The sequence below is a fragment of the Tursiops truncatus genome, chromosome 14 (assembly GCF_011762595.2).
Source record: "Tursiops truncatus isolate mTurTru1 chromosome 14, mTurTru1.mat.Y, whole genome shotgun sequence".
Classification (NCBI taxonomy): domain Eukaryota; kingdom Metazoa; phylum Chordata; class Mammalia; order Artiodactyla; family Delphinidae; genus Tursiops; species Tursiops truncatus.
In genome coordinates this window covers 46193009-46337187 of record NC_047047.1, presented here as the reverse complement: position 1 = coordinate 46337187, position 144179 = coordinate 46193009, and positions in this window count along the sequence as shown.

The window sequence follows — 144179 nt, the reverse complement described above, 5'->3', positions numbered from 1 at the left end:
CAATGGCACTTTTTAAAGAACTAGAACAAAAAAATCTTAAAATTTGTACAGAGACACAAAAGACCCTGAATAGCCAAAGCAGTCTTGAGGGAAAAAAATGGAGCTGGAGGAATCAGACTCCCTTACTTCAGACTATACTACAAAGCTACAGTAATCAAGACAATACGGTACTGGCACAAAAACAGAAACACAGATCAACGGAACAAGATAGAAAGCCCAGAGATAAACCCACTCATGTATGCTCAACTAACCTATGACAAAGGAGGCAAGGATATACAATGGAGAAAAGACAGTCTCTTCAATAAGTGGTGCTGGGAAAACTGGATAGCTACATATAAAAGAATGAAATTAGAACACTCTCTAACACCATACACAAGAACAAACTCAAAATGGATTAGAGACCTAAACGTTAAGACCAGACACTATAAAACTCTTAGAGGAAAACATAGGAAGAACACTCTTTGACATAAATCACAGCAAGATCTTTTTGATCCACCTCTTAGAGTAATGGAAATAAAAACAAAAATAAACAAATGGGACCTAATGAAACTTCAGTGCTTTTGCACAGCAAAGGAAACCATAAACAAGATGAAAAGACGACCCTCAGAATGGGAGAAAATTCTGCAAACGAATCAATGGACAAAGGATTAATCTCCAAAATATATAAACAGCTCATGCAGCTCAATATTAAAAAAACAAACAACCCAACCAAAAATGGGCAGAAGACCTAAACAGATATTTCTCCAAAGAAGCCATACAGATGGCCAAGAAGCACATGAAAAGCTGCTGAACATTACTAATTATTCGAAAAATGCAAATCAAAACTACAATGAGGTATCACCTCACACTGGTTAGAGTGGGCATCAACAGAAAATCTACAAAGAACAAATGCTGGAGAGGGTGTGGAGAAAAGGGAACCCTCTTGCACTGTTGTTGGGAATGTAAATTGACACAGCCACTATGGGGAACAGTACAGAGGTTCCTTAAAAAACTAAAAATAGAATTACCATATGATTCAGCAATCCCACTACTGGGCATATACCCAGAGAAAAACATAATTCAAAAAGACACATGCACCCCCCAATGTTCACTGCAGCACTATTTACAATAGCCAGGTCATGGAAGCAACTTAAATAGCCATCGACAGATGAATGGATAAAGAAGTTGTGGTACATATATACAATGGAATATTACTCAGCCATAAAAAGGAAGGAAATTGGGTCATTTGTAGAGACGTGGATGGATCTAGAGACTGTCATACAGAGTGAAGTAAGTCAGAAAGAGAAAAACAAATATCATATGTTAACTCATATACGTGGAACCTAGAAAAATGGTACAGGTGAACCAGTTTGCAGGGCAGAAATTGAGACACAGATGTAGAGAACAAACGTATGGACACCAAAGGGGGAAAGCAGTGGGGGGGGGTGGTGGTGTGATGAATTGGGAGATTGGGATTGACATGTATAGACTGATGTGTATAAAACTGATGACTAATAAGGACCTGCTGTATAAAAAAAAGAAAATAAAATTCAAAAAAAAAATAGATTGATGAATTATGCTGATATACCCTAGCTCATTTTGATGGTGGGAAGTTCCCACCTCTAAAAATCAGCCAACCCCTTAACTATGCAATGGATTCAGACAAAAAATTTAAATTAACTATGGAAGTTTAGGTGTGTAGTATTACATATATGATACTGAAAGATTTTTTAAAATTGTAAAGACTTCTTGATTAACAAGGATTTAAAAAAAAATTACCTTTCTTTCTAACCTGCTATCCTGTCTCAGACTGACAAACCATTAACACTGAAAAGGAACCACAAAATATTATATATGTTCCTAACCTTATTGCTTCCATAATTGCATCTCTTTCTGCCAGAAGTAGGTATGGTCCACAAAAGACATATTATTTTAATAAAATGTCATTGGTTTCTTAAAATACGTTATTTCTGTCCATTAATTTTAGAAAACAAAATTAAATAATTAGAGAAGTCTTATTAAATTAATACTAATAAATAATATAATTAATATATCAATATTAGCATACATTAATATATTCTTAGTATATTAACATAAATATAATAGACAATATTAATATACAACTAGAAAAGTCACTTTCAGACAGATAAACAATAAAACACTAAAAGGAAAAGTTAAGGTCTGGACCTTTACTTTGACTTATGAACAATTAATGGATACCTGACCCTATTGATCTGAAAGTTCTAAAGAACTTCTGGTTTAATTTTGGAAACAGGAAGGCCCTCGGAATTTGTCCTTGACTCAAAGTCATAGCATCACACCACTTATCAACTCAATGACTTTGAACATATCGTACTATTTATTATGTTGACATATTTTTTAAGTCATTGTTAAGATTAAATGACAACACCGTGTAATACATAGCACAACTGCTTCTTCTAAAAATAATAGTTTACTTTCTCTTTTCACTAAAAAAAAGTTAGGAAAAAAGGTGTAATTGTTACAACTCTGGATAATAAGCTATTTATTTATTTATATTATTTAATTAAGGGAGGGTATTTTTTGTCTCAGAGGTCAATGATGTATAGATAAATTGTAATGGGTCCTTTCATGTTAATGTCTGGGAAGACACTATTATAAAAAAATGTAAATTTTCCAGATACTAATCTGTAGATTTTTCCAAATTCCACTCAAAACTACAGCATTTTTTTTCCACTAGACTGATAAGCTGATTGTAAAATTTACCTGTAATTACAAAGCAATAGGAAAAGAAGAACCAAGTTGGGTGTATTACTCTGTTCTATATAAGAAAGTATTATACAAATACAGCAATGTATTGGGGCAGGGTTAGAGAAATCAGAACAGTGCAGCAGGAAAGAGAGGACAGAAATACATGTATGCACTATTCCAAACCCAATGCATAACAAAAGGGATGCTCCAAAATGAAAGACTGTTAAATAGTATTACTGGGACACTTGGTTATCCATATGGAAAATATTAAAATGGATATTTTTCTCACAACATACTTAAAAATAAATTCCACATGGATACAAGAACTTAAATGTGAAAGGCAAAACTATAAACATTTTTAAAAGAAAATACAGAAACAGTATCTTTGTGATCTTAGAGTAAGGAATGATTTAACAATCTATTACATATATAACTCCATAGGAAAAGAATTCAAAAATTCACATCTATTAGAATTAAGGTCTTTGAGTAAAAATACAATAAAGCAAGGGGGAAAATCTGCAAATCTGGAGAAAGTGTTTCCAACACAGAACTGACTGAGACTAGTGTTAATTCAGGGAAAGGGGTGGCAGATGGAAATAGGGTGCACATACAGGGTAATTCAAAGATACTTATAAAGTTAAATTTCTTAAATTGGCAATTTCAAATGACCAATTCAAATCACTTACTATTCTGTGAACTGTTCATGATCTCTTGTGAAGTTATACAACCTCTTGTATATAAGAATAAAAATAATGAACTTCACAAATAAAATAAATTACTTAAAAAAAAAACACGATAGAGGAAATCTTCATGCCATTAAATTTGGCAATGATTTCTAGACTATGACACTGCGATAGGCAAAAGAAGAAAAAATACATAAATTTGGACTACATCAAAATTTAAATGACTGTGTATCAAAGGATGCAATCAAGAGAGTAAAACGGTAACCCATGGGATGAGAGAAAATATTTGCAAATCATATATTTGATAATAGGTTAATATCAAAAAAATAAAGAACTCCTACAACTCAACAAGAAACAAACAACCTAATTAAAAAGTGGGAAAAGGATTTGAACAGCCATTTCTCAAAAAAAGATATACAAATGGTCACTGAGTCCATGAAAAGATTCTGAATATGGAAATGCAAGTCGAAACCAAAATGAGATACCACCTCACATCCATTAGGATGGCTGTTATTAAAAAAACATAATTAATTAAAAAAAAACTAGAAAACAATAATTGTTGGTGAAGATGTGAAATAACTGAAACCCTTCAGCACTGTTGGTAGGAATGTAAAACGAAGCAGTCATTACAAAAAACAGTATGGTAGTTCCTTTTTCCAGGAACAAAAACAGAATTACCATATGATCCACTCCTAGGTGTATATCTAAAATAATTGAAATCCCACTTCCTGGTGTATATTCAAAGTAATTGAATGCCCAGTCTCAAAGAGATATTTGTAAACAACATGAATGCACTTAATACTACTGAAAGGTACACTTAAAAATGATTAAGATGGTAAATTTTATACGGAGACACTTGTGAATTTTACCACAGTTTTTAAAAGAGGATTTAAATCTTCCCTTGCTGATATATATCAAGTGAAGAAGCAGCTGTATTTGACATAAAAACGTCTCAAAAGCTACTGCTTTCTAATGAGCCTGAAATATTACTGTCCCCCCTGGTATTCTCCTGATTTCATGTATGCAATAACAGTTCTTAGAATACCTAATGTTTTGGCTTTTCCTATATTTTTCTAGGTTACCAGAGACCTTCAGAAGGTCAAGTGCAGTAGGAGGCTTATTTTTATACATTATATCATGTCCCTATCAATTTTAGTTAAATAAAATCAGTGAGTCAATATGCCCAATGAGCTTACTAAAGTACTTGAAACAATTTCATGATTAATCAGTAGAAATGCTTCTTTCACTATATTAATTTACACTGCAGAAATCTGAGTCAATACAGGTATGTGTACTCCCAACAAAGCTGTGTTTTTAATAATCAAACCTTCCCACTTGCTTAGAATTGTAGGAGATCCCATTATACATAAACTCGTCATCTCTTTGTGTGGGACTGGTTGTGTTGTGACATCCATATATTTTTTACCCATGTCAAATATATTATGACAAAGTGTGTGTGTGTGTGTGTGTGTGTGTGTGTGTTTCGAAGTCAGTTTGTGACTGATCCTAGAAGTATCCATGAAGTTATTATTGTTATGTATTTTAAGATTTATTTACCTATTTTACTATTAGTACTGGGAAAAGAGAGAAGTTAAAAATTACCCCTTCAAAGCTTGCAGCTTTTTGCAAATTTGAATTTAGTTGTCTTTTGTATATCGGTTTTTGTAAAATAATAGTGAATGGATAAATTTGCATAAAGTGAGAAATATCTGCTTTAAAACTGGGAAGGATTTTAATTTGATCATTCATCATCTCTGCTGATCCTTTGCTCATATGTTGTGTGATAGATTAGAATGTGTTATTGAGGACATAGAAACAGTTAGCATTCTTAATGCTAACATTTGTAACTAGAAACAAATTCTGACAAGTGGAAGCTTAGTGGGATACTAGCTATTCATTTCTTTGCAATATTTAATGTATACATTACTTACATCTTATTGTATGTCTTAACAAATGCAATAAGTTGCATTGTTGGTGGAAAAGCTGAGCTATCTTTCTACAAATCAATAATAATTAAGACAAATCACTTATATTTCAATAGATTATACATGCCCAGAAACCTTGAAAGATAAACTATTAATATTTATGGTAAAAATGATGAAGCCAGTGTCACTAAATTTTATTGACTATATGAAGAAATATATTTAGCTTAGAGTTTTAATAATGGTGAATTTTCAGCATTTGTATCTTAGAAAAAGGGAATGGAAATCCTGGAAGGAAAACAGGCCTTCATACTAATATTTAACCTACAGTTTAATTCATTGAACTGAGTCATGAGTAGAAATCCACTCACTGCATATATACTCCTTTTCTTTGAAACATTAAAGAGAAAAGCAGATGTTAGTATGTATGTTTAATAAATCTCTATTGGCTGTCAAAATATTTCCATAGATTTGAAACACAATTCCAAGTGGAGAGACAACTACTTGGGTGTGGCTCTTCATTAAGGAGACCATATAAGTAATTACGTAAAATATGCCCTCAAGACAGACAAAATTGCTTCCTGAATGATGCTTTAGTACACAAGCTAATTCCCCTTGGTATTCACTTCTGGGCTCTAGAGAATTGTTACAATCCCTAGGGTTTTATAGGTGACTCATAAAAATCAGAAAATTATGTAACTGAAAGTCATCATGCAACCTCCACAAATTACATTCCACAAATAAATGAACTGACTACCTCAGAGGTAAAGAGATCTGTTCAGGGCCCTACACCTAAAGAGATCAGCCTTAAGAGTATTCTAGTTCAACTAAGGTTTTTCTTTTTTTCTTTTCTCTTCTCTCCTCTTTCTTCCTTCTCTCCTTTCTTCTCTTTTTCCTTTCTTCCTCTTTCCCTTCCATTTCCCTTCATTTTTTAAATTTCTGACTTATAAACTCCTTCTTGTCTTTATTTTCCTTCATCTTCTCTCTTTCTCTCCTATCTCTAATTCCTACTTCTTTGTCAAATAAGAAAAGACTGGTCCAGCATCAGTCAAGTAACTAGTGTTGAGGGCTAGACTGAATATAGGGGACCAGAGCTTCTACCTGAGGCAAGATGGGATGCATTTTCCCATTGAGGTAATGAATAGAAAAATATACAAACAGCAGAAAGCAAGAGGAGTTGTCACTGAGGGATTTCACAATTTTTTTCCAAACTTTTCCTTAAATAAGATATTGTTGAATATTATTTGAAATATTAATATATACTCACTTAAGTTTTCACTCACTCCACTCTCTTTTCCTCTTCATACATGTACTCTATTCAAGCACACCATCATCTAAAATATCAATATATACCACATAGAACAAGAATCCCACAAGATATTTGGTACAAAAATCAGTTTCATATTAAAATAATCTTAAATGCTACATATTAAGTATCAGTCATACTTCTCATCAAAATCCCTGAAAAGTCCAACAACAAGGATTCCTGCTTCATTTTTTAACTCAGAGTTTCCTAAGCACAACCTCAAACTCATTTGTGTGTGTATATGTAACAGCTGCTGACATACCAACAAAGCTTACTCATTTGACAAATATCTACTAAATACTCTTTATTCCTGGCACTCTACTCTGTACTGAGGCTCAGTATGAGACTTCAGTAATCCTATACTCCAGGTCTGTCTTCTGCTTCTCACTCCTCCAGCCACACCCAACTATACACATCCACCCCTGAAACTTTCTTTCATAGTCTGAAACTGCAGTGCCTTTATTCAGACTGTGAACAGCCGTCAGAACTGCACCTCTGTGTGTCATACGTCAAGTACCAGATCAATGCCTTTTTTTTTTTTTTAATAAATTTTTTTTTTTTTTGGCTGTGTTGGGTCTTCGTTGCTGCACACGGGCTTTCTCTAGTTCTGGAGAGCAAGGGCTACTGTTCGTTGAGGTGCACGGGCTTCTCATTGCTGGGGCCTCTCTTGCTGCGGAGCATGGGACCTAGGCGTGCAGGCTTCAGTAGTTGCAGCACGTGAGCTCAGTAGTTGTGGCGCACGGGCTTAGTTGCTCCACGGCATGTGGGATCTTCCCAGACCAGGGCTCAAACCCGGGTCCCCTGGATTGGCAGGCGGACTCTTAACCACTGTGCCACCAGGGAAGCCCCAGATCAACACCTTTATTTCTGTTAAAACTTATCCAAAATTTCCCTCCCCAAATCCAAAATTAACTTTGCGCATCTCTAACCTTCTTGGTATTGTACTCAGACATACTGTCTGCCATTAGTTGTTTCACTCTTTCCGTTACTACACTGTGGATCCTTGTAAGTAGAGATTTAGTTACTTTTACATCTATACCCCTTGTACTTCCACAATGTCTTAGACATTCTAAGCATGAGAAAAAATTTTATTAAAGTGAATTATTCGTAGAAAGAGAAAGACCTTGAAATTTTATTTGGTACCTGTGTCAGGTATTTCAGACCCTCTTAGCCTTGTCTATCTCTTGTTCTAGCTGCTGCTTCAGCAGCCAGTTTTCCATTGTAAGCACTTTCAAGCAAATTTCACTTACCAGCATCCAGAATCATGCCCAGGCAGAGTCTCTTGCTCTCTGCCCATGTGCTTCCTCCGAAACACAGAGGGACAATACTTGCCCATGTGAAGTGCATGCACATGGAGTAAAACTGAGAGTTGGGAGTGGGTTTATAAATTATTTCCTTTCTCCTTCAACTACCCCCCACCATTACCACTGCTCCTATTGAAATTCATTAGGCTTATTAATAGGGGCCAGTTCTATGAGACTGAGCAATAACTTGTCCTTGATGGAAGGCAACTTGCAAATGTCTCTGAGTATCTGTTTTTCTTCTTCCCCAATTCATTTCCCTAGTCCTTCATTGCTGGTCCCTGGGCGTATACTCCTTAATAACGTGGTAACTCAGAAACTGCCTGTTTTAGTTTCTGCCTTATGAGAAAACCAGGTAGAGACTGGGATTTTAGTTAACATTAAATTAGGCTCAAAAGCTGCTGTATGAGAGTCTCTTTAACAATCAATGAATACTATAGAAAAGTCAGCTGTGAGAATATAGTCTTCAGTGAACTCTCATGACCAAACTGATGTTAATGAGCCTCACTTTTACTCTTTTCCTTTCACAAATATATACACACTTATTATGCTCTTATAATTCCAGACTGTTTCTCTCTGATTACAGAAAATATTCTCTTCAACATATTACTAATACTACTATCAATGTTATTATTATCATCATCATGAATCTGAGTAGATTAACACTGCTATCATCTGTTTGGTTGTTACAAATAACAAAATACTAATAACTTAAATTCATATAACACTGTCAGTGCTATTTTGCACATGGATTAAATAAGAATATACAGTGCCTATTTCAGCACACTGCCATTTTGAAAAATCTTTATAATACTGTTAGAACAAAGAAAGACTGTAAAAGGTTGACTGTGATCTCAACAAGACACTTAACAAAGTCATGTTACCCTTAAAGAAAAAAGAGTAAGAGAATGATGGGGTGGGTGGTGATACTCTTTTGTGGATTTTTTTTAGGTAGTTGAGTGATGATAATGTTGCCTTCAGTCTGCAATGAAATTTCCAAGTGGCAAGCTCAAATCTTTCTATTTTAATCTGTCATGACACATTATTAACTATGTTTTAATCACGAAATTAAATTAAAATGGATAACTGCCTACTCAATTGTCAAAAGGTAAAAATATCTGAGTGACAATATATTGAGTGACAGAATCAATGTTCTCAAAAGACTCAGACAATTGAAATGATCAAACAAAATAACAAGATGAAATTTTTTATAGCTGTTAGAAGAAAGAACCCAAAAGTGTTGAAAATCCACTATGTGCCCAGGTAACTGACACTAATACAACTAATAACTTTCAAGGGAATGAATAGTTCACTGAATCTTACATTGGTTAAGTTATACCAGAAATACATTGCTCACTTTATATTAATGATTACTGTTGAAATATGAGTTACTGAAAAGTGAACAAGAAATAATCTGACCTATCAGCTTGGATGGAGAGGAATCAGTAAAATAAGTCATTTATTAATGTATTTACTCATCTACCTTTATGCACTGAATTCTTTATTTTTATAAGATTTTATTTTAGCCCCTTGGAATTCAGTGGTAAAGCAAAGAGATATAGTGCCTGCTGTCAACATGGAACATACAGCTTAATAAGATAGATATTAAATAGTAAATCAAATAACAATATAATTAGAAATTGCAATATGGGCTCTAAAAATAAATTTCAGAAAAGACTGATTTAGGTAGGAGTGTCAGGAAGGAACATTTTAAGCACTATTTAAAAAATAAATCCTGTCATGTGACTAAGCTGAAAGAATGAAATGTTACTGTATACAAGAAGCTTTGTGTACCAGATGCCTTAAGATTCTTGAAAAGCTGATGTTTAGAAGTCTGATTTAATGACTAAGGGTAGAAGTACTGTCCATTTCTACTGTGACAATTCATTGTCATAATAGGTAATAATTATATGAAGACTGAATTCAACTCCAAATTTAAAAAACCTCCTAAGTTAGAGCTGCCCAGTAGTGGAATGATTCACATAGTAGTGAACTATTCCTCAAAGTGTATAAGTAGATGCCACTTGATTTGGAGTAGGTTAAAGATTCCTAGTGTTCCTTCCAATTTTAAGAATATATTTTTAGCATTGTATTTTATATCAAGATAAGTACTTTCCTCACTTTACAAGAAATGTTTTATAATTTCTATAGCATACACCCCCACTTTCTCCCCCCCAAAAAACAGCACAGACATTATAGCACCATTATTAATTGCATCAAATCAGTTTCACTCATGTTCTGTATGTTTCACTGTGGCTTAGCGTCTCCAGAAGTATTAAAACTATGTTTATGGAGAATATTACTATTGTTTAGCATTATCATTGTCTTTAAGACAGTATAGCTTGGTAGTTAAAAACAGACACTGAGGAGTCAGATTGCCTGATGGAAAATCCCTGTCCCATTGCTGTGTGTTCTTAGGCAAGATATTTAACCACTGTGTCCCTCAGTCTCATCCTCTGTAAAATAAAAATAACACAAATCTCATACATTAGTTGTGAAGATTAAATGAGATAACATATGCCAAAATGTTTAGCTATTTCTATTTTTTAAGTTATTTTTGTAAATTTGAAACTATTTAACTTAATTTAATTAAGTAATTAAATAATTATAATTTAATTATAATTTTATATTTTTAAATATTTAAAAATTACTATGATGACCAAAAAATTCCTGTAATGGCATACAGACTAACACCAGTGGTATTTTTCTTTGCTTCTGCCATTTTGAAGAAGCAAAGCCACAGAATGTTTAATAAGAAAAATACTTCCTTGATTTAATGTTAATATTATAGAAAAGAGACTGTATTTTAAAATAAATATAAAAGTTCAACTCTGAAAGCCATTTATCACAGCTCACACTACATATCGACATTCAAAATGAATTAGAACACAACACCATCCATAAATAAGCTTGCAAAAGCTAGAACCTAAATGTAATTAAACTTCTAATTCCAGCAATTAAATTATAGGAAATATAGAGGGACAGGGGATAGAGGAGCATGACAAACAACAAGAAGAGGGTACAATCAGTATATTCCGGACTGTAGGGGACACTCAAAATAAACTACCCAGTATCATCAACATGAAGGAGGAGGAGAGGGGGAGAGAGAGAGAGAGAGACAGAGAGACAGAGAGGGAGGGAGGCAAGGGCTATATATTAAAAGAGACTTGTGGGATCTATCTACCAATATCCATATATGGACCTTGTTTTGATCCTGATTCAAACAAAACAAAAATATCTGTTTAAAAATAAAACATAAATGACAATCAGAAATTTGAACAATATCTAGATATTTCTGGATATTATGGGATTACTTTTTGATTTTTAAATATAATGGTAATATGCATATGTTTTTCAAAAAAGACTGAAATATTTACACACAAAATGTTTATAATATATATAGGAAGGGGGAGGGAATGGCATACAGATGACTCAGGATTGACTATGTCTCGTCAATTGTTCAATATGGGCAACAGGTACATTATAAAACCATCTTTATTTTTAAAATTTGAAAATGTCCATAACAGAAAAAATGTTTAAAAGTCAATTAGAGAAATTAGCCAATTTTAGAACTGTATAAACGATTTATAAAATTAAGCTCTTAAAACTATTCTTCAGACTACAGCCATATAGTTTTTAAAAATGTATATAGAAATATAGCTATATAAATATACAGGCATACATAATAGTGTTCTCAAATGATGTGTTCTCATATTCTATGATTTATCATTCTCAGTTAACTGAGGCCAAAATAACTCATTACCCTTGACCATTAAGGAAAGCTATTTTATTTTTTTGAATTATCCAGATAATTTCCCAAATGTTCAAATTTATTTCTGAGCATGTATAGACACTCAGCAAAGAACAACCTTAGGAATTCTTTATTAATGCCATGAATTACAAACATTATCTTTTGCTGTGCTAAGAAGGAATAGTGACATTTTGTGAAGAGAAAAATGTGTCTGCTGAAGAAAGCTGGTTAGTAAGCTTAAGAATTTATTTTTCTGGAAATAGTTTTAAATCAAATGTGCTGGGTATAGTCTATGCACTACAGTATGACATATGAAGAGGATCACAAGATTAAAACCTTAGGTCTAGGCTAGGCTTGGACAATTTTCCATTACAGCCAATGTCATGGGAATGGATACATTTCATGCACTTCTGTATGCATTTTTAATAATGGGGGAAGTAGATAAAAGAACAATTCAGCATTTTGGCTATTTACAAATACTGTGTAATAATACAAAAGTCAATATATAATTTTTCCAAGAAAAAGTAAAGCCCTATCAGACATAATAAATTCCTCAATAAATTAATATGTCTTCATCTAGCACCTGTGCTGGGAAAGGTGCTGTCATGATTATAAAATTCTATCACATCAGAATTTGGCTCTCATGATTCATAGTTACAACAAATATACACAAATAATACACCCACTCCCTTGTGGCAAACATGGCCTGCAGGCTTTCCTCATATCCATTCTCTCCTTTTCAATTCCTAATGGCAATGTGTCCAGACAAAATGCCTCCCCAGAATCATTTACAGATAGGAGCCATATGACAATTTGTTCTAATGGGGTATAAAGTGAAGTTATGGTTTCATTCTTCTGGGAAAGCATTTTTAAAAAGAATAGATTTATTAGCAACCCTATTTCACTCCTTTCAGTTTCCACTTCCTCCTGCCTAGAAAACAGAAACAATATTTCACAGTACAGGAGCCATATTAGGACCATGGAGACAGAAGCTGCACATTAAAATAAGCAGAGCAAGAAGTTAGAGGAGCTTAGGTTCCTGCACTGGATCTTTTAATTGCTGCATCATCCTGGATTGCCTACTTCTGGTTTTCATATTATGTAGGATTAATATAACTGATACCTTTTAGGCTACTATTTCAGAGAATGGGGTGTCTATCAAAACAAATATGAATGTAATAAATTGCAAATTTATACAATAAATATGTGTAATTTGTTATATATAATGTAACTTTATACAAATTTATAATACTGAGAGTCAATATCTAATGTGTCATTTTAACAAATATAAAACTCCATTTAAATTCTGAATATGTATATATATATATAGTTATATATAAACATATATAGTCATATATATGTAGTCACACACACAAGTATATTTATACAGAGATATATACACAAATGCACAAACCTGCCTGAGGATTATTTTATGATAATTTATGGATGTAGACTCTGTGACTACTTCTCACCATAATCAATCAAAATCAATATGTATTTTTAAAAAGGATGGTTGCAGAGTACTTATGCAAACATGAGTACTTACTAATACATGTACCTATATTTTTAATGCAGCAATAAAATAGAAATGAGTGTATCAAAATGGGCACATCAGGGCTACCCTGGTGGCGCAGTGGTTGAGAGTCCGCCTGCCGATGCAGGGGACACGGGTTCGTGCCCCGGTCCGGGAAGATCCCACATGCCGCGGAGCAGCTGGGCCCGTGAGCCATGGCCGCTGAGCCTGCGCGTCTGGAGCCTGTGCTCCACAACGGGAGAGGCCACAACAGTGAGGGGCCCACGTACAGCAAAAAAAAAAAAAAAAAAAAAAAAAGGGCACATCAAAATGGGAGTGGCTGAATAAATTATTATACATCTGTATGGTGAATATTACAGTTATTAAAGCAAATGTGTTAGCTATATGGAAACATGTATCATCGTTACCTCATCATTCCACTTTCAAATGCTGTACATATATGCGTATGTATATAAATATAAGGTGTGTGTATAATAAATATGCCTTAGCATGGAAAAAGAAGGATGCCCACCATACTAAGTTTGGAGCATTCAAGACAACGGAATTGAAAAAGTGAGACAGTTGTAGGAAATTATTTCATTATACACCTTTTGTTCTTTTGCATTATTTAACTTATAATAAACATGTCATATATACATACACACATAATATATGTACATACCTATATTAAATCCACATGGAAGAGATAAAAAGAGAAAGATTCTAAAAGATAGCATAATGGTGGAATTTTAGGCATCATCATAGAAGGATACGTGACAAATGAAGGGGAGTAAACTCCATGCAGGCAACAGAGTATATGAGTACTTGTATGTGTGTTTATTACAATTAGATACTATTTGCCTTCATAACAGATATCAAAATACAAATAGTACAGAGAAGCACACATGATAAATTTCCATTGGGCTAAATTCTTAATACATGTCCTTGTTACTATTGTTGTCTTTTTGTTCTTGTTACCTCTCATATGGCAAATTGATCATAACCTTTGTCTTGTAAAAGTCTGCCTTGATGCATATAATATATGAGGGATGAAATTCTCTCATTTAAAGATCACGTCAAGAATGCAGGGAGAGATCTTTCATTCTTTACTTGGTGAGAATGTAGGGTTAATTTTCAGGAACTGTTTACATATCCTGCTCATGGGCACATTTCAAACCCCTAAGTTCTAGGAAGTGTCAAATGTTATCTTCCTTCTTGTACCTTATTTACAACAGTAAACTCTAGATAGAAAAGGGTTGGGAATTCGAAATTTTTCTGGGAACGTTTTAGATGTGATGTTGAGCTCTTCTTGCAGGATGGAATCTCCTTTTTTCCCCTCACTCAACCCCACTATGTCCCTCCAAGATCAAAAATCTTTCTCTTTCAGTAGCTCTGAGTAGCAGTGTTAAAACTTAACTGTCAATTATGGATATACGCTATTTTATAAATTAAAGGTTACATGACACAGCCCTCAGTTTATCTCAAATCAATAACCATCCACATATTTTGAGATCCTATACAAATAACTAATGATTTCATGATTAAAGAACTCTAGCACAGTGGCAAGTGCTGAAGGTGTGGATGCAGCCAAACCTCCAATTCTTGGACTTACTATCTTCATGAATTTGGGAAAAATACTCATCTACACAAAAGCTCAGATTCCTTACCCAAATAAATAAATAATAATAGTACTGAGTTTACAGGGTTGTTTGAGCATCAAATTAGATTAGGTACACACCTAGAACATAGAATGAGATTAGTAAAAGTTATTATCACAGATTGTTCTGTCACCTAAATATAGATAAATGTTAATATGATTTTCTAAATGTTTACTGTATTATAATGCCTGGTATTTAAAAGTTAGTAAGACATGTCTCTAAGTGTTTCACATGCATTACCAAATTTAATCTTCATAAAAATCCCAAAAGGAAGTGGAATGTTAGCACTATTTATATACAAAGAACTTCAGGCTCAGAGAAGCTAGTAATTCATGGAGCTGGGATTCACACACTGGCAGCATAGTTCCTGGCAGCAGTGCCCAAACTCTGAACCACTACGATATCCACCTCTCATGTATCTCATCACTTACCCCTTAAAGAGCATCTATCACATTTAAAGCTTCCTTTCTGCTAAGCAGTTTTGTTGAAATTATATTTTGTATCAAACTTCTGCTTATTCCAGGGCAGCCTGCCCTGGGATTTCAGATTTAATTCTGTACATTTTTCCAGTTTTCTAATTTAGTCTCATTTTCACATTTATCTTAATAACCCGAGACTCTCTCTCTACCACCAGACAGATTTTCCTGGCATCTTCCCTATTTATACATACTTTGCTCACCAAAAAACCACCTTGTTCAACTCCCTCATCGTTTTAGGATTGTAATTTCCCTCCCCCAGCTTCATTTCCTCAGATAACTTATGAAGATGCAGACAAAGCTCTCCCTCTATATAAAAATGTGGTGTCATTAAAAGTAGGCCTACACAGTGTTTTAAGGATAGAGACAGAACTTATTAACTATGATGAACACACAAAGCCTTAGAATTTATGGGAATGTTTCTGTCTTTTGCAATTTATTCTCAGAATATATGATACTACATATGAATATTTGAGGTCACTTTGAGGTGAACATATTCTTGCTCAAACTCAGTATAACTAGAATTTTGAATTCCATGGATAAAAGTCCACAAATTTGTAAGGGAAAATGGTAGAAAGTAATAATATTATTCTCAGTCAATTCCTCTATCAGATATAAAAACCCAGTTCAATTTTCTAAAATATGAAAGAACTCAAGCAGGTGATGAAGGTACTTGAAAAAATATAGTCGAGAAGACAGAAAAACATCTATCTAAGAGAATAGCAGAATGGGATAAAATAATACATTAAGATAAAGTTAAAATGATCTCAGAATGTCAAAATTATATGGCAGCACGATAAATACAAGATACAAATCAAGGTATACAAAGACCAGATCCAGAAGTTCCATATTCACATAAAAGAATTCCAGTAGGTAAGAAGCAAGAAAATGACAATGATACAGAAAAAATTATTTAAAAATCCCAAACTGAAGGGCCCACAAAGTGCCATGAAGGAACACACACACACACACACACACACACACACACACACACACTCTCACGACTCAAAATGAAGCAGTGACATTTGAGAACATCAGCAATAAAAGGAGAATTCTAAAATATCCCAGAGACCAAAAAAATCTTCATAAAATAAGAAATAGATTGGCATCAGAAAAAAATTCATTAGCAAATTTAACGTAAGAAAAAATGTGGAAATATATTCAAAGAGCTGAGAGAAGATAATTTTCAAAACTGAATTATTTGCCTAGCCGAAATAATAGCCAAGGACTGAATAAAATAAATACATGCGCCATTAGGTCAAAGCACATAAATGGGCAAAATATCAAAACAGTCATCACTCCAAAGAAGACAAACAGATGGCAAATAAACCCATGAAAATAAGCACCTCAAAAACATTAGTCATTAAAAAAATGCAAAATGAAACAATAGCAAGATACATCTCCACACATTCTATGGCTAAAATTAAGATAACTGACAATACCATGTACTTCAAGAATGCCAAGTAATTAGAACTCTCATGCACTATTGGTGGGAATGAAAAATGATGCAGGCATTTTTTGGTGCTTTTTATAAAGTCAATGATACATCAGTTTCATAAGAAATGAAAACCTACATTTGCACAAAACATAAAAAAAATCTGTACAAACATACACAGAATTTGTAGCAGCTTTATTCTCCACCCCCCACCCCCTGGTATGTATGTAGGTATGTATGTATGTATTTTAACATCTTTATTGGAGTATAATTGCTTTACAATGGTGTGTTAGTTTCTGCTTTATAACAAAGTGAATCAGCTATACATATACATACATCCCCATATCCCCTCCCTCTTGCGTCTCCCTCCCACCCTCCCTATCCCACCCTTGTAGGTGGTCACAAAGCACCGAGCTGATCTCCCTGTGCTATGCAGCTGCTTCCCACTAGCTATCTATTTTACATTTGGTAGTGTATATGTATGTAGCAGCTTTATTCTTAACAAGCAAGTCTTCAAACAAGTGAGACATCTTTCAAATGGTGAATATATGAACTGTGGTATATCCATATACCAGAATAGAACTTGGTAATAAAAGGGATCAAACATTCATGCTCATGAATGAGTTTTTTAAATTAATTTTTATTGGAGTACAGTTGCTTTACAATATTGTGTTAGTTTCTATTCCACAGCAAAGTGAATCAGCTATACGTATACATATATCCCCTCTTTCTTTGGATTTCCCTCCCATTTACGTCACCACAGAGCACTGAGTTCCCTGAGCTATACGTAGGTTCTCATTAGTTATCTATTTTATACATAGTATCAGTAGTGTATATCATGCTCATGAATGCGTTTTAAATGCATTTTTCTCAGTAAAAGAACCAGAGCCCAAATGCTATATACTACACAATTCTATTTATATGGCATGCTGGAAAGGGCAAAATTCTAGGGACAGAAAAATTCCTGATTAGCAGAGAAGGAAGAGGGTGATGGTTACCTACAAAAGAGCAGTATAAGGAATACAGTATTATTAAGAAATCTGTATAAATCCCCTTTATTTAAAAAGCATTGATAATCACAGCTCAAGAAGTAAATACAAAATACATATGAAAAGATTATGGAGTAGGTGGGACATACCTAATGCTACTTGAAGTAACAAACAAACCCCCAAATGTTAGAAGAATAAGAAAATAACATTCATTTCTTGCTCAAGTTAAATATCCATTTTTACTATTCCAAGAGCTGATTCAGGATTTCCTACTTCTTTTACTTGTAGCTCTGCTCTAAGTCATGAGGCTCCCAAGTCGACACTATGGTTAATCTTCATTTGTGCCAACTGTAAGGGAAACTAATACGGATGATCACATATGGGAGGTTTTGAGGAGAGGTCTGGATTTGGTGCATAAAACTAGAATTTGGCTACTAGAATTTAGTCACATCCCTATTATAAAACAGACTATAAAATGTAGGAAGAAGATAATACAGTTTTGGTGAATACCTAGCACCATTCTGCCATAACTAGTAAACGTAACTATGCTGCAATAAAACTTAACTGTGACTTAAGACACTATAATTAAATTTTAAAGATAAGAAAGGGAGAAATCTCTTATAAGGATTACTACTCAGATATATACATGCATATATATACACACATATATATATGACTTTTACAAAAAAATAATATAAAGACAGCAACTCAACAGGAAAATGGGTAAAGCATATGAACAGGTAATTGGTAAAAGAAGAAACTTAAATTGTTGAGAAAAAATCTCATGAGAAAAGCAAGTAGTCAGGGAAATACAAATAAGATAATTTTTCACTTGTCACGTTTGCAAGAGTGACTAAATCTAGGTTATTGCCAAGGTCATACCATATGTTTTAAACAGTTACTTCACAGATGCTTACCGTATTATTAAAACTATTTAAAAATAAACATAAATTGTATGATCAATAATGAGAATGTGTCATAAATCAAGTATCCTCTCTAATCTTATTCTTTGCACGTGAAACTCAACTGTTAAAAAGAGAGACAGGGAGAGAATAAAATTCCCATTGTTGGAATTTATACAGAAAAAATGGAGTGCTGGTGTGTGTGCAAATCAGAATAGCCAATTTGGAATGCAATTTTACAGTCTCTATAAACATTACCAAAATGCATACTCTGCGACAAAACCCACCATGTGAATGTTTATTGCATCACTGTTCTAATATTCGCAAATTTTAAAATATCTGAATCTCCAAATACAACATGCTGTGTCCATATTCAAGATTACTAATAGTCAAAGAGTTTATGTTTACATTGCTGAAATGGCAATTTCAGCACACATGCTAAATTGTTAATAGTGGTCATCTCTGGCAACAAAAGTGCAGTTAAGGGAACATAACTGGTAAATATATTTATGTATTATATAAGTTTTTATTCTTTGAGCTTTTCTATAAAACAAATATTAATGTTTTATCACAACATTAACTCATTAAAATTAAAGCAGGAAAAGTTTAGCAAATTAAATTGAAGTCACAGGAAAAGTGGGAAAGTGATCCTTATTTGTATATAAAATACCAAGAAAATCCAAGAAAATCAATTAAAACATCATTAGAACTTCAAGTAACCTTTATTCAAATACTCATTTAAGAGGATTAGGCAAAAATTGTATGTTTAATAAACACCTATATAGCAAAGTTTTAACTCCAAGTATTAATCAGAATCCTCTCTGCACTTACCAATCTTCACTTTCTTTCTTATACCCTGATGGGAATTTCACCTCCCCACACCAATAATGGTAGAACCAAGATTTGAAGATCCATCTACTACTTAACTCTTCAAAGAAAGAAGATGTGGCACATATATACAATGGAATATTACTCAGCCATAAAAAGAAACGAAATTGAGTTATTTGTAGTGAGGTGGATGGGCCTAGAGACTATCATACAAGTGAAGTTAAGTCAGAAAGAGAAACACAAATGCTGTATGCTAACACATATATATGGAATCTAAAAAAAAAAAAAAAAAAAAAGTTCTAAAGAACCTAGGGGCCAGACAGGAATAAAGACACAGACATTGACAATGGACTTGAGGACACCGGGAGGGGGAAATGTAAGCTGGGATGAAGTGAGAGAGTGGCATGGACATATATACACTACCAAATTGTAAAATACATAGCTAATGGGAAGCAGCTGCATAGCACAGGGAGATCAGCTCGGTGTTTTGTGTCCATCTAGAGGGGTGGGATAGGGAGGGTGGGAGGGAGATGCAAGAGGGGGGAGATATGGGGATATATGTATATGTATAACTGATTCACTTTGTTGTACAGCAGAAATTAACACACCATTGTAAAGCAATTATACTCCAATTAAGATGTTAAAAAAAAAAAGATCCTGGGTAAGTCCTGGGTAAGGGTAAGAGAGGCTGATGAATAACTCAATGAAAAAGGAAGAACTGATTGCCTCTAAAAAAGAAGGAGATAGAAAGTTCTGAGAGTTCAAGAAAGGGAAGCAGGGGAAGATAACACTGAGAATCAGCTACCCTGAGGCAAGGATCCCCCTGCTGACTTGTGGACTAACCTGTGATTTAATAGTCCTGCACACTGAAGCTCTCCTTGGACTTCAGGTTACCTACAATAATGGGGACATGAAGAAAGTATTTTTCCCCTTAACCAAAGCGGAACTGAAATGAACATTGGGGAATTACCTGGGAACAAGAACACCGATATAAATACTGACTGTAGTACTCTTACAGTAAGCAATGAGCTTAATTTAAAATATATATACTTATATTATGTAAACAAACATAACATTCCTAGAAGTAACTAGTAACAAGGTGAAAAGACTAATAAGAAATTTCAAAACTTTGCTATAAAGATTGAAAGAATTTAAAAAAATTGGAGAGATATATCATGTTCTTGAGTAGAAGACCAAATATTATAAAGGAGTAAATTAATTGAATCTTGTGATGGTTAATTTTATGTGTCAGGTTGAATGGCCCACAGGGTACCTATATTAAACATAGTTTCTGGTGTGTCTGTGAGAGTACATCTGGATGAGATTAGCATTTTAATTGGTGGACTCAGTAAACTGCCCTCCCTAAAGTGGTTGGCCATCAACCATCCATTGATGGCCTAGATAGAAAAAAAAAAGTAGAGAAAGGAGGAATCTGCCCCTTTTTTTCTTGCCTCACTATTAAGCCAGGTCATCTCATTTCATCTCAGACTGGTATTTACATCATTGGCTCTTCTGGTTCTCAGGCCCTCAAACTCAGACTGAATTACACCACTGGCCTTCCTGGGTCTCCAGCTTGCAGATGGCAGACTGTGGGATATCTAGGCCTCCATAACTTGTGAGCAAATTCATAATAAACCTCCCTTTATATATTATTGGTTCTGCTTCTCTAGAGGACTCTGACTAATACTTCTTGCTTCATCTGGTATTGAAACACATTTTTACATCAAAAATAATTAAAATCGTGTGACATGGTAACCACACACACACACACACACACGCGCGCGCACACACACACACACACACACACACACACACACAATTTACCAGTAATGAGAATGATCACAGTGCAAGCCCTAATATGTCAATGACATTGATTTTATGGTACAAATATATTCAGAAATGAAGAAATTATACAATTAAAACATAAAGAAAATAAGGTTTCAAGGAGGAGTGATTTTAATTAGAGCCTCAATTCAAGCCATAACCCTCGGCCCCAAGTTTTGGATATATTAAACAGTTAAGCATTCACTTATATATTTGATAGATTTAATTCATGTTACATTTTGTATATCTTGGGAGAAATAACTGCAGAATACAAAAATAACCAAATAAATATTAATAGATGCAGTTACTTAACATTGGAAATATCAAGCAGTATTTAAAATCTCACCACAAACTGGAAAAATATGTCAAATAGGATATACAGTGAATAAACTGACAAAAGAAACACTGAGCTCAGTAAGACACAAATTTAGACTAATGTATTACTAATACATGTCATTAGTGATCAAAGAAATAAAAATTAGATTAAAAAAGAGATAATTTCATATTTACATTTGGCAAATTATCACATGTGATGCTGGCAGCCTATCATTGCAGAGGCATGTTCTTGCCTTCAGTATTCTGATGTCAAGGATCTGTTACTAGAACTCCCAACCACAATGCTTAGCTGTACTGTCCCTCTTCTGCCTCTTATTGTCCTTCCTGGTGACGAGTAATCAATTTTGGACTCATTCCTAGATATCTGGACAGTTTTATTTCCCTTGTCAAATAAGTAGAGACTTCTAGTTTTCTAATCCACAAACAACACAGTCTAATTTACATAGCTGATGATTCTCTCTACTAGGGTTTATTTTAAAATAGAAGTTTGCCTTCTAAAGAAAAAATTTCTAATTATCTGGACATTCTCAATTCCCTTGTCAATCTGGAAGACATAGCAGGTTTTATGATACATCAAATACAGTTTCTTCTAAACTAAAAGATCTGGTCTCAAAAAGGAAATTTTCAAATATCAAAAACATACATTCACAGACCTCTCTCATTCTTTGAAATTGCTAGACAAATGAAGTGTAGTAATCAAAGAATGTGCAAAGTAATTCTTCTAGCTTAGTTTCTCTTTGAATTCCTTAAAGTATTTTAGCATTCAGTAAATATTTGGTGAATTGCTAATCAAATAAGCATCTAATATTATACACAGTCTTCAAAATACACTTATTTATATACAAACAAATTTAACATCTATAGATAGAATTAGAGTTAGATGTAAAATGGATTTAGAATACCATAAAGTATGTACAAGACAACAAAACAATTTTAAGTATAAAAAAATCAAGGTAAAAATCACATTTTTTTTTCTTGGTTTTCTAGCAATAAGGTAAGACAGTACATCTGGTTTCTAGAAAAGATTTAAAGAGAAAGATAACACTATCCTGTCTAATTTTTTTGAATAAAAGCAACTTCTACTCTTTATCATTTTAAACCAACTTGCTTAGTAACCCTACTTAGAAAAATCCACTAGGTATCCCTCAAGCTTACACCAATCACTGAACTCCACTTTTATTCAATAGTAGAGCTGGCCATAAAACAAAGAGAATGAAGAGCTTAGGTCACTACATCTTCATTTGCTCACCCCTATACAGGACCTAATGGCTATCCTAACATGCAACATGCAAGGCTATCATAAACTGTAATTGCTGTTTTTAAAACTGGGTTAAAAGACTACATGTAAGTGCAAGGTAGCAAGTTATCATTGTTATTGTCATTACTGCTGTTGCTATTTTCAAAAGAGAAAAGATCCATAATACCACTGCTTGCAACTTATAGTCAACTCAGAGATAACTCAAAAATAGCCTTGAGTTTCCCCTCTTTACTTCCATTTTTATTCCTCAGACAACCAAAAGCTCACTGTAACAAATCTGGGCAGTGGAAAGGAAAAAAAAAATTATTTTCACTTCAGACGCCTCTTATTGTGGTTTCATACCCAGACAAGATTTTTTTTTTCCAACAATGAATATAATGTGAGTGATCCTGCAGGAATTTTACTCCACAGTTATTGGGTCCTTTAGATTTGATGGGCTAATGTGGACAAGAACATTCCACTATATTTACTTTCTTCTGTGTTTTTACAAAATAAAAATTTATCTGATTATATGCACTGCTACAACCCTTATTTGTAAACACTGTCAAAGACCAATAATACTGGTTTCTGGTAGTCATGAGGGGAAGTAGCAGGGATTGTGAACATACGTTGTTTAGAGAGGATGTAGAAGGGATGTAGAAGGGAAATAGCTGCTACTTAAGTGAAGAGTGAGGACAATGTTTGACCAAATTGATATGGTTCATACTGTTATATGGCAAGGGTGAGGTGCTGAAGTAAGGTTCCGCCAAGTAAAATCAAGAGAAAGTATAACATCAGCTAGGGAGGAAACTCTGCTTTGGCGCATCTGAATCCTATTCCCCTGTGCTCTCTGGGAAACTTCTTTGTTAAGCATCTCACACATCCCAGATAGATCCACGAAGGCACGAAATATTAACATAAAATGATTGTTTGCAACATGTTAAATATTGTGGTGGGGATATATATCTTACAAAAATTCTTTGAGTACTAATTATTACCCATTTTAGGGAGCCAGGTGTCACATTAACATCTGACACCAAAGTCTCTCCTTCCACAAATACTGTGTTAAAAGGATATAAATTATTTAATCTTCTAATATTAGATATTAAGATTAGATAACCTCATGTTTTGTTTTTGCAATTATACATATATTTTTCTATTTTAAATATTTGTTTATTTATTTGTTTATGTAGTAGCATTTGCCTTCTTTTCAAAAATTTTCAAAGCTAAGTTACCAGATGATTTTTATTTCCCAAAAATAAGGAGTAACAGGAAGTAGATTTACCCTTCTCAGAAGAGCAACAAAAAAATCATGACGAAATGTATGAAACAACTAATTTCAAGACATCAGGAAGAGAAGAATAGTTCTCCCTGAGTGAGGAGAAATGAATAAGGTGTCCCCTATGATTACCCAATCTTACTAGCAAAAGAGAGGTTTTAGGCAGTAATGTAAGAAGAAGTCTAGACAATGCTCGAGGGTCCCTCTGAGTTCAGGAAACGTAACTGGGAGCCCAGGAAGGATAAGCTAGAGTTTTCAGAATACTAGGGAGGATGAGACTGAACAGAGAAAGAGTAAAGCCAAACTCAGATGTATCACTCAAGGTTTCGGATAAGTACAGATCAATGCATGCATAAGAAGAGATTACTCAAGGACAGGTGAAGAATATTAGAGGAAAAACCTCCAAAGGTCACAAAGGACCAATAATAGTTCCTGTTATCACCAATGAGAGTGGGTGGTAATCATTTTACAGTTTATAAACATATGAAATCAACACATTGTATAACTTAAACTAACACAATGTCATGTGTCAACAGTATCTCAATAAAGTTTTTATCATAAATGTGTGCTGAAATTTGTTGAAAGCTTTTTCTGCATCTACTGAGATTATCATATGGTTTTTCTCCTTCAGTCTGTTAACATGGTGTATCACATTGATTGATTTGTGTATACTGAAGAATCCTTGCATTCCTGGGATAAACCCCACTTGATCATGGTGTATGATCCTTTTAATGTGCTTCTAGATTCCTTTCGCTAGTATTTTGTTGAGAATTTTGGCATCTATGTTCATCAGTGATATTGGCCTGTAGTTTATTTTTTTGTGACATCTTTGTTTTTGGTATCAGGGTGACGGTGGCCTCATAGAATGAGTTTGGGAGTGTTCCTCCCTCTGCTATATTTTGGAAGAGTTTGAGAAGGATAGGTGTTAGCTCTTCTCAAATGTTTGACAGTATTTGCCTGTGAAGGCATCTGGTCCTGGGCTTTTGTTTGTTGGAAGATTTTTAATCACACTTTCAATTTCAGTACTTGTGATTGGTTTGTTTATATTTTCTCTTTCTTCCTGGTTCAGTCTCAGAAGGTTGTGCTTTTTTAAGAATTTGTCCATTTCTTCCAGGTTGTCCATTTTATTGGTGTATGTTGCTTGTAGTAATCTCTCAGATCCTTTGTATTTCTGAAGTGTCAGTTGTTACTTCTCCTTTTTCATTTCTAATTCTGTTGATTTGAGTCTTTTCCCTTTTTTTCTTGATGAGTCTGGCTAATGGTTTATCAATTTTGCTTATCTTCTCAAAGGACTAGCTTTTAGTTTTATTGATCTTTGCTATCGTTTTCTTCATTTCTTTTTAATTTATTTCCGATCTGATCTTTATGATTTCCTTTTTCTGCAAACTTTGGGTTTTTTGTTCTTCTTTCTCTAATTGCTTTAGGTGTAAGGTTAGGCTGTTTATTTGAGATTCTTGTTTCTTGAAGTAGGATTGTATTGGTATAAACTTCCCTCTTAGAACTGCTTTTGCTGCATCCCATAGGTTTTGGGTGGTCATGTTTTCATTGTCATTTGTTTCTAGGTATTTTTTGATTTCCTCTTTGATTTCTTCAGTGATTCCTTGGTTATTTAGTAGTGTATTGTTTAGCCTCCATGTGTTTGTATTTTTTACAGTTCATTTCCTGTAACTGATATCTAGTCTCAAAGCACTGTGTTTGGAAAAGATACTTGAAACAATTTCAATATTCTTAAATTTACCAAGGCTTGATTTGTGACCCAAGATATGATCTATCCTGGAGAATGTTCCATGAGCACTTGAGAACAATGTGGAATCTGTTGTTTTTGGATGGAATGTACTATAAATATCAATCAAGTCCATCTTGTTTTATGTGTCATTTAAAGCTTGTGTCTTATTTATTTTCATTTTGGATGATCTGTCCATTTGTGAAAGTGGGGTGTTAAAGTGCCCTACTGACTGTGTTACTGTCGATTTCCCCTTTTATGGCTGTTAGTATTTGCCTTATGTATTGAGGTGCTCCTATGTTGGGTGCATAGATATTTACAATTGTTTTCTTCTTCTTGGATTGATCCCTTAATCATTCTGTAGTCTCCTTGTTTGTCTCTTGTAATAGTCTTTATTTTAAAGTATATTTTGTCTGATATGAGAATTGCTACTCCAGCTTTCTTTCGATTTCCATTTGCATGGAATATCTTTTTCCATCCCCTCATTTTCAGTGTGTATGTGTCCCTAGGTCTGAAGTGGGTCTCTTGTAGACAGCATATATATAGGTCTCAGTTTTGTATTTGTTCAGCCATTCTGTGTCTTTTGGTTGGAGCATTTAATCCAGTTCCATTTAAAGTAATTATCGATACATATGTTCCTATTTCCATTTTCTTAATTGTTTTAGGTTTGTTATTGTAGGTCTTTCCTTCTCTTGTGTTTCCTGCCTAGAGAAGTTCCTTTAGCATTTGTTGTTAAGCTGGTTTGGTGGTGCTGAATGCTTTTAGCTGTTGCTTGTCTGTAAAGGTTTTAATTTCTCCATTGAATCTGAATGAGATCCTTGCTGGGCAGAGCAATCTTCTTGTAGGTATTCCCTTTCATTGCTTTAAATATGTCTCGCCACTCTCTTCTGACTTGCAGAGTTTGTGATGAAAGATCAGCTGTTAACCTTATGGGGATTCCCTTATATATGATTTGTTGCTTTTCCCTTGCTGCTTTTAGTATTTTTTCTTTGTATTTAATTTTTGATAGTTTAATTAATATGTGTCTTGGCATGTTTCTCCTTGGATTTATCCTGTATGGGACTCTCTGTGCTACTTGGACTTTATTGACTATTTCCTTTCCCATATTAGGGAAGTTTTCAACTATAATCTCTTCTAATATTTTCTCAGTCCCTTTCTTTTTCTTTTCTTCTGGGACTCCTATAATTTGAATGTCAGTGTGTTTAATATTTTCCCAGAGGTCTTGGAGACTGTCCTCAATTACTTTCATTCTTTTTTTCTTCATTCTGCTCTGCAGCAGTTATTTCCACTCTTTTATCTTTCAGGTCACCTTTCGGTTCTTCTGCCCATTATTCTGCTATTGATTCCTTCTAGAGAATTTTTAATTTCATTTATTGGGTTGTTCATCATCATTTGTTTGCTCTTTAGTTCTTCTAGGTCCTTGTTAAACGTTTCTTGTATTTTCTCCTTTCTATGTCCAAGATTTTGGATCATAATTACTATCATTAGTCTGAATTCTTTTTCAGGTAGACTGCCAATTTCCTTTCATTTGTTTGGTCTGGTGTGTTTTTACCTACCTCCTTTATCTGCTGCATATTTCTCTGTTTTCTCATTTTGCTTAACTTACTGTTTGGGGGGTCTCCTTTTTACAGGCTGCAGGTTCGTAGTTCCCGTCGTTTTTGTTGTTTGCCCCCAGTGGGTAATGTTGGTTCAGTGGGTTGTGTAGGCTTCCTGGTGGAGGGGACTGCTGCCTGTGTTCTTGTGTGTGGGGCTCGACCTTGTCTTTCTGGTGGGCAGTCTGGTGGTTTGTTTTGGGGTCTCTGTGAACTTATTATGATTTTAGGCAGCCTCTCTGCTAATGGGTGGGGTTGTGTTCCTGTCTTGCTAGTTGTTTGGCATGGGTTGTCCAGCACTGGCGCTTGCTGGACATTGAGTGGAGCTGAATCTTAGCGTTGAGATGGAGATATCTGGGAGAGTTCTCGCCAATTGATATCTCATGGGTCCTGGAGGTCTCTGGTGGTCCAATGTTCTGAACTCGGCTCTCCCACCTCAGAGGCTCAGGCCTAACACCAGGTTGCAGCACCAACACCCTGTCCACCACATGGCTCAGAAAGAAAGGGAGAAAAGGAAGAAAGGATGGATGGAAGGAAGGAAGGAAGGAAGGAAAATATAATAAAATTATTAAAATTAAAAACTATATATTATTAAAATAAAAAAATAAAGCAACCAAAGCAATAAACAAATCCACCAGTGATAACAAGTGCTAAAAACTAAACTAAGATAAACATATAAATCAGAAACTAGTCAGTTGCATACAGCAAATCCCAAGTGTACAGGTGCTCCCAAAGTCTACCGCCTCAATTCTGGGATGATTCATTGTCATCAGGTATTCCACAGATGCAGGTACATCAAGTTGGTTGTGGAGATTTAATCCGCTGCTCCTGAGGCTGCACAGAGAAATTTCCCTTTGTCTTCTTTGTTCGCCCAGCTCCTGAGATTCAGCTTTGGATTTGGCCTCACCTCTATATTTAGGTCACCCTCTGGCATCTGTTCTTTGCCCAGACAGGAGGGTGTTAAGGGAGTAGCTGATTAGGGGGCTCTGGCTCACTCAGGCCTGGGGGCGGGGGGAGGGGAGGGCAGGGTACGGAATGCGGGGCGAGCCTACAACAGCAGAGGCCAGCATAATAATGCAACAGCCTAAGGCTTGCTGTGTGTTCGCCTGGGGAAGTTGTCCCTGGATCACGGGACCCTGGCAGTGGTAGGCTGCACAGGCTCATGGGAGGGGAGGTGTGAATAGTGACCTATGCTTGCACGCAGGATTCTCGGTGGTTGCAGCAGCAGCATTAGTGTTTCATGCGCATCTCTGGTGTCCGTGCTGATAGCCGCAGCTTGCGCCCATCTCTGGAGCTTGTTTAGGCACTGCCCTGCCTTCTGTGTGCAGACAAGGAAGGAATCCCCTCTCCTTGTGCACCCTGAAACAACAGTCTCTTGACTCTTAGGCACTTCCAGACTTTTTCCCGGATTCCTCCCAGTTAGCTGTGGTGCACTAGTTCCGTTCAGACTGTATTCACACACCCAACCCCAGTCCTCTCCCTGGGATCTGACCTCTGAAGCCAGAGCCTCAGCTCCCAGCCCCCATCTGCCCTGGTGGGTGAACAGAGAAGCCTCTCAGGCTGGTAAGTGCTGGTTGGCATGGATCCTCTGTGTGGGAATCTCTCCGCTTTGCCCTCTGCACCCCTGTTGCTGCACTCTCCTCCATGGCTCCAAAGCTTCCCCCCCGCCAACCCCCCATTTCCACCAGTGAAGGGCCTCCTTAGTGTGTGGAAACTTTTCCTCCTTCACAGCTCCCTCCCAGAGGTGAAGGTCCCATCCCTATTCTTTTGTCTCTGTTTTTTCTTTTTTCTTTTGCCCTATCCAGGTACTTGGGGAGTTTCTTGCCTTTGGGGAAGTCTGAGGTCTTCTGCCAGCATTCAGTAGGTTTTCTGTAGGAGGTGTTCCACACGTAGATGTGTTTTTGATGTATTTGTGGGGAGGAAGGTGATCTCCATGTCTTACTCCTCCGCCATCTTGAAGGTTCTCCTGATTTAGAGTGCTGATGGGTAACCTGGTACTTTGGCTGCTGGCAGCCAATGAGAGCTCAGTGACTGATTTGTTGTAGGATCAGATACTGCAGTACCGCAGACAGACTTCAGCAGGAAGAAGAAAATATGAGCTCCTTTTTTTTGTTCTCCTTTGTGCTCGGTCCAGTTTCACTTGCTCATAGGGTGCCACGTACAGAGGTCTTGCCCTCAGCTTCAAACCAAAGATCCTCAAGCGAAAAGCCAAGCCCTAGGTTTTGAATAAGCAAATACTTCGAGAAGTAAAGTGCTTCTAAATATTGGGCTAATCTATCCGATCTTCCCTTTTTGGGAGGTCTTCACTCTTCAAATTCTCATTACCCTGGTAGTTTGGAGACATTCGTTTGGAGACATCCAAAAGCATATTAACAAATGTTATTACACTATTACATACAGATATTATTTCTCAGCTGGAATGTTTGACTGAATAAAGCTAGCACACTTGCTCAAAGTGCCAATTCCCTTTTAATAAGTATTAAATAAAAAAAAATTATAGAAGTGAATTTTTTGCTATATTTATTCAAGCAAAATCCAGTGCACCTTGTTAATTCAATAAAAGTATAGTGAGATTTTACTTATCCTTCTTTATTTGGTAATTCACTAGACTTTGACTAATTCTGATTAATAGACTGACACATGCAAATGTGTTATAAACTCCATTTAAGTTAATTTATTTTAAACAGTAAGGCATGTATTTGACTCCTGTTATATTTATATAATTTTACCAATTCAAAGAGAAACCTATTTATAAAAACTAGATCACTTATACTCTTTCAAATCCAATATGAGACAATAGCTTAAATACATGTGTACGACAGTTATTAATGTAAAAGTACCTACTTGACTTTTAAAATTGCATGTTTAATAGCAAAATTCAGATGAATAAATAGTGAAAATTATGTTTTAGTCTCAAAGTAAAGGTCACATTGAGCATTTTTAACCTAAGAGTAGTTATTAAATACATGCCTAATAATCATCCAATTTGGAAATAAGAATATAGATTATAACATAGAAGAAGGCCATTTTATTTGAAATGTATTTTCCCCTTTTATAAGTAGGAGAGCAAGTTAAACACATATTAGCCAGACATAATTAGCATTTCCAAATACCCCTGTAAAAATAAATGAAAAACTAGGTGCTTGTAAGTCTACAAATTATGCAGTTGGAGAGAAATCAAAATATTATCTATGCTGTAACTGTGTTGTTAAAAATTTTACTTTTAACTCTGTGAGGTAGGCCCATATTCAAGAAAGCAATGGTCAGTTATACTATTCATTGCACAGCTTATTTGTGCAAATAAAAGCTTTTGGTAATCCATTGTCATTGTGAAGCTGCTTAAATGAAAAAAAAGTAAAATTCTAAGTTACTGTGTCCCAAAGCATAGGCAGAAGCCTAAACACAATTCAGTAATAACTGTAATTAATCATAAGAATATACATCACTATTAGAAACTGTATCAATATTGTCCTCTGCACTCTCAGAAAACAACTGGCAATGGTTTTTCTCTAAGACTTGCAATTTTCTTTCCCTAATCTCTTAAATCTTCCCAGAACTTCCTATGCACAAAAATTTCTTAGAGAACCAGCACTCATCAATTAGAAAGGCTAAAATCCAGAAAACTGAAAATACCAGTTCCTGATGACAATGTTAAGGAAGAGGAACACTTACTGCTGCTGGGAATGCAAGATGGTAGAACCACTTTGGGAGACAGTTTAGCAGTTTTTTACAAAGCTAAACATGGCCTTACCATGTGATCAAGCAAGCACACTTCCAGGTATTTACCTAACTGATTTGAAAATGTGTCTACACAAAAACCTGCATATGAATCTTTATAGCAGCTGTATTCATAATCACCCAAAACCAGAAGCAACCATGATGTCCTTCAACAGAAGAGTAAATAAACTGTTCCACATCCATACAAAACAGTATTATTCAGCAATAAAAGTGAGTTATCAAGCCAGGAAAAGACATGGATAAAGCTGAAATGCATACTGATAAGCGAAAGAAGCCATTCTGAAATGGTCACACGCTCTGTAATTCCAATTATATGACATTTTGGAAAAAACAAACTACAGACATGGTAAAAAAAAAAAAAAAGATCAATAGTTCCAGAAAATGACACAGGCTGAATAAGTGAAGCAGCACGGAGTATTCTTTAGGGCAGTGAAACTATTCTGTATGACACTATAATTGTGGATAAGTGACACTGCATTTTCCACAACACATCAGATTTTTCAGCACAAAGAGTCAACTTTAATGATACATATTCATAAAAAGTAATTTAAGAGCTCAGGGAATTGAGGATAGAATGTAATATGTTAAAAATAAGCAAAACAATCTAAATGTATTACAAACGTATGAAACAACCTCAGTGAAGAAAGTAAAAAATTAGCATGCTGATCTAAATAACTTTGGGAATGTGTAAAGTTGGTAAGCCTAAAGGCAAAAGAAGGTGTACATAAGCAATGAGTATACAGAAACACTCTGTACTATCTTCATAATTTTTTCTGTAAATCTAACACTGTTCCTTCAAAAGGACCTAGGAATATTATTCTTAAGTAACCATATAGTGGATACAGGGATTACAAAAATATCTTTTGTTGATTACTGGATATCAAGCTGAATTGTTGGATACACGGGCTGGATTGGCATTGACATCCAAGCACCAAATAGCTTTGTCATTATTAAAATGAGGGCAGATGGTAGCCAGGTAATAAATGTAGTCCCGGCCTCATTCTAGCTTGAAGCAAATTCTCTGGGCTCACAAACCCAAACAGTGGTCATTTCCTCAGTTTCCAAATGTATAATTGGATTGGCTAAGCTTTGTACTTAGCAGAACACTCACACTGTTTCTTGGGTCTGTGGGATAAGAATCACTGTAGTAGGGAAAGCTAAATTAAATTCTCTGAACTCCTTCACCAAGTTAAATTGTTATATCAATAATAATATTATTGGGCTTCCCTGGTAGAGCAGTGGTTAAGAATCCACTTGCCAATGCAGGGGACACGGGTTCGAGCCCTGGTCTGGGAAGATCCCACATGCCACAGAGCAACTTAGCCCATGCACCCCAACTACTGAGCCTGTGCTCTAGAGCCTGTGAGCCACAATGACTGAGCTCGCATGCCGTAACTACTGAGCCTGTGTGCTGCAACTACTGAAGCCCACGTGCCTAGAGCCCATGCTCCACAACAAGAGGAGCCACCACAATGAGAAGCCCGTGCACCACAACGAACTAGAGAAAGCCCATGCGCAGCAACAAAGACCCAAAGCAGCCAAAAATAAATAAATAAAATTAATAAATTTATAAAAAATATTACTAGGCAAAATTTCTGCCATGATACAGTTAATATTAATAAAATATAGGAAAAAAACCCACAGGATGATCTAAATAGATTTAGACTAAGTATTTAACAAATCCAACATTCATTTCTGATAAAACACAGCAAACTAGAAATAGAATAGAACAACTAGAAGACCAGCAGAAAAAGTCTTCTACAATTAAGGATCTAAAGAAAAAAACAAAGAGATAGACAGGATCAATGCACCTGTTATAGGCAGCATAATGATCCCTCAAAGATGTCTACATCCTAATTCCCAGAACCTGTGAATATGTTAGGTTACATGGCAAAGGAGAAATATGGTTGCAGATGGAATTAAGAATGCTACTCACCTAACCTTGAGATAAGAAAAATTTTTTGGATTATCCAGGTGGGCCCAATGTTATCACAAGATTCTTAGAAAGTGAAAAAGGAGACAGGAATGCCTGTTAGAGTGATGCAGCATAAGACGCTACTGGCTTTAATGATGGAAGAAAGTCTTGAGCCAAAGAATGAGGACAGCCTCTAGAAGCTGGAGAATGAAGAAAGAAAATGTAATTTTCCCTAGAGCATCCAAAACAGAACACATCCCAGCCAACACTTTGATTTTAGCTCAATGATACCTACTTCAGACTTTTGACCTCCAGAACTGTAATATAGTAAATGTATGTTGTCTAAAACCACTAAATAAGTGGTAATTTTTAAAGAGCAACAATAGGTATCTAATATGGAACTCATCCTCCAGCTGCTGGGAATACTGGCTACCGGTGACTCAGAAATATCTCTCACTGGGAACTGTTCTCAGTTGCAAGGAACTGTCTAGTTAAGGTTTTTCTTCCTTCTAAAGTGTGCCAATGACTAGCTCATGTGGGGTTACAAAGACCTTAGTTGTAATTAAACTGCAGGTCAGCGTGTTTCTCTGCCCACTCCTACCTTCATTTTCTTAAAGTTATGTATTCTGAGACCATTTCCCAATAAATATGCATACAACTCTCCATCTTGGAGTATGTTTCCTGTGACACAGCTCCTTTAACACAGACCCTGCATAAAGAGACTCTGCGTCTTCACTGACATCTACAGAAAAAATCTCTGTCTCAGAATTTCAGTACTTTTGAGAAACGCTAACTCATTAAAGTTTTCCATAATGCATTATTTTCAGTTATTCCCCCAGATTCCACACTTCGATTAACGACTATATTCCCAAAGAGCAAAATGGTTTTAATGTACCCTGATTTCATTAAATAAGGCTTTAAAAAACAAAGTATTACATTGTTTATTCAAAACAGCAGTTTGGGTATGTAAGGTGTCAATTCAACCTGTGTGTAGAAAAGCCAACTTAAAACAAAGCTCTCTACTGATACTTATTATCCTTGCCACATCACATTATAAAATAAAACAAACAAAAAATAAACCATAAACCTTACAAAATTAACTTTATGCTTGCTTATAATATACAGAGAAAGCCATGCATAATGAAGACATAATCACACATTTTTTTTCTTTGAAAACATTATTTTAAGTTGGTAGTTCAATATTAAATCTAGAAGGGAGTTTTCTGTAGAATTGACTGATCATTGTTATACATTAGGACCTACTCCTTTTTGAGTGGCACCAGTATAATTAATTGCTGCTCCTGACTCACAGCTATCAGATATTAGGTTTCACATGAATTAAGTTAATAAAATTTATAAGTCTTGCAGAGAGGTCAAGAATCTGAGCAATTCTATTACTTTTGCTTATTTTTTCCCCTTTGTGAAATATGGATAATTTAAACAGTACTCTTATTCACCTTTTAACTGTTTTTCATTTAATAAACTTTTATTGAGAATAATCAGGGAATTGTTATGTATTTGGCAAAAAGTACATCTTTATTACTTAACTTCTTGTTCAGATGATTCAAAATTAGAATTGAAAGAGACCCTAGAGTGATTCCAATGTGACAGGAAATCTGTTCAGTGAAAAAGTAGACTTCAGTGTCCTCACTCTCTATCTTAGAAAATGAAGTCTTGAAAGTTTATGTGACACCCCACCCCAAGTTTATATACCTAGTGGTTGCAAAGGAAGGATGGGAACCTAATGAGTCTAATTTTATTTCCACCAAAAGGGCCCTTAAAATATAAGAAGGAAGGGAAATAGGGGAGATTCAGTGTGTGATAGAGACCTAACCTCCTGCTGCTGGCTTTGACAATGAAGGGGGTCATGTCAAAAAGCATAAGAAGAAAGTAAATTCTGCTAACAACTGGAGATTTTGGAAGGAGATGCCAAGCCCTAGATAAGAATTGCAACTTCAGCTGACATCTTACTGTCAGCGTTATGAAACTCTGATTAATGAAACCAACCATGCATGCTGGACTTTTGAACTACAAATGCACATTGCTTCAAGCAGGTAAGTTTGTGGCAATTTGTTGTGCAACAATAGAAAACAATTTATTTACTGTTATTTTTGCTGTATGACCAATGAGTAAAACCTTTCTCCTCAGTGTTTTCTTGTTTCTAAACTCAGAGTGGGCCATCTAGAAACACTGGAAGGAAGGAAACCTTCTGCATTCTGCTTGCAGGGTGATCAAATGTGGAGCACAAAAGTAAGGATGGAGTTGCAGAAACTGCTTTCAACTTCTGATTTAGCCACTTATTGGCTATGTGACCTTAAGCAAGTGTCTTTTAAATTTTCCTTAAGTCTTACATTTCATGGCTAATAAAAAGAGAAAATATCCACTCCAAATATCTCTTAGAGTTGTGAAGATATGAAGAAAAATATTTATGAAAGCAAAATGCACATTATATCCAAACCAAAAGACAGAATTCTGAATGGAGAGCTGGGAAAAGGAATAAAAGAGCTACATATGTCTTTCTATTGTAGATTTTGCTAGCAATACTGACTGTTATAGTAGAATAAGATCCTCCCACTCAAGATATCTATAGATACCATTTCTTGGAAGAACCTGACTCTAGCCTCAAAAAGTTGAGACCGGTTTAACCTACATTCACTAATGCGAACTATGTTCAATAAACTATTTCTATTTTCAACAGACTCCAAAGGATGTGTAACCAGCTCTGTCTGGTATTAAGGTCCACTTCTTCATTGCTACGAGATGGCTGAGGGCTATATGGAAAGTCTGCTGATCACATACAAACCCAAACACTGCTCATGTATCAGGGCACAGTTTCTAAGGGTTATAAACTCTGGCGTTTGCTAATCTGAGTACAAATCCTTATTCAGGCACTTACAAAGCTACCTTCACCTTTGATAAGAAATTTAACTTTTTCAGATCTATAAAACAGGTATGATAACACCAGTATAAGTCAGGGTTTAGCAGATATATATTAAGAGATTTATTACAAGGACTTGGCTTACACAACTATGGGGTGGCTAGGCAAATGTGAATTCCCTAGGGCAGGTAAAGTCTCAGGCATGGGCTATACCTGCTGTCCACAAGAGGAATTTCTTCTTCATTAGGGCAGCTTCAGCTCTTCTACTAAATCCTTTCAAATGATCGATTCAGGCCCAACCAGGTTTTCTAGAGTAACCTCCCTTATTTAAAGTCAACCATATCACATCTACAAAATATCTTCAAAGCAACATTTAGTGGTTGATTAATCACTGGTAAGTGTAGCCTAACTAAGTAAACACATCAGAAGACCATCACGGTACCTAAATTACAGGCTTCTTTTGAGCATCATAGGGAATGGATGGGTGTGCACGTGCATGTGCATGTGCATGCGGGCATGCGTGTGGGTGGGTGTATGTGTGTAGTGGATGTCTAACACATTTCATGTGGTCAAAAAAATTCTAGCTATATATTATCATTATTGCCTGTAAATAATAGGAATGGTAGGAATTGCTGAAAATACCACACCTTTGTGTCTCTCTGAACTGAGGTGTTTTCTGGATTTTTTTTTTTTCCCCTATAAGAGTATCTTTTTGCCTGTAGCTGCTGCACTATCCACATTTATCTGCCAACGTTAGAAGCCCTTTTATATCATTTTTCATTCAAAGGATAATCAGAGAAACAATTCCTCATTTCCTTGGTACTGTAACACTTGCATAGTAAAATCAGCATCAAACATCCCTGTAAAGTACTAAATTAGGATATGTAGTTTGAAAATTTCATGTCCAATATCACAAGGGTTTCAAAAATAATCAGTAAGGCATTATAAGAGTGTCAAATGTTATTTATAATTTTAATTATTAATATTGTCATAAAAAATTACTCAATAGATCATACACATACTTGTTAGCTATCTTAGGTTTCTATGTATTATGGACATTGCCCTGAGTTCTTGAAAAGGGTGTAAGATCTATACCACTATTGATTCACATATTAGTATAACTTATTTCTGGACAATTTCTGATACCTAGTCAAGAGTCATCTACTTTATTGTTTCTTAAACTATTCATGCTGCACCGCTTTATTTAAAATAGCAACTGTCATAAGCCAATATATTTTAAAAATAGAATTAAAGTGTATTACTAGGAAAATATGACAAGGAAAAGTCTAAGATAAATACATTTTTATATCCAATCTTATACTATTAGAACCACTACACATATAATTATATTTCAACAAATATAATTATAACAAACAATATAGGGAAAAAGCGAAAAATATAGAACTTACATGCTGTTCATTAAAAGTTCATTAAGTAAGTCAGACAAAGACAAATATCATATGATGTCACTTATATGTGGAATCTAAAAAAATGATACAAGTGAATTTATTTACAAAACAGAAATAAACTCACAGACATTAGAAAAAGAACTTATGGTTATCAAAGGGGAAAGGGGGGATAAATTAGGAGTTTGGGATTAACAGATACACACTACTATAAATGAAATAAACAACAAGGACCTACTGTGTGACACAGGGAACTATATTCAATATCTTGCAATAACCTATAATGGAAAGAAATCTGAACAAGAATATATATATGTATAACTGAATATCTTTCCTGTACACCTGAAACTAACACATTATAAATCAACTATACTTCAATTAAAAAGTTGTTTTGGAAAAAAAGTGCATTAAAAGTGTACATAAAGACAATTAATATAGATAGTTGCTATTAAACTTATAATTTTTGTCATTAAAAAGGATAACTTAAAGGTTATAAGTGAAATAGTGATTTCCACCTTAAATGTTCACATATTTTGAATGAACACTATGTATATCGATATTTAAAAATTTTAACCTGACAACTGAGATTAGGTAAATGTATTAACTTATCTAATCTAGGTTGGAATGATGACTATGTGACAAAAGATGATCTATGTTAAAACTGCTTCTATATTTTGTTTCAAGAAAAACAACAGTAGAGATACTAGTCTTAATGAAGTAAGTGAATGGGAATGGGGTAAAAGATTTTAAAGCAATTTCATAAAGCTCAGAATAATCACTTTTAACTATTATCCAAAATGTAAGTGATGCTACATTTTCAAAATATCTTCAATCCTTCATCAGTAGCCAGTTCCAAAAATTTAAGTTACTTTTTCATGAAAGAAATGGATTCCAAGTTTAATACACTTTAGGATTAAAGTTGACAAATCTTAATTATCACACAGTTAATATGTGTGCATGACTAGCACCCAGTTCCTTACATGCAACTCAAATGATTTACACCATGTTTAATGAGGTGAGTCTTATAATCATATAATTAGGATGTAGAAGTAATGTAAAATTCCAATAAAAGTTACTAAATACCCTGAATTTGTCCTTATTTCACTGAGGACTGGTAATGAATAGAACTAAACATTTCATGTATTGACACCAGCCTGGGACCACACCTTTTACTCCAATACTCCTTTATTCCAGTTTTGCTATATAATTTGTGGAAGACAATAGTGATTAGAAGCAGTCTAACTCCTTATCCATTCTTGTACAAATACTTTCTGGGGTTTTCTAAATTTGAGATGGCATGTCTACTGCCAAAGTGTTTGTATTATTGGCTATTTTTGCTCCATGATTTTCTGGAAGCCTGTATCAAATCACAGGTCTATGACTTGCTGCACATCTGATTGATGTGTACAACATTTATGCGTCCAGAACTGAGTACAGATGACCCTTGAACAACATGGGGATTGGGGCACCAACCCTCACATAGTCGAAAATTCACATATAACTTTACAGTTGGCCCCCCGTATCTACAGTTTCACATCTGCGATTCAACCAACCACAGACTGTGTAGTACTGTAGTAGGTATTTAGTGAAAAGAATCTGCATATAAGTGGACCTCCGGAGTTCAAACCAGTGTTCAAGGGTCAACTATGTACCTTATTAACATGTAAAATCAAGAAATATACAGTGACATGGTATCATTATTAGCTGTTTAAAGTTCTGGTAGCACTTTTCATGTAGCATTTGTAGATTTATATTAAATAAAATCTCTATATTAAATTGATTTATTTTTTCATATAATTCCTACTTCAGTGTTCTTAGCAAAAATTTGAGTGATACAGTATTTTCATACATGAAAGATTTAATTATCGAAATTTGGTTTATTTAAAATCTAAGGTGCTAAATCTAATCACTAAATTGGATGTGATGATACCCATGGTAAAAAATCTTGAAAACTGTATTTGAGAGTGAGTTTGTAGAGTGAGGTGAACAGTCCCCACCAGTGCCCCCCTCCCCCACCAAGATATGCTACCTGGAAGCTCAATATGTGACTTTATTTGGAATAAAGGTCTTTGCTGATGTAATTAAGGTAAGGATTTTGAGATGAGATCATCCTGGATTAGGTTGGGCCTTAAATAAAATGATGAGTCTCCATTTCTTCTAAGAGATAGAAGAAAGGACACACAGAGACACAGAAAAGTCATGTGAAGATAGAGGCAGAGACTGGAGTGATATGTTTACAAGCCAAGGAACACCAAGGATTGTCTATACTCAGTAGGAACTAGGAGAGAAGCTTGGGACATATGCTCCCTCAGAGCTTCTAGGAGGAACCTACCCTTTCAACACTTTGATTTTGGACGTTTGGACTCCAGAACTATAAGGGAATAAACATCTTTTGTTTTAAACCACTAAGTTTGTGGTAATTTGTTACAGCAGCCCTATGAAACTAATACAGTGTAGTAAATAGTATTAGTGAGCACAATTTTTTGACTCTATCTGTAGGCATGCACACTTTGCCATGTGACTTCTCACTAAACTGGCACTGTATTTCCCTGCCTCTTGACTTTGGTCTTGGCCATTTGACTTGTTGCGCTAATGGAATGAGACAGATGTGATAGTGAATCAGTTCTAGGCCTAGGCCCTCAGAAACCTTATATGTTTCTACTTCTTCTTTTACACTTTAGCCACGTTCAAAGAAAGAAGGTGCTTGGGAGAATAGGCCTGGGAGAATGATGAATAGAATTGCTCCACCTAAGCCCAGCTTAAGTCAGCTGGCTCCTAGCCAACATGCAGACTGTCAGCAATAAGTAATTGCTGTTTCAAGTCACTACATTTCAATATGGTTTTTACACAGTAAATGTTACCAATATAATGAGGGGTATCTCTCTTTGCAATAACAAAATGTTTGCTAAGGACTATTAAAAGTTAATAATTTGTATTTAATGTCCTATTAAAAGGAGTTTTTAATTGAGCAGCAGAAGAATGCCAAAAGCATGTAATGTAATCTCTTCTCCACATTAGCAGGCCTTGGGTATAGTACCATGTTATCCAACTGGATTTTGATGTTTAACCATATCATCATAGCTTATATCAAGGACAAGAGGATATCTCATGTCCAAAAAAATCCATATGTGATCATATAAGTCTCTCACTCCACACATCTTCAGTTCATTAAGATAAATAGGTAAATTCCAAGCTCCCTAATAAGGTGTACAAGGCACCCATGGTCTAACCCTGCTTATTTACCTGCAGCAGACACATTGGTGCCTCACATCACATCCCCTTAGCCCATCTCTGATTTCATCTGCAGCTACTGTGGAGAGTTTATGCCCACAGTTTATGTCTCCAATTGATCTCTTGATGACAACATCCCATATCAAGTGTACACTGCAAAGCCTTAACTTGCCTTCCAGCCCAATGATTCACCTCCTGGGGTAGAAAGTGGTGCCAGGCTGGGAGAGTTCCCAGGTGAACCCTGAAAATATGGAGGAATTAATACCTTAGGACAACCTCAATTGATAGGAGTTGAGTGCCTGTAAGTAAATATTCCAGCCTTCTTTCCTTTAGGAGGACAACTCTAGGAACTATTATTTATCTTTCTCAGGAGGTGTGGTGAAATTGAGCCCCCATTATACAAAGAAGTGGCCTTGATAATTATTCCTATATTAGCCGTTTCTTCTTAATTGAATTACCCTTCCTGTTCTTTCAATCTTGCTTCCTGGGATCACCTTCCAAATAAAATACCTATATCAATACTTACATCACTGGCTCAGGCTCTGCTTCAGGGGGAATCCAAAGACTCCTCCACCCCAATCAACTCTCTTACTTTTTCTCTTCCTTCATTTCCCTTCACTCATTTTTCATCACTTGAGCTAAATTACTTAAAGTCCCAAATAAATTCTCTCACTCACATATGCTACTTTGCGCATACTACTCACATGACTGCTTGGAACAGTCTCCCCTAAGACCTCTTCTTCTACCCATATCTTAACTTAATTCAGATTTTCTTGCTCTTAAAGCTTTAGCTTAGGCACCAACTCTTATATGATGTTCCTCCAAAGAAAACAGATGCCCTTTCTCAAGCACTACCACATAAGAATTCATATATCATTAGACTGATAACCTTGAATAACAAGAAAATACTTACTTGCCTCATTATTTTACTCTCTACTAGCTTGCATACCTTTCAGTATTGTAATAAAGGATAGGAAATTTTGCTCTCAAGTGCACCAAGAGGTAAGAACATAAGAACACCATGTTAGGAGGTGTTTGCTATCCTCCCCTGTTGAACAACATTCACAGATATTTACAAGCACTGTCCTCAGATACTACATTTGTTACTCAAAACCATCTTTACTGACAACTTTGCTTTTATCTTCATTTGCTATGAAGGTCTCTAAGCATAAAATTGTGTTTCTGTATCAAACCCAGCAACACTGAAAAAATGCATTATTATTTAATCCATCTGTTCATTAATTCAACAAGCAGTTAAGTTCATTTGTATGTCAGGCACTGCAGTAAGCACTGGCAATACACAGTTAAATAAGACACTGCCCATGCCCTTTAGAACTCAGTAGTGAGATTCAGGTGATGAAATGAGCCCAAGTATATAGACGCACACATGTTCTTCATAAGAGGAAGGGAGAGCTTTTCACTCTCGACATAAATACAGTAAAGCATAATAATGATGGTTGAGGTATATTGAGAACTTACTCCTTTCTAAGTACACAGACAAGTGGAATATCTCAAATGCTAACAACAACGCTTTGATCTAAATACAATAATTATCTGTACTGTAATAAATAGAAATCTGTAGCAAAGACAAACGAAGCAATGTGTGCAAAGTAAAGCAAAAAATACGAGTGAGAATTCTAACTCAGGTTGTCCGAATCTGTATTTCATATGATTGTAAACTACATTACAGATGTCTAGATAATTATATAAGAAATTACCAGAGTGTTCAGGTGAATGAGAAGAGAAGGCAGTAGTTACTTGGGAAAAGTTTTTAGTTGTTGATAATTGATATTTTGTCCATAATTAACCACAAAAGCTAAGCTGGCACAGTTATTTTTTGCTTTTAAAGTGGATATTTTCAGAATAGAAGTCACAAATCTTACCAAAGTAACTATTTTACTTGAGTCTATTCACACATGCAACCTAAAATTTTAAAAACAGGGTTTTACCTCAGAAGTGTATTTTTTAAACTCACAAATGTCATTGCATGACAATACAGAAATGCCATATATTTCCAAAGAAAATTCATTGTTTTGTCAGAGGCCATTCATCTGATATTTTTGATTTACAGCCCTAGTGGATGCTGGGGTGCACGGCCAGGTTTCCCCTATTTTCCTTGGCTTTAGGCAAAGAGAGGCCACCATGCTCAAGAGCATGCCTCGTTCTTAGGATCAGTCCACATGCAAAGACACAAAGGCCAGACCTTCTTGCCTCAATTTGTTGCATCTCTGAAGGGTTATCCCTCATCCCAAGTTCTCTGCAGCACTGGTTGGGGTCTTTGGTGTGACTGCATCATAGATCAAGTTTCCCCTCTGTCTAGTTTTGCTTCTTCCATGCCCCCACAGAAAACACTCCCCCGCAAAATTTCTTCATGTAAATCTCTGCATCAGCGTCTGAAATTTGTCTTTACCCTACTTACAAACTAAAAGTTAGTCTGTTACCCTTTCATGGGTGCTAGCAGAGAAACAAGACTCCTGATTTAAAGACAAATGAAGTCATTATTCATAGCAAAGCAAGCAGCATGAGAATAAAACTTGAATTAGCTCTCCCCTGACCCCCAAGTCCAAATGAGACAGGCTGGGACCTGGCACCCTTTGCTGCAGTGCTGCAATGCTTGCACCTGGACACCTCTCCTCAAGGAATAAAATACAAAGAAACTGTATGGGACTAAAAATAACTGCATGCATGAGTAGTTGGGACAAATTCTGGACAAAAGATACAAAGAGACCAAAAAGCCCAACTGCCACTTTTGAAGAGCTTGGAGCAAATGCAGGGGGTGGGGCGCAAAAGCAGGGGTACTGCGCATGCCCCCTGCACACACCACCACCTAAAGGGTGGGCAAAACACCTAAACCACCCCTCTGGCCCAACCCCTGGACACACCCCTACCCTCACCCCATAGAAGGAACCAGCTCGCCCTGGCTCAGGGAGCGAGCAAGCAAGGGAACCTGTTGTCTGTTCTCGCTCCCCGCTGCTGCAGCAGGGGCCCCAATAAAGCTTTGCCTGACGTTCTTGTCTGGCCTCTGATCAATTTCTACTGATTAAGAAGGCCAAGAACCCTGGTCGGTAACACAACAGTGGCAAAATTAAGGTCCCAGATGGATACCTGCACACACCGTGCATTCTCTTACAGAAGAGAAACAGGAGCTTAGGGAATCTGGTATTTTATAATCAACAGTGAAGAAGCCTGCTCTTTTTCATGGAGGGAGACAGCCTGGCTGTCTTGAAATGTCTTGTTTAAAGAGTGGTCAGGGGGCTTCCCTGGTGGCGCAGTGGTTGAGAGTCCGCCTGCCGATGCAGGGGACACGGGTTCGTGCCAAGTCCGGGAAGATCCCACATGCCACTGAGCGGCTGGGCCCGTCAGCCATGGCCGCTGAGCCTGCGCGTCCGGAGCCTGTGCTCCGCAACGGGAGAGGCCGCAACAGTGAGAGACCCGCCTACCGCAAAAAAAAAAAAAAAAAAAAAAAAGAGTGGCCAGGGCCTTATGTTCCAGGCACACTTTGTACCAGAATTTGCTTCCCAGGGCCACCAGTCTATCAAAACAATACACCCTGTAAAATGGACACCGCACGTAACTAGTTTCTCAGCTATTCTCATCATCCTCTGACATATAGCTTGTATAAAAAATCAGTGGTCTCAATATTTCTTTAAAAACTAAAATTGTACTATAAATTGATAAGGAGTGCCTTAACTGTCACGTCATGCTTCACTTCTAGAAGCAAAACTTTATATATATATATAAATGGTTTTTCTTTTTCTTTTAATTTACCTCAACAACCTGGATGCCGGGGGCCCACGGTTCCGGAGTCGTCCTCAGGAGTCTCGCACACGCCACATATCAAGAAAACCTTAATCCTCTTGGATGCCTGACCCCCCACAAGACTCCGAGTCACAGTGAGGTAGGGCCTCTCCCAGGAGCACGGTCAGGTGGCTGGAAACTGGATCAGGCGCAGAAATCATGCTGGCGCGGAAGCACCACAGCACGCGCGGAAGCGCCACAGCCGGCCTCTGACGCGCCACAGCCGGCGTCTGACAGTGCGGGCAGCGAACTGCTCATGCGCGGGCCGCGAACTGCTCATGCGCAGGCCGCGAACTGCACAGGCGCGGGCCGCAAATCTCGCGCCTTCCAGAACCAATGCTCCGAAGCTCCCGGGACGGCTGTGTCAAGCGCTGAGGCAGAGCTGTGGAGCCCCAATCCCAGTCAGCCAACATCCAAGGTCCGGAAACCTGATTCCTTTCTGACTTGTCCATCCTCCAGGTCAGTTTTTAAATATATAACATTGTTAAAGTTTCCCCGGGAAAAAGCATTACCACACATTGTACTTCTAAAATGGTAAAAAAAAAATAATAATAATTAATAACTTTGAAGTTACTTTATATCTTCTCAACACTGAGGTATTTGCCTAAAAGCTTCGGATAAATTAATGATATTTTAAATCTTAAGTCTTGCTAAGGCATTTACACTTATTTCAAGAATTTTATTCTGTATAGAAGGCGAGCTTTGTTTTTGTCTGGAAATGTGAATTTCTATTTCTCATATCAAAACCAAAAAATGGAAGACGTGTCTTGGATAATGCTTAGATACTACCGCTGTAAACAATTTAAAAATTTCCTTGAATTTTTCTATGTATTTCCTTGAAAATATGTGGGTCTCAAATTCTTTAAAAATATTTTGGGGAGATAATTATTTTTATATATAAGGAGTTTTTTTCCCCCCGAGTGTAAGGAAGAAACTTTGTGATATAAAGGAGTATAAAAATTAAGAGGAAACATGTAGAAGATGAGCAGTAAGATTCCTCAGTGACATGGAAAGGGTTCATGGAAAATATACTTTGATTTGAAAGAAAGAACAAAGGTTAGAATGGAGGCAATGGTTAGCTGCATTATACGTACTCTCACATTTATTATCAAGTTTATTTTCTTTATTAATCTAAATAGTCAGATCAGGTACTCAATATGTCCTTGCAGGAAAAAAAAGGCACCATACTTTTATACATTAATTTCACCAAAATTCAATATTATAAACTGTTATTTGAGTTGGGAAAGGACTTGAAATTTTTAATGAGTTAGGATTGAGACCAGGTTTCAAGCTACTGTGTTACTCTGAATTTGTGATATAAAAGTTCAGGATCATGTTTAGGTATAGCCAGAATACAATGAGGCCTGAGTGCTTTGACCAAATTCTTATGAATCATAGAATGTCCCTGTAACAGAAGGTTGAGTGAAACTTTTTTGGTTGGTTACCAGAAATGGCTATCAGGGACCAGAGCTGGAATCAAAGAGACTCTGATATTTGATGGCAACGTGACAACAATTGGGTCCAAAACCCTTTATAAAGCTCCCTCACAAATGGAAGATACATCACTTCCACAATCAAATTGCACTCATTTCTCAGTAACTTTGAGGAGAGTTTTGGAGCTCTTTATTTTAACTGCCTATCCCACTGGGAAACATCTCCAAGCACCTGCTCCAGAGCCGAGAATAGGGACAGTGTTCCCCTTCTCCTTGAATGACACCACTCCATTATGAGAGTATTGGATGGATATAGTAGCCTTCTCAGCTTGCCTCTCTGAATACAGAACTTTTGTCCTATAAATGAGTTGAGGCAAATGAAATAAAGGCCAGAAAAATCTCAGCCTAGGGTAGATCCTCTGCTCTATGGAAAGGATGGGTTGAGGAAGTGAGCCCCTAAGTTCTTGGCAACACTCACCAGGAATTTAGCCTCTGCCATTTGTCACTGGGGGATGGAGAAGAGAAATTCTGGTAGCCTGCTCCTGATATTGAAATACCGAATCTTTTGACTGAGAGGTGAGGGGACAGGGAAGCCATTTTTTATTGGTCATACTGCCTAGTTTGGCACTTTTGTTTGTTTGTTTGTTTTTGCAATCAAGCTCTGTTACTTTAGTAGAGCTAAACAAGCATATCAATGGCCAGGGCATGAAAGTGAAAAGTGAGGCCAGCTCCTAGGCTTCAGATGAACCTAGAAATTTGTTGGTGAGGGGAACTTGGGTCAGAGGGACCAGGCAAGTACCACAGATTCTCACCAAAATTTAGTAAATTTTTTTAAAATAAATATTTCTTAATTTTATCTATGTCCTTAGAATAATTTTCAGAGACTTTGAATGGTTATCTTTTTTCTACTTTTTACCGGTTGTCACCTGTGTTTCCTTGGGACTAGGTCTGCTGAACTACTCAAGCTGCCATCCCAGACATCTAAATTTGATAAGAGCATTCTTAATACAGTCACTGGAGCAGATTCCAAATTTTTAGGGATATTTGAGATATCAAGTTTACCAATCCATGAGAACTGAGCCCATGAACTCAAAGCAGTTATCTTATAGGTTCTCAAAACTTCAAAAAGGATTCTTACTCAGTCCAACAAACAATTTTTTTGTGAGTCAGTCTTGGACATTGCCAAATATATATTTGTTTGGCCTAAACTTGTTATGGACCTTATCCTGCCCTACATACTAATTTACTTTAATAAATTATGGTCTATAAAATTTATGAATTTAATCTAAAATATCGACCAAACAAAAATCATGTGTGTGCTATATTACAAATTATTTGGGGACTGGAGAACATAGAACTTCTACATTAGTCTTTGTCCTACCCCTATGATCTGAGTGATTTTGCATGGTTATTCTTTCAAGTTACATTCTTATCTGGAACTTGAGATTTTGCTAGATGATCTTCAAGTCAGTTGGAACTTTAACAATCTTCAATTCTGTAAGATAATAGACTGACATCCAAGTAGAAATGTTAAGGAGAGAGTTGGAGATAAGGGATTAGAAGCTTACTGAGAGTTCAGAAGTAGAGATTTATATTAAAGACTGATAATTATTGATTTTGTATTTTAAAAAAAGAAACAAGAATAGGTTTGCTTCCTGTAGAAGGAAAAATGAAAGAAGACAATCCCCAGAAAGAAAGACAGATACAAGTACAATGAAAATCAGGACTTTTTTTTTTTTTTTTTTTTTTTTTTTTTTGTTACTTAGGCCTCTCACTGTTGTGGCCTCTCCCGGTGTGGAGCACAGGCTCCGGACGCGCAGGCCCAGTGGCCATGGCTCACGGACCCAGCCGCTCCGCAGCATGTGGGATCTTCCCGGACCAGGGCACAAACCCGTGTCCCCTGCATTGGCAGGCGGACTCTCAACCACTGCGCCACCAGGGAAGCCCAAAATCAGGACATTTTAATGTCTTTGAACTTAAAGGTACAGAATTTCAAGAAGGAAAAATGATCAATAATGTCAAGAGACAAAAATATCCACAACATATTTGGAAAAAAGGACTTTTGAGCTAATAATTTTGTAAAGCATGTAACAGTTTTGAAGAGTGGGGAGGAAAGTAGTAAGTTTGTAGGAAATAAAGGAAAAACTAAATAAGGACGTAATTAAAAATTTGAGTATAAAAGAAAGAGGAGTGGTAAGACCATTTTGTAGCTTTGATTACACATACATTTGCAGGCAACTAGTAACTGTGCCACTTGTAATAAGTTTAATAAACTTTTCCCTGAATTGTAAATGGAATACTTCTATTTTTCCTGAATTAACCTCTTTTGTATGTTAGAGGGAACCTACTATTTATATAATTCTTGGATTTGGTGTATAATTTATTTTTACTATGATCACGTTTTCATAGGTAAATAGTATTCTATTATACCTCTTTTATCCTCTGTTTTTTAGACAGCATCTTATTTTTGTTTTATGTAATTAGATCACATTATATATAAATGTTATATTTGAATGACTATATAGTATAAAAATAATCTGGACATTGATTTGATTAAATTTTCCTCAATAGAAACAGGATATCAAAAACAATATCATGATTTTAAAAGAATATGCTACAGTCTATACAGTTTAATTTTAAAAGTTATTCAAATGTATGTAACTTTTATCATTTTTTTCTCAATCTTCCATTCCTCACTTTGGAATTTACCACACGCATCTGCTGGTAGGCTGTAACACTCCTACAATTTTCCTCAGCCTTCTTCTTGGCAAGATTTCATCTAAATGTAAGTATTGATAAAAGATTCCAAATTACTTCACTGATTTTTCTTCTTTCCTGGTGAAGCAACATCTTACTGATTTTGAGAACTTGTTCCATTTCAAGTAACTTATCGAGAAGAAAGTATATTCTTTCATGGCTATAATCTTTACATCTTTTTTAACCTGGAGAAGAAATGTTGTAGGAAAGATGCAAAATCAGCCTTTAAGCATCCAAAGGGCTATCAGATGGGCAGGAATATATTTTTTTCAAATGGTAGAACTTGAACAAAGCAGTGGAAGCTGCAATATCTTGCCTCAGCATAGGGAGCTTTATTACAGTGGAACTGATAACCTCCAGAGTGATGCTGAGAGATCAAACATTCTTGGAAAGAAACCCCTGGACTAGGCAAGAGGCTATATCAAAACTATAAAATTTGCAGTCAAAAGGCATTTTAGAAATTATCTCATCTAACTTCTTACATTTACGAATGAGGTTAAGTGAAATGCCCATGATCATTCAACATAATGAGACCTAACCTAGCTGATTGTTGTATTCACCTGCAGTGTTTTCTGTGCCTGTTTGTGCACAGTGGGGGCATGGTTGCTGGTTAACTGCAATTTACTGACTGATCCCAAGACTACAAATTGGAATTTCTGCTGATGGGCATGGAAATGTGATTCCTGATAATCCACTAAGTTTGGGATCCATTGATATTGCCAGGGACACCAGGTTCCCAGTCATGTCTGCTTTTAACAGTTTGACGTTGGTTAAGTCCTTTCCACGTAAAATCTATGACGTTTTTCTTTAAAACAGTATTTCTCTATTCAGTGAAATATGAGATCTACTCAATGTTATTTTAAATCGGATCAACTTAGGTTGTCCACTTAGGTTGCATTCAACTTTAATTAGAAACTGTTCTGTGAAATATAGAAATTAACAAGAAATTATGTAATATGAGACTAAACAAATATGAGGCCAGCAAACCATTCTGAAAATAAATAAATAAATAAATAAAATTAGATCCAAACATATTCTAATCTGAGAGCTGTTAACAGACACAGGGAAGTAGATTACTGATTTATGTGGGGGTTTTTTGCCAGTTCCTACAATTTCTCTTGATCTTTAATAAATAACTGCTGGTTTCTGCTATTTTCTAAGATTTGTTTTTTTTTATTATAATCAACTCTTGAGTATCCTTTACCAATAGTACCTGCATGACTATAAAGCCATGAACTTTTCAGGAGAGGGATTCTAGTTTATGAGAGTCCTGCTTGAGAGGTCGTGCTAGAAGTTGGATAAAATATAGCAGAATTGGTTTGACAGTGCTGAATTCAGAGGAAGTCTGATGAACTACATTCTAGACTTGCAGTTCCTCTTTGTTAAATTAAATATGTTTCATTCATTTATTTGATGATCATTTCATAATGCAGCTTTTAACAAAACATCATTTGATATCACTAAGTCTTTCCTGTATGTTTTTCTTTTAAAGCTGTATCTTACTCATTTGTTTATGTGCAGCTAGTTTATTCATCTATGTGTAAATGCTTACACAAGTATCTTACTTTCTTGTGTAACCCTAAAAATATAGATAGTTTCTTTAATCTTCACTTTCCTCATATATAAAATGATTGAGGAGGACCTTCAAGATGGCGGAGGAATAAGATGTGGAGATCACCTTTCTCCTCACAAATACATCAAAAATACATCTACATGTGGTACACCTCCTACAGAAAACCTACTGAATGCTGGCAGAAGACCTCAGACTTCCCAAAAGACAAGAAACTCCACCTGTACCTGAGTAAGGCAAAAGAAAAAACAGAAACAAAAGAATAGGGATGGGACCTGCACCTCTGGGAGGGAGCTGTGAAGGAGGAAAAGTTTCCACACACTAAGGAGGCCCTTCACTGGTGGAAATGGGGGGTTGGCGGGGGGGAAGCTTTGGAGCCATGGAGGAGAGTACAGCAACAGGGGTGCAGAGGGCAAAGCGGAGAGATTCCCACACAGAGGATCAGTGCCGACCAGCACTCGGCAGCCTGAGAGGCTTGTCTGCTCACCAGCCGGGGTGGGTGGGGGCTGGGAGCTGAGGCTCTGGCTTCAGAGGTCAGAACCCAGGGAGAGCACTGGGGTTGGCTGCGTGAACACAGCCTGAAGGGGGCTAGTGCGCCACAGCTAACTGATCGGGGATCCAGGAAAAAGTCTGGAACTGCCTGAGAGTCAAGAGACTATTGTTTTGGGGTGCACAAGGAGAGGGGATTATAAATCAGTGGAGCAGGATAGAAAGCCCAGAGATAAACCCACTCACATATGGTCACCTTATCTTTGCTAAAAGAGGCAAGAATATACAATGGAGAAAAGACAGCCTCTTCAATAAGTGGTGCTGGGAAAACTGGACAGCTACATGGAAAGGAATGAAATTAGAGCACTCCCTAACACCATACACAAAAATAAACTCAAAATGGATTAGAGATCTAAATGTAAGACCAGATACTATAAAACTCTTAGAGGAAAACATAGGCAGAACACTCTTTGACTTAAATCACAGCAAGATCCTTTTTGACCCACATCCTAGAGAAAGGGAAATAAAAACAAAAATAAACAAATGTGACCTAATGGAACTTAAAAGCTTTTGCACAGCAAAGGAAACCATAAACAAGACGAAAAGGCAGCCTTCACAGTGGGATAAAATATTTTCAAATGAAGCAACTGACAAAGGATTAACCTCTAAAATATACAAGCAGCTCATGCACCTCAATATCAAAAAAAACAACCCTATCCAAAAATGGGCAGAAGACCTAAATAGACATTTCTCTAAAGAAGATACACAGATTGCCAACAAACACATGAAAGGATGCTCAACATCACTAATCATTAGAGAAATGCAAGTCAGAACTACAGTGAGGAATCACCACACCGGTCAGAATGGCCATCATCAAAAAATCTACAAACAATAAATACTAGAGAGGGTGTGGAGAATAGGGAACCCTCTTGCACTGTTGGTGGGGATGTAAATTGATACAGCCACTATGGAGAACAGTATGGAGATTCCTTAAAAAACTCAAAATAGAACTACCATACGACCCAGCAATCCCATACCCTGAGAAAACCATAATTCAAAAAGAATCATGTACCACAGTGTTCATTGCAGCACTGTTTACAATACCCAGAATATGGAATTAACCTAATTGTCCCATTGACAGATGAATGGATAAAGAAGATATGGTACATATATACAACGGAGTGTTACTCATCCATAAAAAGAAACGAAATTGAGTTATTTGTAGTAGAGTGGATGGACCTAGAGTCTGTCATACAGAGTGAAGTAAGTCAGAGAGAGAAAAAGAAATACTGTATGCTAACACGTTTATATGGAATTAAAAAAAAATTTCTGAAGAACCTAGGGGCAGGACAGGAATAAAGACACAGACGTAGACAATGGATGTGAGGACACAGGGAGGGGGAAGGGTAAGCTGGGACGAAGTGAGAGAGTGGCATGGACATATATGCCCTACGAAATGTAAAATAGATAGCTAGTGCGAAGCAGCTGCAAAGCACAGGGAGATCAACTCGGTGCTTTGTGACCACCTAGAGGGGTGGGATAGGGAGGGTGGGAGGGAGACACAAGAGGGAGGGGATATGGGAATATATGTATACATATAGCTGATTCACTTTGTTAAAAAGCAGAAACTAACGCAATTTTTTAAAGCGATTATACTCCAATAAAGATGTTAAAAAAAAAAAGATTGAATTTTACTTCTTGTCTAGGGAAGCTTCATCCTCTCTAGTAAGGCATTCCCTTGAAATAACTTGCTCAAGCAGAGATATCAGCTTACAGTTATAACTCAGTCATTGCTAAGTGCCTCAGTCAGTAATACAAAAATAGAACATTCTCCCAAGATATCTAGAATAGAAAGTCTTAAATTCACAGTGTTTCAATGCCATTCATTTATGTCTTCCTAACTGTTTAGTCATACCTACCTACCATGTGTATTATCTGCTTTTAACAATTTATTTAGAGTTTTAGGACTATGATATATACAATGACCTTCTCTCCATCTAGATACATTTAACCAATCTTCTGGTCCAGATAGAACTGCTGTCATATATTGCTATTAATTGCAGATTTTCTAGATTCTCCTTAATTCTCTGGTCCAGAACCTTTCATTGGTGTTCATATTTTTGAGTACATTTTAAGCATATGTCTAACTTTGTATATTACTGCCCCACCCCACAAGCTTTAACTGATTGTCCGTTTTTGTAACATGTCAGAGCCATTTATACATTCTATGCCACCTGTCAGTCAGTCCTTATGAAGCTGCAAATGGTGTAGAAAATGTCATTGTTCATCAGGTAAGTTAAAAAAGCAGTGTTAAAACTTTCATCAGGGGCTTCCCTGGTGGTGCAGTGGTTGAGTCTGCCTGCCGATGCAGGGGACGCGGGTTCATGCCCCGGTCTGGGAAGATCCCACATGCCGCGGAGCGGCTGGGCCCGTGAGCCATGGCTGCTGAGCCTGCGCGTCCGGAGCCTGTGCTCCGCAACGGGATAGGCCACAACAGTGAGAGGCCTGCGTACCGCAAAAAAAACCAAAAAAACCTTTTATCAGATTTTTTTAGAACAACAATAACCAAGAGACAATTTGGATAACACACATGCCTGTATGTTTTATATATTTTTAGTTATTAAGAAGAGCAATAATTTTTCTGTTGTCAATGTATAGGTGAAGCTATCAAAAATGTTAGAAATAAGAGAAATATGAGTATTCTCTGTAATTTAAAATGTAAAATCAACTGAAAATAAAAAGGATATATGCATATTGCCTTAAGAAACATAACCCCAATGTCAACTTGAGTGTATTAAGTTATTCAAATATAGAAATAAGTCAGGGAGGGAAATAACCCATCATCATTTAGCATCAGTGAATGGACTGACTAAAAAGTATATTGTTAGTGACCTCAGCTAATGCACTGGGAGTGATATGACCCTTTGACAAAGACTCCATTTTATAAGATGGTTGTGAACAAGCCTGATTCTGAAAAGTAGTCTTATTCTAAATAGGTATGTATACAGTGAAACTAGTCTGATTATTTTGAAAACTGTCTCCCATTTTTGGTGATAATTTTTTTTTTTTTTTTTTTTTTTTGCGGTACACGGGCCTCTCACTGTTGTGGCCTCTCCCGTTGCGGAGCACAGGCTCCGGACGCACAGGCTGAGCGGCCATGGCTCATGGGCCTAACCGCTCCGCGCCATGTGGGATCCTACCAGACCGGGGCACAAACCCGTGTTCCCTGCACCGGCAGGCGGACTCTCAACCACTGCACCACCAGGGAAACCGGGTGATAATTCTTATAGCAAACTAACACTGATATGGAGAATACAGGATTGTCATGTGGGTGTTGTATTTTGAATATTATGAGATATATGCATAACATTTAATAGTTTGGCTTTACGAACTAATACATTATTCTTATGATCTTGGTAAATAGGAGTTTTCCCTTGAGAGACAAATCTGTTGTCATTTTACTAACAAAAATCAAGCTTCTGAGTATGTAAGACTGACTTGGGAAATAATAAACTCCCCTGGGTCTATGAGACATCTTAGGAGATCCTTTGATATTCTTTCCCCCAGAAATGAAAATGTAACTGTAAATGCCTGATTCAGACTTTTAATTTCCAAATTTTTTTATCAAGACAAGTGCTTTCAAATTCACAAATACTTTGATTCAAGATATAGCATAATATGTATTGTTTGCTCTTGTCCATCCATACCCATGAGGGCAGTGACCTTCCTGTACAAAATTGCATTCTTCTTAGCATTCAGCGTCAGTCCTAAGCATGTTTGCTGTGTGTATTTTAATTACACATATATTTTAAGCTATACAAGATATTGTTATTTTTCTGCAAAAAGTATTTTAATTTGTCGGGGTCATTCTGTCCTCCATCTTATAGCTAGAATTTGGGATATTTTTCCTTATGCTTAATGTATATGTTTAGTACTTCCTTAAATGCAGGTCTGGTTATGATAAGTCCCATTAGTTTGTGTGTATGTGTGTGTGTGTGTGTGTGTGTGTGTGTGTGTGTGTGTGTGTATAAAATATCTTTCTTTTATTGTCACTTCTGAAGAAAATTTGACTGGATAAAGACTTTTAGCCAGTCCCTCATCCACCTCCAAAATTTGAAGGTATTCCATTGTCTTCCAAGACAGAAGACAGTGTTTCATTGTTGCATTGAGAGATTAGCAATCCGTCTTACTAAGTTACTGAAGGTAGTATGTACTTTCTCCTTTTGTTTGAAATATGGTACTCTTAAGATTTTCTTTTTGTGTCTTTTTTCAAGCACATTTACACTTTTGCATGTAGTTATGATTTTCTTTGTATTTGTAGCAATTCTTGAATATATGGTTGGATATCTTTCATCAGTTTTGGAAAATTACCAGCTATGATCTCTTCCAATATTTCTTCTGTTACCATCCTTTCCAATTTACACTTGCTACTCCACTTAAAGATAATATAGAACAATTAGCTCAATTACCCTTCTTTATTACATAAATTCTCTCTTCTTCATCTATTTTTCTTTTTGCTTTCTAGGTTTTATCTTCTGATCTTAGAGGATAAAACCTAGACTAATGGAACACATAGACTAATGGAACAGAACTGAGAGCCCAGAAATAAATTAATATTTGACAAGGGAGTCAAGAATACTCAATGTGGAAAGGATAGCCTCTTCAATAACAGTTGTTAGAAAACCTGTTTAATCACTTGCAGAAGAATTAAATTGGACTCCTATCTTACACCACTCACAAAAATTAACTCAAAATTGATTATAGACTTAAACATAAGACCTGAAACCATGAAAGTCCTGGAAGAAAACACAGAAAAGGAGCTCCTTGACATTGGTCTTGGTAATGAGTTTTTGGATATGATACCAAAAACACAGCAAAAAAAGCAAAAATAATTAAGTGGTACTACGTCAAACATAAAATCTTCTGTATAGCAAAAGATACAATCAACAAAATGAAAAAACAACCTACGGAATGGGAGAAAATATGTGACAACCATTTATCTGATAAGGGGTTAATATCAAAAAACATCTCGATAGCAAACAAACAGAAACATTCAGATTAAAAAATGGGCAGAAGGCCTAAATAGACATTTTTCCAAAGAAGAAATACAAATAACCAACAGGTACATGAAAAGATGCTCAACACTACTAATTATCAGGAAATTGAAAATCAGAACCACTATGAAATACCACCTCATATCTGTTAGAATGGCTATTAAAAAGACAAGAGATAATAAGTGCTGGTGAGGATGTGGAAAAAAGGGGGCCATTGTGCACTATTGCTGGGAGTGTGAATTGGTATAGCTACCTTGGAAAACAGTATGGAGTTTCCTCAAAAAATTAGAAATAGAGCTATGATATGATTTAGTCATCCCACTTCTGGGTATATATCCAAATAAAATGAAATCAGGATCTCAAAGGGATATCTGCACTCCAAAGGTTATTGTAGCATTGTTCACAATAGCCAAGATATGGAAACAACCTAAGAGTCCATCTATGGATGAATGGAAAAAGACACTATATATATATGTATATGAATATGACATGTAATATTATTTTGCCATGAGAAAGAAGGGAATCCTGACATTTGTGACAACATGGATAGACCTTGAGGACATTATACTAAGTGAAATAAATCAGATAGTGAAAGATAAACACTTTGTGATCTTATATGCAGAATTTATAAAAGCCTAACTCATAGAAACAGTGTAGAATGGAGGTTGCCAGGGCCTGGGGATAGGGGAAATGGAAGATATGGGTTAAAGTCTACAAACTTCCAGTAACAAGATGAGTAAGTTCTGGGGATCTAACATACAGCATGGTGACTATAGTTTATAATACCATACTATATAGTTGAAAGTTGTTACAAGAATAAAGCTTAAATGTTCTCACCACAAAAAAATAGTAATTATGTGGGGTAATAAAGGTGTTAATTGATCCTACTATGGTAATCATTTTGTACTATATAAGTATATTAAAGCATCACCTTGTACACCTTAAGCTTTCACAGTGTTATATGTCAATTATATCTCAATAAAACTGGAAAAAAGAATGGGGCTTTCGTCCCTTGGATAACAATTCTATTTCTGATTCACCCTCATATCTAGGGTATAATATTTTTTGATTCTAGATGAAAGCCTAGGGAACTTACCTGCTCCTTTTCTCACCTTGGTAGGCTCCAACCTCCAGTGTTTGTCTCCCAGCCTGTGAGTCTCTCAGAATGTTCAGTTTCTCAAGAATCTCTTCTAGAATTGACATACATCTCTAAAGGAATAATAACTCCTCAAATTTCTCTCACTTCTTTTGAATTATTTGTTCTCTCTAGAACTTCCCCCAAGTAATTCTGCAGCACTGTCATAGCTCTGATAATTTCAAATAGATTTAAATTTTTTTAAAGATCTTCTGGTTACTGTTATCAGAAAATTTGGTCTGAATGTTATATTTCTAGATCAGGGAGTGTTTTAAATTCATCTCAAATCAAACAACTTAGACAAGTCCAAATAAATAGCAAAACCATATATATTTGTTAATTCTTGTTTTATAAATGATATCACCAATGTATAAAGCAAAAAAGGTGTCTTTTCCAAATAACTTACTTATATCAAGACCAATATCAGAAACTGGGTATTTTTCTTTATATCCCAGTGTGTGTGTGTTGTTCGTTTTTTTTCTCTATATCATGCTGTCTTCTTTAAAACACTCGAATCTCCTCTTCCAGGAGTACCCAAGTTAAACCTTTCTCATTCTTGTTATTACTACCTTACCAAAAGACCACCAGTAGCACTTTTTTGTTTGCACTTTATTATATGTTAATATTCTCATGAAATCAAAAGAGCATTGTCAATACCAGCAATGTTGTAATAAAACTGTTATAGTGTTACATTGCTCAGTGGTGCCAGTGCTTTTAGAAAGAATTTTTGGAATATCTATAAAAATGAAACAATTATACATCTGTAGATGTGCCCTTGGCCCTCCAGAGATAATCTTTGTAGCCTATCCATCAATCCCCAGTTTCTTGTCTCAGGATTATATAGAAATTTTGGAAATTTACAAAATGGTGAGAAATCCTAAGCATTGACATATATGTAATGAAAATTTCTGAGAGGAGGAAATTTACAGACCTTGTAATGTAAGAATTAAGCAAAAGTGCATCTAATGGAAGAATCGATGATGTGTTTACCAAGTACTCTTAGGCGTCAACATGTAAAAATACACTCAAATGCATTCACATAAAATGGGTGGTGTGTTGTAAAGTTGTGGACATCATGGAAATGTAATTTGGGTGCTACTATACAGGAAGGCTCAAGAAAATCAGACCCAGAAGGGTGGGAGCCAGAGGCCAGAGTTACCTCTGTAATTCTGAGAAGCTACATGGTGTTTGGGGGTCTCTCCCTCTCCCTCTCCCTCTCCCTTCTAATCTGAGTCTTCTCTTTTCTGCTTACCTCTCACCCAGTCAGCTCCTTCTACTTACTTGTAGTTTTTGCTTTCCCATATATTTCTCTTCCTTGTGAATTTGGAATGCCTTTACAAAAGCTCAAGTCCAAACTCCACATTATCATTCTGCTTGAATGCTTAAGAAAGACCAATTGTAGTCTCATCATTCAGTTCAAATTTTCAAGGGAAGGAAACTGATTGGTTCTCAACTAGGGAAATAATGTTCTGATCCTAAATTAGGTGTTATCTTTGGTCCATCAGTCTTGACTGAGGGATGGCAAACATTGGGAAATTAGGAAAATATTATTATGGCTATGTGCTAGAGGTTATGGGCCCTTTTGTCTGCACCAGATGAGGTTAACTTTTAGGATGAAAGAGATACGGATGTCATATCAGCTCTTTGATGATGGATTCTAGGCCAAGCTAACAGGGGTCTGTCTGGTTTTGCCCTCAGCAAGTAGGTCAGGTTCTCAGACTGTTGGCCCCTGGGCTTAGTATGTCAGAGAATGCTTTCATGCTTGAACAGCTGAGGTGTTTTGTTTCGTTTTGAATTTAATACCTATACCTGTGGCATGTACTTCCCAATTCTACACAAGCTCTATAAGCCAACCAATTGCTGTTATTGACCTGACACTAAGAGGAGTTGAAATTTACAGCCCCAAGGTTAGAGAATTTGAGTAAAAGTCTATAATATGTATGAATTTGCCAAGATTATTGTTATAAAGTTGTTGAAATACTTGGCCTGTGGAGTAGTTCCTTATAACTAGGCAGGAAGGATCCTTTCCCTTAACATTTAATGTGAACTGGATGTTATGATGGACAGTTTTAATATACTATCTGATAATCACAGAAACTCTGTAAGATATTGATTATTATCTGAATTTGGGGATTAGGAATAGCAATTCTGGGCTTGAGTCCAAATTCTCCTGCTTACCATCTATGTTTCCTTGGAAAGATATTTAAACTCCATTAGTCTCAATTTCCTCCTTTGTAAAATGGTGGTGATAGTACCTATAATATAGGTTTAATGTCAAAATTAAATGATAAAAGTATTTAAAATTACTTACATATAATAGATACTTAAGCATTCCCTTGTCTTTGGCTTCGTGTTTTAGACAATACAAATTTAATTATTTAATGAATCATCTATCATCATCTCTACTCTTGAGCTGTGTGGTTACTGCTTAAGTTGGGAAGATAATTCTGTAATTTTTTTATGCTTCTGTATACTCGGGGACCAGTGATATAAATTTGAGTACTAATTGTGTTAATCTACTTGTTATATTAAAGAAGCTAGTCAGAGGAGTAGTAGTGAAGTCACTTAAAATCATTTGGGTAAGGGAGTTGTGATTCTATAGCGTCATTTTTTCAGTGTTTTACTCTTCATAAAGGTCAGCACTGTTGTCTCTAAATTTATCTTTAGTCTAACTGTGTTAAAATTGTCACTCCCTAACTGAATTATTGCAGTGTTGTAGGTCCAGGATAATCCATGTACATTTAGATTATTTAAAACATCTCTTGTCAAATCATTCTGTTGGAGCAGGAAACATACAACTTATTCTCATATCATGACATGTGTAAATATGATTACTAGAAGCTGTATGTCCTAGTAGATGGTTTATTTTCTTCAGTGTGCTTCATTTTCTCTGGGAAGTTCATTCCAACTTATCTTTGCATGGGCAACGGGTTCTTGCTTCAAGCTGTCCTACTGCCTTCAGATCTTATTCCCTCCTAATGACCTTTTATAAAGAATTTATTCACTTGTGTGTTTGACTTGGAGACCTGAGAGATTTGATTTTGGGGGGGAAACATGATTCCTTAGTCTGGAGCTTTAAGTACTTGGGGCATGTCAGGAGAAAAACTCTTGAGGGAACCATGGTCAGATGGATTTTAAAGGTTTACATTTTAATCTGAAGATTATGGGAGGACACTGGAGGACTTTGAGTAGATTAGTGAGCTGATTTTTTGAATATTCCATATTTCCTAAGTGCCTCCCAAATAGATTTTTGTTTGTTTTTTGAAAACGTTTCCTGACCACAATGTAAAAGATAAGATAGAGCAAAAATTGGAGCTATTGCTGTAACTCTAGTGGGCCTTGACTAAGGCCTGAAATAAAACTGCAACAGAGAGAATACCAGTGAACGAAAAGAATTAAGAATAGGGGAAGAAAGAGAAGGGGGAAATCAGATTCTCACCATAATATTAATGGGAAAAAAGAAAGCATTTTGCAGTTAGGGCCAAGCTTGTCAGAGGGTGGTTTCAGTTTTATAAAATAGTGTTATCACCATATTCCTCTTTTTGTCTGGCCTCTGGCCCAGTTACTTTCCCTTCTAAAATATTTTTTAAAATAGCTTTAATTATATGGGAAAATGTATGATACCAGAATTGAATATCAAATATTTTTAGAATGTAAATACCTTGCAAAGGTAACATTCCTATGTCAATGAGTATCAATAAAAATATGGATTTTTACATCACAGATTTCCCAATGTGGATGGTGGTATTGTAGAGAGATGGAGGTTGGCATTATAAAGCTAAGAGACTGGGGAGACTGAATACCTGTTCCAAAGGAGAAGAAAGTAGTAGAGAAGGAGAAAAGAAAGCAGACAGGGGAGGCTCAAGGTCCCTTGTTCATTCACTTCTATCTGTCCTATGTAAGAGAAGGTATTTGTTCACCCACTAGTAATACAGATCTTGGTTTAGGGATTCTGGAGAAAAATCCTTGTTAAAATGTTTTCCTCCCCAATCTGCTATCATGGTCTTAAATTTCTATTCACAATACAGCCCATAGGGTTAAAGTATTGTTTTTCAGGACTCGAGGTGACTGAAATGGTAGTACAATCACAAATCTATCTATCTATCTACATATCTATCTATCTATTATCTATCATCTGTCTATCTTCATAATTTTGCCTCTCCCAGTACAATGTTTTATCTAAACAGTTCCAGGTACATCCTTTGGGCACAGCAATTGGGCAATTGCCCTGGTCGCCACCCTTGCTATGAGGAATGAGGCATACACAGAGTAATACCAGTTCAGAGGCCTAAGGTAGGAATGAATTTGGTGTTGCAAGGAATACCAAGGGAAACTTCTGTGGTTAGAGTGTAATAAACAGAAGATATTTTGATGTAATTACAGGCCAAAAGATAGACAGGAACAAGATAATATAAGGCCCCATAAGACATAATGGGGAATTTAGACTTTATTAAGGTGCAAAATAAAGCTACTGAAGGATTAAAAGCAGGGGAGGGATATGACAATTAATATTTTATTTTGTCTGCTGTTAGAGAAGAGAGAAGAATAGAAGGGAGATCAAAGAGGAGACTGGGAAGTTTCCAGGGAAAACATAATGATCATTTTGACCAGGGTGGTTGTGGTACAGATGGAGAAAATTGGAGGGATTTCTGTAACATTCTGGAGTTAGAGTCCACTGATTTTCAAATGGTTCAAATGTGCGGATTATGGGAAAAGAGAAATTAAGAATAGCTTCATTTGTCGTTGATGTCTTTAAAAAGAACAATTTCATGGAAGTGGTAGAGACAGAAGCTCAGGATGAGTAATTTGAGGAGAGAATTAGAGACTGGAAAATAGAGACAGGGAGAAGAGGGAACACTGTAAGGAGTTTTACTGTGGAAAATCTGTATATCTTCTTTGGAGAAATGTCTATTTAGGTCTTCTGCCCATTTTTGGATTGGGTTGTTTGTTTTATTAATATTGAGTTGCATGAGCTGCTTGTAAATTTTGGAGATTAATCCTTTGTCAGTTGCTCCTTTTGCAAATATTTCCTCCCATTCTGAGGGTTGTCTTTTTGTCTTGTTTATGGTTTCCTTTGCTGTGCAAACACTTTTAAGTTTCATTAGGTCCCATTTGTTTATTTTTATTTCCATTACTCTAGGAGGTGGGTCAAAAATGATCTTGCAGTGACTTACGTCAAAGAGTGTTCTTCCTATGTTTTCCTCTAAGAGTTTTATAGTGTCTGGCCTTACATTTTGGTCTTTAATCCAGTTTGAGTTTATTTTTGCGTAAGGTTTTAGGGAGTGTTCTAATTTCATTCTTTTCCATGTAGCTGTCCAGTTTTCCCAGCACCATTTATTGAACAGGCTATCTTTTCTCCATTGTATATTCTTGCCTCATCAGACATAAGGTGACCATATGTGCATGGGTTTATCTCTGGGCTTTCTATCCTGTTCCATTGATCCATATTTCTGTTTTTGTGCCAGTACCATACTGTCGTGATTACTGTGGCTTTGTAGTATAGTCTGAAGTCAGGGAGCCTGATTACTCCAGCTCCGTTTTTCTCTCTCAAGATTGCTTTGACTATTCGGGATCTTTTGTGTTTCCATGCAAATTGTGAAATTTTTTGTTCTAGTTCTGTGAAAAATGCCAGTGGTAGTTAGATAGGGATTGCATTGAATCTGTAGACTGCTTTGGGTAGTATAGTCATTTTCATAATGTTGATTCTTCCAATCCAAGAACATGGTATATCTCTCCATCTATTTGTATCATCTTTAATTTCTTTCATCAGTGTCTTATAGTTTTCTGCATACAGGTCTTTTGTCTCCTTAGATAGGTTTAATCCTAGGTGTTTTATTCTTTTTGTTGCAATGGTAAATTGGAGTGTTTTCTTAATTTCTCTTTCAGATTTTTCATCATTAGTGTATAGGCATGCTAGAGATTTCTGTGCATTAATTTTGTATCCTGCTACTTTACCAGATTCATTGATTAGCTCTAGTAGTATTCTGGTAGCCTCTTTAGAATTCTCTGTGTATAGTATCGTGTCATCTACAAGCAGTGACAGTTTTACTTCTTCTTTCCCAATTTGGATTCCTTTTATTTCTTTTTCATCTCTGATATCTGTGGCTAAAAATTCCAAAACTATGTTGAATAATAGTGGTGAGTGTGGGCAACCTTATTTTCTTCCTGATCTTAGTGGGAATTGTTTCAGCTTTTCAACATTGAGAACGATGTTGGCTATGGGTTTGTCATATATGGCCTTTATTGTGTTGAGGTAAGTTCCCTCTGTGCCTACTTTCTGGAGGGTTTTTATCATAAATAGTGCTGAATTTTGTCAGAAGCTTTTTCTGCATCTATTGAGATGATCATATGTTTTTTCTCCTTCCATTTGTTAATATGGTTTATCAAATTGATTGATTTGCATATATTGAAGAATCTTTGCATTCCTGGGATAAACCCCATTTGATCATGGTGTATGATCCTTTAATGTGCTTTGCATTCTGTTTGCTATTATTTTGTTAAGCATTTTTGCATCTATTTTCGTCAGTGATATTGGCCTGTAGTTTTGTTTTTTTGTTACATCTTTGTTTGGTTTTGGTATCAGGGTGATGGTGGCCGCATAGAATGAGTTTGGGAGTGTTCATCCCTGTGCTATATTTTGGAAGAGTTTGAGAAGGAGTGGTGTTAGCTCTTATTTAAATGTTTGACAGACTTCTTCTGTGAAGCCATCTGGTCCTGGGCTTTTGTTTGTTGGAAGATTTTTAATCACAGTGTCAATTTCAGTGCTTGTGATTGGTCTGTTTATATTTTCTATTTCTTCCTGGTTTAGTCTCAGAAGGTTGTGTTTTTTTAAGAATTTGTCCATTTCTCCCATGTTGTCCATTTTATTGGCATATAGTTGCTTGTAGTAATCTCTCATGTTCCTTTGTATTTCTGCAGTGTCAGTTATTTCTCCTTTTTCATTTGTAATTCTATAGAGTTGAGACTTTTCCCTTTTTTTCTTGATAAGTCTGGGTAATGGTTTATAAATTTTGTTTATGTTCTCAAGGAACCAGCTTTTAGTCTTACTGATATTTGTTTTTGTTTCCTTCATTTCTTTTTCATTTATTTCTGATCTGATGGTTATGATTTCTTTCCTTCTGCTAACTTTGCAGTTTCTTTTGTCCTTCTTCCTCTAATTGCTTTAGGTGTATGTTTAGGTTGTTTATTTGAGATTTTTCTTGTTTCTTGTGGTAGGATTGTATTGCTATAAACTTCCCTCTTAGAACTGCTTTTGCTGCATCCCATAGGTTTTGGGTCATTGTTTTCATTGTCATTTGTCCCTAGGTATCTTTTGATTTCCTCTTTGATTTCTTCAGTGATCTCTTGGTTATTTAGTAGCATATTGTTTAGCCTTCATGTGTTTGTATTTCCAACAGTGTTTTCCCTGTAATTGATATCTAGTCTCATATTCTTGTGGTCAGAAAAGATACTTGATATGATTTCAATTTTCTTAAATTTACCAAGGCTTGATTTGTGACCCATGATATAATCTGTCCTGGAGAATGTTCCATGAGCACTTGAGAAGAATGTGTATTTTGTTGTTTTCGGATAGAATATCCTATAAACATCGATCAAGTCCATCTTGTTTAATGTGTCATTTAAAGCTTGTGTTTCCTTATTTATTTGCATTTTGGTTGATCTTTCCATTGCTGAAGGTGGGGTGTTAAAGTACCCTACTATTATTGTGTTACTGTTGATTTCCCCTTTTATGGCTGTTAGCATTTGCTGTATGTAATGAGGTGCTCCTATGTTGTGTGCATAAATATTTACAGTTGTTATATATTCTTCTTGGATTGATACCTTGATCATTCTGTAGTGTCCTTCTTTGTTTCTTGTAATAGTCTTTAAAGTCTATTTTGTCTGAAATGAGAATTGCTACTCCAGTTTTCTTTTGATTTCCATTTGCATGGAATATCTTTTTCCATCCTCTCGCTTTCAGTGTGTATGTGTTCCTAGGTCTGAAGTGGGTCTCTTGTAGACAGCATATGTACAGGTCTTGTTTTTGTATCCATTCAGCCAGTTTGTATCTTTTTGTTGAAGCATTTAATCCATTTACATTTAAAGTAATTATCAATATGTATGTTCCTATTACCATTTTTGTAATTGTTTTAAGTTTGTTATTGTAGGTCTTTTCCTTGTCTTGTGCTTCCTGCCTAGAGAAGTTCCTTTAGCATTTTTTGTAAAGCTGGTTTGGTGGTGCTGACTTCTCTTAGCTTTTGCTTGTCTTTAAGTGTTTTAATTTCTTGTTCGAATCTGAATGAGATCCTTGTTATGTAGTGTAATCTTGGTTGTAGGCTTTTGCCTTTCATCACTTTAAATATGTCCTGCCACGCCCTTCTGCCTTGCAGAGTTTCTGCTGAAAGATCAGTTGTTAACCTATGAGGATTCCCTTGTATATTTTTTGTTGCTTTTCCCTTGCTGCTTTTAATATATTTTTTTTGTATTTAATTTTTCATTGTTTGATTAGTATGTGTCTTGGCATGTTTCTCTTTGGATTTATCCTATAGGGGACTCTCTGCACTTCCTGGACTTGATTGACTATTTCCTTTCCCATGTTAGGGAAGTTTTCAACTATAATCTCTTCAAATAATTTCTCAGACGCTTTCTTTTTCTCTTCTTGGTCTGGGACCCCTATAATTCGAATGCTGGTGCGTTTAATGTTGTCCCAGAAGTCTCTCCTCAATTCTTTTCATTCTTTTTCTTTATTCTGCTCTGTGGCAGTGATTTCCACTATTTTATCTTCCAGGTCACTTATCCGTTCTTCTGCCTCAGTTATTCTACTATTGATTCCTTCTAGAGAATTTTTATTTCATGTATTGTGTTGTTGATCATTGTTTTGTTGCTGTTTAGTTCTTCTAGGTCCTATTAAACATTTCTTGTATTTTCTCCTTTCTATTTCCAAGATTTTGGATCATCTTTACTCTGAATTCTTTTTCAGGTAGAGTGCTTATTTCCTCCTAATATTTGGTCTGGTGGATTTTTACCTTGTTCCTTCATATGCTGTGTGTTTCTCTGTCTTCTAATTTTTCTTAACTTACTGTTTTGGGGGTCTCCTTTTCGCAGGCTGCAGGTTTGTAGTTCCCATTCTTTTTGGTGTCTGCTCCCAGTGAGTGAGGTTGGTTCAGTGGGTTGTGTAGGCTTCCTGGTGGAGGACACTAGTGCCTGTGTTCTGGTGGATGATGCTTGTTCTTGTGTTTCTTTTGGACAAGACCACTTCTGGTGGCATGTTTTGGGGTGTCTGTGACCTTATGATGATTTTAGGCAGCCTCTCTGGCAATTGGTGGGGTTGTGTTCCTGTCTTTCTAGTTGTTTGGCATGGGGTGTCCAGCACTGGAGCTTGCTGGTCGTTGAGTGGGACTGGGTCTTATCCTTGAGATGGAGATCTCTGGGAGACCTCTCACCGACTGATATTATGAGAGGCTGAGAAATCTCTGGTGGACCACTACTTTGGACTCAGCTCTCCCACCTCAGAGGCTCAGGCCTGACACCTGGCCAGAGCACCAAGACCCTGTTAGCCACATGGGTCAGAAAAAAAGGTAGAAAAGAAAAAAAAAAAGAAAGAAAAAAATTAAATAAATAAAGTTATTAAAATAAAAAAATTAGAAAATATTATTAACATAAAAGAGTAATTAAGAAAATGAAAAAGAAGAGAGCAACCAAACCAATAAACAGTTCCACCAATGATAAGAAGTTCTAAAACCTGTACTAAAAGAAACAGACCGCCAGAACCCTAGGACAATTGGTGAAGGCAAACCTATACAGACACAATCACACAAAGATGCATACACATACGCACTCATAATAAGCGAAAAGGAGAAAAAAAATATATATATATATATAATATATATAAAAGAAAGACAGCAAGCAAATTAATAAATAAATCTACCAATGATAATAAGTTCTAAATACTAAACTAAGATAAACATAAAACTAGAAACAAATTAGATGAAGAAAGCAAACCCCAAGTCTACATTTGCTCCGGAAGTCCACCGCCTCTGTTTTGGGATGATTTGTTGTCTATTCAGGTATTCCACAGATGCAAGGTACACCAGGTTGATTGTGAATATTTAATCTGCTGCTCCTGAGACTGCACAGGGAGATTTCCCTTTCTCTTCTTTGTTCGCACAGCTCCTCAGGTTCAGCTTTGGATTTGGCCCTGCCTCTGCACGTAGGTCGCCCTCTGGCATCTGTTCTTCACCCAGACAGGAGGGGGTTAAAGAAGCATCTGATTTGGGGGCTCTGGCTCACTCAGGCCAGGGGGAGGGAGGGGTACTGTTGTTATAATTGGAATGCGGGGCGAGTGTGCAGCAGCAAAGGCCACCATGATGTTGCAACAACTTGAGCTGCGCCTTTGTTCTCCTGGGAAGGTTGTCCCTGGATCACAGGACCCTGGCAATGGTGGGCTGCACAGGCTCCCAGGAGGGGAGGTGTAGATAGTGACCTGCGCTTGCACACAGGATTCTTGGTGGCTGCAGCAGCATGCCCATCTCTGGTGTACACACTGATAGCCGTGGCTTGTGCCTGTCTCTGGAGCTCGTTTAGGCAGTGCTCTGAATCTCCTCTCCTTGCCCACCCCGAAGCAATGGTCTCTTGACTCTTAGGCAGTTCCAAACTTTCTCCCGGACTCCCTCCCAGCTAGCTGTGGCACACTAGCCCCCTTCAGGCTGTGTTCACGCAGCCAACCCCAGTCCTCTCCCTGGGATCTAACTGCAGTGTACATCTTAAATGTGCTTGCCTTAAATTTGTAATTCTGTATGCTCTGACTCTAAGGCAGTTTTAGCTTTTAAATCCAGACTCTACATGTAAGTATTAAACTGTGTGTTTAATTAGAAGTTTTATTTGACCTTCTAATTTCACTGTTTGATGGCAGATGTATAGAATACAAGGTTTAACAAAAGGGCTCTTTTATTTGAATTGAAGAATATGTTCATGGCACGGAGATTTAGAGGCTAGCTAAAGACTCAATTTCTCTTTTGGCTATAAACCAAAACCAAAAATGTCTCCTTCTTTATTTGAATAGAATTACAAATAATGTAAAATGTCATTTATAACAACAACCACATAAATTTATAGGATTTAAAAAAAATGTCAAGGCTACCAAATATTTTATCTTCATTGGTCAAGACCCTAGATTGCCAGTGATCTCAGACACAATTCTGAGGTAGTAAAAACACTTTAAATCTCATCTTCTGCAATAAGTGATTTAATCTCAAAAACTTTTTCCAGGTTCTAATTCCATTGGTGCTACTATTTGATTGTCTATAAAGCAATCATTAGCCACTAGCCATATGTAAAAGTAATCAGCTTCTCTGTAAATTTAGTGGATTTCAGCCTGTTGAGGGTTAAGTTTTTGGCAGACCAATATTCTATTATTTGTGTTACTTGGAGACTGTCAGAAAGTGACCTTTAGGGGACATATAAAAAGATGGTTAAAATCTTTATAAATAACTGGAAGAATTTAGATGTAGCCTCTAGTCAAAAAGCCACTGTATTATATAGAGCTGTCCATGGAAGAATATTTTGGCACAGTAAAATGGCTGGGATTTATTCATCCATTTACTCATTCAGCATACATACTATCAATTCAGTGACTATTATGTGTCAAATATGCTTCTAGGCAAGGGGGATACAGTAATAAATAGGATAGACAACTTCTTTGCCATCTAGGAGCTTACATCATAATGGAAAGATAGACAATAAACAAATAAATATATACTATGTCAGGTAGAGCTATGGGTAACCAAAAACACAGTGGAAGGCATAAGGGATCGTGGGGAAGAGGATGTTGATATTTTATAAGATTCATTAAGAAAGGCTTAATTGAAAAGGGAAGGAAAAAATTCATGCATCTATTTGGAAGAAAACCACTTCATGCAGAGGCTAAATCAAGTACAAAAGCCCTGAATTTGGATAGTGTTTGTCATATTTGAAAAATAAAGTAAGGCCAGTGTAGCTGGACTGGAGTGGAAAAGGAGATAAGAGATAGTATACAAGGTTATAAGATAGTGAGGAGGCCTGAACATCTAGGTTTTACAGGTGACTATTTGTATTCTGGCTCTTTTTCTGAGTGAAATGATTAATGATTGGATGGCTTTGAAAGGAGAAACAACACAATATGACTTTTGTATTCTAAAAGAATCACTCTGATTGCTCTGTGAAGAATAAATGTATAAGGAGCTAAGAATGGACCAAAGGAAGTGTTTAAGAGGTTATTACGATAATTTGGAAAACAGATGACATCGACAGTATAGTAAAAATAAGAGAGTAGATGTTTTATATCAATTGAGGATTGAACTAACAGGTTTTTGAAGATGGATGTACATGAGGTATGAGAAAAAGAGGGAAGACAGATGACATGATACATTTTAGTCTACTGTGGAAAATTAGAATGACCATTTTCAGAGATGAGAAACAGAAGAAGCAGGCTGCAGAAAAAGCAGGTGTTTGTTTCTGGATACATTGTGTTTGAGATGTTTATTATACATTTAAATGGAAATATTGAGTAGCAACCAGAGATATAAGAGTATGACATTCAAGGCAGATTATAGACATACATTTGGGAATTATCAGCATACAGGAAATATAAATGATGTTAAATGCTTAAAGACTTGAAGATATTATTGGGACTGAGTTTTCTGTTTTTGTGTGGGGTGGGGATGAATCTTAGTTCCCCAACCAGGGATTGAACCCGGGCCCAGGCAGTGAAAGCCTGGAATCCTAAGCACTGTGCCACCAGGGAACTCCCTGGGAATTTTATAGAGTAGTTGAGGATTGAATCTGGGGGCACTTCAGCTTTTAAAATTTGAGGAGATTTCTTTAAAAAAAAACTAGCAAAGAGAAATATGAAAAGTGGCTAGTGAAGTAAAGCAATTGTTTAAAGAATACACAGTAATAAATCATGTCAAACTCAGCTGATAGATCAATTAAAATAAATATTGAGTAGTGATCATAGAAGTTGGTCAAATGAAAGTTATCAGAGACCTTGACAGGAAGGTCATTAAATAGGAAAGAAGGATTCAGAGATAGAACTCTTCACGTTTTTTGCTAGGGAGACTGGAACTCATAAATGAACTAGTGTATTAATTTATGTATATAAATAGAAGGACTTAATTAAATAATTGTACTTATAATCAATTTATGATAATTCTGACAGAATACTATATTGTGTTTTCTAGACAAGATACAGGGATTAATATTTTAATCTTACCAAGGTAGCTTTGGAACATTCATATTAAATCTTTCCCCTGATCCCCCCTACTGCACTCATTTTCTAGCTAAGTTACTATTATTTAACTACATTGACATGTCATCTTTGTGAAGATTAAAAAAAACAATAGCACATTGTCCCAACTTCATAGTGCTTGCCTAAGGTTGAATCTTAATCAAAATATTAGAAAATGTTCCTCTCTCCTATGCTCCCCACCTCCATGCTGACACGTTTAAGAAAAATAACAGTATAATACAGCCTCCACCATAAACACAAGGTATCACTAGAGATATTTGAAGCCTGTGATGTGCTGAGGGTAACTATAGCAATAATAATCTTCATTCCCAGTCCAATTGCTGACTCTAATATCATAATCTCCCACACTAAAACCCTTACAGAAGTAAAGGTGTGATCATCTCCAAGCATAAACATAATTGACCTCAGTATCTAGGGCCCCATAAAGCATGTCCAGTGTTCAAGAAATAATTACAAAGGCCACAAAAAAGACAAGAGAAAACACATTCTGAAAAGACAAATAAATTTACATACTTAGGCTCAGATATGACACAAATGTTGTAACTATAGGCATTTAAAATAACTATGATTATTAAGTCACAGCTGCTCATGAAAAAGGTAGACAACGTGTAAGTCAAGGTTGGTAACTTATACAGAAAAATAAAAAAACTATAAGAAATAATCAAATGGAAATGCTAGAAATCAAAATCATAGCAACTAAAATGAAGAATGCCTTTTTCAAGCATATCAGATGACTCAAAAGAGTCAAAGAATGAATCAGTGATAGCAGGACAATAGAAATTACCAAAATTGAAAAGCAAAAAAGAAAAAAAATATGTTAAAAAAAGCAATCAAAGAGAATGTAAAATAGTTAAACATATACATAATCCCAGATTATTTTAAATACGTCTATTGGAAACCAAGAGCACACTGGGGTTTTTTTGGGGGGAGGGGGCAGAGAGAAAGAGAGGGAAGGGAGAGAGAAAAAGAAGCAGAATCATGCTTAATTAGACCAAGATAAGGCAAAAAACGGAATGATACAAATCAAAACCAGCTATAAACAGGGTACATTTTAATCCAACCATGTAAATATATATATATATATATATATATATACACACACACACACACACACACACTCACTTTAATGTGACTGTCTAAACTATCAGTTAAAAGATGAGGATCATCAGGTTAGGTAGAAAATTCAAGTCCCCTGCTATCTACAAGAAACCCATTTTAAATAATAAGATATAGAAAGGCTAAAGTAAAAGGATGTTCTAAAGCCAAAACAATGAGAACATGTCAATGGAGATAGTAACAAACATGAAGAAGGTCTCAATAGCCGAAGCAGGAACAATTTGAGAAAAAATAAATAATGTGTTATTGGATTACAACACAAAGTATAAAATGAATATCCATGTAAATAAATAAATAAATGGAGGAGGGAGGACAAACCAATCTTACAGAATTTCAGATGATATATGTAGATCTCCCCTAAGTTTAATCCACCTACTCCCAACCTTAGGTATGGACTGGACTTAGTGACTTGTTTCCAAAGAATGGAATGTGGAAAATGGAAAAATCATACTAAGAGGATACTATGAAAAACCCTATACCTATAAATTTGATCATTTAAATAAAATTCAGTTCTTTAAAAGACACCAAACTGTGAAAAACTCACTAAAGAATAATTAGAATACCTGAATAGTGAGAATGAGGGAGAGAGGAAAAGGGGATGAGGGGGTTGGGGGTGAGGAAGAGAGAGAGAGAGAGAGAGAGAGAGAGGGAGGGAGAGAGAGAGAGGGAGAGGGAGAGAGGGAGAGAGAGAGAGAGAGAGAACCATATCATATTACTGGTAAAATGCACACACAAACACACAGCTATTCAAAGAAAGAGATTATATCTATATATAACTTACACACACACACATATAGATAGATGATTGATAGATATAGATAGATAGATAGAAAGATAGATAGATAGATAGATTGAAGGTTATAAGTAATTGAATGTGTTGTTAACCACCCGCCAACAAAGAAAACCCTAGGTGCGGATGATTTCACTAGCAAATTCTACCAGACACTTAGGAAAGAAATAATACCAATTCTACAAAATCACTTGCAGAAACGTAAAAAATAGGGAATGCTTCCTAACTCATTTTATGAAGCCAGCAAAATAGTACAGTCATTTTAGTTAAAGTATGGTTGCATTTTAAAGTTAAATACACTTAAAATATGACTCAGGTATTCCATTCTTAGAAACTACCAAAAGAAAAGACGGCATGTATCCACATGTTGGCTTTTAATGATTGCTCTAAGGAGCATTCATTATTCATAATTGTCCCAAATCTGGAAAAACCACATGATCATCAACTGGTAAATGGATAAACAAATCTAAACAAATTGGTTTACACACACAGACGTGTGTGTGTGTGTGTGTGTGTGTGTGTGTGTGTGTGTACACTTGAATACTATTCATCAATAAAATACAGAAAAGTACTAAGAATTTTATAGTGTCCAGCCTTACATTTAGATCTTTTATTCATTTTGTGTTTATTTTTGTGTATGGTGTTAGAGAGTGTTCTAATTTCATTCTTTTACATGTAGCTGTCCAGTTTTCCCAGCACCACTTATTGAAGAAGCTGTCTTTTTTCCATTGTATATTCTTGCCTCCTTTGTCATAGGTTAGTTGACCATACGTGAGTGGGTTTATCTCTGGGCTTTCTATGTTCCAAATCATCATTTTCAAAAACAAACTTGCATCTAACCATTCCCCACAACAAAAATTTCTGCCAAGTCAGGCCCAGTTTTGTGAAACAAGGAACGATTGTTTGCCCCAGCTGAAGCCACATTCACAAAAACCTAGTAATGAAAGGAAAATAAAGAGTGTTTGTGGAAGTCTTCAAACCATTCGTTACTGGAGCTAAGAGGCCTCTTTCATTTCCATTGACTTAAATTTCTGGCAAGTCTAGATAAGTATGTTTAGAAATAACTTTTGTCACATAATTTGATGTTGGTGTTCAGTCTGTAAAAAATAGGGAAGGGAAGAACTTTGTATGGGTTCAAAATTGAGTATCAAATTGTGTGTCTCCAAAAAAACATTTTAGAATTTGTTTCTGAAGGCTTTATGTTAAAACTTAGTGAACAGTCAGATGTAGAAGGATATGCCCACATATTACCAGACCTGTTTTGTGTGATGATGTCTCCATAATATTTAGGGTATAAGGAAGTGCAAGAAGTGAATCTATTCATCACCAAAAGCTTGTTATCTGAATTATGTATATTTGCCTGTACATCACTTTTAAGTATGTTTAAAGAGTGTTTCTTCTCTAATTTAAAATTGTATTTTGTTACTTCTCTCAAAACATACTTATTGGGCATCTGCCGTGTGTAAAGGTCTGTCCTAGGTACTGATCACATAGCAGAGGACAAAAGTGACACAGCTCCCCACCTATGAGACCTATTATTCTAATGGAGATGAAAAGTTCTTATTTTTAAAACTCTATAAAACAAATATACAATTACAACATGGAATAAGTCCTAGGAAACAATATACTGTGAGAGAGTGGAACTGACAACACAAAGCTTTGTGAAATGAACAGAAGACCTTGCTGCAACTTTGTGGTTGAGTTTGGTGTTGTGTGCAGGTGTTAGCAAAGAAAGCGAGAATGGCATTGGTGGAGATGTTGAAGCAAGTTTCTAAGCTGACCTTAGCAGTTTAGAGAAGCTCAAAGAACTCCTTGGGGCTGAAATATAGGAACAAAAAATAGATCAGTCCAAGGTGAGTTTGGAAAGATAAAAGGTAACATGCCTGGTAGAGCATTACAAAACTGTGGTAAAGGAAGAAGAGCCTAAAAGAAATGGGTAGCATGTCACACACATTTGACTACACAGGCCAAATTGTTGTTCACTATTTCCCAATTATCTCACAGCTTTTTTTTACAGCTTATTTGCTTGAATGAGGGCTTTTGATTATGTCTTTTGGCTTCTTCCCTTAGACCCTGCCCTTTTTGTTTTGTTTTGTTTTCTGAGTATCATTATAAACATATCTGATTTTATATATGTAGTATATTTTAATCAATTGCAATAACTATTCTTGTTTGATATTCAAATTGTTCCATCTTTGGCCAATAGGAAGAATCTTAAATTTGGCTCTATGTCACCTTGATATGACTCCCATTAGTCTCACACTTATTCACTTGCTTTCTGGAGTAACAAAGTGCCCAAACCAGGAATCTACTATTCTTCCAAGTAGCATTAGTTTTTGAGACTACCATCTGAGTCCTAAGTGGGGTCATTGCTACTGTATTATTACTGTTTCTAGGTCTTTTCAGGGATATATTTTTATATTGACATTTCCAATCCAAATGTAGCATGATAGAAATTTTTTTTTCAAATTTTCCTTTTTTAAAAATATTGGAGAATAGTTGATTTACAATGTTATGTTTCAGGTGTACAGCAAAGTGAATCAGTTACACATATACGTATACAGTAAGTCCCCTACATACGAACGAGTTCCGTTCCAAGGGCGCATTCCGTTCGTAAGTCCAATTTGTTCCTAAGTTCCTAAGTCCAACTTGTTCATAAGTCCAACAAAGTTAGCCTAGGTACCCAACTAACACAATCGGCTATATAGTAGTGTACTGTAATAGGTTTATAATGCTTTTCACACAAATAATACATAAAAACAAACAAAAAATAAAGAGAACATTTTAAATCTTACAGTACAGTACCTTGAAAAGTACAGTAGTACAATACAACAGCTGGCATACAGGAACTGGCATCGAGGGAACAGGCAAGAAGAGCTACTGACTGGAGGAGGGTGAGGAGATGGGAGATGGTAGAGCTGAAGGATTGTCAGCAATAGGAGATGGAGGACAAGCTGCAATTTCACTCACGCCTGACGTTGATGGAACATATGTTCGCATCTTTGAAAGTTTGCAGCTTGAAGGATCGTATGTAGGGGACTTACTGTATTCACTCTTTTTTAGATGTTTTTCCCATATAGACCATTACAGAGTATTGGGTAGAGTTCCCTGTGCTATGCAGTAGGTTCTTATTAGTTATCTATTTAATTTTCTTGATTTTATATTTGTTTCTCTTTTTTCTAATACAACATGAGCTCCAAATAACGCACTGAAATTCTTAAAAACTACTCAGTCTACTGATGGAAATGTGGTTATCTTCCTGGGGGTAACACTGCCCCCTCCCTCAGGCTGCATTTGTAAAAGCAGAAGGACATCTTTTGTTGATATGTGATGGGAGGTGGTGCTGCTGGTATATAACTTCCAGAGGGTCAAGGATAATGAACCCTGAAAAGTACCATACATTTTTACACAACGAAGAATTGCTCAGCCTAAAATGCTAATAACACATCTGTAAAGAAATACATAGAAGCAGAGAGGGATTTACCAGAAAGCTAAGGAGACTTAATCTTCAGGGCCTCTCACTTGCAGTAGTTCCTTGATAGGTTCTAGGAGTACTCTAGCATCCCAGAAACATATTCACATGGTCACATATTCCTTTTTAAATTAGCTGTAGTAAAGTATTTTAACTGAAATTGATGAAGACCTCCTCTCCTTCCACTCTGGCTTTGACTTCCCACTCACACTTACCTTTACCTTTGGTGGCATTGAAGTGGCTACAAGGGATTTTTTTAATGTGGATGTGGTTGGCTTTTGTTTAGTGGTACATACGTATGTGGTTTGTTATTACCAAGTAAAGTTTGATTGTTGCTAGCAGTCCAGTATAAGTACAGCTTCCTGTAGCTCTCCTCAATGCATCTTGAAGAAAAGTTGTATTCTCTTATAAATATGCCCTATGGTACCTATCTCCATACTTAAATAGGTAGGAGAGAAGATTCAAAGCTAGTCTATCCAATCTTCCAATCGTGGTATGGTTCAAAGTGTAATTGGCATATTTGGTTTTTATGGATTCTAAGTCAAAAATAACAGTTCTATCCTTGGAGGAAATTATCAAGATATTTTAAGTTCTATTTGTGGGGTGTGTGTGTGTGTGTGTTTTCTTTTTTGATACTACTTGTAAAAACTAAAATATATACAAATTCTTGTGCTTGAAAGACTCAATATAGTGGTATTTAAATATCCAGTGTATTTGGGTGTGAAATAACATGATTTATGCTTCAAAACTATTAACAGTAAAAAAAAAAAATTTTGCCCAAACATGCCAGAGGGAAGATTAAATTATTTTCTATCCTCTTTCATGGAATATTATTACAAAATTCTTGTCAAATGAAGAAAGAAAAAAATACAGTAGAGGTATATCATGTACTTAATTAAATCAAAAATAGATTTGGTGGTATTTGTCAATGTGTTGAAATTTTGAGTTTCTGTTAATCATTTTTCATTTTAAGTAAATATTATATCATACTTAATTTCGTATATTATTTTCTTAAAGACCTCATACTCTCAATTGCATAATCTCAGGCTCTATAAAACCTGAATCTTTCTTCATATAGAAAGAAATAGAAAGCCCTGTGCACTAGTCCAGTGACAAATGGTGATTTGTACTGGTTTGGTGATAACAGAGACATGGATAATTCAGAGATACCTGGTAGATAAAATATACTATACTTTGGAAACTAGATTCAGTGATGTCACAAAATACTATTAAAGAAAAAATTACATTTGAACCAACTCTCCAGTTTTTTACACACCATTATTTTTCCTCATAGGATTGGCCACCTTTTCACACATTATGTTTTTAATTCCTAACAATGTTTGTAAATATTTTGGTTAGACATCATTGTCCTTGAGTTATAAGGAAAAAGACAAAAAAAGTTTAGAAGACTGACTCCCAAAGTTCTTGACCTTAGTGTTATCAATATAATCTTGATCTTTTCTTTTCCTTGCTTAGCTGTTCTACAAAGATTTATTCAGAGCTATAATACAATGGTTAAATTTCTCAATCAAAAATGTCTCTATCAAAAGCAAGAAGAGGAATAGCTGAGGCTAGAAACTTTGTGGTCTAAACTTAGAATCAGAATAAGTAGGTAAATCTCTCATTGTGTGTGTGTGTGTGTGTGTGTGTGTGTGTGTGTGTGTGTGTGTGTATTTACCTGAAATCCAATGGTAAAAATAAAGAATTTGTCTTTCATTTCAGGCAAAGTTCTTTTTTTTTGTAAAGAAATCCCAGTGATTTATATTGTCTCTTTTTTTTTAGTAAATTTATTTTATTTATTTATTTTTGGCTGTGTTGGGTCTTCGTTGCTGCATGCAGGCTTTCTCTAGTTGCAGCGAGTGGGGGCTACTCTTCATTGTGGTGCACAGGCTTCTCACTGCGGTGGCTTCTCTTGTGCGGAGCATGGGCTGTAGGCACGCGGGCTTCAGTAGTTGTGGCTCGCGGGCTCCAGAGCACAACCTCAGTAGTTGTGACTCACGGGCTAGTTGCTCTGTGGAATGTGGCATCTTCCCGGACCAGGGCTCAAACCCGTGTCCCCTGCATTGGCAGGTGGATTCTAAACCACTGCGCTATCAGGGAAGCCCTAAAGTTCTTTTTTCAACAAGATAAATAAATAAATCAAAATACTATATAAAAGGCCAATTCCTTAATATTTTACTTGTTAATATTTTACTTGTTTGCCTTAATCTTTTGTTTTCTAATACATACTCAATGTCAACTGCCAGAGGTGAAGCAAGCTTTTGATATTTCCCTTTAAACTTTCCCTGTTAGACTTGGTCACTGAAAATCCCCTGAAATTGTGGTTTGTACAACTGATCATGTTTCTGTACATTATTATCCCTGTTATTTATATTTCTCTAGTCAAGCACTCTCCACTCTCCCTCTCTGCCCTAGCTTCTTTCAAATATGTGTTCAATTTCCTTTTCTAAGCACTGGCCCTAGAACCATATCATTTACAGATATTATCAAGTTGACTCTCAAAAGCCAGAGCAATTCCAAGTCAGCATTTAAGTTGGAGCCCTATGGTGATAATTCATGTGTTATAAGAAACTGTGCAGGGGTTTCAATAGGTTGTACACTGCCTTCCAAACCCCTGGTGACCCAGTATAGGAACAGAGAATAAGGCAGTGCTGTGCCTCACTTTGCCCTCATGGTGCACAGATGGAATGTTTGTAAACCATGTCCTTTGTCGAACATAATAAAAGAGTGGTTTCCAGAAAAGAAAAACTATTGTAATTTGTTTGGTAAAGTGGATAATTTGTCTATAAAACACCTAACCACCTACCCATTTTTCTTGCCTGTATATTTCAAAACTTTGTATACTATATCCCTCTGCCTCTTTGGAAGCCTCATTTCCAGACTTACCACTATTCTTTCTGGCAACTATAATTTCTTCATTTCTTTTCTTTCTTTCCAGTTGAAAGACTTTATATATCTCTCAAACCTGGTACATTTACTCCATTTTCACTGCTACTTTCTTTGGCCAAATTGCCACATTCTTTTCCTGGAATACTGAAATTACATTTGAGCTGGTCTTTCTGCATATACCTTTTCTCCTTCTTATTTCCTACCCCTAGTATTCCCCAAAGTGTGGCCATAAGTGATCTTTATACAGGTTGAATCTTTTGCACCCTGTTTAAATATGACTTTTCATTAAAGTTGAAATCCCAAAGCTTGCCAGCTCATCTCAAGCTACTCTTCCTCTTATTCTTTGCACTCTACCCAAATTGGCTCTTTTCAGTTCCTGTGATGAATTCCCGCCCCCCCCCCCCCCGTTTTATGTTACCAAATAAGTTCACTCTCATATCTCGAAGCTTGGTTTAATTGTCACATGTTCAAAGAGGTCTTAAATGATAAATCAGATTGGGTTGTATACCCCTCTGTTATTTCATAATACTTTGTATTTTTTTCCTAACAACCTCAGTTTCTAGATTGTATATACATTACTATTGTGGTTAAATAGTAAATTGAAAAATTGGTTTTATAATGTCTACCACCTTGGCTAAAATAAAAGCTTAAAGAGAGCAGGCATTGTATCTATCTTGTTTAACACTAAATCTCCAATAGTTCACAATTCCTTTCATACAGTAAGAGTTTAATAAGTCTTTGTTGAATGAAAAAAAAATAAATAAATGAATTATCTCATTCCAGAACTGAAGGCTTTTGATGATATCCTTTTCAAAATTCTCTTGTAACTTGACTTCTGGTGAGCTCCATCTTCCTGAATTTGCTTCTATATGTTTATTTCTCTTTATCATTTTAATGTATTTATTTTCCTTATTTAAGCCTTTAAATAGATAATTATTGCTTGGGTGTTTTTTGTTTTCTATTTCTCTGAAGATTAAGACTTGGCTTCCTTTGTCTATCCAAGTTATGCCCTACTGGAGAACTCCTCCATTTTCATTGCCTCAACTACCACGTAATTTATTGGAAAAAATGGAATCATACTGGTCCTGTGGTTCAGCCACTTATTTAATGTTTGACTCTTCTTCACTGCCAAACAAATGTTCATTAAACTAAAGTTAGATATCTTTAAGATTGGGAATATCCTTTATTTTGAAGCAAACAATCACAATTTCAGGCAGTCTGAATGGTCAAAAAAAAAATTAAGGCCACTAAATTCCATCTCATTGTAGTTTCCATATACATAGGCATACACACATAGAGTCTTAATATTTGAATATAGTTATCATGACCCATGGGTGTTTTGTTATTTTAACCAGTTCTTATATGCTGTGGTTTTATGTTTTCTCATGGCTCTTTTCATTTGCCTTTGTCTCTGGCCCTCCTAATATAGGGTAACTATTGTGGAAAGTAATATTCCGGACCTGGTCTATCCAATTATACTTCTGCTACCTATAACTACACTGTCAATTTTATTCATCGCAATCAAGAAATCTTTGCTATTAAATATCACAAACTGTGATATATTTTTTCTGTATGTGATATATTTATTAAGGGCTCTGTCAGTTCTTCCATGTGCAGATAGAATAATCCCAAACACAATAAATTCTGTGCCTAATATATTATCTTTTTAAAGCTGTTTCATCATAATCTCACTCTTGTCTTCAGTTAATGGAATCATAATTTGACATAATTATATTAGTTATTAGATATAATTACTCAGAAAAATTTACTGTTGAGTCCACATTGTTATAGGATCGATACATACTGATATTTTATATAGCTCATTATAATAGTTATATTTTCAATTTTTTTTGTTCTTTCATTCTGACTCTTAGAAATTTCTCTTCCCTTGTTGGAGATTCCCTCCTTATTTACTTTGTATTCACAAAATATTTCACATTATACTAATCTACAAACACTTTGATACATAGTATTTCTATTATTTTTACTATTAAATATAACCAAATACTATATAACCAGATACTTCAAGTTATACAAGGAAACTAGCAACAAATAATACAACCACAAAAGAACCTTAGCCACAACCTTTCATGAAGAAAATAAAATATTTGAGGAAATGATGTACACATATATGAAATTTTAAGAGAAGCTAAGCAAGTACTCAAATTGTAGCCCAATCTCTCTGAAACTGCAGCTTTGAAGAAGAAATTAACAGTGTAGACCTTAGAGCCACACTGTCCAAGTCAAATCTAGCTTAGAATTTCCTCATCCAGTATTGTTATATGGATTAGAAGAGTTAGCGTATGTAAATTACTTACAATATTGAACGACACAGAATATTCAGCTATTACTTCATCTAAAACACTCCCAGCCATGTGGAGAACATGAAATAAATATTGTTAAATGACTAAATCAAAGAATGAACAGAATTGATATGATTATTCCATGAGGACATTTTAGAGAAGGAAAGTCTTGTTCATCATTACTCTATTATAATTTTTACAATGAGAAATACAACGTGTAGGAAGGGCATGAATCACAGATATCATATAAATTAAACTTCAAATATCTAATTTTATGGTATCAGAAATCACGTGCAGAATAAAATCATTAGTTTTACTTAAAAATGCCTTTCTTAATTTTTCCAAACTGTTAATTAAACCAATTCTACTTTTAATATTATCGAATGATCCCCCAGTTCCTTTTGGCAATTGATACCTCACTCAGCCATCCATGCTTTCTAAATCAAACTTCAACTTTCTTCTACATTATTAATGCTAAAATTATGCCATAGGGAAATGAATGAAGAGGTTACAGTAGAAATGAAGATTGTTTAGTCAGCTGTTTATAAGTACATCTGGTGTAAAGACTAAATAAATCTTAAACCCTGAAGCAGCATAATGAAAATAGAAACTCTTGGACAAAAACTGTCCATTTTTGTATACATTTATCTAAAAACTATTTCTAGACAGAATATTTTACAGGACATTCCTCCAAAGTATTTTCTACGTTTTCTCATTTTAGAATTCAAATGTTACCTATTTTTTCTCTTTTCCTGAGATTTTTCCAGGGAGGTTTGTGTACATTAAAATTTTTAAGAAAATAAAATATAACGAGATTTTAAAAGAATAGAGTTCAATATCATTACTTCCCTTAGGTAGTAGTAAAAAAAGGTGTATGTTATTTTTATGTTCATGGAATTATTGATGAATTTATTGTGTTAAGTATATTCATTGTTTATTAACATGGTAGATATCAGGGGGTATAAAAGAAGTATCCTGCCATATTTTTAGAATATTGGTGTTTTAGATTCTTTGAAAGAATGGCCAATATAATTAGCATAACCATGTGATTTTTTTGTTCAAACTATGACAATATTTAAAGTAAAAATGGGCATGATTAATAATTTTGCCAGAATAGATAATAGATACTCTAGACCAGGTGAGGTAATTGGTCAGTAAATATGTTCGTGTTAAAATAATAGTACTACTTCAGAAGGGTACACTTTTTAGGAGTTTACTAAACAGGTTAAATGGCCCCATGCTAAATAAGCAAATCTCAGGGTCATGTGGGACATGAGGAAACATCTTGGCCAACTCCCCATTAGGATATTTGGATGTACTCCATAATACTTCCTAAAGTTCAAATTTGAGTGGCACAAGTGACAAGAAACTCAGTGTCTTTTAATATATTGCATTATAAGACAGCTCTAATTGATTATAAAGGCATTTAATATTTTTACCCCAAGTCTGCCTTATTCTAACACTTACCTGTTTGTTCTAAGTTTTTTTTCAGAGTTCAGATAAAATCAGGTAAATTACTTTTTCACACAATAATCTTTCAAATATATGAAGACAGCTATATGTCCCTACTTAGTCTTCAGATCTCAGCTACTTGCCCTGACTAGTCTCCTCTAGATGTGCTCCAGTGTGTTAATATTATTTTAATGTGTCAATGTTTCTATTAAAATATGGTATACACAAATGAATCCAATAATACTTACTGATTTTTAGTTGTGAACAGATAGTCTTACTTTGCTCTTTACTGGACGTAAAACATTGGGGAATACTGTGTTCAACCAAAGAGTGAGATGATGAGTTGGAGCGTATTTAAGGGAAAGTATTTATTTAATTTGACCCACTGTTATATTAGAAGAATGTGTTGTGTGTGTATTTGTGTGTTCCTTTTCTTTAATCTATATCTCTTACCTCCATATATTTGAAAAACATCTGTTGGTATATTAAACATTCACAATTTGAAAATGCAGTTTTTTTATATTTAATGCAATATGTTGAATGTAAATATAGAGTAGCCCATGCAAGAAAAAGCAAATTTAAGCCTGAAGTTCTCTGAAAAATAATATCACAGTCATAATCAATGTGGGAAAGATAATCACCTGGGCAATTTGGTGTTAAGGAACTGAACAAGAACATACTTACACTTGTCATAGAATAACACTTAAATTATGTATTTACCTTGTTGTGGGCTACATGGAAACATGTAAATGAGGTTTGTCCTTTTTTTGGTTATGTTTAGGTTATTCAAATGACTTGAATTTGAGTACCAACACCCACAGAACTGGGATTTCAAGTGAGCCTGATGGTGCAGCAAATTTAGTTTGGATGAAACAAGTCCAGATGTAAATGCATAGCTATATCAGCTGTGGTTTCAGTGCAGACATATTGCTGATCTGTTTTTAGATTATCAAACTCCAAGCCGAGTGGTCATAAATTAATTATGTTTGGAACTCTTATAGAGGCATAGGAAGAACTTAAAATGAAACAAAACAAAATTGAGTTGTTCTACAGCATACTCTCTTCTTAACTGGAAACTTATAAGTAAAATACTAATTCAGATAATTCAGATGATATTTAGGTCATATGTAGAATATAAAGGAACTAATAATGGTTCAGTAAAGCCCACTCAATAAAATATATTTGGATCATTATAAGTACTCAGCCCTTAGTCATACACTCTGAAAGACAGAAATCCCTAAAAAATTACATTCCATATAAGTGGAATAACAGGACACATTCCCATGGAACACAAATATGTTGCAGTGCATGATCGAATACCAAAATGAAAGCTATGAATCGAGGAAGGAGATATTTGCTAGAAAGGCTTTTGATGCTGGTGGGACTTATTTATAAAGGCCCAAGTCAGAGGGGATTGAGGTCAACAGTAATGAGGAAGGAGAGTCATTAAGGGTATGCCGCATAATTACAGCTCTCACAAAGGCTGGGCTGCAATACTCCATGGTCTCTTATTTAATGTTGCATTATGCTTTTTCAATTTTAAAATTTATGTAACCCTTGTGTCTAATTTAAAAAACACTCAGTTCTTCCTATTTCTGTTTTGGCCACAAGTATGTACATCTTAAATACTTATTCAATCAACAATTATGGCTAATTAAATAAATTTCTTTGCCTAGAAAGCCAAAAAATTTTTTTTTAGTGCAAGAATATAGAAGCTCTTTCCCAGCTCCCTTTTCCTTTTACCATTTAGGTGGTGGGAAAATATTTTAATTTTTATATTCTTACAAGAAGGACAACATTTGGGGGATTAAAAAATGCATTTTTGTTTCCCAATGAAGTCATGATTTCTTGCATAATTTTATCTCGAAGCCCTATGTGCCATGGAACAAAGGCTACTCACTAGCTCAGAAAATCATCTCAAGGAAGATTTTCTAAATATCTTTAACAAGAGTCTTGAAAGCCACTTTTTGTTTGTTTGTTTGTTTTGTTTATTTAGAGGGGAAAAAAGCTTCTAAAATTTTGTTACTCCATTTACATTTCAAGGGACGAATCTGGTGGACTAAATAATTGAGCTTTATTTTAGGCCAGTATAAAGAAAAGTGATTTGGTAAAATGCCAGTGTTCTTGCCACCACCTCCAATCCCTCACCACCATCACTATTCCATAAGACTACACCTTGGAGGAGAGGGGCTTAGAAATTTTACGTAAATATAGGTGAGTCAAAATTAATTGAAGATAGTTGCCTGCTTCTTCAGACATAGTGTGGGGAAGCTGCATATCCTTGCAGACTCCCAGCATTTGGCTATGTGCCATAGAATATAACAAAATATGTCTCAGAAGCAATGAAACTGAAATTTTTGTGGGAGGCAGCTTGATAAATGGACTTGAGGAAGGATTCCTGGCTTACTAAACTATGGGGCTGAGAGATAGTTTCTTCATGTGTTCCCATGAACCCTAGTGAAATAATGTCAAGTCACTGAGAGGAACAGTAGACTGTCAGTGTCCTGACATTGAAACAAATAGACCACTGAGTATGAGGAGTATTTCACCAGGGCCTCTAATCAGGTCAAAACACTCAGAAGTGAGTACCATCAAAACATTCAAAAAGACAGATGGTACCTCAGTGGCCCTCAACCCAACAAAGAATAGAACTAGGGCCTGCCCCTTCCCCACATGCCCAGGTAAAGCTTAGCCTTACACTCTTTGATATCACCTTGGAGAGGAACAGAGGAAAGGAGAGGAAATATGAAAGGCTATGAGAATCAAAAACTGGAGTTTAAAAAAACTCTTTAAATTATTGACTCAAGCTAGTTTATAAGCTTAGGCCCAATTTGCTGTTCTTTGTTTCTCTTAGTTTTTCTTTACTACTAAATGAGTTGGATTAACTGACTCAAATCCCTTTAATTTTGCAACCTCTGATATTAAACCCCCTCAACATGGATTGTGCACCTACTACAATCCCTTGGTCAACTCACACTCTCACTTTCCCAAATGACTACTTCATACCTTTCCCTCTCTCCTTACACCTACCACTAGTAACCCCATGTTTTGCATTCTCTTCACTGAAGAGACAGAACCAGAAGCAAGGTTTGTACTTTATTTGCCCCCTAATTGGTATTATTCCTTTCATGCTTGCCCCCCTCCCAAATCTATTCTGAAAACAGAAACCAGAATGATGCTTTGAATATATAAATCAGATCATGTCACTCCCTCAGTGCCTTCCCATTTTCTTTTTAACACTTATTACTGTCTTGCTTATTTCTCTTTTGCTAGGATATAGAATAGTTTCTGACACCCAAAAATTTTCTTAATAAATATTTTTGAATCAACACGTATATCAATAAATCTCTTATAAAAGGATTAATACCTTAAGACAATTATCTTATTACAAGTAAGTAAAGAAATTCAGGAGATGATGTAAAATAACATCACTGAAGTAAAGGACTTAGATAAATATAATTTGTCATTTTTAGTGGTTATTTGTAATTGACCAGCTTAGTCAATTGGACAAAGTGACCCAGATGAGAGAAAAACCTATCTATGGCTTAGATCCTCATGTGGTTCAATTAGTTTTTCCCTATTTTGCAGTCACAGAATTTACCATGTCCCAATCAGCCATTTTGTAATTATTTCCTCTTGTTCACATTCAGCTGGAACAACGCTAATCTGTTCCCAGTAATAGAAAACTATTCCCAACTGGCTGGTCAGTAATATCATCATCATATCCTTATCTGCAAAGGGATAGTTTACAGAAATAAGAGGAATTACAAGGTTTCACTTTACCTTTGATCTAGCCAAACACAATGCTCCTTTTAGAATCCCATTTGCACAAAGGAGAAAGTTCTCCTTAAAGACAATCAGAAAGCAAACCACTTGGGTCTCTATTGATTTTAGATAAATCATCTGGAATAGGTTTTTTTTCTACTGAATTTTGGCATATCAGCTTCCTGCAGAAGAAGTTGATTAAATAATATGGAGAAAGTAATAAGAAGAGAGAAATCATATAATGTTCAAAGCTTTAAAGAGGTCTTCTGCAAGGTCACTGAAACTCAGATGAAATTCCAGTTGGGTCTCTTTTGTTCTATTTACCATAGTGCTGGAGGTTGAACTTGGCAGTTAGGAGCCCTTTGCCTTCTGAACAATTGTGGCTTGAATCCATTCTTCATACAGAAAATAGTTAGAAAATATCTTTGATGCATGTAATTCAAGTCTGGAAATGGTTTTGATGCTAAACAATTGTTTCTGAAAAGACCCTGTGTTCCAAATAACTGCAATTTGTGCATTCAGTGCTCAGCAGTGGCAAATAAATTGTAGATCTTTCTAATTTACTTCAAATGTCATTATTCAGCCCAGTTTTATTCACCTTCACTGCAGTTTTAACAGTCTATGTGATTCCTGTTCATGGATTAATGAGAACTTTTTCTTTTTCCCCAAGAGAATGCTATGTTGACTTTCTAAAGCTGTTTTTTAAAAGCAAAAGGAAATTATAACATCTTTCAAATGCATATATGAATCACATCATTCATAATTGTAACTTCAAAACCAGATATCAGATATGATCTCATTTCAGCTTAGCATGTATACAGTTAATGCTGGCCAGATATCTTTTTAGGAGACCCGAGGTGTGATATTAATTATGTATATTGTTACACACCTGTAGAAAATCAGCCTGCCCTTCTGGAGCTAATAAGAAAATTAAATGTTAAATTCAGACTGCATTGAGAGGGCTTTTTCAGTTATGCGTGCCATCTTTTGCCTGAGTGTTCCATATTCAGCCCTGTTCATTTTCATGCAGATTACCAGGTATTTTATGAGTGAGATTAAAAAAGAATGTTCTTTTGAAACCCTGCATCTGCTAGTCTATATTATATTGTCAGGAGAAAGGAGGAGGAAACTGCTGTCCCATTAACTATGGAAATATGACCTACAATCCATTGCAAAACTACTGGGAAAAAGTGTGATATTCCCCATCCATACAAGAATGGTGGTTTCCTAGAGGGAGGATGAGGATTCTCACTGACTTTTCATATATATATATATATATATATATATATATATATATATATACACACACACATATATGTATATGGCTTTTTATTTTTCTTCTTAGTATTCATTTTGGGAGGAATATAGTTTTTCCTTGAAAAGCAGTAGTGTGTAGAAGTTAAGAGTTTAGTTTCTGAATGTGGATATTTTGTGTTACATCCCATCTGCTGTTCACCAGCTGTGTAAGCTTGGGGAGTTCACTCAATTTTTCTAGATCACAGTTGGATTACCTATAAATTGAGGCTGATAAAAATATTACATTAATAAGTACTTAGAAAGCAAGGAATAAGCACTAATAAATACTAGCCATTACTTTTGTATATGTTTTGCTGACTCAAGTTAATTTGTACTGAAGTCAGTCACCATTTGTGATCTTTCATGCTTCTCTAGTATGCATTCTTCTTTCTAGCAATTTATCTAGTACCCCTACAGGGTTAAAATCAGTCCCTATATCATCTCTGCTTCTATGAAAAAAATATTAGATTAGGCCCAAACCTCTCTGTGGAGTAATATTTCCATAGCAGTCTGGATCAGATATATATATATCTATATATATATCTATATATATCTAGATAGATAGATAGATAGATTTTTTTTTTTTTTTTTTTTTTTTTTTTTTTTGCAGTATGCGGGCCTCTCACTGTTGTGGCCTCTCCCACCGCGGAGCACAGGCTCCGGACGTGCAGGCTCAGTGGCCATGGCTCACGGGCCCAGCCGCTCCGCAGCATGTGGGATCCTCCCGGACTGGAGCACGAACCCGCGTCCCCCGCATCAGCAGGCGGAACCTCAACCACTGTGCCACCAGGGAAGCCTCACATTAGTGGTTCTTAACGAGAGGTCTGGAAGCTGCCTCAGTGTTACCTGACAACTTGTTAGAAATGCAAATTATTGGGTCCTATCCTAGACCTACTGAATCAGAGAGTGATTTTGATGTACACTATACTTTTAGAACCACCGATGTAGGTATCACATTGAATTAAAAGTAAACACAAGATGAATGGGCTTTGTACAAATTATTTTCTGGCTTAAAAAATTATTGCTGTAGATTTCTACAAAAAGTATAAGGTAAAATAACAACAGTATTGCATGACTTTTTTTTTTTTAATGTGACACCCCCTTACTCTCTTAACTGACATAGCCTTTTCAAACTTTTTGAAGTTGTTTAACAATATCAGTGGGTAGTAGAAACAGAAGTGGAAACTATGTCTGCAATTGTAGTATCCATTAAAAAAAAGGTATTTAGCTTATACAGCTAAAAATCAAGCCATGAAACCAAATTTCAAGGGATTAACCCAAAGACTATTGTTACTTGTCATGTCCAGAGAAGCATAAGTAAAACTGTTCAAAGTGGAAATCCTATATTGGCTCCTTTAATGCCTTGGAATTTACATGATCCAAATGATTTTAATAAGAATCTTACCTTGATAATGTCATCGCTCCTGGCAGAAAAACCTATTTGTCCTTTAATGCCTCCCCTTGGTCTGGATGAAGTGATGCAACTAATATGAAGAGTTTTATTAACCCATTTCCCCCAACACATCCCTCAATTCATTACAAGTTGGAGTTCTTTGACCAGTTATCTGTAGTACTTCATAAATATTTTCCTTTGTCTGCAGTGTTCCATGAATGCCTTAAATTCAATTGAGAAAAATATATTTTAAAGTGGAATAAAATTTGGTAATTTGGATGTTCTGAGTAACTCACACAAACCATCATTATAGTAGCAGAAGCTTCAAATGAAACTAATAACACTTAGAGCCACTTTGAACTTGGAAACTGTCATGGATCTAAAATCTTTTTTTATAAAAATAGGATTTTTAATCAAAGTCTCTTATTTGGGGGAAAAACATGTATTTGTAATGTGTTCTGAATAACTTGACATATATTGAAACTGTTAATATCAAAATACAAAATAGAAACTTAAAAAATGTTTACTTTCAAGTGAGTGAAATGAGAGGATCCATGTGAAATACACCTGTTCAGCATCTTATTAGCTATGAATATTCTGACAGGTTTTCATTTCACGAATTCAAGGAAACAAGATGACTGCCCTCCAATCCATTCTTCACCCCTTAACCAGTGTGAGCTTCCCTCATCATAAATTGAAAATCTTTACTTAAAATCCTTTTGATGGCCTGAAAGCCTGCAGTGTTATTGGGCTGTCCTTATCTCTTCAGTCTTTCTGCACCATGCTGTCTGCTGTCTTGACATGCCAACCTACCTTCAATTTTTTTTATTCATCTCCTTTCTCTTACCAAAGGTCTTTGCTCATGCTATTTCCTCTGCTTGAGATATTTTTATTTATCCTGTTTATCTAAGTAACTCCTACCCTTTCTTTAAATACCAACTCAAATTTCATTTTCTCAGGGAAGCTTTCTCTGATCTTAGTGATTACTATAACTCTACTGTAAGGCTCATATATTAATTTACCTTTACCTATAACCCTTGCCATAACTACACTTTTACATTTGTTCAAATAATTATTTGATATATCTATCTCCCCTGTAAAACTGTCATCTCAAGTAGAGCAGAAACTCTGTGTTTTATATTATTTCCCAGCGTTATATCTCTGGTACCAGCAAGTGCCTGACATATAGTATATGTTTTGAGTAAAATGAGTTAATGGATAAACATATGCCAAAACTTAATTATGTTAACATATGTACAAATAGATATCCCCACTTAAAAGTCATGGAATCAAACTGGTTCAAAATAAATAGGTAAAAAAAAGGAAAATTGAAGGGAAAAATTGCAAACTCTTCTGCTGTAAAAGCATGTATGCAATCATTTAAAATTATACTTACAATACTTATTTTTAAGAAAACATCTCTTGCTCCCTAAGACATTTTTAAACATAAGAAAATACTTGTTAAGTGAATAAAACAGAAAGAAAAATCTTTATGTGAAAAATGAAAAAGTATACAAATATGACTAGAAAGCAGTAAAATAAAATGCTAGCAGAAATTGCTGTTGATCTGACATTTATACTACAACATGGATGATTGTTGTGGACATTATGCTAAGTGAAATAAGCCAGTCACAAAAAGACAAATACTGTATGATTCTACTTATATGAGATACCTATAGGTAATCAAATTCATAAAGACAGAAAGTAGAATGGTGGTCACCAGGGCCTGGGGGATGGGGAAATGGGGAGCTGTTAATTGGTAGAGACTTCAGTTTTGCAAGAGTTCTAGATGTGGTTGTACAGCAATGTGAATGTAATTAACACTACTGAATGGCACACTTAAAAATGGTTAAGATGGTAAATTTTACATTATGTGTATTTTATCACAATTTTTAAAAATTGCATTCTGATGATAGAATTACTATTTGTTTTTAAACATAAAATCAGTTCATTTTTCTTTTAGTATAAGAAAAAATAGCTATTAAATTTTTTTGAAAAGAACAGAGATGCAGAGGCTGGCACCACATCTGAGATATATGTGTGTTCTTAATTACTAGAAGGAGCTTTAAAAGTTGTAGGAATACAATACGTGTTTGTCAAATAAAAGGAAGTGTAGATAGGGAATAAAGGTGCGATTATCAAGTGGTTAGAAGTGCAAGTGAAATTACCTCTATGTTTGCCCCTTAGAGATATCATTTAAAAGTATGTAATTGTAAGGATAAATTACTTTGACCAGGTATTTCCCTCTAATTTAGACAGTTATCCCTAGAGAAATGGCCTACAGGGAAATAATCTTCCTATTGATATTTCCTCAGGGTGGAGCTTTGGAAAAGTATTACCAGTCCTGGATTTTAAATTTCCAAATATTAGTGTCAACTAAAGAATATGTTTAAAATATAAAGCTCACATGAAGTCAAGTTGATTCTAGATAACTGAAAGATAATATACACAATCCCAGGGAAAATTTATATGTTATTTCATACCTGACATACTCTTGAATTTGTCAAAATACTAGACCACAGCCAAGAAAGTAAGTTCCTAAATGTACCATTTTGTGATTTAGAAATTACCCCTTGATGAAATGCAGATGAAAAACCAGTATTTAAATTCACCTCTACCAAAATGCCTTTGCTAAAAGACTGTCATCCTTGTACATGTAAAAGAAATGGAAGTCGTTAATTTTTGAAAAGGCAGAAGTCTTTTAACAGGACATTTTTTAAGCCTGAGAGGAAAAAGAGGGAGGGGCCTAAATTATGGAATGACGTTCGAATTCATTGAGAAATATGCTTAAAAATTAAATATTATACCCCTTAAAAACATCCAATTACTTTGTGCAATATGGAGGCTGTACATTTCAGCCTGGAAATGGATGGTAATAGCATTACCTTCTTTCCTTGCATGGGAAAATATATGGGATATCTATAGAGTTAACTTGAGCTGAAAGTCCCAGAAATTACTTTTCTGGATGCAAGGAAAATCATCATTTATTCCTAAAAACTCCAGGGAGGGGGTGGGTAAACTGAAAGATCAACTCATAAGCTACGAGTAAATTTGAACAGAAACAGAATTATATGTGATTTTGATTAGTGAGAGCCAGGTATCAAATATGACTAAGTATTCCAACTCTCTGTGTTACCCAGGGCAATTTCGGGCTATGGGGAAAATTCATATGACAAAAAATATTTGAAGTTCATAATCTCCATGAAGACTGTGTTTAACTTTAGAAAATTTATAAATAGTTCATCTTGAAGTTGCCCAGTAGAGACTGAGGGAGACAGGCAGAAGGCAATAAACAGGTATCTCAAGTATCTCAGGGGTTATTTTGAAGACTCCGTTGGCTAGTAGAGAAGGGAGACATAAAGACAACTAATTGCAATATTGATATTCAAGATTACAACAAGGAATTGGAGAAGACTGAGCATCAGGAGAAAACTTTTGAGACCCTTCTTTGTTAGAGGATAGATTCATTTTTTTTTTGAATTTTCATTTTGTATTGGAGTATAGTTGATTTAAAATGTTGTGTTAGTTTCAGGTATACAACAAAGTGATTAATTATACATCTACATATATCTATTCTTTTTCAGATTCTTTTCCCATATAGGTTATTACAGAGTATTGAGTACAGTTCCCTGTGCTATACAGTAGTTCTTTGTTGATTATCTATTATATATATAGTAATGTGTTTATGTTATGTGTCTGTGTTTTCATCAGTTCAGGCATCATAACTCATCTTTCAAGAACAACCACTGTCATGACTTGCCAAATATAGATTAGGTGTGTCTACCTCTGAACCCTATAAAATTGAATAACAAAAATTGTCTGGCTTGTTCCAAATTCTATTTATGAGATTTATCTTTGTTGGTGTATAATTATAGTTTGTTAATTTTCATTTTATATTGTATTCCATTATACACCACAGTTTATATACCCATTTTTTATTAATGGGAATTTAAGATGTTATCAGTATTTTTTGAAATTTTTAAATTAATTAAGATAGTCATTTTAGGCCAATTAATACAATGTTAACATATTTAAACATATCAATAATTTTAAATTGATTGTAACATTATACTAGGAAAAGTCACTAAATTCGGCAGATAAGTACAGTTAGAAAAAAAGTAGTATCAACACTTTGTTTGAATCTTTGTTCATTAACATTTTTAATAGAGAATATCAATCTTTTTTTATTAGGGGAAATCCAGTTACCCTTAATTTATACAAAATTATTGGGTTCTGCTTATCTCAACTTATAGCTTCCTTTTACTGTTTTTTGCTTGATGTATTCCTGTTATACACACAGTGGTTGCACCAGCAGAAATTAAGCCAGTAAGTTAATGTGTCTTCACTTTTCTGTGAAGAATTAAGTTGTTTCCTCAGGTAAAGGTCAATGAGCGTTTAATGTTGTATGAAAAATACAGACAGAGTTTGGAAAACACTTCAATTGAGGAGCTTATTTAACAGCCTTAAACTCCTGTGCTTATAAGATTTAATAAATGTGATTTACAATTAATATGAAAATTTCCTGAGAAATTGCTTTATACAGATTTGGGGTCTTGTTTGGATAGTCTTTCAGAGAATTGGGTGTAGCAATAAAGTAATTCAATTTCAGCTCAGTTTTCAAAGTGCCTGTTTTATGTACAAGAAAAAAGAATTGCAGTGCCAAATGAACTTAATCAATATTTCTTGTTTGGACTGTTCATTGAAAATGTGGTTTGCTTAGTGCTTGTGATATTATAAGTGGAACATAAATGCTCAATATATACTTGATGAATTAATGTAGATGGTGAAGTTGAGGTGGAGAGAGTTTTTCATATGGAAATGGCTAGTAAATACAGTTTATAGCTAAATGAAACATTTTGAGGCAGATTATTTTGTCAAGAAACAATTAATGAGGTTGAGCTATATTCAAACTAAAGTAGATAGCAATGTAATGCTGAGGACAAAGCAAATAGTGCTTATGACACTGCAGATTGCTGCTAATTCTGTCTAAGAAAACATCCAACCCCTTCTTCAACAGTAACGCTCTAGCAGGAACTTTTAAATATGTGATTAGATTACCCTCCCTGTGATTTCGTCTTGCAAATGTCTAAATAGCAGTAATAAAATAATCATGAACTTGAAACTCCATCCAGTCGCTCTATTTGACCATAATACTGTACCATGGAAATTCATTGTATGTGGTGACTGAATGCAATGCTAAGAATTACAGTCAAACTTGTGTTTACTGGAATGGAATGTGTAGGGAATCAGCTGGTTGTTGGAAAAGTGGAGTTTAAATGGAAACCACAATAGTGGTGCTGACAGCATGCCCATAGCTGAACTTAAAATCTGTATTTAGTTAGAAGCATTATATCCTGGGATTCACTGTTAGCTAATCGGTTTCTAATTGCCATAGTTCTTTCTAATTTCTTCTTAATATACATTTTCCTTATGTTCAGGTCTAAAGTCAAAGGATTGCACCTTGAAGGTTTTGAACAGAAGTTTTAAACCATAAAGAGTATCATTAGGTATTCCCTTTTTATGGGACAGTTTTTCCCATGTAACCTAGTTTTTGGATTAGGGAACTCCAGACTGAGAAATGGGGAGACTTTTGTATGTGTTTGTATATGTCTGTGCTTCTTCTGTTTTTTGGTTTTATTAACTGTATTATTATTTTGTTATTAAGGAATCCAATTCAGTGACTGTCATGAGCCCAGTTTGGGTTAACAGTGACAGTTCTGGAAGTAATTGCAGCCCACTCTGGAGTCTCTGGTTATAACCACTGTCTTCTCTCTCTACCTCAACTGAAAAACCAGATTTAATGCGTCCTCAATCCCTGCCTTCCTGTCCCTGGAAGATGCTGCCAAAGCCATGTTTGTTTTTCGAAAGAAAGATCTTCTTAGAGTTCAGAGTTATGAATAATTTTGTTACTTCTCTCTCAGTGAAGAAGAAAGCTGCTTTTCATTAAATTGGCTGAAGAGGTATAAAGATATAATAGTTATAAGAAAAGGCTGAAATCAGAACTGTTTTAGTACAACCAAATCATATATCATATACCTTTTTTTTCTAGATCATCACACAAACCCTTTTCCCACTCCCTTTGGGGAAAAAAAAATAACCAACAAAACTTAGAAAATAAAAATTTTAACTTATAATAATTTGAAATAATTCTTACATTTTCGAGCATCTAAGGAATTTAATCACATAACTTTCAAATCTCTCTTTCACTATTTTAATGCCCTATTTGACTTGGTAAATCTTTTATCTGTGAAGAGATTTTGCTATTAACAATTTACATATCCCTAATTGTTAAAAAGTATTTTCAAAACAGATTTACATTTCAACTTCCAAAAGCAGATGAAAATTTATTCCACATAGTACGTTACTCAAATATATGCAAACAATATCTTCAATACACTCAAAGTCCATCTTGCTTGAGTGAAAAACTCCTGCTTATTTTGATTAAAAATTTTCATGTTAAAATCTTGTATAACCATGGAGTATCTATCAAACTACTCTCCAGCTTTCATTTTTATCTTTGTGCCCCTCAGAAACTAAAATACTCTATCACTGTATCACTTTAAACTTACATAAAACTGTTAATATTTTCTATCAATCATAGATTTCTCCTTTCAGAGTTTTCATAAAGTCCAATCAAAGATTGATTCTTAGAAGGTAAATGCAAATAATCACTACTAATATGAAAGGAAGCCGTGTACTAGAGCTGTGGGATGCTTCTCCTTTATGATCATATTCATCTTCCTTCAGTTCAGACAAGAATACACAATTCAGTGTATTCTGACCAACTGGCAATTCTTGCTGCCTGGAGTGCTCCATATCCCATACCTATAAATGATTGTCCTCTCTTACTTTTGGATCCCTACTCCGATTATACCTCCTCAGTCACTCAAGTTCTGTAGAGTAGACAATTAGTTCTGCCCCATTTTATATAAAATATCTTAATTGATCTATAATTTAGAAAAAGGAATAGATCTATATATGGTCTATTGCATATAATCCAGAAACTAACATCATACCTGGAGAGGTGATATCCATGACCTTCTCCACCTGGGAATAGATTTGGGTTCACAGAAAACTATGAATCAATATTATGGTTGGGTTGAGAACTAGAAGACATCTTTTCTTATTTTTTTCTGAACCAAGGTCATTACCACTAGAAAGTGGAAATGATCCTAATGGAAATGACTACAAAGAATTAAATTATAAAGACTTTGTAAAAACTGTCTTTTACTCAATTATAATCTCATTTACATTGGACAAAGCTTAGAAGTTTGCACTGTTGCCATCTGAATCTTTATAAATTTCCATTTTTCAAGGAGCAGAGGTCTTTTTTATTAAGCATTTTATGTGATTCTGTTTTCTCTCTTCTCTTAGCATATCTGTTATACTTATTTATTTTTACTATTTGACCTGGAGTTTGCAGTATATATTTTTGTGTAATCTGTGGTCACTATCAAATAACAGTCCACCATATCAGAGGTAGTATAGCTACCTTATAACACAATGTTCCCAGTTCCTCTGTCTGTCTCTTATAACGTTGTCGTTCACTTATCCATAAGCTAATCACCCAATAAATTGTTGCTATTAATATTTTGAACAAACATTTTCTATTAGATCAACTAAGTAAAAGATTTTACTTTAGCTTCATTGTGTTCATTCTCTAACACTCTTCCTTTCTTATGTAGTTCTAAGTTTCTGACCTGTATCATTTTCCTTCTCCAAAGAACTTCTTTTAACATTTCTTCCATGTCAGGTTTACTGGCAACAAAATCCCTCAGTTTTTGTTTCTGTTTTTCTTGTGAGAAAGTCTGTATTTCTCCTTCACTTTTGAAGAATAATTTGCTGGATAATGAATTCTAGGTTGGTGCTTGTGTGTTTTCTTTTTCAACACTTTAAAAACTTTATTCTCTACTTTCTTGCATGGTTTTTAAAGAAAAGTTCTATCTAATTTTTACCTTTTCTCCTCTATAGGTCAGGTATTATTCTGTAGCCTCTGTCAAGATCTCTTTGTCTGTTATTTTATGCATTTTTAATACGATATGCCAATGTGTAGATTTTTTGGTGTTTATCTTGCTTAGTTTTCTCTGAGCTTCCTGCATTTGTAGTTTGGCATCTATCATTAATTTTTGAAAATTTTAGCTATTACTTCAAATATTTCTTCTGCTCCTTTCTTTCTTCTCCTTCTGGTATTCCTGTTATGTATATGTTACACTATTTGTAGTTGCCCCACAGTTCATGGATATTCTGTTTTGTTTTTAATTTTTTTTTTTTCACATTTCAGTTTGGGACATTTCTATTGACGTATGTTCGAATTCATTTATTCTTTCCTCGTTTGTGTCCAGTCTACTCTTGAGCCTATTGAAGACATTCTTCATTTCTGTTACAATGTTTTTGATTTCTAGCATTTTCTTTTGATTATTTGTTAGTTTCTATCTCTCTACTTATATACCCCATCTGTTCTTGCATATTAAGCATATTTTTCATCAGCACCCGTAGCATATTAATTATAGTGATTTAAAATTCCCTGCCTGAGAATCACAAAATCTCTTTCATATATGAGTCTAGTTCTGATATTTGCTTTATCTCTTCATACCATGTGTTTTCCTGCCTTTTAGAAAACCTTTAAATTTTGTTGAAAGCTGGACATGATCATTGTAATAGGAACTTAAGTTAAAAAGACCTTTCATGTGTGGTTTTATTTTTACTTAGCTAGGAGTTAGCTTGTGATTAATGTTTGCTGTGGCTGTCGGTATCAGAGCCTTCAATTTCTAATGTTTTGTTTTTTCCCTCCTGTTTTCCTTGGATTTCCCCCAAAACTCCTTCTCATACAGAATTTGTAACTTGCAGCTCACTTAGCTGTAATTCATGTTATTATTCTGTAGTCCTGTTGAAGTGGTGGTACGGTATTGGGGATGAGAAACTTTGTAAATGTATGATTAAACCTCTCTTTTTTAAATGAAACAGAGTTCCTGGGGTGTGACCTTCAAAAGTTTCTTAGCCCTTTTTTTTTTTACCCCTGTATGAGACAGAAAGAACAGAGGGGTTTTGAGCTGTCTAATTGCTCTTCCCCTAGATCAAAGTATTTTCCCTTGAGGGCAGGCCCAGCCACAGAATTCTCTGGGTGTATTTCAAAATGACTACAATTTCCATGGTTGTATTTCAGAATGGCTCTTTTCCCCTCCCTCTATCCAAAGCATGTGGAGATTTTTCTATAATATTTGCCATGAGCACCTGGTGGGCCTCCTGGAAATAAAATTCACCAAAATGTTAATCCACCCCCAAGGCTGGGCCCCTAGATATTACCTATCAAGTGAATTTATACTCAACCTCCAGAAACTCATCAGTTACCATTTTATTGTTCCTACCAGTGGCCTCTGCTCCTAGTAAATTGTGATTCTCTGTATTTACCTCACTCTCCAGTGCTTGAGGTGATGGTTGGTCCTGTGACCTCAATTCTGTAGTCCATCTGAGAAGAGTTGTTGATTTTACATTTAGTTTTTTCTTATTGTTTGAATGGGTATGACAACTTTCAAGCACTTCATAAGTGAAAATGGAAACTCGCCAACTACTTTATTATATTATCTCAAATATTAGTGTTTGTCTTGATTATTAGATATATATTTGTATATTTTTGTACTGTCAAACAGAAGAGAAAAAAGACAACTTAATTCCCTCTTTTATCCTAAACACTCTTTTTCCTTACTATGAAAATATAGAGTCATACACATTTTAATGCTGAGACAGCAGTATGAAAAGGGGGTAATGGGCAACTCTTTATCATTTCTTAAAAATATGAAGTAGCAGATGGCACTTCCTCTTGTCTACATTTCATCATTCAGCAGAAAACAATGAAAAGCAAATGAGTCTTAACAAATAGTTGGCATGCTCATTTCTGCAATAGTTATTTTTATAAGAATCAGAGCTTGTTGCAACGTATTTAGAATATCACTGAATGTTCATTTAGCATCTTAGTTAAGTCTGGTGTTTTCATTTTCACACACTTATTAAAACAGCATCATATTGATCTTCATTAGGCTTAGAAACTTAACCTATGAATAAAATAGCACCTTTGGGTTTAATACATACAGATTAAAATATATGGCTTTTAAAATATCTGGGGCCAAGAGGTATACAGTGAAGCTAATGAAAGTGAAGTATTAGGGTGCTTCTCTCAAAGGCCCTCATTCTCAGTTCTAGGGGGCAGCTTAATAATTTGTTCATATAGTCACATGTTTTTGTAAAATTTGTGATATAAGATATTTAACCATATTAAATTGAGACTACTATGGGTTATTTCACTTTTATTTCCTCTCTACCACTCTCTTATTATTTCATATAGGGTAGCAGTGGAGTAGTATCAGGTGTTTTATAGATTTGGCTAAGGGGTAATTGAGTTGGGAATACCTTTTCGATTGGGTTTAGAAAGATCTAGTTATATGGTTTGCACTCTGCCACATATCTAGGTAATTGCTAGCCATCTCGTTGTATCAAGAACCTCCAGGAATATTCCTATCATGACAAGAATGTTCTGACCAGAGTTGATATGTGACCTCTAGCACCCAGGGCTGGAAACTTGTGGGAAGCGGAAAAACAACAAAATGCAGAATATATGGAGCCAGAAACAAGGCTGTGGAAGCCCTTCTAATCATCAGATTTATAAAATTGAAGTGTATTAAATTTTCATTAAGGGTAGAAAAATTTTTTTTTCCTTGAAAGGAATACACTTGGAATATTTGTTATCTATTCCTGTGTAATAAGTTATCCCAAACTTAGTAGCATAAAACAACAAGCACTTATTTTCTCATATAGACTGTGAGGGTCTGTGGTCCAGGAAGTTTAGTTGTGTACTCTAGCTCTGTCTCTTGTGAGTTTTCAGTGAAGACCTGACTGGGGCTGGAGGAGCCTCTTCCAAAATGGTTCAGTTGCATGGCTGTTGGCAGGGGGCTTTGGATTCTCATTATGTGGTCCTCTCCACAGGGCTTCCTGAATGTCCTTATGACCAGCAGCTAGTGTACTCCAGAGCAAGTGATCTGAGAGAGCAAGGAGGAAGTCGCAGTACCTTTTATAACCCTGTCTCCAAAGTCTCACAATGATACTTTTGCTTTATTCTCAGCATTAGAAGTGAGTCACTAAATCTGGCCCACACTCAAGGAAAAGGGAAGTAGGCATCATATCTTGAATGTGAAGACTATCAAAGAATTTGTAGGCAAATTTCAAAACTAGCGCAGCTGGTATTAAAACCCTTTTTTGATGATTATTTATATTAGTTTCTTAGGGCTGCCATAATAAATTACCACAAACTGGTAGCTTAAAATAACAGAAATTTATTTTTTCCTGGTTCTGGAGGCTAGGCATCCAAAATCAATGTTTTGGTGGTACCATGCTCCATCTGAAAGCTCTAGGGAAGAATCCTTTCTTGCCTCTTCTTAGTTTCCATTGGCATTCCTTGAGTTTAGTTGCATCATTCCAACCTCTGACTCTGCTTCACATGACCTTCTTCCCGCTGAACCTGTCCCCTCTGCGTCTCTGTATCCAACTCTTCTTCTCCTTTCTCTCATAAAGGTACTAGGCACTGGTTTTAGGGCCCACCCTAACCCAGTATGACCTCATCTTGACTTGATTAAATCTGCAAAGACCCTATTTTCAAATAAGATCATATTCACAGGTATTGGGGATTAGGACTTGAACATATTTTGGGGGGAACATAATTTAACCCACTGCAGATATCATGCATAATAATATATATATTAGAATTTCTTTTTGTAGAGCACAAACCTTTAGGTAATGCAAAGAGTATGTGCATGACTCTTAACAGTTCATATAAAAAATAAAATTGATAGTCATTTCCAAATTTAACAGAAATCCTAAAAATTTATATGATTTTACAAATAATGTGCTATGAAGTTGGAAGAAACTTTTCCAAACTGTAAAAAATAGAAAACCTTTTTTGATCAACAATGCCAGATAAAGGATATTTCTATTTGTTATATAAAATAATATATTAAAATTATCATATAAGAACAAAGAGCAGACTTCCCTGGTTGCACAGTGGTTAGGAATCCGCCTGCCAATGCAGGGGACACGGGTTCAAGCTCTGGTCCAGGAAGAGTCCACATGCTACAGAGCAACTAAGCCTGTGCACCACACTACTGAGCCTGTGCTCTAGAGCCTGCGAGCCACAACTACTGAGCCCACATGCCACAACTACTGAAGTCCACAAGCCTAGAGCCCGTACTCTGCAGAAAGATAAGCCACTGCAATGAGAAGCCTGCACACAGCAACGAAAGAGTAGCCCCTGCTGTCTGCAACTAGAGAAAGCCCAAGCGCAGCAGTGAAGACCCAACTCAGCCAAAAACAGATAAATAAAATAAATAAAAATTTAAAAAAAGAACAAAGAGCATGCAGCCAAAAATAGTGGGAAAATAGATTATAGAATTGTCAAGGATATAATTAATATAAACTTTATATTTTTTAAAATGTTTTTTGGTCTTGTGAGGTAGTACTTGACATTTTATAATTTGTAATATGTTATTAACATTTTATTACTAAATTAATATGCACTTTTGTGTCTAAATTTGTATTTTATTTTCTTAAAGAAGGTCTCTCAAATTGTATAAACTTAGAGGTTCCTAAATATGGATTGGATCCTGCTTGGGCAATTTAAGAAATTGGTTTTATAGAAAGTTTTGAGTTGAGTTCAAAATAATAGGATTTTAAACACACTTTGGTCTTCAAACATTGTTAAAATTAGGTGAATGGATTCATGAATAGTATAGTACTATGCATTACTTAATAGCAGTTTAAGAGAATTATTTAAGAAAATGAATTAGAGTGTGAGAAACCTAGAGAATTTACCTAGTCTTTTCCCATTGTTCAATGTCAGGACCTTGATAAGGTTTTCCTTCACAGAAACATTTAACAAGCTAATTACTAAATAATTATAAAATCCTTGTAAATACAAAACCTTAAAGGTTGCTTTTAAAAAAATGCTGCCTTGGGAATGTGGTTTTTCAAGAGAGTGTCTGTTGGGAAGTCTTAATGAATAATTTTACACAAGTTATTGATAGGTGTAAGAATTTAAATAGGGAGAAGACTGCAAGGATTTTTTTCAAGGAAACGTGACTATCTATGGTCAGATTAGGTTTCTAGTATTGTATAATACTAGATACTTTATCAATTGCTTTGTCTATCTACTGATTTATCTATAGATCAATAGATACTGTATCTATACATATATATAGTATAGCTAGTATATATTGATCAATCTATTATAGAATTATATATAATTTGATTTTTTTCTTTTTCCTGAACTATACTGGAGGGAGCAATATTTGTCACCCCAAAATGCGTATGAGGATTAATATAGGCTGATTATTTTTAAGAAACAAGACTGGGGAAGTCTTTCTTTTTACTCCCCCTTAGATAGTTAAAGAATTTAGCTAAAAGTCTGTAGAATAGAATAGAGCTGTAACCAGAGTTGTCTGCAAAGGATATGAGCTAGTTTGGTGGGGGAGACTTGGCCAGGCCTAGAGATGCAGAGTCCACTGTGCTTCCATTGTCTTTGCAAGGCCCAGCAAACATTTGCTTACCAAACATTTGCTTTTTCATCTCCATGTGAATTGCCTTCCTCCCCTTTGAAGTCCCAAAATACTACCCACAACATCCTCCTTTGTCTTTAGCTGAAGATGGCATTAAAGGTGAGGGTTTCAAACATTTTGGTGAGTTACTCAGTTTTTTAAAGTCTCTCTCATGTGTACATGTTATTAAACTTTGTTTGATTTTCTCCTGTTAATCTGTCTCATGTCAATTTGATTCTTAGACCAGACAGAAGAACTTAGAAGGGGAGAGGAAAATATCTTCCTCCCTGACCATACAATGTGGGAGTGCTATTGTACCAATAAGATCCAGCTTATCTGCAAAGTGTAAAGAATGCTTTAGATTCTTCTATAAAAATTATACTAAGTTTTATTCCATCCAAAAGTATTTTAAGCATCATAAAATGAATATAGAACCCGAACAAAACTCTTAACAGCTAGCCCAAAGAGTTAGTTGAGCAGGAGAAATGGCTTACTCATGCTCGTATTATATAAAAATAAAATTCCCTCAACTCTTCAATTCCCCACTAATACTTCCAACTTCACACAAACAGAATGTGTGAATTTTCTCTATGTTTTACTCACCTTGGAATGGAAACAGAAATAACCACCTTACAGGATTGTTAGAGGGGTTAAGAGTGGGAAACCTAGAAAATGTTTGTTTTTTGATGTATTATAGAATCAGAAAATGCTAATCTAGTTGGCACTTCATACATTTCTTAGTTGATTATTTCTGTATCAAGATGATTAGCAGTCCCCACCCTTTTTGGCACCGGGGACTGGTTTCCTGGAAGACAATTTTTCCACGGACCGGAGCAGGGGGGAAGGTTTTGGGATGATTCAAGTGCATTACATTTATTGTGTAGTTTATTTCTATTATTATTACATTGTAATATATAATGAAATAATTACACAACTCACCATAATGCAGAATCAGTGGGAAACCTGAGCTTGTTTTCAGTTGCCACTCACGGATAGGGTTTTGGTATGAGTCTACAAGCAATTGATTTATTATGGTCTCTGTGCAGTCAAACCTCTCTGCTAATGATAATTTGCACTTGCAGCCACTCCCCATCGCTAGCATCATTGCCTCAGCTCCACCTCATATCATCAGGCATTAGATTCTCATAAGGAGCACGCAACCTAGATCCCTCGCATGCACAGTTCACAGTAGGGTTCATGCTCCTATGAGAATCTAATGCCACCGCTGATCTGACAGGAGGCGGAGCTCAGGCGGTAATGCGAGCAGTGGGGAGATGCTGTAAATACAGATGAAGCTTCACTTGCTCGCCCACTACTCACCTCCTAATGTGCAGCCCGGTTCCTAACAGGTCACAGACCGGTCCCAGTCTATGGCCTGGGGGTTAGGGAGCCCTGTTATAGATAGTAAGCCTTGGAAATATAGGAGGTAGTGAAACTTTGTATCACATTAACTTAAAAGCTCATTCTTGTAGGACGTTACCAAAAACTTGATGATGATAGAAAAGGGTGGTATTAAATACCTGGAAAAAGGTCACACAGCCTGTTCTCGTGTACACACTGGAGGAAACTGAATGTTCACCTGAACCCACAGATATACCATTAACATGAAGCAACTTGGAGATTTATTTTTAATGGTAATCAGTTTATTTTCCTTCTCAGATTTTGCATTCATTTGGAAGTGAGTGGCAAATCAACTCCTCTGTAAAATAACATTGAGTAATTGATATTTAAATAGTGTATTAGACCTAAGATTAAATAGATAAGCTATAGAAATCTAAAGCTAACAATTCTCATTGAAATCTGATAACTGGAAATAGCATTAAAAAAAAATAGAAAAAACTTTTTGTAACTGAAGGTCATAGAGGTTTTAAAGATGGAAAGGTCCTTTAGGTTATTTTGTTCATCTCCTTGACAACTTACAATCACATCACCCTGCATTGACTAAAACATCTTAAAAGGGCTATTTTCAGTCATCCAAAATATGGAAAACCCTGGAACAGTTTTACTATCTGACCTCATGCTTTTGAAAATCTATTTAAATATACTTTTTTCCCCTTCTAAGTTTCAGGTTGATACTAAATTTATAATTTAATAAAATGTATTATATTTTATGTTTAAAATTACATGTTGCATTTAAGATGCACAGGGATGTATTATTATAATAGTAATAGCTAATATCAACAGATGTACTTAAGTGTACATATATGATCTGGGCAAGGAACTGTGTTAGGTATATTACTTACCTAACCCTCACAGAGAAGGAAGAGGGAAGGGAAAGAGACAGTATTATAGAAATTTTACAAATAACACTAAAGAAGGAAGTTCAGTGAAATGACAGACTAGACTACATGATAGAGATTAGCAAGCACCAGAGACATGATTCAAACCCAAGTCTGCCTGGCTTCATGGATAATTTTTTGTAAATTAACATGAAATTGAAACTTTGTGACAGTGTCTTTATCAGTGATTACATTCAACTGTCTTCATACTTCTGCCTCACAATCATACCACACACTGTAATAGATATGCAAATAGCCCTTGAACAGAAAAGGAAAATTAAAATAAAGCACAATAATTAAGAAAAGACTCGATAAAACAGATCTAGTGAATAAATAGCTCCGTTAGTGAAAGAAGAATATTAACATGCACTTTCTGAGACATTTCAGGAAGAAATTTTGTTTTGAAAGTTTTTGTGCTTATACGAACATACGTGGAGTAGACGAAGAGTTTGTTCTTTCCTCTTGCTAAATTTCACTTATTTATGAATTAGTATATGATCAATTTCTATAAGTGTTTCTGACTAAAAAGAATGGGTATATTGCAGTAGTCGGATATACTATTCAATGTATTCCATTAGGTCATGCTTGTTAATTGGGTTGTTAATTTTATATTTTCTTATTCACTGTTTGTTTTCTATTAACTATCTAGAGAAATGTATAAAAATCTCCTATTATGTTTGTAGTTTTGTAGTATTTTCATTTTTACTATAAACTTTTGCCTTAAATTTTTGAGTGTATGCTATTAGTTTCTGGAGAATTCAAAATGGTATATTCTCCTTATAAACTTTGTCATTATGAAATCAATTTATTTTTAGTAATGTTTGTCATGCATTGTCAAAATATAACTTGTCAATATAGACACATGAATTTTTACAATTTTTTACTATATTTTTTCCATTCTTCTATTTCAACTCTTCTGTGTCTTTATGTTTTTGATGTGTTCCACAACAGCATATGGTTGAACTTATTTACTCCAATTTCTTAATCTTTAACTGTAACCTTTTTCTTTTTTCATTTAACATAAATATATTTTGGAGTTTAAATCTAAAATTTTATTTTGTTCTATGTATTTGTTGCACTAATTGTTTTTCTTTATCCTTTTTTTAATTAATAGGTATTTTTTATTATTTCATTTTTTTCCCATGGTGTTAAAAGCTATAAATTCTATTCTGTCTCTTAGTCTTTATCTAGAAATTACACCATCATTCTTACTTTGTCAAACCTCAAAGTTAGTAAATCTTTTATCTCCTGTCTTAAATTAAAAGTACTTAATAACATTTCATTTCCGACTACCCCACTCTTAACCAATATTTTATTCATTTATATCTAATCTTGATTTTTGAAAATAATACATGATTATTACTATTTTATACAGAATATTTTTATTTACTATTGTTAACATTTTTACAATTTTCTTTCCTTTTTTTCATTTCAGACTTTTCATTGAGTAGTATTTTTAGGATTTTGCTTAATGAATATCTGTTTGTAATGAACATTTTTTCTTGAAAATATGTTTATTTTTTCACTCACGCTTGAAAACTTTCCAGAGAATAGAATTGTAAGTTGGCCACTATTTTCTTTTCAGCTCAGTGAGATTTCATTCTACCTTTAGCTTTGTAGGTTGCTATTATGAAGAACACTTTGGGTCTAGCTGCCATTCTCTTCAAATTTGTTATTTCACTGCTTTTAGGACATTTTATTTTCCTTAATGTTTTTCCAGTTTCATAAATACATGGATGTTGTCCCTCCTTCCTTTTCTTCCCTCCCTGTTTTTTTTATTCTTTTCTTTCCTCTTCCTCCTTCTTCTTCATCATCCTTGGGATTCTCTGGGAAGCTATAATTTGTGGATTTTTTTCCATCAGTAATGGAAAAAATTTTGCCATTATATTTTTAAATATAGCCTTTACATCTCGCCCACCCCTAATCCTCTGAGTCATCAATCCAACATATTCTCATTGTACACTTTACATTTCATATACACTCTTCTGTATTTTTCTTTTTATCTCTCTGCTCTATATTCTGGATTATTTTTTTCTGATTTATTTTCCAATTCATTATTCTCTTTTCTGTTTTGTCCAGTGTGCTGCCAAATACATTGTGTTGATGTTTAAATTTTGGTTATTTTATTTTCTATTTCTAGAAGATTTATTTGGTCCTTTTAGTACTCTCATGTGTCACATTTTATATTTACCTATTCCTTACAGTCATTTTCAGTCATCGTTTATTTCTTTAAAGATATTAAGCATAAACCATATTGACTAATTATAGTATCTGAGATACATGTGACTATTTATACTGTCTCTTGTATTTGCTGTTCTTACTCACTTTGCCTCACTTTTCCTTCTTTTTTATATATATTTTTTGGATTATTTGCTATATACTACCCTTTAGAAGCTATGTATAGATGTTTTTAAAGTCTTAGAATGAATGTGCTTTCCTGTAGAGGTACTTTGTGTTAGTTTTGACAGGTATCTACAGGTGTTCCCAGTCAATCAAGTTTTCAGCTGAAAAAGTCTAAACTTGCCTAAAGCTATCCATACCTGCCATGCATCAATGCATGAGGTTAGGCCGGATATCTTTTTCTGTAATACCTTGAGTTTGGGGAGTGGGAGGGTTACACTTTTAGGTCTAGTTTACTCTTAGACTTACCCTGAGGTTGTAGATATTTGGGCTGTTCAGTTAAGGTGGAGAGTATATTATATGATTCTTGTTCCCTGGGTCTTGGGCCATAATGTATGTGCTCTTGGCATATTATTATAATACTAAAACTGAAGTGGCAATATCAACAAATATCATCAAAATAAAAATAAACTTTGTGTTTTTATAGTCAATCTGCTTCTCTGGATTCAAATTTCTTGAAACAATTGTCCTGGCATTCATTCATTTCCCCAGTATTTTCGGTATTTCCTATCACTTCTGTGGCATTCTGTTGCCAAAGCAAATCTTACAAACATCCCTGATTGAAGAGACAGGGGCATAGAACCTATGTCTTAATGAAGGAAAATGCAAAGCTATGTGCAAAGTTGTGGATGTAAGGAAAACTGAAGGATTGAGGTCATTTTGCAAGATAACACACACACAGACACATGCTAACATTTTTCATTGTTTTCAGGGGGATGGTTGGTTTGAGTAACTGAAGTCAATACTTTGTCTTTTCATCTATGCATATTTTTCATTTCTTTCTTCTTTTTTATTTTTATTCACTCCTTTTCCTTGTTTCCATCTATTTGCTCTTAAATCAGTGTTGAAACTATTCTCAAATATTTCTGTCAAACTCTAATCATTAATTTATCCTTCTTCTTCATTCTTTCTCCTCTGGCCTCTTACATTTAGTTTAGTTTTTTTTTTTTCTTTTCCTAGTGAGACACTATATATCCACTATTTATTCTCCCCTTATGTCTAATAAAAAATATGTCTGGTCTTGTTTCCTCAACAACTGGAAATGTTTTCAAGGACAGGAAGCACATATGCTTCTGTAAGACCCCACCATGTTCAGAAAGTTCTCTGAATATCAATGACTGACTAACAGGTGACTTAATTATGCAGAGACTAACAAATTATTTGAGATTTGCAAAGGTGTCAACTGAACTTCCCGGTTAGTTTAAATTGAACAATTCTGGTAGCACTCTGTTGCATTAATTGGTTTCAGAATAAAGCCATTCCTGTCTGTGCCATTTTTTCTTCTAATAAAACTAAAGTGGTAAGTTCAAGATAATATTGGAAGGGCTGGTTGACTTAAAGCAGAACAGCAAATGGTTTATGTTATGAGCCATCTGTCTGAAGAAGTCAGTACAGCCCTAAGATTGAATTTGTTTTTATGTTTGGATGCTCCTACTTAAAAAGCAACATGCACCAGGCAAGATAAGGTATATGTATAGACTCTGCTACTCAAAAGGGCGTTATAATAGTTTTAGAAATAATTTGGCAACCAATAATTGTAGGTCACAACAGGTACTATTGCAAAATAGACAGTATATTGGAAATTAAAAATAAGGTAAGTTAATTCAATAAATATGGTGTTTAATACTTACCAAATTGGGTTGTTGAGAAAATAGAAAATATTTTGACATTGCAAAAATATCGAAGAAATTTCATGACATAATTATCATATTGTACATTAATGGAGTGATTTCTAAGTGCAAGACATTGTGGTAATGCTACTTCTTTTTTTAAATTTTATTTATTGTTTTATATAGCAGATTCTTATTAGTCATCAATTTTATACACATCAGTGTATACATGTCAATCCCAATCACCCAATTTATCACACCACCACGGCTACACCCCTGCTGCTTTCCCCCTTGGTGTCCATATGTTTGTTCTCAACATCTGCGTCTCAATTTCTGCCCTGCAGACCGGTTCATCTGTACCATTTATCGAGGTTCCACATATATGTGTTAATATACGATATTCGTTTTTCTCTTTCTGACTTACTTCATTCTGTAAACAGTCTCTAGATCCATCCATGTCTCAACAAATAACCCAATTTTGTTCCTTTTTATGGCTGAGTAATTATCCATTGTATATATGTACCATATCCATTCATCTGTAGATGGGAATTTCAGTTGCTTCCATGACATGTCTATTGTAAATAGTGCTGCAGTGAACATTGGGGTGCATGTGTCTTTTTGAATTATGGTTTTCTCTGGGTATATGCCCAGTAGTGGGATTGCTGGGTCATATGGTAATTCTATTTTCAGTTTTTTTAACGAACCTCCATACTGTTCTCCATAGTGGCTGCATCAATTAACATTCCCACCAACAGTGAAAGAGGGTTCGCTTTTCTCCACACCCTCTCCAGCATTTGATTTTTGTAGGTTTTCTGATGATGCCCATTCTAACTGGTGTGAGGTGATACCTCATTGTAGATTTGATTTGCATTTCTCTAATAATTAGTAATGTTGAGCAGCTTTTCATGTGCCTCTTGGCCATCTGTGTGTCTTCTTTGGAGAAATGTCTATTTAGGTCTTCTGACCATTTTTGGATTGGGTTGTTTGTTTTTTTAATATTGAGCTGCATGAGCTGTTTATATATTTTGGAGATTAATCCTCTGTCTGTTGATTCATTTGCAAATATTTTGTTCCATTCTGAGGGTTGTGTTTTTGTCTTATTTATGGTTTCCTTTGCTGTGCAAAAGCTTTGAAGTTTCATTAGGCCCCATTTGTTTATTTTTGTTTTTATTTCCATTACTCTAGGAGGTGGATCAAAAAAGATCTTGCTGTGATTTATGTCAAAGAGTGTTCTTCCTATGTTTCCCTCTAAAGAGTTCTATAGTGCCCAGTCTTACATTTACATCTCTAATCCATTTTGAGTTTATTTTTGTGTATGGTGTTAGGGAGTGTTCTAATTTCATTCTTTTACATGTAGCTGTCCAGTTTTCCCAGTACCACTTATTGATGAGACTATCTTTTCTCCATTGTATATCCTTGCCTCCTTAGTCATAGATTAGTTGACCATAGGTGCATGGGTTTATCTCTGGGCTTTCTATCTTGTTCCTTTGATCTATATCTCTGTTTTTGTGCCAGTACCATATTGTCTTGATTACTGTAGCTTTGTAGAATAGTCTGAAGTCCAGGAGCCTGATTCCTCCATCTCCGTTTTTCTTTCTTAAGAGTGCTTTGGCTATTCAGGGTCTTTTGTGTCTCCATACAAATTTTAAGATTTTTGTTCTAGTTCTTTAAAAAATGCCATTGGTAATTTGATAGGGATTGCATTGAATCTGCAGATTGCTTTGGGTAGTATAGTCATTTTCACAATATTGATTCTTCCAATACAAGAACATGGTATACTTCTCCATTTGTTGGTATCATATTTAATTTCTTTCATCAGTGGCTTATGGTTTTCTGCATACAGGTCTTTTGTCTCCCTAGGTAGGTTTATTTCTAGGTATTTTATTCTTTTTGCTGCAATAGTAAATGGGAGTGTTTCCTTAATTTCTCTTTTGGATTTTTCATCATTAGTATATAGGAATGTAAGAGATTTCTGTGTGTTAATATTGTATCCTGCTACTTTACCAAATTCATTGATTAACTCTAGTATTTTTCTGGTGGCATCTTTTGGAATCTCTATGTATAGTATCATGTCATCTGTAAACAGTGACAGTTTTACTTCTTCTTTTCCAATTTGTATTACATTTATTTCTTTTTCTTCTCAGATTCCCATGGCTAGGACTTCCAAAAGTATGTTGAATAATAGTGGTGAGATGGACATCCTTGTCTTGTTCCTGATCTTAGAGGAAATGCTTTCAGTTTTTCACCATTGAGAATGATGTTTGCTGTCAGTTTCTTGTATATGGCCTTTATTATGTTGAGGTAGGTTCCCTCTATGCCCACTTTCTGGAGAGTTTTTATCATAAATGGGTGTTGACTATTGGCAAAATCTTTTTCGACATCTATGGAGATGATCATATGGTTTTTCTTCTTCAACTTGTTTATATGGTCTATCACATTGATTGATTTGCGTATATGGAAGGTTCCTTGCATCCCTGGGATAAATCCCACTTGATCATGATGTATGATCCTTTTAATGTGTTGTTGGATTCCGTTTGCTAGTATTCTGTTGAGGATTTTTGCATCTGTATTCATCAGTGATATTGGTATGTAATTTTCTTTTTTCGTAGTATGTTTCTCTGGTTTTTGTATCAGGGTGATGGTGGCATCATAGAATGAGTTTGGGAGTTTTCCTTCCTCTGCAATTTTTTGGAAGAGTTTGAGAAGGATGGGTGTTAGCTCTTCTCTAAATGTTTGATAGAATTCACCTGTGACGCCCTCTGGTCCTGGACTTTTGTTTGTTGGAAGATTTTTAATCACAGTTTCAATTTCATTACTTGTGATTGGTCTGTTCATATTTTCTATTTCTTCCTGGTTCAGTCTTAGAAGGTTATACCTTTCTAAGAATTTGTCCATTTCTTCCAGGTTGTCCATTTTATTGGCATTGAGTTGCTTGTAGTAGTGTCTTAGGATGCTTTGTATTTCTGTGGTGTCTAGTGTAACTTCTCCTTTTTCATTTCTAATTTTATTGATTTGAATCCTCTCCCTCTTTTTCTTGATGAGTCTGGATAATGGTTTATCAGTTATGTTTATCTTCTCAAAGAACAGCTTTTAGTTTTATTGATCTTTGCTATCGTTTTCTTTGTTTCTATTTCATTTATTTCTGCTCTGATCCTTATGATTTCTTTCCTTCTGCTAACTCTGGGTTTTGTTTGTTCTTCTTTCTCTAGTTCCTTTAGGTGTAAGGTTAAATTGTTTATTTGAGATTTTTCTTGTTTCTTGAGGTAGGCTCTATAGCTGTAAACTTCCCTGTTAGAACTGCTTTTGCTGCATCCCGTAGGTTTTGGATCATCATGTTTTCACCATCATTTGTCTGTAGCTACTTTTTGATTTCCTCTTTGATTTCTTCAGTGGTCTCTTTGTTATTTGGTAACATATTGTTTAGCCTCCATGTGTTTGTGTTTTTACGTTTTTTTCCCTGTAATTGATTTCTAATCTCATAGCGTTGTGGTCAGAAAAGATGCTTGATATGATTTCAATTTTCTTAAATTTACTGAGGCTGGATTTGTGACCCAAGATGTGATATATCCTGGAGACTGTTCCATGCTCACTTCAGAATAAAGTGTAATCTGATGTTTTTGGGTGGAATGTCCTATAAATATCAATTAAATCTATCTGGTCTGTTGTGTCATTTAAAGCTTGTTTTTCCTTATTAATTTTCTCTTTGGATGATCTGTCCATTGGTGTAAGTGAGGTGTTAAAGTCCCCCACTATTATTGTGTTACTGTCGATTTCCTCTTTTAGAGCTGTTAGCAGTTGCCTTATATATTCAGGTGATCCTATGTTGGGTGAATATATATTTAGAATTGTTATATCTTCTTCTTGGATTGATCCGTTGATCATTATGTTGTGTCCTTCCTTGTCTCTTGTAACATTCTTTATTTTAAAGTCTATTTTATCTGATATGAGTATTGCTACTCCAGCTTTCTTTTGATTTCAATTTGCATGGAATATCTTTTTCCATCCCCTCACTTTCAGTCTATATGTGTCCCTAGATCTGAAATGGGTCTCTTGTAGACAGCATATCGATGTGTCTTGTTTTTGTATCCCTTCAGCAAGCCTGTGTCTTTTGGTTGGTTTAATCCATTCACATTTAAGATAATTATCGCTATGTATGTTCCTATGACCATTTTCTTAATTGTTTTGGGTTTGTTTTTGTAGGTCTTTTTCTTCTCTTGCGTTTCCCACTTAGAGAAGTTCCTTTAGCATTTGTTGTATAGCTGGTTTGGTGGTGCTGAATTCTCTTAGCTTTTGCTTGTCTGTAAAGCTTTTGATTTCTCCATCCAATCTGAATGAGATCCTTGCTGAGTAGAGTAATCTTGGTTGTAGGTTCTTCCCTTTCATCACTTTAAATATGTTATTCTACTCCTTTCTGGCTTGTAGAGTTTCTGCTTGGAAATCAGCTGTTAACCTTTGGGAGTTCCCTTGTATATTATTTGTCATTTTTCCCTTGCTGCTTTCAATAACTTTTCTTTGTCTCAATTTTTTTGCCAATTTGATTACTATGTGTCTCAGCATGTTTTTCCTTGGATTTATCCTGTATGGGACTCTCTGCACTTCCTGGACTTGGGTCGCTATTTCCTTTCCCATGTTAGGGAAGTTTTCAACTATAATCTCTTCAAATATTTTCTCGGGTCCTTTCTCTCTCTCTTCCTCTTCTGGGACCCCTATAATGCGATTGTTGTTGCATTTAATGTTGTTAATTCACTGCAGCCTTTCTAGACTCTGTATTGTTAATGTGCGTGTTCCCCTGACTCGGAGCCTTTTCATTTGCTGTTTCCTTTCTCTTAAATTCCCTTACCAAAATTTGTATGGCTCATTTCCTCCTTCATTTCTGTTTCACCTCAAATGTCATTCCTTATAGACAGTTTAATGACTAACTAATATAAATAGTGATTTTTCTCCACTCTTTCCTGCCACCAGTATGAGTGAAACTCTTTCCTCATTTTCCTCATAGGTAATATCATAGTGATATCTGTATCTACATGTATAACTATGTTATAAATTATCATGTATATCATTTATTGTTTAAGTGAGAAAGAGACAGAGATAGACACAGACTTAGAGAAAGAAATTTCACAAGAAGAGGGAATCTCTTTGTCTTGTCCCCAACTGTATCCACATTTCCTGTAGTGCGTACTCAGTAAGTATTTGCTAAATAAGATGAATGATTAAGTACATGGAACTATGTATATATTTCATGAATAATAAATATGGCATTCTTAAGCAGTGGTGGAAAGGTTAGGCTAATAAGCCACTATGCATTGGGGAAAATAAATTAGATGCGTGTGACCAATTTTATAAAAAATGAGTTTTAAATTTAGTAAATATATACACAAACAAAATTTATTAAAATATAATAAATACAGAAATATATTTTAAAAATTCTATTTTGACAAACACTTTTTAAGTAAAATACAAACCCCAAAGCTATACATAAAGGAAAGACAGATGTCGCTACATACAAATTTTAAATTCATTATGAAAAAGACACCATATTCAAAGGTAAGTGGCAAAACATAATAACTTTTGTGAAATTCATAATATAAAAGATTAAAATATATTTATATGTTTATAAAAATAATACAAAAAAACACAATAACCTGTTCAGAAATGCCAAATAAAATGTATATACATTTCAGAGAAATGCAGTTGACAAGCTAAAATATTTCCAAGCTTATAATGATCTAGAATATACAAATTAAAACAGGTTATGATATTTCTTCTAACAGATTTACTAAAATTAGAAGATTAATAATATCTATTGTTGATCAAGATTTGGCAAAATGGCATTCATAGCCTTTTGGTGGAGCTGTAAAATGTCCAGCTTTTTTTGAAAGTAAATTTTTCAAAATTTTAAAATTACTATACTTATGTATTCAGAAATTCTGTTTCTGTGTATTTATTTTAGGAAAATACTGTTATATATGAGGAAAGATAAATTTACAAAATACTGTTGCATTTTTATAAGGGTTAAAATTAGAAAGAGTTAAATTAGTTATGCTGTTTTATTCTGTGGAATATTATGCAGCTATTAAAAAGGAGGCAGATCTAAAGATAATGCTATAGACAGAGCTCCCTATTTCTTATTGCTAAGGGAAAAAAAGCAAGCTGAAAAGTGTATGTGTAGTATAATCACATTGAAGTAAAAAAAGTTTAAATGCATATATATATATCTATATACTCATTGATGTAAGTAGGTATAGATAGATGACAGACGGATGTATGTATATACATAGTGTGTGTAAGTAAGTATACACCAAACTAGTAATGGTGGCTATATCTAGGAGGTTTGTGGAATTGGTATGATTTGACTGGGGAACTTTTATTTTTTACTGTCGAAAAGTTTTTTTAAACATTGCTCCAGCATTTATCTATTTCTGGGCAAAAAAATAATAAACTAATTGATTGGCAAGATATCTGCTATTGGCTTTGTCCAAAGCATGCTAAAGCAGCATAATATACCCAATATAATTTAAAAGTATAATTATATGTTCTTGAGTTACTTTTTTAAAAATCTGCATTACCTATAATAGGATCTGTCAATATGCAATCTAGAACTTGAAGAAATTTCTATTTTTACAATCTTTTTTCTTGATTTATGTATAATTTTCTTCATTTTATAATTCAACATTTTATCTAAAGTTAGAAATGAAGACTAAATATGGTTGTAAGACTGTAAGCAATTTTTTTATGAATGAGAATTACTTTTAAATTATACATTAACTCCCATTTATTGGAAATCCAGGATAAGCGAGCTAAGGTGATTCAAGAAATATTCAACCCACTTTAATATTAGCATAGCATTAATTATACCTCTGTCTTATCCATTCATATCCCAGCACTATGTGTCATAATGCTTTGACAGTTCTCACCTCTGCCTGCAAAAAATGACTTCAGAGTCCCTTGACATTTTGTCGTCTAAATTTACATAAACAGTCACTTCTTACAAAAGAGAGAGCTTAAGAGTTCTTGAATTTTTCCTTGATTTCATGTGAGAGGTGTGGGTGAGATTAACTGTCTGATTTTAGAATATCTGGGAGAACTAGAAGGCTAATGATCTCAATTTCTTTTAATAATTTGTATGAAGTAGCTAGGCAATTAACAATAAATTCTGATCTGGAAATATATGTAGCTTTTTATTATTCTAGTACAGCAAAAAAATCTGCATTTGTTTCGATCCATTTTTTTAAACAGAAATCTAGAATGACACTTTAAAACTGTAACTCTCCTTCATATCTTCAAAAGTCAATGAAACAAAATCTGCCTTTCAATTATATTTTTCTTTAAGTATTTCAGAATGTGTCTGTGTCATGTCCAAAGAATAGTCTTACACTTCCCAACTGGTCATTTGATTCTTTTTTCCATGAATACTATTTTGTACAAATCTGTTACGTTAATTTAAATGTTATTTTTTATAAACATCTCTTCACCTTTAAGAAATGAAATACATCAGTAATAGAAATATTAAGTGACTACTTTGCATATGTGTAATTGAAGCTTGTTGGGCTTTATTACTGTCCCATAAATTATCTAGCAAAGCATGGTGGGATTAATTAGAACTATTACATGAATCCCATGAATGATTTTTTTTTCTTTGGTGCTGAATGAATGTAACTACATTAGACACACAAATCATCGTATTCTATAAATTAATCAGTTCTTCAAAGGCAATACAATAAAACCCAACTGAGACCATCATGTACCCTAAGGATTTGTAATCCTGTCCTGGTTTTAGAAACATAAAGACTGTTAGGAGCTTTTTTATACTTGCCCTATATTCTCATTAATATGATAAACCCAAGAGATCAAGAGATCAAAGTGCCAAGACTAATTTTGATAAATGTGTATTTTTGGTCATCATGATTGGTTGCCTTCATATTCCTTCTTTCTAAGATTCATTAAAAGACTATTCATTCTTCCTTTCTAAATTTAGATAGTTTTTTCTGTGTGTAGACCATATTTCACAGAGTTTGAAGTTCAGGTTAGCATGGCTTTTATTGAAGAATTTACAAGCAGCAGTATACATTACACATGTTATTTGTTAAAGAGTGAAGCTATAGGACAGCCCCTTTTGTTAAGCCTTCCAGCAGAAGATACTTAATCATTGGTGTGCAATCTGTTTCTGTGTCTTTTTATAGCATACATTGACAGTTAACCTTAGCAGAACTCTTTCCTAGAGAAACCTAACGTTTTGTCCAAGCTCAGAACTGCTGCCTTACAGTGCTGTTGTGAGAGCACACAACATAACCCTAAGGAAAAAAAAATCTATATTTTAAATACTACACTAATAAATATTCAGTACTATATTTTAAAGATGTCGTGATATTTAATGCCATTCAACATCCTCCACAGTCTGGCCCCTATAAAAATCTATATTCCCGTATAAATGTTATTAGAGTCTGTGTTACTCTGAAAATTGTTAACTGTAGATATATTGGCATCCTCAGTGATGGAGCTTCCCCTTCAATATCAATCTGCTCTTGAGTCCCCCCAAAACTGAAACACCATCCCTGCAACACACACACACGCACACGCACACGCACACACACACATTCTCTTAGTCGAGACCTAAATCAACTTTCATGTTTTTTGAAGTCTATCTTGTGACCTCTAATAATTATGAATTCTTCCTTGTGATCAAAACACACAAGTCTAACATTAATTAAACTTTTGCAAAACAACAAAAAGTAACTCTGGAATACTCTCATACATAACCAAAAAAAACACTTTGAATAAGCAAACCTCTGGACTACAGAAGGAGAGAAAGTAATAAGACCTCTGATAGTATGACCTCTCTCTTGATTCCACTAGGTTGACAGCTCCACTGACCACCAATTTTCTAAGTTCTTAGAACCTGTGTCTTTCAGATTTCACATTTCAGGAGAAAGAATATTATGGGGCTAACCACTGTCATTCATGGAAATGTAGCCTAACACCTACATTAAAAATGGTGATCGACCCTTCTCAAATTAAGGGGGACTCGATATCTAAAGAGGTATGTAATTCTTTGCTATGACACGTCCAGAATACCTGGGATATCTCTAGCTTCCGATTGTGCCCTGAACCAGGAGCCTACAGGTAAATAAAGGGGGAAATGCCCACAGACCAAGAGATAGGTGACTAAAACTGTAGTTCTCTGACATTTCAGATGATTTAGGTTAAAGGAAAGAGATGCGACTAAAGTTGAGGGTAAGGGAGAGTAGGGGAAAATGCTTGAAAAGACTGAGGTTGAAACCCAGTGATTACCACCATCTTTTATCTTAATATTTAGGCTCTATAGGTTAGGTGGGTGATCATGCACAAGTCCCTTAACTTCTCCCTGTTTCACCTTCAGTTTTCTGATTTGTAATACAGAGCTTATACAGCCTCTCTAGTAGGGTAGTTATGAGAATCAAATAAGGCACTACCTGCTAAGTACTTAGAGTGTCTGTCAGTGAGTGGCCAAAAAATTGTTGACTTTATTATTTCCTCACACCCAATACTTACTTTACTTACTCCTCCTTCACTACCCGCTGAAAGAGAAATATATCTTCAAACTTCAGATGAACAGAGAGGTTTCAGTAATATACATAAAAGTTAAGGATGTCTGATAGTTAAGGATACCTGAGTGTTAAAGATGCGGTATACTATTCATTGAATATTTATTCAAATATACCTTGCTTGGTATTAACTAATTTCATTTTCATCACGTTGTGTTACCTCAGTTGCCCATTCATCAGGGATTATGGCATAATGAATACACTAGAAAGATAAATGATGCTTTTGATTTGAGCGTAGGTGTTAGATCAGCAATTTCTTGAAATCTTCTAAGCTCCCATTCTCAATCCTTACAACTAGGTTAAAACAACAACAAGAAAATTAACAAATACAGAGGAAAAAAAAGTAACTTTTAATCAAATCCTTTCTATTGCCTCACTAGGGGAAACTGGAAAGTTTATCTCAAAACGATCCCGTTGTCTCATCTTTCTTTAGTCCCTATTCAATTAACCAGATTCTGTGAACCGTGTTGCTCCCTGAAGTACATTGATCTCCCTGAATACAGTCAACTCAGCATTATGGTGTAGTCTCTGTTTCTTTTGAAATACTCTAAAACATGAAGAGAGGTTTTTTTGTTTATTTTGTTTGTGTTTTGTCATTTTTTCTGAACGACATTATCTGAGAAAAATAAACAAAAGATGTATAAACTCATCAAGTCATCTCCATACAAAGAGTAATGATGTTTCAGTCACTGTCGATTTGTCTTTAAATATTGGAGGAAATAGTTGCCATCTTATACTGAAAAGAAAAACCAATACAAGAATATATGGAAAATCCATGTATTATGGTTTATGTATACATAGTTAAATAATTGCCTGTTTTCTATTTTCAGTGGTTCATCTCTTATTTTGGATAATGTATGTCTGTTAGACCTCTATTATCATGAGTATTTTAGGGGAGAGGAACACTGCTTCAAGTTATTGATTGGCTAACACCAGGACGATGATTGACCTATTGAGCATATCTTATAAACAAAAATAGACAAACATATTTTGGAGCAAAATGGAGCCCAGAAATTGACTTTTATACATATGGGAAAATAATGCATGAAAATGTATCATTTCAAATAATTGCAAAATGGTTGAATTATTGAACAAATTGGGAGGGCATGATTGGCTATGAACCTGAAGGAATATAAGGCTTAGAGTCAGTCCTCCAAAGATAATTTGCAGATGGATTAAACACTTAAATTTAAAGATTAAAACTATGACAAATATTAGAAAAAAATGATGGAAAGCATAAACTCAGATGCATAATTTTGACCACATTTAGAATTTAAAAACAAAAAGATAACACTAACCACAAGTATTTTATTTGTTGAAAGGTAAAATATATAAAAGGAAAGATTGACAATAAAAGGGAAGTAAAATTACTAATATGCTTATTACCTAAAACATGTTCAAAGTTATTAATAATCAAGTATATGAAATAAAAATATAAGACCATTGTTTATATTGTTTATAAATATCCACTATAATAGGCTGTCAGTGAAAATATTTGTAAATTTTTAACCACTTTAAGAAATTTGACATCATGTAACAAAGTAAAATGTGATTACTATTTATAGACCCAGAAAAAAAGAAAATTTATTTACACCTATTTATCCTGTTAAACAAAACCATCATATATGAAGATATAAGTACTACTACTTATGATTAAGTACAACATTTAATTGAATTTTACTATGTACCAACCATTGTCTAGCAATAAATATATCTTCCCATTTATCCCAACATCCCTAGGAGGGAATTGGTATACTAATGTAAATCTTGCTATCTAAATTAGCTTTACTATTTTTTCTCCTATTTAAAGACATTTATTGCAGCATTGTTTGTTAATATCAAATATGTATATGTGTGCATGTATATATATATATAAAACAAAAACTTAAAGCAATTTGAATAGCCTTAAAAAGGGGAATGGCTAAATGTATACGGCACATCCTGCATGAAACATTCTGCAGCTATTAAAACTAGTAACCTGGATACAGATATTGACCCTGTGAGAAGTTCATGATAATTTGTTACTTAAAAAGAGCAAGTTTTAAATAGGTAGAAATAGAGCTGTATTTATAAAACAAAGAAAAAAATTAGATGTATAAGAAAATAAATGATTATGGGTTTGCTAAAGGATTAAAAAAGCCTAAAAAGATCATTCAGACAATTGCTATAGATTACTCAGATGGTGAGGTTGATGTGTTTGGATAAGCAGGCAGGAGGAGATAGACTATTTGTTTTTCATTAATACATCTATAAATTTTTAAATTATTACAGTGAGTCAATATTTGAAAGAAACAACATCTTTTTTGGTATTCTTTTTGAGATGAAAATGAAGCAGTGGTAATTTTGATATATATAAGCTTAACTTATACTACACTTTCAATATTTCAAAGAATGATAAGGGCACAGTCACATTAAGAAATTTGGGCAGAGAACAATAATACTAGTATAAAAATACTGTTTAATGAAGGTGATACTCTTCATATTAAAATTAATTAACTGAGGAATTCTTCTAGGGAATGCTGAGACAGATATGTAGCACTTGCTCACTTTATAGTCTGACTTCCATCATCCTTTCTTTAACTTCCTGAACCCCCAATTTTCTAGCCTTTGGTCAATCATTTTAATGTATATCCCTCTGATCTCACTCCTTTTTGCACATTGTCTTCCCTTTCCTTTGGCCACTTTTCCTCCTCCCCCCAAACATTGTCTAATTTACTCTTACTCACTATACAAATATGAGTTCAAATATTATCTCTGCAGAGAGACAGCTGTTTAAGCTATACTGCCTCCAATATAAGGTTGGGTACTACATTTTTAACTTTCAAAGCAGCGTGTGCTTTCTCTTCATAACACTTATTATACTTGGTATTTAAATATATGTGAATTGTTTGACTAATATGTAGTCATTATTGGGATTGAAAACTCTGTGACAGGAGGAATATGCCTGCTCTGCTCATCATTTTATTTTGGTGTCATGAGCGTGACTGATGTTTAGATGGTATTTAATTAACGTGTGTTGGATGAATGAATGCAAAACAACATTGAGCTTACTCCCCCAAACAAACAAGCACTGCCATCAAAACTAGACCTAGACAGTGTTTTAAAACTCTCCACATCTCACAAAGATCATGAAAGGGCAAGTAATTCAGGGAATAATTCTGTTCAGTACTCTTACATAGGATGAACTTTCATAACTTGTTCTCAGAGTCTTTACTCAGCAACAGAGAAGACAGAAAAAACACTCAGTTCCCCACCTCACAATCACTTCATATACACAATATAATGAAGATATTAACGTATCATAAAAATTGGAGGTGGGGGAAGATAGAGGCCAGCTACCTTTAAAACAGAAAAATATCAGAGAATTTTCTGAAAGATTTCAATGGGTGAGGGCATCTTTCTGTGACATGTTATTAATACCAAATATTTTAGAATTTTGGGAGTGTTACTGAATAGTATTCTGTGAAGTAACAGAAGTTGGGGGCAAATTCCTAGTGCTTAGTTGACTTCTTATGGTGGAGTCTTACAAAAACTTTCTTGAATTTGTAAGTAAGTACACGAGTAAATAAAAAAAAAAATATTGTGATAAACTACCTGACATTCTCGATCTAGGGACAAAGCACAAAGTATAGTCAAAACATGACACTAATGCAAGCTTTCTCTTATTCTGTATTTTGAAATCATGGAAAATAAAAATCATGGCACTATATCCATCTGAACACGGATGTGGCCTCAAATTCCTCTCCTACAAAAAATGCTCTAGGCACTACCCATCAATCTCAGTTGGCTGCAAATTGACCACCCTTGGATAGACTGACCAACAATTATAATTTTCTTAAGTTACCAAGTATATGGCCATAAAAACTGACCAAAGTTTGATGGCAACAAAAATCAGCTGGTGTGATTCAGACATTAATAGGTGTCTATTTTTTTTTTGGTGGGGGGGGAGGCTAAACCAGGATTGATTGTCTTCCTTCCTTCCTTTCCTTCTTTCTTTCTAATTTGAAGTATAGTTGATTTACAATATTATATTATTTCAAGTGTACAACATAGTGATTCAGCTTTTTTAAAGATTATATTCCATATAAAGTTGCTATAAGATATTAATTGTATTCCTTATGCTGTGCAATATATTATTGTAGCTTATTTATCTTATACACAGTAGTTCGTACCTCGTTAGTACCATACCCTTAATTTTGTCTGTCTCTCCTTCCATCTCCCCACTGGCAACCAGTAGTTTGTTCTCTATATCTGGGAATCTCTTTCTATTTTGTTATATTCATTTGTTAGTTTTATGTTTTAGATTACACATGTAAGTAATAACATATGGTATTTGTCTTTTTGTATCTGACTTATTTTGCTAACCATAAAACACTCCAGGTCCATTCATGTTATGGCAAATGGCAAAATTTCATTCTGTTTTATGAATGAATAATATTTCATTGTATATTTATACCATATCTTCTTTATCCATTCATCTATTGATGTACATTTCGGTTGCTTCCATATCTTGGCTATTATAGATAATACTGCTCTGAACATTATTGTTACATGTATTGGAGTGCATGTATCTTTTCAAATCTTTGTTTTCTTTGCATATATATCCAGGAATTGAATTGCTGGATCATATGGTACTTCTATTTTTAGCGTTTTGAGAAAGCTCCATACTGTTTTCCATACTGGCTGCAAAAATTAACATTCCCACCAACAGTGTACTATGGTTTCCTTTTCTCCACATCCTTGTCAACATTGTTATTTGTAGACTTTTTGATGATAAGCATTCTGAGAGGTGCAGATCTCGTTGTTTTGATCTGCATTTCCCTAACAGTGATATTGGGCATCTTTTCATGTGTCTGTTAGCCATCTGTGTGTATTATTTGAAAAATGTCTATTCAAGTCTTCTGCTCATTTTTTGATTGAGAAGTTTGTTTGTTTTTGAATTTGAGTTGTATGAGCTGTTTATATATTTTAGATATTAACTCCTTATTGGTCATATTATTTGCAAATATTTTCTACCATTTTGTAGGTTGTCTTTTCATTTTGCTAATGGTTTTCTTTGCTATGAAAGCTTTCAACCTTGAAACTAAAAGCTTTTAAAGCCTTTAATTAGGTCCCATTTGTTTATTTTTTGCTTTTGTCTCTGCTGCATGAGGAGACAGGTCCAAAAAAATGTTGGTACAATTTATGTCAAAGAGTGTTCTGCCTATGTTTTCTTCTAGGATTTTATGATTTCTGGTCTTACATTTAAGTCTCTAAATCCATTTTGAGTTTATTTTTGTATATAGTGTGAGAAACTTTTAATTTCAATCTTTCACATGTAGCTATACAGTTTTCCCAGCACCACTTATTGAAGAGACTGCCTTTTCCCTATTGTATATTCTTCCTTCCTTTGTCAAAGATTAATTGACCATAAGTGCATAGCTTTGTTTCTGGGCTTTCTATTCTGTTCCATTGATCTATGCATCTGTTTGTGTTTAGTACCATACTGTTTTAATTACTGTAGTTTGTAGTATAGTCTGAACTCAGGAAGAATGATAACTCCATTTTTGTTCTTTTTTTCTCAACTTGCTTTGGCTACTTGGGTCTTTTGTAGTTCCATATAAATTTTAGGATTATGTGTTCTAGTTCTGTGAAAAATATCATTGGGTATTTTGATAGGGGTTGCATTTAATATGTAGATTGCTTTGGGTAGTATGGCCATTTTAATATTAATTCTTCCAATCCAAGAATTTTTCCATTTCTTTGTATCATCTTCACTTTCATTCACCAGTGTTTTACAGTTTTCAGAGTAAAAGTCTTTCACCTCCTTGAATAAGTTTATTCCTATGTATTTTATTCTTTTTGATGTGATTTTAAACAGGATTTAAAAAAATTTCTCTTTCTGATAGTTTAGTATTATTGTAAAGAAAAGCAACAGATTTCTGTATATTAATCCTGTATCCTGCAACTTTTCTGAATTCATTTATTAGTTGTAATAGTTTTTGTTGGGAACTTCAGGGTTTTCTATAAAAAGTATCATGTCATTTGCAAATAATGACAGTTTTATTTCTTCCCTTCCAATTTGGATGCCTTTTATTTATTTTTCCTGTCTGATTGCTGTTTCTAGGATTTCCAATACTATGTTAAATAGAAGTGGTGAGAGTGGGCATCTTTGTCTTGTTCCTGAATTTAGAGGAGAGGCTTTCATCTTTCCAGTTTTGAGTGTGATGTTGGCTGTGAGTTTGTCATAAATGGCCTTTATTATGTTGAGATATGTTCCTGCTATACCCACTTTGATGAGAGTTTTTATCATGAATGGATTTTGAATTTTGTTAAATTCTTTTTCAGCATCTGCTGAGGTGATCATGTGATTTTTATCCTTCCTTTTGTTAATGTGGTGCAACACACTGATTGATTTGCAAATAGTGAACCATCCTTGTTTCCCTGGAATAAATCCAATTTGATCATGATTTATGATCATTTTTATATATTGTTGGATTCAGATTGGAAATATTTTGTTGAGGATTTTTCCATCTATATTCATCAGAGATATTAGCCTGTAATTTTCTTTTTTTGTAGTCTGTCTGTTTTTGGTATCGGGGTGATGCTGACCTCATAGAATTAATTTGGGAGTGCTCTGTCCTCTTCAGATTTTTGGAATAATTTGAGAAAGATAGGTGTTAGTTCTTCTTTATATGTTTAGAATAAATGCCTGACATAATAATTCAGGGATACAAGGATGGTTTAGCATCTGTATTCAATCAGTGTGATACACCACATTAACAAAAGGAAGGACAAAAATCATGTTATCATCTAAGTAGATGCAGAAAAATCATTTGATGAAATTCAATATCCATTAATGATAAAAACTCTCAACAAAGTGAGTGTAGAGGGAACATACCTCAACATAATAAAGGCCATGACAAATCCACATCTAATATCATGTCAATAGTGAAAAAATGAGATCACTTCCTCTAAGATCAGGAACAAGACAAGGATGCCCACTTTGCCACTTTTCTTCAGCCATAGTATTGGAAGTCCTAGTCACAGCAATCAGACAAGATAAAAAGGCATACAAATTGGAAAGGAAGAAGCAAAACTGTAACTGCAGATGTCAAGATATTATACATAGAAAACCCTATGGACTCCAGCAAAAAACTCTTAGAACTAATTAAGGAATTCAGTAAAGACTCAAGATGCAAAATTAATACACAGAAATCTGTTGCTTTTCTATACAATAACAATGAACTATCAGATGTGGAAATTAAGAAAACAATCCCATTTAAAGTTTTATCAAAAAAATAAAATAAAATACCTAAGAATAAAACTAACTAAGGAGATAAAAGACATGTATTTGGAAAACTATAAGACACAGATGAAAGAAATTGAAGACAACACAAAGAAACTGATTGGAGGAATTAATATTGTTAAAATGACCATACTCCCAAAGACAATCTACAGATTCAATGCAATTCCTATCAAAATACCAATGCCATTTTTCACATAATGAGAACAAATAAACCTAAAATCTGTATGGAAACATGAAAGACCCTAATAGCCAAAACAATCTTAAGAAAGAACAAAACTGGAGGTGTCACATGCCCTGATTTCAAACTATACTACAAAACTACAGTCATCAAAACAGTATGGTACTGGCACAAAAACAGACACATAGATCAATGGAACAGAATAGTTAGCCCAGAAATGAACCCACACTTAAATGGGCAATTGATTTACAACAAAGGAGGCAAGGGCATACAGTGGAGAAAGACAGCCTCTTTAGTAAATGTTGTTGGGAATACTGGACAGCTACGTGAAAAAGAATCATACTTTGCTACTTTCTCATACCATGTACAAAAATAAAATCTAAATGGATTAAAGATTTAAATATAAGACCTGAAGCTATAAAACTTCTAGAATAAAACATAGGCAGTATGCTCTTTGATATTGGTTCTTAACAATATTTATTTGGATTTACCTCCTCAGTCAAGGGAGACAAAAGCAAAAATAAATGGAACCTCATCAAACTAAAAAGCTTCTGCACAGTGAAGGAAAGCATTAACAAAGCAAAAAGACCACCTACTGAATGGGTGAAGATATTTGCAAATGTCATATCCAATATGGGTTTAATATCCAAAATATACAAGGAAATAATGCAACTCAACATCAAAAAAACAACTCAATTAATAAATGAACAGAGGATCTGAATAGACATTTTTCCAAAGAAGACATGCAGGTGGCTAAGAGACACATGAAAAGATGCTCAAAATCACTTATCATTTGGAAATGCAAATAAAAACCACAATGTGATATCACCTCACACCTGTCAGAATGGCTGTTATCAAAAAGACAACAAATAAATGTTGCCCAGGGTGTGGAGAAAAGGGAACCCTCATGTAATGTTGGTGGGAACATAAATTCGTACTGCACTACAGAAAGCAGTATGGAGGTTCCTCAAAAAATTAAAAATTAAACTACCATATGATCCAGCAATTTCACTCCTGGGTGTTTATCTGAAGAAAATGAAAACACTAATTCAAAAAAATATATGCAACCATATCTTAATTGCAGCATTCTTTCCAACAGCCAAGATATGAAGCAACCTAAGTGCCCATTGATAGATGAATGGATAAAGAAGGTGTGGGATATATACATATACATATGTATATATATACACACTCACATACATACATACCATGGAATATTACTAAGACATAAAAAAGAACGAAATCTTGTCATTTGTGACAACATGGATCAATCTAGAGGGTATTATGCTAAGTGAAATAAGTCAGACAGAGAAAGACAAATACTGTATGATTTCACTTATATGTGGAATCTGAAAAACAAAACAAATGAACAAACATAACAAGACAGAAACAGAGTCATAGATTCAGGGAAGAAACAGATGGTTGCCAGAGGGGAGGGCAGGTAGGAAGATGAGAGAAATAAGTGAGGGAGATTGAGGTAAAAACTTCTTACCTCTTAGAAGTTTTTGCAAAATAAATGAGTCACAGGCATGAAATGTACAACGTGGGGAAAATAGATAATACAGTAAGTCCCCTATATACAAACCTTCAAGTTGCAAACTTTCAAAGATGCAAATGTGTGTTCCATCAACGTCAGGTGTGGGTGAAATTGCAGCTTGCCCTCCATCTCCTATTGCTGATGATCCTTCAGCTCTACCATCTCCCATCTTCTCTCACTCCTCCAGTCAGTAACTCTTCTTGCCTGTTCACTCAGTGCCAGCCCTTGTATGCCAGCTGTTGTACTGTTACTACTGTGCTTTTCAGGGCACTGTACTGTAAGATTTAAAATGTTTTCTTTATTTTTTGTGTTTGTTTTTTTATGTATCATTTGTATGAAAAGTATTATAAACCTATTACAGTAGAGTACAATATAGCCGATTGTGTTAGTTGGGTACCTAGGCTATCTTTGTTGGACTTAGGAACAAATTGGACTTACGAACACATTTTTGGAATGGAACTCATTTGTATGTAGGGGACTTACTAATAATGTAATATCATTATGATGACAGATGGTAACTAGATTTATTGTGGTGATCATTTTGAAATGTATAGAAATATCAAAACACTGTGTTGTGCACCAGGAACTATATAGTGTTGTAGATCAGTTATACTTTAAAAACAAAAACAACAAACAAACAAACAAACATACTCTTTTTCTCTCATAGAAAAAGAGGTCAGCTTTTTGGTTATCAGATGTGGGGTATGAGGGGAGGGGGGAATTGGATGAAGATCACCAAAAGGTACAAACCTCCAGTTATAAGATAAATAAGTACTAGGGATGTAATGTATAATAGGATAAATATAATTAGCACTGCTATATTATATATGAAAGTTCTTAAGAGAATAAATCCTAAGAGTTCTCATCATAAGGAAACTTCCTTTTATTTTGTATCTATATGACATGATGGATATTCACTAAATTTATCATGGTAATCACTTCATGATGTTATAAGTCAAATCATGCTGTACACCTTAAACTTATACAGTGCTGTATGTCAGTTATATATCAATAAAAGTGAAAGAAAAAAATAAGAATCTATCATCATAAAAATAGGGAATGTATCTCCTATTTTAATTGCATGAAATATTCACACAAATGCATGGAGATAAAAAATAAATTAAAAAATAAGAATTTTATATACCATATCCCTGATGACAATGAAATAAAATAAAAAATTAACAATTACTAAAGGTTGGCTTTTTATTAAATTATTTTAATAAAAGCCCCACAAATATACATTCTTTAAAAGATAAATAGCTTAGAGAAATGTAAAGATACAATATGTCTAAGGAAAAAAACAAAACCAAAACCAAATGATAGCTATAAACAACATACAATATAATAGAATATTATACATAATTTTCAACAAGTTGAAGTTTTTAATAAAATTCATGATTTTTATTCATAAATAGAGACATGAATTCTACAAACAGTAGTAGAAATTAAATTTTCACTCTCCTAAATGTACACTAATCTGAAATGGCATTGTGGGTGAATTCTACCAGGCTGCTAAAGAAAAATAATTCCTACAATATTAAAATTATTCTGGAGTATAAAAACTCAAAACATTTCTATTTACTCCATTTCAGAAGCAGAGAAAAAGAACTATAATAATGTGTGTGCAGATTTTTATGTATATACAGACATTTTGTATAATTTCAAGTTCTCACAGTCAACATTAGCCTCTCCTTATCTAGCAACTAGAATTAAATCAGCTACAAAATTCTACTGATGTTCCCTGCAAAACATCATTTGTTCATTTCTTTTTTGGATCCCATTTTCAAAGTCCAGACTGTAAGCACTCTGCTCTTGATGACTACAGTGACTTCAATAATTGGTCTCTTTGCTTCCACTCTCTCATATCTCCAGTCTCTCCTACACATTCCTTTCTGTACGGCCTTCTTGAAATAATTTTTTTACCCTTTCCTTACACTTGCTGACATTTTTTTCTTGTCTTTTCACCACCTGGCACTTAAAGTGTTCCTCCATTTGCTACAACCTGTCATTACATTTTTATTTCTTAGGTCCCATCCAGACAACTCTAAACAAATGATTCTCTGTACCATAATCTGAAAAGTTCTTGAATATTCTGAGCTCCATACGTTGTTTAATTTAGTGGCATTATGTGGAATGATTTATTTTTCTCTTTCTGACTTTTCAAACCCTTCATACAGTTAAGATTTAACTTAAATCTTGTAACTTAAGAGAAATTCCCCACTCCTTTCAGTTGCATTCAGTTTCTTTATCTCTTCCATTTACAAACAACCTTCTTTCTGTATTATAGTAATTTTCATTTCTATTATATCAAAGTCATTTTAATATGCAACTCCTCCCCTATAGCAGGAAGTCCTGAGGAGTAGTGATCATGTCGTAATTATCTCCATAGATTCCACAGAAAATGATTCCACAGAAAAATGATTAAGGAATGAAAGTATCTATGCTTACCACAAATCATAGCCTCTAATATTTATCCTTAAGAAGCTGATAGTTTTAACATTAGTGGAGCTAATGCCAGTAAAAGAAGGGCCACTAAGAGGAAGGTGGGATGTAGGATGCCTCAGGTTTTTCTCTTTACATTCATATTTATCTTGTTAATCCTAAATATTTTCAAGGGGGTTTAAAGAATCTGAGACTCTAATCTTTCAATTAGACAATTTTTTCTTACAGTTCACCTATCATTTTCTTCAGTATTCAGAGCTAACAGATTATTTTGTTCTATTATTTGGTGTTTTCTACATAATACTGGGCTCCTTTTATTTATGATGCTGATTTTATTAAGAGTTCACTAACAGTTTGTATTCTTATTATGAGCTATGTAACTCATTTATTCAACAACTAACTACCGAGCAACTACTAGGTGTCTAAGACTCTGTATTCTACTATCCAAAAATCTTGAAAAGGTGTATTTGGTGCTGCGTGGGAAGTAAGATTAGTTTAGCTACTTAAATATGTAGGATGAAAATTCAGGTGCTGAAAAACCAAAAATCACAGTAGTTTTAAAGAGTTCTTTATTCCTCTTCATGTGAAAGAAGTCTGGAAGTTAGTCCAGGGCTGACACGACCCTCCATGGTTTCAGGTTATCTTATTGCTGTGCCTTCCTTAGCACATGATGTTTACCTTATGTGTCAGACTGAGTCCAGTATGGAGAAGGAAACCATACTATAATCAAAATAGGGAAAGTTTAATGCAAAAAAGTATTAATTATAACAGGATTCGAATTATAACATATGGGTTAGTAAAAATTGAGATGGCTCTAAGGAATAGCAGAATAGCAGATGTAATATATGTTTAATATAATAGCAGATATATGATATAGCCACTTCACTAGGGCTGAGATAAGGCACCCAAGTAAGACTCTACCTCATCTGCCTGCCCTCAATCAAGGATGTGATCCAGGTCTTGTTGAAGAGAGCAAGTTCATAGCTCAGAATCAAAGTTGCTATGGTGCTGCACTGACAAAACTTGCTGGAAAATATGCTCTCTGGAACTTGCCAGAATTCTGCCCTCTAGGGTGGTAGAGAAATGTGTTCACAGGAGGTGTCTCATCAAAGGCACTCAGCTACAAAACTGCCTGAAGAAGGTTCCAGGGAACCTGATAGCCTTTGGGTGGTGCTGGATGCTATGCACTGCACTGGCCAGGCCCTGGAGAAGCCACAAGCACTGTGGAAGCCTAAGCCTGGAGCTGTTGCTCACACTGCAGGAACTCAGCATTAGGGAAGCTGTGTTCTGCAGGAGCCTGAAGAAGAATTCTGGAATAAGTTGCAAGCTCTTTCCTCCTGCAATGTTGTTTCCAGCACTCTACTAACAAAGCTTAATATTGAGCCAATTGAAAAAAGAAAAAAAATATATTGAAAATAAATCAATCCATTTTCTTAGAGCAGGCAAAATGATGAATTTTTAGCTTAGAGGAATTAAATTGGAAACCAACATACTCTAGGATCCAAAGCTACAAAACAAAGCTCAACCAGCATGTTCTTTTCTTAGGAAAACAGAAAGGAAGAAAGGACAAAAATAAGGTTAACTGTGCTTTAAGAACAATTTTTGGAATTTACATATAACACCACTCTTTGTCCCATTGGCAGAATTTAGGCACATGCCCTTACTTAGGCACAGGGTTGGAATATATAGTTTTAGCTTTCAGTGGTCTGGATAAAATTCTTAATCTACATATTAAAATATCAGTGAATAATCCATATTGATTGAAACTATCAGCTTCCACCACTTTCAGATTTTTACTTTTTCATCTGTATTTGGTGAGCGTAAGAGATACATACAGTAAATTAATCATCACATAATGATCATTGTGCTTGTTGACCTATTTAAAAATTGTTTCTTTTCTTTACCAACATTGAGCTATTCTTTGCCCTACTATTTCCAGCCTATAAATTTCATCTTTGATCTGATATTACACCCTATTGCCCTAAATTCATGACACTTAGCAAAGCTGCTGATGCCCACTTAGCTATGGTATGTGGCAAGTGACTCTTGTTTTCTCAAAGACAGAAAGCTTATTGACTTTTAAAAATTTAGGCCCATTAATGACATTAAACATAATCATGGCGACTCAAAATTCTAGGAAAATGAAATGTCTTTGATTCAGTAATATATAACTTACCATGAAAATGAACATCTAAATAAAGTGGGAGACAATAGAATTAGTTACAAGTATAGAGATATCACTGACTTAAAAAAAGATCCTAATCTATTTGGGACATTTCACATTGTTCTGAGTTGGCTTAGTAAAAGTCTTCATATTTATATTCTAACCTAATATTGAGCATTCACTATGGGTTAAACAGCGTTTGGGGTGCAAGGAATACATCAATAGACAAAACAAAATTTCATGCTTTCACAGAGCTTACATTGTTGTGGCTTTGGGTGGAGATGCAGAAAAATCAAATGCCATGTTAGATGCTACTAAGAGGAATAAAAAATATGCACTTAAAAATAGAGAGCCCAGAGGTGAGGGGTTTTCTATTTATATTGGGAGACTAAGGTGATATATGGTCAGAGATATAGGAAATGAGTAAGCAAGCCATGAAGCTAATGGAAGGAAACAATTTCAGGAACATGAAAGAATGTTTGCAAATGTTATGAGGTAGGGTCCACTTTGCTGTGATCAAGGACTAGTAAGAAAACCAGTGTTGGTAAAGAATTAAGTTAGTGGGAACACAGTAGAAGATAAAGTCCAGGAGAGATGGCAGAGACCAAATCATAGATCCTTGACAGCCACGACAAAAAGATTCATTCTGACATACACACAAAAAAGATAAATAGTAACAAGCATTACTCTCATTTCCCCAGATCTTTGTTGATTATTTAAGAATCCATCCTCTCTTAAAGTGTCTGTTTCTTATACTCATGAACTCAAATAAATATGTTAGAGAACAGGGCTGGATTTAAAAGGGGCGCAGGTTAGCTATCAGAAAAAAGTATATCTTGGGTCTCCAAGCTACTCTGTGAAAATATTTGATCCAACAAGTAGCACTCTTAGGTAATATCTGACTGGTAAGCTATACTAAATTCAGATATTTAGGTAAAAGGATGATGTTTCATTTTTTATTTCTTAATCTCAAGTAATCATTAAAACATATACACATAGTAACCCCCTTTTCCTACAAGCCTTGGATAAAGATTCTCATGAATGTTTAAAGTATTGAGATATAAATTATTTTAGTAAGATATGGTCAAAGGAAGGCATAGTGAAGACATTTAGTCTTATGTACAGTTTATGAAAAATAGAAATTTAATTAATATCCACAAGGACAGGTAATCTAGAGATAACATTGACCTAGAAAGAAACAAGGCATACTGAGTAGAGATGCTATAAGTCGGCCTTTATGAACCTTATGAAGTTGCCCTCCAATAAGAAAGAAGTAAACTATATAGAAAGAAGTCCATAAATTGTTTCATTTTGTATTATTGTAATTTTTCTATATATACACATAAAATGTATTTTTACCTAGAAATAATACTATTTTTCATTCTGAAAGAATCAAAGTCTTGATTTCTAATCCTCAGTATGTCATATTATCAAAATTTAGGAGTCTAAAAACTCACAGAAACAGATGTATGAGCCTAAAAATATATAAAAGGAAAAGCTGAGCTCCAGAAAAAAATGCCACCCAACCTAATTCTTATTATCCCCATGACTGTATTTGAAAAAAAAAAAAAAAACAAACACTGTTTTTACAAACCACCACAATATGGGATTAGAATGCACAGCTTTGAATTATGCTCCATGATGATAATGGTCTTGTTTATTGTTATGTTTATAGAGCTCCATAGCATAAGCTTTTTTTTTTTTAACAGTGATTTTCCACTTTACCCAGCTGCTCCAAGCCACTCTCAGAGATACTATTAGAGAGGATATTCAAGGTAATTTTTAACACTTCAGTTTTCTCCGTTGGGGGCATATCTTTCTCCATTTTGGACTATCAGCCATCTCTTTCTAGCACTAAGGCATGCTTGAGTAGTGAAATATATTATTATTTTTTTTACTTCTAGTCTATTCCTGGGTGACAGGATCTAACTCCTTACTTTGTAGCTGAGTCCTTTAGGAATCCTGGAGAAAAAGAAAATTACAATGCCTAGGTACATGACAATAATTCTGCCCTCCTCATTTACTTCTCCTCATTTATCTCATTCAGTTCTCCATATTCTCTTTACATCCAATGTTATAGTTAAAATATCTTCTTCACCTCTGTATCCCAGTGTCAAAGTAGTTCCTGATACATATTGACAGTACAGTAATGTATTTTATTGAATCATTTTTTTATTGCATTGTGGTCAAATGGAAATTTTCATTATTCTCATTTAAGAAACAAAATATAGCATCCTTCCCTCCAATAAAACACTATAAGGTTCTTCAAATTTCAGTAACTTCTTATAAACACTATTATTAGCAGAAGAGAAGGGAAATGGGTCGGGGGAGAGTAAAGAGAATATTGCTAGTAGAGGCATGATGAATCACCTGCAATTTTTATCCTGTTGAAGGAAAAAAAAAAAAAAAGAGCTATAGCAACTGATGCCTTTCAGCATTTGCCCATAAACATTAAGAAGACTAGGCTTCACCAGACAGACAGTTGAATGCATCCTCCATGTAACACTTTTCTCTATTGTGACTTCTACCATCATGACACTTCCTAGTTCTTAGAGATGCTAGAACTAGGCTTCCACCATGATGGCACTTCCTAGTTTTTATTGACTCTAGTTTCTCTTTTCATGTGTATAGCTTGTTTTTTTTTTTCTATCTATTTTATAATATTTTGATTCCCTAAGATGTTTGTCCAGAGCTATTTCTTCTCTCTCACTCTTCTTTTGTGTCCTTTATACTATGATCGTATTTGAGGATCACTACTACATCTCTATTTCCATGGGTAATTTTTCAATCCATTGAGTATACTTTGCCAATAACTTCCAACTGGCTATTTCCAACTGGATATTCTAGAGATTTTTAAGGACAATCTATTAAAAGCCAACTTCTTTCTTTTTTTTTTTCTTCCAGTTTTATTGAGATATAATTGGCATACAGCACTGAGGAAGTTTAAGGTGTATATCATAATAATTTGACTCATATACATCATGAAATGATTATCACAGTAAGTTTAGTGAACATCTGTCATCCCATATAGGTAAAAATTAAAGAAATAGAAAAAATTTCCCTGTGACGAGAACTCTTAGGACTTACTCTCTTAATAAGTTTTATATATAACATACACCAGTATTAAATTATATTTATAATTGACCTACAACGTTATGTAAGCAACTTTTACACGACACAGTGATTTGATATTTCTATACATTTCAAAATGATCACCATGGTAAGTCTAGTTACAATCTGTCATCATACAAAAATGTTATAGTTATTGACTATATTCCCCACACTGTATATTTCATACTCTTGACGCACTTACTTTGCAACTAGAAGTTTGTACCTCTTAATCTCCCTTACCTATTTCTTTACTTCTCCCACACCCAACGCCTGTGGCAACCATCTGTTTTTTTTTTTCTCTGTATCTATAATCCTGCTTTTTGTTTTATTAAGCTTGTTCATTTATTTTGTCTTTTGGATTCCACATATAAGTGAAATCATACAGTATTTGTCTTTGTCTGACTTATTTCACTTGGAATAATACCTTCTAGATCCATCCATGTTGTTGTAAATGGCAAGATTTACATTGTGTGTATATATATATATGTGTGTATGCATGCACACACACACACACATACACACACACACACCCCACATCTTCTTTTTCCATACATCTATTGATGGGCACTAAGGTTGCTTCCATATCTTGGCTGTTTAAAATAATGCTGCAATGAACATCGGGGTGCATATATCTTTCTAATTAATGTTTTTGTTTTCTTCATGTAAATCCCCAGGCTAGGTCATGTGGTAGTTCTATTTTTAATTTTTACGGGGACTCACCATACTGTTTTCCATAGTGGCTACATTAATTTACATTCTCACCAGAGTGCACAAGGGTTCCCTTTTCTCCACACCCTTGCCAACACTTATTTGTTGTCTTTTTTGGTAATAACCATTCTGACAGGTGTGAGGTGTTACCTCATTGTGGTCTTGATTTCCATTTCCCTGATGATTAGTGATGTTGAACATCGTTTTGTGTGCCTGTTGTCCATCTGTATGTCTTCTTTGGGAAAATGCCTATTCAGGTATCTGCCCTTTTTTTAATCAGGTTGTTTGTTTTTCTGCTTTGTGAGTTCTTTGCATAATTTGTATATTAACCCCTTTCCAGATATACTGTTTGCAAATATCTTCTCCCTTTCAGTAGGTGGCCTTTTAATTTTGTTGATAGTTTCCTTTGCTGGGCAAAAGCTTTTTAGTGTGATTAGGTCCCATTTGTTTATTTTTGTTTTTGTCTCCCTTGCCTGAGAAGACATATCCAAAAAAAAGAAAAAAGATTAAAATTAATGTCAGAAAGCTTACTGCTTATATTTTCTTCTAGAAGTTTTATGGTTCCAGGTCTTATATTTAAATCTTTAATCCATTTTGAATTGGTTATTGTGCATGATGTGAGGGAATATCCAGTTTGATCCTTTTGCATGTAGCTGTCAAGTATTCCCACACCATTTATTAAAGAGGCTGTCTTTACCCCATTTTACATTCTTTCCTCCTTTGTTGATTTGTAGATATATGCCCATATAAGTGTGGGTTCATTTCTGGGCTATCTCTTCTGTTCCATTGATCTGTGTGTCTGTTTTTGTGCCAGTACCGTATTGTTTGATGACTTTAGCTTTGTAGTATAGTTTGAAATTGGGGAACGTGATACCTCCAGGTTTGTTCTTCTTTCTTAAGTTTATTTCTCTCAGCCAGCCACCCTGGGATCTTGCCCCACCCACCAGAGGGCTGTCACCACCTTTGGGATACCCTGGATTTTGTAGCCAGCTGTGTCAGGAACCAGCCCCACCCACAAGTGGGCCAAGACACAAGCTCCAATGCCCCCAGGGTACTGCAGCTAGAAAATTTGGGACCTCGTTCCACCTACCATTGAGCCAACACTAGCCTGAGACCACTTGGATCTCAGACCCACCAACCAGCAGCCGACCTCAGTCCTGGGACCCCACCCACCAGCAGGCCAATACCAGTTCTGAGACACCTTGGACCCCACAGCCATCTACCCCTGGATCCTGCATCACTAACCAGTGGGCTGACACTAACTTTGGGACACCACAGACCCCACAGCCAGTCATGTCAGGAACTGGCTCCAACCACCAGCATGCTGATACTAGATCCAGGACCCCCAGCCCCTCCACCACCCACCCTGAACCTGGCCCTACTCATTAGCAGCTGGCAGCCTTCACACAAGGCAGGACCTGGCAAGCATGTGGACCAGGGCCAGCCACAGTAGTCAGCCTGCCACAACAGAAAGACCCACATATCCCACATAGGGAGCACCCTTCGAGCATATAGCTCTGCTGACCGAAGGAGAGTGTGCTCCTGGGACATGTAGGATACCACCTACAAAGGGCCACCTCTCCAAAGATGAGAATTGTAACCAACCTCCCAAATGATAGAAATAAAAACAACTTGTATTTTCTATTGACCAAATATTTCCCTCATGTTAGTGTTTCAGGACTTCAGAATGGTACACTACTTTCTCTAACAGGATGCCACAAATTGAAAGGAATGTCTTTTTGATTAAAACAGTGATGTGCTCTCCAGCTCTATAGTCTTCTCCACTCCACTATTCTTCAGAATCTATTAGTGCTTAGAATATCACTTAGCATGTTAAGATGTTGCTTGTTGAATGTTGGATTGCATATCTGGGAAGTAGGCATGAAATCGCTAAATGCAAGAGGATGCTTTACATTCTGCATGAAATAGACTTTATACCCCTTATTTAAAAAAACACAGGTTAAAATGAACAAAATATTAAGCATACTTTGGGACTTCCCTGGTGATCCAGTGGTTAAGACTTCACCCTCCAATGCAGGGGGTGTGGGTTCAATCGGGGAGCTAAGGTCCCACATGCCTCATGGCCAAAAAACCCCACAAAAAACAAAACAGAAGCAACATTGTCACAAATTCAATAAAGAGTTTAAAAATGGTCCACATAAAAAAATCTTAAAAAAAAATTAAGCACACTTTATTTTCAAAATAAAGTCTTACCTAAAGATCATGAGAAGTTAATGAGATAATTTAAATCACAAAATGTAAGGCCTTGATCAGTACTTAATTCATAAAAGGCTGATTCAGCCAGTCAAGCAGCGCTATGTAACTTAAACTAAAAAAATTGTCATTCTATTAAATTAAATGATTATGTTTAACGGTTAGCCATGAACATTTATTTTACCTGATATCAGCATCTAGAGCAAGTCATAAGTGAATGAAACTTGATCGCTCAAGGCCAACACATTGCCTGTTAGCCATTCAATAGTGTCTTTTAGTAATGCCTCAATAATCCCCAGGAATTGAAGAGAATTCCAGACTATTTAGCACTAAGTGTTCTCAGATACTATGATTTATTTTCACTGAAAATAAATGGTGAAACATGAAATATATCCACATAATAATCACTCTGGGAATATGATAAGTAGAAATCTATTTTTTAGTATACTATTGGGAACATTTATCTTGTAAAGTAAGCAAATATGGAAGGAAAGCTAGACAAGGAAATTTAGATGGATGCATGTGTCATTCACTGTATTTTCTAGAATAACTTGGGTACCAGTCTATCCCAGGAAGCTTTTATTAGCCAACAACAACAATTTAAAAATCCAATAGTGTAATGTCTATAGAAATTTTCCATAAATCGAAGTATAGTTATGTTTCTTGAATCTTGTCTATCAGAGGCAAAGCTGTAGTTTCAGTTCAAGTGGGGTTGAGCGGCACTCCTTTTCACAAGCATGTGTTTAAGTGAATTGCATACATAGGAACTTTAATTTCCTTGGCCTGTAAAAGGATGCAATGAACCCTGTAAATGCCCCTTCCCTAGTTTCTGTGTGTTTTTTCTTCTAACATCGTACAGCCGGGGAACACTACCCTGCAAATATTGGAGCCAATGTGCCCACATACTCAGCAGTTCCTTGGAGTTTACATCATGGCAAGGCAGCCCTTAATCAAAACTGACTGCTGCAGGATCATGAAAACCCTCCTCCCTTGTTTCTAACCATGACAGACACTGAGGCACAATTTATACCCTAGAGCTATTATAAGGGATCAGAATGAGGCTTTAACTGAAATCAAAACTTTACTGGGCTTCTTCTCTTTTTTTCTCTTGGTTCCCTTACACTCTTAAAATTTTCTGCTTGGAACATTTATTTAATAAACCCAACGCATACTAATTTCATCTCAGGACTTCCTTCTGACATGTATCTTTCATGTGCATTTATTTTAGGGTAGAGGTAACTGGGAATGCAAGAAAAGGAAGATGATCATAGAATGGCATGGCAACTGTTTCTATCTTCCCTCTTAATTTGGAACACCAAAAGATTTCAGCTTCTGGAAGAAGCCACTACTTGCTTTATGAGCTACTTTTTGAGATTCTGAATAGTGTCCATGGTGATTTGAGACCAATATGACAAACTATGGGAGCATGTTAGGGAAAGGGGCATTCTCCAAATTCTTGTGGCAAGCTCAGTAATGTTTGGAATACCTCAAGGATCCTTGGCTTTAAAGCAAGAGGAGTAAATAACCTCATCAGCATTTACAATAGAGGGTTTTGGCAGTAGAGGCAATGGTAGGGCATCATGAAGAGCAGTTAACATAGAAGAACATGTTCAAACTTGTTCATGATCATATGAGACACCACCCATGGGGTCCCCCTAAAGCACAGTCAGAGCTTATGGATAACCCAAGAGAATAAGATTCTTATACCATTGTAAAGGTATCCTCATTTAACTGGGATACACTCAGGTTACACATAAGAACTAGATATTTCTAAGAGACTTAATATTTCTTTTCTAACTCAGTAATGCCAAGCATAATTTTAGGTGAGGAGGTGTTAATACTAATAGCTAATACTGTACCCAGTTTCTCAAAGCACTTATTTCTTGACCTTCACAGCAAATTTCCTCGGTATATAGGTCTCATATATTTTGCCCATTATATAGATGAAGAAATGAGATTGAGACATGTTTAAATTGACATAGCTATTGTATGGTAGAGTATATGTTTAAACCCATGTCTTAATTCCAAGTCTAGTTCTATATCTTTTAAATATAGAACGGTATTATGAGGATTCAGAGTGCTTCCAAGGGAAGTGAGTAAGGTATATCTCCTAGGTACACTCACATGGAACTACTCTACATTATATGCCTTTTAACTGTACCATAAATAACAATATTCAATTGCTGTTTTATATGTAGAATTAAAAAAAATTATGGCTGTTCCTCTGAAAGCATCTAAGCTGATGGAAACTCAGAAATATTTTTTTAAACATCTTTATTGGAGTATAATTGCTTTACAATGGTGTGTTAGTTTCTGCTTTATAACAAAGTGAATCAGCTATACATATAAATATATCCCCATATCTCCTCCCTCTTGGGTCTCCCTCTCACCCTCCCTATCCCACCCCTCTAGGTGGTCACAAAGCACTGAGCTGATCTCCCTGTACTATGAGGCTGCTTCCCACTAGCTATTTTACATTTGGTAGTATATATAAGTCCATGCCACTCTCTCACTTTGTCCCAGCTTACCCTTCCCCCTCCCCACGTCCTCAAGTCCATTCTCTACATCTGTGTCTTTATTCCTGTCCTGGCCCTAGGTTCTTCAGAACCATTTTTTTTCTTTTTTTTTTTTTAGATTCCATATATAAGTGTTAGCATACGGTATTTTTTTTTTCTCTTTCTGACTTTCTTCACTCTGTATGACAGTCTCTAGATCCATCCACCTCACTACCAATAACTCTCGTTTCTTTTTATGGCTGGAAACTCAGAAGTATTTTGATTCCAATTAATTTATTAACAATTTATGTGCTAACTCAACTTACCCAAGTAAGTATCCTTCGACACAAATAAGAATACAATATATTTGGTGATTTTAAACTTGGCCTGGATCATTTAGGAGTTTTGATTTCTTCCATATGATTTGTTTTATATTGATTTTAGGAGATTCTCTTGCAATTTGGTTGAAGGACAGCTGGACTTATTAAACATTCCAGTGCTCTTCAAGCTGGCTTCTTTGCTTCTACTGTATTTGCAGTGGTCTTCATAGCATAGGAATTTATTTTATATGTAACATTTAAAATTTTGGACACAATAATTTCAAAGATCTTAGAATTCTGTGCGTGTGTGTGTATTCCTGTTATCACTAATATATTCAAGACACAAAGGGAGAAAGCATTGTTAATAAAAAATTCTCAAAAATAAGATTTATGAAAAAACATTTCTCTTAATACGGGCTGTGCTTGAAGAAGTAATTCTTTTTTTTTTTTTTTTTTTGCAAAAGTAATTCTAATGTTCTTACTCCTGGCATTAGTTATTTGATTGCTTATGGTCTTTGATTCTTACAGCTATAAAATGGGTATGAGAACAAATCACTAATAAGAAATAAAATTTGGGGATCCAATTATATCTTATTTGTAAAACTACTTTTTAATGGCAATCATGGTTCTTTAGTTCAAAAATAAAGTTTTATAACTGCATACCTAAGAGGAAGGAGAAAAATCACAAATTTACACAAAAATATCACTGGGCAAAAGCTCAGGAAATAACTTACATTCCTACCTAAGACTCTAACATTTAATTATTTTGAAAAAATTCATTCAACATTTATAAATATCAGATTGCTCATAAGTAATTAAAATTGCAAACACTCATTTGGTATTTACAACCTAACTTATCATAATCCTTACAACATCCCAACGAGGCAAGTTCTATCAATAGCATAGATTAGAAAAAGAAATAAGGCAGAGCAAAGTAAAATAACTTGCCAGTGTCATTCAGATATTTAGTGGTAGAGCTGAGAATTGAACCAGAGTCAACAAATGTAGCCATTAGCGATGTTTACCTTTATACTTTAATATGTGAGAATTTGACTAGATAACTTACTAAGCCCTTTCAAAATCTAAAATGTTATAATTTGGCAAAATGCATAATCCTTTCCCAATTTGAGACACTTCATAGGCCTTCTGAAATGTCTAAATACTTTTACTCTCTTCAGTTACAATACACATTCTTTGTCTATTAAAAAACTATAATACTGTATATAAGTAAGAAGAGTCTCTTAAGCAAGCAACCACAGTCCTGTGTTTCCAGTTCTTGTCATAATGTCTTACACTCAATGACATTAGATCAGTCTTCTTTGCTCTGTATTTTATAATTTGCATTACATGATATAATTTATTTACAGAGAGGGATAGCAATAGTTTGATCTCAGTGTTTCTCCCAATGTGTCTCAACTCTGATGTAGTCACTCTCTTACTAAGCAAGAGCTGGTTATCAATCTTTTATTCATTCATCCATCCACCTGTCTGTTCATCCAGCTAGCAAATATTTATAATGACTAATCTCATTTAAGTGTTAGGCATCAAAAGATGAATAAATCACGACTCACTCTCCCTGTAAAGCTCATATTTTAGTTTGATAGAAAAAGATAAATGGATCATCTTGAATAAATGCTGCAATGAATACATGTACAAAGTGCAACGAAAGTAGAATGAAGGGATGGATTTTGTGCTGTGGGCGGGGGAAGTATCAGGCAACACATTTGAATAGGATCATGAAAGATGAACATCATCAGTTTAACAGGTGCCAGAGAAAATCGGTTCCATGCTAAGGGTGGGAGACTTGGTAAAGCAATCCAGGAAGAAGAAACAAAATGAGCACAGCACTGTAGAAGATATTTCTGAAAGGAGAACGTATAGAGGCAGAACACCCATGTATTGATAGAAAACATTGCAATAGATCAGGTGAGAGATGATGATACCTAAATTACTGAGGAGTTGCTGCAAAAGGAGAAGGGAATAATTACAAGATTCAAAGTATACTTAAAAATTTTTAATTACATAACCAATTCACATATTCTTCTTCATTTTAAATGATATGTTTTTTTTAAGTGTCAACTTTCATTCTTTCTGTACTATCCCATGTCATCTTTCTGTACTCTACTAAGAGTTTGGTGGGTCTACTTCAGAAAGTTTACTATTTTATCCTAAAGTGTTTTCACTTTCTTCTCAATGAAGTACTATAACAAGTGGGAAATATTTTTATTAATGAGATCATATTTTATTGATTTGCAGTATTGCGTCTTTTTCATTGAGCTTTTCATCCCAATCCTGAGAGAGCTGTCTTATACCTAGTATTCTACTCTACACCATTATTGAACCATTTCCATATTGATTCATGTTATGGTTGATCAAAAAAGTGTTTTAAGGAGATGTTTTTATGATTTTGTGGAAATAATATTACCAAATAATAAAAATATAATTAAAATAATATTTAAGGTTCCCAATTCCTCCTTCCATGACAAGATGAAGGAATCATCTACATGAATCCTAAGAAGAAATAGTCTCATTCAACTGTGTTGGGATCTTTGGGAAAGATGTAAAAGAGGCTTTTACATCTGCTCCTCCTCTCCAGGTGCTGAGTCATCTGAAGTGAGATTGAACCAAAATAGCAGTTTACTTTTATACTTATTTAATTTATATATTTAAACATGTGGAGATAGTACTGATATGATCTTTCATGATGATTGCATTAGAATAAGCAACAATGTCATGGAAATTTAACACTGATATTAAAAATTGTTGATTCTTTCTATTATTCAATTATTCTTTGAAAACAGTTTCCTTTTTTCATAGTTTAGTGTTTATACACAAAAGTACTTGTTCCACACTTGAGAAACAAAAGCAATTGCTTTAAGAGCCACAGTTGCTAAAGACTGGAATTTGTCTTATGATAATCTCCTAAAATGAAATTAGTACCTTCCAAGGAAAAGCTCTGAATCCAGCTTCAAAGGTGAGTTCAAGTCACTTCCCATAATAATGGTACTAAAAGTTTTTATTTACCCATTACAGTGGACCATCATACAATTTTCTATATTCTTTATCTTTTCTATCTCAACTACTTTGAGTCTATTCCATTGTATTGTAATGCTTGGTAATATCCTCACTCTTGCATTTAAGTATTTTTTCTCTACTACTAAAGCTCCTTCAGCTTGCAATATAAGAATGCAATTTTTTTCCCTGAAAAGTGGATTTTCTTCATTCTCAGGTTTTCCCTGATTGTTCCATATTTCTTATTTGATATCCATCTCTCTACTTTTACCACTAGACTTTTCTCTGCTTGCCTTTTTTTTTTTTTTAGCGGTACGTGGGCCTCTCACTGTTGTGGCCTCTCCCGCTGCGGAGCACAGGCTCCGGATGCGCAGGCTCAGCAGCCGTGGCTCACGGGCCTAGCCGCTCTGCGGCACGTGGGATCTTCCCGGACCGGGGCACGAACCCGCGTCCCCTGCATCGGCAGGCGGACTCTCAACCACTGCACCACCAGGGAAGCCCTGCTTGACCTTTTCCTGCTTTTTATTTCTGTTGTTTTTCCTGTGGGTTTAATATTCATAATTCCTTAATTAATGAGCTGATTGGATGAATCAGTGAGCATTTCATATAGAAATCTCACATTAAGCAGTCCTTCTGCAGGCTAACTCATAGCAAT